A 121,896-nucleotide genomic window follows, 5' to 3' on the forward strand; every position below is an offset into this window, starting at 1 on the left:
TTCTCTCTTGCAGCTTTTAAGATTCTCTCTTTGTCTCTGAGTTTTGCCAATTTGACTATGACATGTCTTGGAGAAGGCCTTTTTGGGTTGAATACGTTTGGAGATCGTTGAGCTTCCTGGATCTGAAGATCTGTGATTTTTCCTATACCTGGGAAGTTTTCTGCCACTATTTTGTTGAATATGTTTTCAATGGAATCTCCATTTTCCTCCCCTTCTGGAATACCCATGACTCGGATATTTGAGCGCTTGAGGTTGTCTGATATCTCTCTCAGATTTTCTTCCATGTCCTTGATTCTTTTTTCTTTCTTTTTGTCTGCTTGTGTTATTTCAAACAGCCCATCTTCAAGTTCAGAGGTTCTCTCTTCAACTTCGACAAGCCTGCTGGTTAAACTCTCCGTTGTGTTTTTTATTTCGCTGAATAACTTCTTCAGTTCAGCAAGTTCTGCTACATTTTTTTTCAGGACATTGATTTCCTTGTATATTTCCTCTTTCAGATCCTGTATACTTTTCCTCATTTCATCATGATGTCTAGCTGAGTTTTCTTGTATCTCATTCAGTTTCCTTAGAATTATCACTCGAAATTCCTTATCAGTTATTTCAAGGGCTTCTTGTTCTATAGGATCTAGAGTATGAGATTTATTAACTTTTGGTGGTGTACTTTCTTGATTTTTTGTATTTCTGGTGTCTTTTTTTTGGTGTTTATTCATTGTGGCAGGGGGTTTCACAGTCCACCGGTTTAAGACTAATGACTAACTAGGATGTTGCTGTGGTTGCCAATTTGGTATGGCTCCCGCCGTGACTGCTCAGTTGGCCTCTAGTGTCTTGTGTGTGTGGTTGCCTCGGGTCTTGGGCTTCTCCGGGGATCCACCTTTCTGGTCAGCTTGTACTCTGCTGGGCTGGTGGATCACGTACCACAGGGTGTGTGATCTCTGTTGAGCTTTCACTTTCTGTACAGGACTTCTCCCCGTTCAGTGTGCTCTGGCCCAGGCTGTTAGATCGTGCAGTGGCGACCCCACCGGGTGTGTGGTTTCTGTCGAGTCTCCGCCTCCCTGGCCGCACGTCTCCCCCCTCTGTGCACACTGTGCTGGGTTGGGGCGTGTCTTCTGCACCCCTCGTCTATCAGCTGGGCCTTCAAGACCCTGCTCAGCACCGCCTCGCCCAGGAAGTCTACCAGGTTTCTGCTAGGCACAGACGACCAGTCTCTCTGGGTGCCTTTGTAGCACTGTGTAGATCTTTCTCGGGTCTTGTTCACCTTTGTATCCCCCCGGTATAAACCGAGTCTAGTGCCCGCCTGCAGCCTGCTCTCCGGCAGGTTCAAGCAGACCTGGGAACTCTCCTACCACACTATTCCCAACCAGAAATTCGTTAGGCTTTTTTCCAAACTGGTGGTCGCAGAGATGGTATCTGCCTCCCAGTAACAGGAAGTTTACCGGGGCCGGAGTCCAGGGTGTGGTGGAGTGACAGTCGGCCCGCCCGTACTTCCTAGCCCTCCCAAAACTGGTCGGGACGCCCCACACCCCCAGCCCTGCCAGAGAACCGTGGAGGGAGTGGGAGAGGAGGTCGGCCCGCAGGGTCCGGAAAGCCCCGCGCCAGGCCAAGCAAATGTGCTCAGTGATGGCCGAGCAGGGCGGAGCTGCCCGCACCTGGGAAAATGGAGGCAGCACCGGGGCAATGAGTGGCCTGGTGGTGCAGGCGGGGAGCCGCGTGGGCATCCACCCCCCGAACAGAGCTTTGCCAGGGATCACTCACAGTGCTGTGCCAGGTCGGGCGCTCGCTCTGTCTCTGGTTTGTTGCCTTCCGTGTTCTCGGCGCTGCCGCCTCGGGCTGTTCAGTCACGGCGCCGCTCGGGCGCTCCCAGGAGTCTTCTTTAATGCCGGCCTGAAACCTCGAATCCTGGATAGGGCAGCTGGCCGCCTTCAGTGCGGCCCCAGCCTCCGGGATCCTGGCTGCATCCACAGCAGCCCTGGCGCCGTGTTCCCTGTTTCAAGACTCGCTTTTGCAGCTAAGAATCAGTTCTTTTCCTGCTCCACACTTCAAAGCTGTTGCCTGTAAATGAGGCAGCCTCTCCTGCCGGGGGCAAAGTGGCGTTGAGCCCCCACGACCGGCCAGCAGCAGCAGTCCTCCCTTAAGAGATGGCCAGAGAAAGGTCCACAAGTTTCCCGGCTACCTGAGGCCCAGTGGCCACCTTTTCCACCTCAGCTACTCCGCGCCAGCCGCCGCAGCCGCCGCCATCTTGAAAACCCTGAAATTTCAATAAAATAATAAATAGATTGTTAATCTGCATAAAGAAAAAGTGTAAGAATGCAGAAGATAGAATATTACTGATTTCAACCATGATTTGGAAGCTGGGGGGGAGTGGGGGGTAAAAGAAAGAAAGAAAAACTGTTGTATACCATTTCCTTGAACAATCATGGAAATTTCAGTAAAATAATAAAAAGATTGTTAATCTGCATAAAGAAAAAGAGTAAGAATGCAGAAGATAGAATATTAATGTTGTCAACCATGATTTGGAAGCTGGGGTCGCTGGAGGATAAAAGAAAGAAAGAAAAACTGCTGTATCCCAATTACTGGAACATTCATGGAAATTTCAATAAAATAATAAAAAGATTGTTAATCTGCATAAAGAAAAAGAGTAAGAATGCAGAAGATAGAGTATTAATGTTGTCAACCATGATTTGTAAACTGGGGGGGAGTGGGGGATAAAAGTAAGAAAGAAAATAAGTTGTATACCATTTCCTTTAACATTCATGGAAAGTTCAATAAAATAATAAAAAGATTGGTAACCTGCATAAAATAAAAGAATAAGAATGCAGAAGATAGAATATTAATGTTGTCAACCATGATTTGGAAGCTTGGAGCGTGGGGGATAAAAGAAAGAAAGAGAAATTGTTGTATCCCATTTCCTTCAACATTCATGGAATTTCAATAAAATAATGACAAGATTGTGAATCTGCATAAAGTAATAGAGTATGAAGGCAGAAGATACAATATTATGTTGTCAAACATGATTTGGAAACTGGGGGGGTGGGGGATGAAAGAAAGAAAGAAAAACTATTGTATCCCATTTCCTTGAACATTCATGGAAATTTCAATACAATAATAAAAAGATTGTTAATCTGCATAAAGAAAAAGAGTAAGAATGCAGAAGATAGAATATTAATGTTGTCAACCATGATTTCGAAGCTGGGGGCGCTGGAGGATAAAAGAAAGAAAGAAAAACTTTTTTATCCCATTTCCTTGAACATTCATGGAAATTTCAATACAATAATAAAAAGATTGTTAATCTGCATAAACAAAAAGGGTAAGAATGCAGAAGATAGAATATTAATATTGTCAACCATGATTTGTAAACTGGGGGCGAGTGGGGGATAAAAGAAAGAAAGAAAAACAGTTCTATACCATTTCCTTGAACATTCATGGAAATTTCAATAAAATAATAAAAAGATTGTTAATCTGCATAAAGAAAAAGAGTAAGAATGCAGAAGATAGAATATTAATGTTGTCAACCATGATTTAGAAGCTGCGGGGCAGTGGGGGATAAAAGAAAGAAAGAAAAACCGTTGTATCCCATTTCCTTGAACATTCATGGAAATTTTAATAAAATAATAAAAAGATTGTTAATCTGCATAAAGTAAAAGTGTAAGAATGCAGAAGATTGAATATTACTGTTGTCAACCATGATTTGGATGGTGGGAGGTGGTGGGGGAAAAAAGAAAGAAAGAAAAACTGTTGTATTCCATTTCCTTGAACATTCATGGAAATTTCATTAAAATAATAAAAAGATTGTTCATCTGCATAAAGAAAAAGTGTAAGAATGCCGAAGATTGAATATTAATGTTGTCAACGACGATTTGGAAGCTGGGGGCGTGGCGGATAAAAGAAAGAAAGAAAAAATGTTGTATCCCATTTCCTTAGACATTCATGGAAATTTCAATAAAATAATAAATAGATTGTTATTTGCATAAAGAAAAAGTGTAAGAATACAGAAGATTGAATATTAATGTTGTCAACCATGATTTGGAAGGTGGTGGGTGGTGGGGGATTAAAGAAAGAAAGAAAAACTGGTGTATACCATTTCCTTGAACATTCATGGAAATTTCAATAAAATAATAAAAAGATTGTTAATCTGCATAATGAAAAAGAGTAAGAATGCAGAAGATAGAATATTAATGTTGTCAACCATGACTTGGAAGCATCGGGAGTGGGGGATACAAGAAAGAAAGAGAAAATGTTGTATCCCATTTCCTTGAACATTCATGAAATTTCAATAAAATAATGACAAGATTGTTAAATGCATAAAGAAAAAGAGTATGAAGGCAGAAGATAGAATATTATGTTGTCAACCATGATTTGGAAGCTGGGGTGGGTGGGGGATGAAAGAAAGAAAGAAAAACTGTTGTATTCCATTTCCTCGAACATTCATGGAAATTTCAATAAAATAATAAAAAGATTGTTAATCTGCATAAAGAAAAAGAGTAAGAATGCAGAAGATAGAATATTAATGTTGTCAACCATGATTTGGAAGCTGGGGGCGCTGGAGGATAAAAGAAAGAAAGAAAAACTGTTGTATCCCATTTACTGGAACATTCATGGAAATTTCAATAAAATAAGAAAAAGATTGTTAATCTGCATAAAGTAAAAGTGTAAGAATGCAGAAGATTGAATATTAATGTTGTCAACCGTGATTTGGAAGATGGCAGGGGTGCTGGATAAAAGAAAGAAAGAAAAACTGTTGTATTCCATTTCCTTGAACATTCATGGAAATTTCAATACAATAATAAAAAGATTGGTAATCTGCATAAAGAAAAAGTGTAAGAATGCCGAAGATTGTATATTAATGTTGTCAACCACGATTTGGAAGCTGGGGGCGTGGGGGATAAAAGAAAGAAAGAAAAAATGTTGTATCCCATTTCCTTGGACATTCATGGAAATTTCAATAAAATAATAAATAGATTGTTATCTACATAAAGAAAAAGTGTAAGAATACAGAAGATTGAATATTAATGTTGTCAACCATGATTTGGAAGGTGGGGGGTGGTGGGGGATAAAAGAAAGAAAGAAAAACTGTTGTATACCATTTCCTTGAACATTCATGGAAATTTCAATAAAATAACAAAAAGATTGGTAATCTGCATAAAGAAAAAGAGTAAGAATGCAGAAGATAGAATATTAATTTTGTCAACCATGATTTGGAAGCTTGGGGAGTGGGGGATAAAAGAAAGAAAGAGAAAATGTTGTATCCCATTTCCTTGAACATACATGAAATTTCAATAAAATAATGACAAGGTTGTTAAATGCATAAAGAAAAAGAGTATGAAGGCAGAAGATAGAATATTATGTTGTCAACCATGATTTGGAAGCTGGGGGGGGGTGGGGGATGAAAGAAAGAAAGAAAAACTGTTGTATCCCATTTCCTTGAACATTCATGGAAATTTCAAAAAAATAATAAAAAGATTGTTCATCTGCATAAAGAAAAAGTGTAAGAATGCAGAAGATAGTATATTAATGTTGTCAACCATGATTTGGAAGCTGGGGGAGGTGGGGGATAAAAGAAAGGAAGAAAAACTGTTGTATCCCATTTCCTTGAACATTCATGGAAATTTCAATAAAATAATAAAAAGATTGTTAATATGCATAAAGAAAAAGTGTAAGAATGCAGAAGATAGACTATTAGTGTTGTGAACCATGATTTGGAAGCTTGGGGGGTGGGGGATAAAAGAAAGAAAGAAAAACTTTTGTGTCACATTTCTATGAACATTCATTGAAATTTCAATAAAATAATAAAGAGATTCTTAATCTGCATAGAGAAAAAGAGTAAGAATGCAGAAGATAGAATATTAATGTTGTCAACCATGATTTTGAAGCTGACGGGGGTGGGGGATAAAAGAAAGAAAGAAACACTGTTGTATCCCATTTCCTTGAACATTCATGGAAAGTTCAATAAAATAATAAAAAGATTGTTAATCTGCATAAAGAAAAAGAGTAAGAATGCAGAAGATAGAATATTAATGTTGTCAACCCTGATTTGTAAACTGGGGGGGAGTGAGGGATAAAAGAAAGAAAGAAAAACTGTTGTATACCATTTCCTTGAACATTCATGGAAATTTCAGTAAAATAATAAAAAGATTGTTATTCTGCATAAAGAAAAAGTGTAAGAATGCAGAAGATAGACTATTAATCTTGTCAACCATGATTTGGAAGCTTGGGGGGGGTGGGGGATAAAAGAATGAAAGATAAACTGTTGTATACCATTTCCTTGAACATTCATGGAAAGTTCAATAAAATAATAAAAAGATTGGTAATCTGCATAAAGAAAAAGAGTAAGAATGCAGGAGATAGAATATTACTGTTTTCAACCATGATTTGGAAGCTTTGGGGGAGTGGGGGGTAAAAGAAAGAAAGAAAAACTGTTGTATACCATTTCCTTGAACAATCATGGAAATTTCAGTAAAATAATAAAAAGATTGTTAATCTGCATAAAGAAAAAGAGTAAGAATGCAGAAGATAGAATATTAATGTTGTCAACCATGATTTGGAAGCTGGGGTCGCTGGAGGATAAAAGAAAGAAAGAAAAACTGCTGTATCCCAATTACTGGAACATTCATGGAAATTTCAATAAAATAATAAAAAGATTGTTAATCTGCATAAAGAAAAAGAGTAAGAATGCAGAAGATAGAATATTAATGTTGTCAACCGTGATTTGTAAACTGGGGGGGAGTGGGGTATAAAAGTAAGAAAGAAAAACAGTTGTATACCATTTCCTTGAACATTCATGGAAAGTTCAATAAAATAATAAAAAGATTGGTAACCTGCATAAAATAAAAGAATAAGAATGCAGAAGATAGAATATTAATGTTGTCAACCATGATTTGGAAGCTTGGAGCGTGGGGGATAAAAGAAAGAAAGAGAAATTGTTGCATCCCATTTCCTTCAACATTCATGGAATTTCAATAAAATAATGACAAGATTGTGAATCTGCATAAAGTAATAGAGTATGAAGGCAGAAGATACAATATTATGTTGTCAAACATGATTTGGAAACTGGGGGGGTGGGGGATGAAAGAAAGAAAGAAAAACTGTTGTATCCCATTTCCTTGAACATTCATGGAAATTTCAATACAATAATAAAAAGATTGTTAATCTGCATAAAGAAAAAGAGTAAGAATGCAGAAGATAGAATATTAATGTGGTCAACCATGATTTGGAAGCTGGGGGCGCTGGAGGATAAAAGAAAGAAAGAAAAACTTTTTTATCCCATTTCCTTGAACATTCATGGAAATTTCAATACAATAATAAAAAGATTGTTAATCTGCATAAACAAAAAGGGTAAGAATGCAGAAGATAGAATATTAATATTGTCAACCATGATTTGTAAACTGGGGGCGAGTGGGGAATAAAAGAAAGAAAGAAAAACAGTTCTATACCATTTCCTTGAACATTCATGGAAAGTTCAATAAAATAATAAAAAGATTGGTAATCTGCATAGAGAAAAAGTGTAAGAATGCAGAAGACGGAATATTAATGTTGTCAACCATGATTTGGAAGCTGGGGGGGGTAGGGGGATGAAAGAAAGTAAGAAAAACTGTTGCCTCCAATTTCCTTGAACATTCATGGAAATTTCAATAAAATAATAAAAAGATTGCTAATCTGCAAAAAGAAAAAGAGTAAGAATGCACAAGATGGAATATTAATGTTGTCAACCATGATTTGGAAGCCGGGGGGGTGGGGGATAAAAGAAAGAAAGAAAAACTGTTGTATCCCATTTCCTTGAACACTCATGGAAATTTCAATAAAATATTAAAAAGATTGTTAATCTGCATAGAGAAAAAGTGTAAGAATGCAGAAGATGGAATATTAATGTTGTCTACCATGATTTGGAAGCTGGGTGGGGTAGGGGGATGAAAGAAAGAAAGAAAAACTGTTGTATCATTTCCTTGAACATTGATGGAAATTTCAATAAAATAATAAAAAGATTGTTAATCTGCATAAAGAAAAAGTGTAAGAATGCAGAACATTGAATATTAATATTGTCAACCACGATTTGGAAGCTGGGGGCGTGGGGGATGAAAGAAAGAAAGAAATAATGTTGTATCACATTTCCTTGAACATTCATGGAAATTTCAATAAAATAATAAAAAGATTGTTAATCTGCATAAAGAAAAAGAGTAAGAATGCAGAAGATAGAATATTAATGTTGTCAACCATGATTTAGAAGCTGCGGGGCAGTGGGGGATAAAAGAAAGAAAGAAAAACCGTTGTATCCCATTTCCTTGAACATTCATGGAAATTTTAATAAAATAATAAAAAGATTGTTAATCTGCATAAAGTAAAAGTGTAAGAATGCCGAAGATTGAATATTACTGTTGTCAACCATGATTTGGATGGTGGGAGGTGGTGGGGGAAAAAAGAAAGAAAGAAAAACTGTTGTATTCCATTTCCTTGAACATTCATGGAAATTTCATTAAAATAATAAAAAGATTGTTCATCTGCATAAAGAAAAAGTGTAAGAATGCCGAAGATTGAATATTAATGTTGTCAACCACGATTTGGAAGCTGGGGGCGTGGCGGATAAAAGAAAGAAAGAAAAAATGTTGTATCCCATTTCCTTAGACATTCATGGAAATTTCAATAAAATAATAAATAGATTGTTATTTGCATAAAGAAAAAGTGTAAGAATACAGAAGTTTGAATATTAATGTTGTCAACCATGATTTGGAAGGTGGGGGGTGGTGGGGGATAAAAGAAAGAAAGAAAAACTGTTGTATACCATTTCCTTGAACATTCATGGAAATTTCAATAAAATAATGAAAAGATTGTTAATCTGCATAAAGAAAAAGAGTAAGAATGCAGAAGATAGAATATTAATGTTGTCAACCATGATTTGGAAGCATCGGGAGTGGGGGATACAAGAAAGCAAGAGAAAATGTTGTATCCCATTTCCTTGAACATTCATGAAATTTCAATAAAATAATGACAAGATTGTTAAATGCATAAAGAAAAAGAGTATGAAGGCAGAAGATAGAATATTATGTTGTCAACCATGATTTGGAAGCTGGGGTGGGTGGGGGATGAAAGAAAGAAAGAAAAACTGTTGTATTCCATTTCCTCGAACATTCATGGAAATTTCAATAAAATAATAAAAAGATTGTTAATCTGCATAAAGAAAAAGAGTAAGAATGCAGAAGATAGAATATTAATGTTGTCAACCATGATTTGGAAGCTGGGGGCGCTGGAGGATAAAAGAAAGAAAGAAAAACTGTTGTATCGCATTTACTGGAACATTCATGGAAATTTCAATAAAATAAGAAAATGATTGTTAATCTGCATAAAGTAAAAGTGGAAGAATGCAGAAGATTGAATATTAATGTTGTCAACCATGATTTGGAAGATGGCAGGGGTGCTGGATAAAAGAAAGAAAGAAAAACTGTTGTATTCCATTTCCTTGAACATTCATGGAAATTTCAATAAAATAATAAATAGATTGTTATTTACATAAAGAAAAAGTGTAAGAATGCCGAAGATTGAATATTAATGTTGTCAACCATGATTTGGAAGGTGGGGGGTGGTGGGGGATAAAAGAAAGAAAGAAAAACTGTTCTATACCATTTCCTTGAACATTCATGGAAATTTCAATAAAATAATAAAAATATTGGTTATCTGCATAAAGAAAAAGTGTAAGCATGCTGAAGATTGAATATTAATGTTGTCAACCACGATTTGGAAGCTGGGGGCGTGGGGGATAAAAGAAAGAAAGAAAAAATGTTGTATCCCATTTCCTTGGACATTCATGGAAATTTCAATAAAATAATAAATAGATTGTTATTTACATAAAGAAAAAGTGTAAGAATACAGAAGATTGAATATTAATGTTGTCAACCATGATTTGGAAGGTGGGGGTTGGTGGGGGATAAAAGAAAGAAAGAAAAACTGTTGTATACCATTTTCTTGAACATTCATGGAAATTTCAATAAAATAATAAAAAGATTGGTAATCTGCTTAAAGAAAAAGAGTAAGAATGCAGAAGATAGAATATTAATGTTGTCAACCATGATTTGGAAGCTTGGGGAGTGGGGGATAAAAGAAAGAAAGAGAAAATGTTGCATCCCATTTCCTTGAACATTCATGAAATTTCAATAAAATAATGACAAGATTGTTAAATGCATAAAGAAAAAGAGTGTGAAGGCAGAAGATAGAATATTATGTTGTCAACCATGATTTGGAAGCTGGGGGGGGTGGGGGATGAAAGAAAGAAAGAAAAACTGTTGTATCCCATTTCCTTGAACATTCATGGAAATTTCAATAAAATAATAAAAAGATTGTTAATCTGCATAAAGAAAAAGAGTAAGAATGCAGAAGATAGAATATTAATGTTGTCAACCATGATTTGGAAGCTGGGGTCGCTCGAGGATAAAAGAAAGAAAGAAAAACTGCTGTATCCCATATACTGGAACATTCATGGAAATTTCAATAAAATAATAAAAAGATTGTTAGTCTGCATAAAGAAAAAGAGTAAGAATGCAGAAGATAGAATATTAATGTTGTCAACCATGATTTGTAAACTGGGGGGGAGTGGGGGATAAAAGAAAGAAAGAAAAACAGTTGTATACCATTTCATTGAACATTCATGGAAAGTTCAATAAAATAAAAAAAAGATTGGTAATCTGCATAAAGAAAAAGAATAAGAATGCAGAAGATAGAATATTAATGTTGTCAACCATGATTTGGAATCTGGGGGGTGGTGGGGGATAAAAGAAAGAAAGAAAAACTGTTGTATACCATTTCCTTGAACATTCATGGAAATTTCAATAAAATAATAAAAAGATTGGTAATCTGCATAAAGAAAAAGAGTAAGAATTCAGAAGATAGAATATTAATCTTGTCAAGCATGATTTGGAAGCTTGGGGAGTGGGGGATAAAAGAAAGAAAGAGAAAATGTTGTATCCCATTTCCTTGAACATTCATGAAATTTCAATAAAATAATGACAAGATTGTTAAATGCATAAAGAAAAAGAGTGTGAAGAGAGAAGATAGAATATTATGTTGTCAACCATGATTTGGAAGCTGAGGGGGGTGGGGGATGAAAGAAAGAAAGAAAAACTGTTGTATCCCATTTCCTTGAACATTCCTTGAAATTTCAATAAAATAATAAACAGATTGTTAATCTGCATAAAGAAAAAGTGTAAGAATGCAGAAGATAGAATATTAATCTTGTCAAGCATGATTTGGAAGCTTGGGGGGTGGGGGATAAAAGAAAGAAAGAGAAATTGTTGTATCCCAATTCCTTGAACATTCATAAAATTTCAATAAAATAATAAAAAGATTGTCTATCTGCATAAAGAAAAAGAGAAAGAATGTAGGAGATAGAATATTAATGTTTTCAACCATGATTTGGAAGCTGGGGTGTTGGGGGATGATAGAAAGAAAGAAAAAGTGTCGTATCCCATTTCCTTGAACATTCATGGAAATTTCAATAAAATAACAAAAAGATTGTTAACCTGCGTAAAGAAAGAGTTAGAATGCAGAAGATAGAATATTAATGTTGGCAACCATGATTTGGAAGCTGGGGGGGGTGGGGGATGAAAGAAAGAATGAAAAACTGTTGTATCCCATTTCCTTGAACATTCATGGAAATTTCAATAAAATAAGAAAAAGATTGTTAATCTGCATAAAGTAAAAGTGTAAGAATGCAGAAGATTGAATATTAATGTTGTCAACCATGATTTGGAAGATGGCAGGGGTGCTGGATAAAAGAAAGAAAGAAAAACTGTTGTATACCATTTCCTTGAACATTCATGGAAATTTCAATAAAATAATAAAAAGATTGGTAATCTGCATAAAGAAAACGAGTAAGAATGCAGAAGATAGAATATTAATGTTGTCAACCATGATTTGGAAGCTTGGGGAGTGGGGGATAAAAGAAAGAAAGAGAAAATGTTGTATCCCATTTCCTTGAACATTCATGAAATTTCAATAAAATAATGACAAGATTGTTAAATGCATAAAGAAAAAGAGTATGAAGGCAGAAGATAGAATATTATGTTGTCAACCATGATTTGGAAGCTCGGGGGGTGGGGGATGAAAGAAAGAAAGAAAAACTGTTGTATTCCATTTCCTTGAACATTCATGGAAATTTCAATGAAATAATAAAAAGATTCTTAATATGCATAAAGAAAAAGTGTAAGAATGCAGAAGATAGACTATTAATCTTGTCAACCATGATTTGGAAGCTTGGGGGGGTGTGGGATAAAAGAATGAAAGAAAAACTGTTGTATACCATTTCCTTGAACATTCATGGAAAGTTCAATAAAATAATAAAAAGATTGGTAATCTGCATAAAGAAAAAGAGTAAGAAAGCAGGAGATAGAATGTTAATGTTGTCAACCATGATTTGGAAGCGGGCGGGGGTGGGGGATAAAAGAAAGAAAGAAAAACATTTTTATCCCATTTCCTTGAACATTCATGGAAATTTCAAAACAAAAATAAAAAGATTGTTAATCTGCATAAACAAAAAGGGTAAGAATGCAGAAGATAGAATATTAATGTTGTCAACCATGATTTGGGAGCTGGGGGGGAGTGCGGGGTAAAAGAAAGAAAGAAAAACTGTTGTATACCATTTCCTTGAACATTCATGAAATTTCAATAAAATAATGACAAGATTGTGAATCTGCATAAAGAAAAAGAGTATGAGGGCAGAAGATAGAATATTAATGTTGTCAACCATGATTTGTAAACTGGGGGGGAGTGGGGGATAAAAGAAAGAAAGAAAAACAGTTGTATACCATTTCCTTGAACATTCATGGAAAGTTCAATAAAATAATAAAAAGATTGGTAATCTGCATAAAGAAAAAGAATAAGAATGCAGAAGATAGAATATTAATGTTGTCAACCATGTCTTGGAAGCTGGGGGGTTGTGGGGGATAAAAGTAAGAAAGAAAAACTGTTGTATCCCATTTCCTTGAACATTCATGGAAATTTCAATAAAATAAGAAAAAGATTGTTAATCGGCATAAAGTAAAAGTGAAAGAATGCAGAAGATTGAATATTAATGTTGTCAACCATGATTTGGAAAATGGCCGGGGTGCTGGATAAAAGAAAGAAAGAAAAACTGTTGTATCCCATTTCCTTGAATATTCATGGGAATTTCAATAAAATAATAAAAAGATTGTTAATCTGCATAAAGAAAGAGAGTAAGAATGCAGAAGATAGAATATTAATGTTGTCAACCATGATTTGGAAGCTGGGGGCGCTGGAGGATAAAAGAAAGAAAGAAAAACTGTTGTATCCCATTTCCTTGAACATTCATGGAAATTTCAATACAATAATAAAAAGATTGTTAATCTGCATAAAGAAAAAGAGTAAGAATGCAGAAGATAGAATATTAATGTTGTCAACCATGTTTTGGAAGCTGGGGGGTTGTGGGGGATAAAAGAAAGAAAGAAAAACTGTTGTATCCCATTTCCTTGAACATTCAATGAAATTTCAATAAAATAAGAAAAAGATTGTTAATCTGCATAAAGTAAAAGTGTAAGAATGCAGAAGATTGAATATTAATGTTGTCAACCATGATTTGGAAGATGGCGGGGGTGCCGGATAAAAGAAAGAAAGAAAAACTTTTTTATCCCATTTCCTTGAACATTCATGGAAATTTCAATACAATAATAAAAAGATTGTTAATCTGCATAAACAAAAAGGGTAAGAATGCAGAAGATAGAATATTAATATTGTCAACCATGATTTGTAAACTGGGGGGGAGTGGGGGATAAAAGAAAGAAAAAAAACAGTTCTATACCATTTCCTTGAACATTCTTGGAAAGTTCTATAAAATAATAAAAAGATTGGTAATCTGCATAAAGAAAAAGAGTAAGAATGCAGAAGATAGAATATTAATGTTGTCAACCATGATTTGGAAGCCGGGGGGGTGGGGGATAAAAGAAAGAAAGAAAAACTGTTGTATCCCATTTCCTGGAACACTCAGGGAAATTTCAATAAAATAATAAAAAGATTGTTTATCTGCAGAGAGAAAAAGTGTAAGAATGAAGAAGATGGAATATTAATGTTGTCAACCATGATTTGGAAGCTGGGGGGGTTGGGGGATGATAGAAAGAAAGAAAAAGTGTCGTATCCCATTTCCTTGAACATTCATGGAAATTTCAATAAAATAATAAAAAGATTGTTAATCTGCATAAAGAAAGAGTAAGAATGCAGAAGATAGAATATTAATGTTGTCAAGCATGATTTGGAAGCTGGGGGTTGTGGGGGATAAAAGAAAGAAAGAAAAACTGTTCTATCCCATTTCCTTGAACATTCATGGCAATTTCAATAAAATAATAAAAAGATTGTTAATCTGCATAAAGAAAAAAAGAATGCAGAAGATAGATTATTAATCTTGTCAACCATGATTTGGAAGCTTCGGGTGGTGGGGGATAAAAGAAAGATAGAGAAATTGCTGTATACCAATCCCTTGAACATTCATGAAATCTCAATAATATAAAGAAAAGATTGTTAATCTGCATAAAGATAAAGAGTAAGAAGGCAGAAGATAGAATATTATGTTGTCAACCATGATTTGGAAGCTGGGGGTTGGGGGATAAAAGAAAGAAAGAAAAACTGTTGTATCCCATTTCCTTGAACATTCATGGAAATTTCAATAAAATAGTAAAAAGATTGTTAATCTGTATAAAGAGAAAGTGGAAGAATGCAGAAGATAGAATATTAATGTTTTCAACCATGATTTGGAAGCTGGGGGGGAGTGGGGCATAAAAGAAAGAAAGAAAAACAGTTCTATACCATTTCCTTGAACATTCATGGAAAGTTCAATAAAATAATAAAAAGATTGGTAATCTGCATAAAGAAAAAGAGTAAGAATGCAGAAGATAGAATATTAATGTTGTCAACCATGATTTTGACGCTGGGGGGGTGGTGGATAAAAGAAAGAAAGAAAAACTGTTGCCTCCCATTTCCTTGAACATTCATGAAAATTTCAATAAAATAATAAAAAGATTGTTAATCTGCATAGAGAAAAAGTGTAAGAATGCAGAAGATGGAATATTAATGTTGTCAACCATGATTTGGAAGCTGGGGGGGTAGGGGGATGAAAGAAAGAAAGAAAAACTGTTGTATCATTTCCTTGAACATTCATGGAAATTTCAATAAAATAATGAAAAGATTGTTAATCTGCATAAAGAAAAAGAGTAAGAATGCAGAAGATAGAATATTAATGTTGTCAACCACGATTTGGAAGCTGGGGGCGTGGGGGATTAAAGAAAGAAAGAAAAAATGTTGTATCACATTTCCTTACACATTAATGGAAATTTCAATAAAATAATAAATAGATTGTTATTTGCATAAAGAAAAAGTGTAAGAATACAGAAGATTGAATATTAATGTTGTCAACCATGATTTGGAAGGTGGGGGGTGGTGGGGGATAAAAGAAAGAAAGAAACACTGTTGTATACCATTTCCTTGAACATTCATGGAAATTTCAATAAAATAATGAAAAGATTGTTAATCTGCATAAAGAAAAAGAGTAAGAATGCAGAAGATAGAATATTAATGTTGTCAACCATGATTTGGAAGCTGGGGTCGCTGGAGGATAAAAGAAAGAAAGAAAAACTGCTGTATCCCATTTACTGGAACATTCATGGAAATTTCAATAAAATAATAAAAAGATTGTAAGTCTGCATAAAGAAAAAGAGTAAGAATGCAGAAGATAGAATATTAATGTTGTCAACCATGATTTGTAAACTGGGGGGGAGTGGGGGATAAAAGAAAGAAAGAAAAACAGTTGTATACCATTTCCTTGAACATTCATGGAAAGTTCAATAAAATAATAAAAAGATTGGTAATCTGCATAAAGAAAAAGAATAAGAATGCAGAAGATAGAATATTAATGTTGTCAACCATGATTTGGAATCTGGGGGGTGGTGGGGGATAAAAGAAAGAAAGAAAAACTGTTGTATACCATTTCCTTGAACATTCATGGAAATTTCAATAAAATAATAAAAAGATTGGTAATCTGCATAAAGAAAAAGTGTAAGAATTCAGAAGATAGAATATTAATGTTGTCCACCATGATTTGGAAGCTTGGGGAGTGGGGGATAAAAAAAAGAAAGAGAAAATGTTGTATCCCATTTCCTTGAACATTCATGAAATTTCAATAAAATAATGACAAGATTGTTAAATGCATAAAGAAAAAGAGTGTGAAGGCAGAAGATAGAATATTATGTTGTCAACCATGATTTGGAAGCTGGGGGTTGGGGGATGAAAGAAAGAAAGAAAAACTGTTGTATCCCATTTCCTTGAACATTCATTGAAATTTCAATAAAATAATAAATAGATTGTTAATCTGCATAAAGAAAAAGTGTAAGAATGCAGAAGATAGAATATTAATTTTGTCAACCATGATTTGGAAGCTTGGGGAGTGGGGGATAAAAGAAAGAAAGAGAAAATGTTGTATCCCATTTCCTTGAACATACATGAAATTTCAATAAAATAATGACAAGGTTGTTAAATGCATAAAGAAAAAGAGTATGAAGGCAGAAGATAGAATATTATGTTGTCAACCATGATTTGGAAGCTGGGGGGGGGTGGGGGATGAAAGAAAGAAAGAAAAACTGTTGTATCCCATTTCCTTGAACATTCATGGAAATTTCAAAAAAATAATAAAAAGATTGTTCATCTGCATAAAGAAAAAGTGTAAGAATGCAGAAGATAGTATATTAATGTTGTCAACCATGATTTGGAAGCTGGGGGAGGTGGGGGATAAAAGAAAGGAAGAAAAACTGTTGTATCCCATTTCCTTGAACATTCATGGAAATTTCAATAAAATAATAAAAAGATTGTTAATATGCATAAAGAAAAAGTGTAAGAATGCAGAAGATAGACTATTAGTGTTGTGAACCATGATTTGGAAGCTTGGGGGGTGGGGGATAAAAGAAAGAAAGAAAAACTTTTGTGTCACATTTCTATGAACATTCATTGAAATTTCAATAAAATAATAAAGAGATTCTTAATCTGCATAGAGAAAAAGAGTAAGAATGCAGAAGATAGAATATTAATGTTGTCAACCATGATTTTGAAGCTGACGGGGGTGGGGGATAAAAGAAAGAAAGAAACACTGTTGTATCCCATTTCCTTGAACATTCATGGAAAGTTCAATAAAATAATAAAAAGATTGTTAATCTGCATAAAGAAAAAGAGTAAGAATGCAGAAGATAGAATATTAATGTTGTCAACCCTGATTTGTAAACTGGGGGGGAGTGAGGGATAAAAGAAAGAAAGAAAAACTGTTGTATACCATTTCCTTGAACATTCATGGAAATTTCAGTAAAATAATAAAAAGATTGTTATTCTGCATAAAGAAAAAGTGTAAGAATGCAGAAGATAGACTATTAATCTTGTCAACCATGATTTGGAAGCTTGGGGGGGGTGGGGGATAAAAGAATGAAAGATAAACTGTTGTATACCATTTCCTTGAACATTCATGGAAAGTTCAATAAAATAATAAAAAGATTGGTAATCTGCATAAAGAAAAAGAGTAAGAATGCAGGAGATAGAATATTACTGTTTTCAACCATGATTTGGAAGCTTTGGGGGAGTGGGGGGTAAAAGAAAGAAAGAAAAACTGTTGTATACCATTTCCTTGAACAATCATGGAAATTTCAGTAAAATAATAAAAAGATTGTTAATCTGCATAAAGAAAAAGAGTAAGAATGCAGAAGATAGAATATTAATGTTGTCAACCATGATTTGGAAGCTGGGGTCGCTGGAGGATAAAAGAAAGAAAGAAAAACTGCTGTATCCCAATTACTGGAACATTCATGGAAATTTCAATAAAATAATAAAAAGATTGTTAATCTGCATAAAGAAAAAGAGTAAGAATGCAGAAGATAGAATATTAATGTTGTCAACCGTGATTTGTAAACTGGGGGGGAGTGGGGTATAAAAGTAAGAAAGAAAAACAGTTGTATACCATTTCCTTGAACATTCATGGAAAGTTCAATAAAATAATAAAAAGATTGGTAACCTGCATAAAATAAAAGAATAAGAATGCAGAAGATAGAATATTAATGTTGTCAACCATGATTTGGAAGCTTGGAGCGTGGGGGATAAAAGAAAGAAAGAGAAATTGTTGCATCCCATTTCCTTCAACATTCATGGAATTTCAATAAAATAATGACAAGATTGTGAATCTGCATAAAGTAATAGAGTATGAAGGCAGAAGATACAATATTATGTTGTCAAACATGATTTGGAAACTGGGGGGGTGGGGGATGAAAGAAAGAAAGAAAAACTGTTGTATCCCATTTCCTTGAACATTCATGGAAATTTCAATACAATAATAAAAAGATTGTTAATCTGCATAAAGAAAAAGAGTAAGAATGCAGAAGATAGAATATTAATGTGGTCAACCATGATTTGGAAGCTGGGGGCGCTGGAGGATAAAAGAAAGAAAGAAAAACTTTTTTATCCCATTTCCTTGAACATTCATGGAAATTTCAATACAATAATAAAAAGATTGTTAATCTGCATAAACAAAAAGGGTAAGAATGCAGAAGATAGAATATTAATATTGTCAACCATGATTTGTAAACTGGGGGCGAGTGGGGAATAAAAGAAAGAAAGAAAAACAGTTCTATACCATTTCCTTGAACATTCATGGAAAGTTCAATAAAATAATAAAAAGATTGGTAATCTGCATAGAGAAAAAGTGTAAGAATGCAGAAGACGGAATATTAATGTTGTCAACCATGATTTGGAAGCTGGGGGGGGTAGGGGGATGAAAGAAAGTAAGAAAAACTGTTGCCTCCAATTTCCTTGAACATTCATGGAAATTTCAATAAAATAATAAAAAGATTGCTAATCTGCAAAAAGAAAAAGAGTAAGAATGCACAATATGGAATATTAATGTTGTCAACCATGATTTGGAAGCCGGGGGGGTGGGGGATAAAAGAAAGAAAGAAAAACTGTTGTATCCCATTTCCTTGAACACTCATGGAAATTTCAATAAAATATTAAAAAGATTGTTAATCTGCATAGAGAAAAAGTGTAAGAATGCAGAAGATGGAATATTAATGTTGTCTACCATGATTTGGAAGCTGGGTGGGGTAGGGGGATGAAAGAAAGAAAGAAAAACTGTTGTATCATTTCCTTGAACATTGATGGAAATTTCAATAAAATAATAAAAAGATTGTTAATCTGCATAAAGAAAAAGTGTAAGAATGCAGAACATTGAATATTAATATTGTCAACCACGATTTGGAAGCTGGGGGCGTGGGGGATGAAAGAAAGAAAGAAATAATGTTGTATCACATTTCCTTGAACATTCATGGAAATTTCAATAAAATAATAAAAAGATTGTTAATCTGCATAAAGAAAAAGAGTAAGAATGCAGAAGATAGAATATTAATGTTGTCAACCATGATTTAGAAGCTGCGGGGCAGTGGGGGATAAAAGAAAGAAAGAAAAACCGTTGTATCCCATTTCCTTGAACATTCATGGAAATTTTAATAAAATAATAAAAAGATTGTTAATCTGCATAAAGTAAAAGTGTAAGAATGCCGAAGATTGAATATTACTGTTGTCAACCATGATTTGGATGGTGGGAGGTGGTGGGGGAAAAAAGAAAGAAAGAAAAACTGTTGTATTCCATTTCCTTGAACATTCATGGAAATTTCAATAAAATAATGAAAAGATTGTTAATCTGCATAAAGAAAAAGAGTAAGAATGCAGAAGATAGAATATTAATGTTGTCAACCATGATTTGGAAGCATCGGGAGTGGGGGATACAAGAAAGCAAGAGAAAATGTTGTATCCCATTTCCTTGAACATTCATGAAATTTCAATAAAATAATGACAAGATTGTTAAATGCATAAAGAAAAAGAGTATGAAGGCAGAAGATAGAATATTATGTTGTCAACCATGATTTGGAAGCTGGGGTGGGTGGGGGATGAAAGAAAGAAAGAAAAACTGTTGTATTCCATTTCCTCGAACATTCATGGAAATTTCAATAAAATAATAAAAAGATTGTTAATCTGCATAAAGAAAAAGAGTAAGAATGCAGAAGATAGAATATTAATGTTGTCAACCATGATTTGGAAGCTGGGGGCGCTGGAGGATAAAAGAAAGAAAGAAAAACTGTTGTATCGCATTTACTGGAACATTCATGGAAATTTCAATAAAATAAGAAAATGATTGTTAATCTGCATAAAGTAAAAGTGGAAGAATGCAGAAGATTGAATATTAATGTTGTCAACCATGATTTGGAAGATGGCAGGGGTGCTGGATAAAAGAAAGAAAGAAAAACTGTTGTATTCCATTTCCTTGAACATTCATGGAAATTTCAATAAAATAATAAATAGATTGTTATTTACATAAAGAAAAAGTGTAAGAATGCCGAAGATTGAATATTAATGTTGTCAACCATGATTTGGAAGGTGGGGGGTGGTGGGGGATAAAAGAAAGAAAGAAAAACTGTTCTATACCATTTCCTTGAACATTCATGGAAATTTCAATAAAATAATAAAAATATTGGTTATCTGCATAAAGAAAAAGTGTAAGCATGCTGAAGATTGAATATTAATGTTGTCAACCACGATTTGGAAGCTGGGGGCGTGGGGGATAAAAGAAAGAAAGAAAAAATGTTGTATCCCATTTCCTTGGACATTCATGGAAATTTCAATAAAATAATAAATAGATTGTTATTTACATAAAGAAAAAGTGTAAGAATACAGAAGATTGAATATTAATGTTGTCAACCATGATTTGGAAGGTGGGGGTTGGTGGGGGATAAAAGAAAGAAAGAAAAACTGTTGTATACCATTTTCTTGAACATTCATGGAAATTTCAATAAAATAATAAAAAGATTGGTAATCTGCTTAAAGAAAAAGAGTAAGAATGCAGAAGATAGAATATTAATGTTGTCAACCATGATTTGGAAGCTTGGGGAGTGGGGGATAAAAGAAAGAAAGAGAAAATGTTGCATCCCATTTCCTTGAACATTCATGAAATTTCAATAAAATAATGACAAGATTGTTAAATGCATAAAGAAAAAGAGTGTGAAGGCAGAAGATAGAATATTATGTTGTCAACCATGATTTGGAAGCTGGGGGGGGTGGGGGATGAAAGAAAGAAAGAAAAACTGTTGTATCCCATTTCCTTGAACATTCATGGAAATTTCAATAAAATAATAAAAAGATTGTTAATCTGCATAAAGAAAAAGAGTAAGAATGCAGAAGATAGAATATTAATGTTGTCAACCATGATTTGGAAGCTGGGGTCGCTCGAGGATAAAAGAAAGAAAGAAAAACTGCTGTATCCCATATACTGGAACATTCATGGAAATTTCAATAAAATAATAAAAAGATTGTTAGTCTGCATAAAGAAAAAGAGTAAGAATGCAGAAGATAGAATATTAATGTTGTCAACCATGATTTGTAAACTGGGGGGGAGTGGGGGATAAAAGAAAGAAAGAAAAACAGTTGTATACCATTTCATTGAACATTCATGGAAAGTTCAATAAAATAAAAAAAAGATTGGTAATCTGCATAAAGAAAAAGAATAAGAATGCAGAAGATAGAATATTAATGTTGTCAACCATGATTTGGAATCTGGGGGGTGGTGGGGGATAAAAGAAAGAAAGAAAAACTGTTGTATACCATTTCCTTGAACATTCATGGAAATTTCAATAAAATAATAAAAAGATTGGTAATCTGCATAAAGAAAAAGAGTAAGAATTCAGAAGATAGAATATTAATCTTGTCAAGCATGATTTGGAAGCTTGGGGAGTGGGGGATAAAAGAAAGAAAGAGAAAATGTTGTATCCCATTTCCTTGAACATTCATGAAATTTCAATAAAATAATGACAAGATTGTTAAATGCATAAAGAAAAAGAGTGTGAAGAGAGAAGATAGAATATTATGTTGTCAACCATGATTTGGAAGCTGAGGGGGGTGGGGGATGAAAGAAAGAAAGAAAAACTGTTGTATCCCATTTCCTTGAACATTCCTTGAAATTTCAATAAAATAATAAACAGATTGTTAATCTGCATAAAGAAAAAGTGTAAGAATGCAGAAGATAGAATATTAATCTTGTCAAGCATGATTTGGAAGCTTGGGGGGTGGGGGATAAAAGAAAGAAAGAGAAATTGTTGTATCCCAATTCCTTGAACATTCATAAAATTTCAATAAAATAATAAAAAGATTGTCTATCTGCATAAAGAAAAAGAGAAAGAATGTAGGAGATAGAATATTAATGTTTTCAACCATGATTTGGAAGCTGGGGTGTTGGGGGATGATAGAAAGAAAGAAAAAGTGTCGTATCCCATTTCCTTGAACATTCATGGAAATTTCAATAAAATAACAAAAAGATTGTTAACCTGCGTAAAGAAAGAGTTAGAATGCAGAAGATAGAATATTAATGTTGGCAACCATGATTTGGAAGCTGGGGGGGGTGGGGGATGAAAGAAAGAATGAAAAACTGTTGTATCCCATTTCCTTGAACATTCATGGAAATTTCAATAAAATAAGAAAAAGATTGTTAATCTGCATAAAGTAAAAGTGTAAGAATGCAGAAGATTGAATATTAATGTTGTCAACCATGATTTGGAAGATGGCAGGGGTGCTGGATAAAAGAAAGAAAGAAAAACTGTTGTATACCATTTCCTTGAACATTCATGGAAATTTCAATAAAATAATAAAAAGATTGGTAATCTGCATAAAGAAAACGAGTAAGAATGCAGAAGATAGAATATTAATGTTGTCAACCATGATTTGGAAGCTTGGGGAGTGGGGGATAAAAGAAAGAAAGAGAAAATGTTGTATCCCATTTCCTTGAACATTCATGAAATTTCAATAAAATAATGACAAGATTGTTAAATGCATAAAGAAAAAGAGTATGAAGGCAGAAGATAGAATATTATGTTGTCAACCATGATTTGGAAGCTCGGGGGGTGGGGGATGAAAGAAAGAAAGAAAAACTGTTGTATTCCATTTCCTTGAACATTCATGGAAATTTCAATGAAATAATAAAAAGATTCTTAATATGCATAAAGAAAAAGTGTAAGAATGCAGAAGATAGACTATTAATCTTGTCAACCATGATTTGGAAGCTTGGGGGGGTGTGGGATAAAAGAATGAAAGAAAAACTGTTGTATACCATTTCCTTGAACATTCATGGAAAGTTCAATAAAATAATAAAAAGATTGGTAATCTGCATAAAGAAAAAGAGTAAGAAAGCAGGAGATAGAATGTTAATGTTGTCAACCATGATTTGGAAGCGGGCGGGGGTGGGGGATAAAAGAAAGAAAGAAAAACATTTTTATCCCATTTCCTTGAACATTCATGGAAATTTCAAAACAAAAATAAAAAGATTGTTAATCTGCATAAACAAAAAGGGTAAGAATGCAGAAGATAGAATATTAATGTTGTCAACCATGATTTGGGAGCTGGGGGGGAGTGCGGGGTAAAAGAAAGAAAGAAAAACTGTTGTATACCATTTCCTTGAACATTCATGAAATTTCAATAAAATAATGACAAGATTGTGAATCTGCATAAAGAAAAAGAGTATGAGGGCAGAAGATAGAATATTAATGTTGTCAACCATGATTTGTAAACTGGGGGGGAGTGGGGGATAAAAGAAAGAAAGAAAAACAGTTGTATACCATTTCCTTGAACATTCATGGAAAGTTCAATAAAATAATAAAAAGATTGGTAATCTGCATAAAGAAAAAGAATAAGAATGCAGAAGATAGAATATTAATGTTGTCAACCATGTCTTGGAAGCTGGGGGGTTGTGGGGGATAAAAGTAAGAAAGAAAAACTGTTGTATCCCATTTCCTTGAACATTCATGGAAATTTCAATAAAATAAGAAAAAGATTGTTAATCGGCATAAAGTAAAAGTGAAAGAATGCAGAAGATTGAATATTAATGTTGTCAACCATGATTTGGAAAATGGCCGGGGTGCTGGATAAAAGAAAGAAAGAAAAACTGTTGTATCCCATTTCCTTGAATATTCATGGGAATTTCAATAAAATAATAAAAAGATTGTTAATCTGCATAAAGAAAGAGAGTAAGAATGCAGAAGATAGAATATTAATGTTGTCAACCATGATTTGGAAGCTGGGGGCGCTGGAGGATAAAAGAAAGAAAGAAAAACTGTTGTATCCCATTTCCTTGAACATTCATGGAAATTTCAATACAATAATAAAAAGATTGTTAATCTGCATAAAGAAAAAGAGTAAGAATGCAGAAGATAGAATATTAATGTTGTCAACCATGTTTTGGAAGCTGGGGGTTTGTGGGGGATAAAAGAAAGAAAGAAAAACTGTTGTATCCCATTTCCTTGAACATTCAATGAAATTTCAATAAAATAAGAAAAAGATTGTTAATCTGCATAAAGTAAAAGTGTAAGAATGCAGAAGATTGAATATTAATGTTGTCAACCATGATTTGGAAGATGGCGGGGGTGCCGGATAAAAGAAAGAAAGAAAAACTTTTTTATCCCATTTCCTTGAACATTCATGGAAATTTCAATACAATAATAAAAAGATTGTTAATCTGCATAAACAAAAAGGGTAAGAATGCAGAAGATAGAATATTAATATTGTCAACCATGATTTGTAAACTGGGGGGGAGTGGGGGATAAAAGAAAGAAAAAAAACAGTTCTATACCATTTCCTTGAACATTCTTGGAAAGTTCTATAAAATAATAAAAAGATTGGTAATCTGCATAAAGAAAAAGAGTAAGAATGCAGAAGATAGAATATTAATGTTGTCAACCATGATTTGGAAGCCGGGGGGGTGGGGGATAAAAGAAAGAAAGAAAAACTGTTGTATCCCATTTCCTGGAACACTCAGGGAAATTTCAATAAAATAATAAAAAGATTGTTTATCTGCAGAGAGAAAAAGTGTAAGAATGAAGAAGATGGAATATTAATGTTGTCAACCATGATTTGGAAGCTGGGGGGGTTGGGGGATGATAGAAAGAAAGAAAAAGTGTCGTATCCCATTTCCTTGAACATTCATGGAAATTTCAATAAAATAATAAAAAGATTGTTAATCTGCATAAAGAAAGAGTAAGAATGCAGAAGATAGAATATTAATGTTGTCAAGCATGATTTGGAAGCTGGGGGTTGTGGGGGATAAAAGAAAGAAAGAAAAACTGTTCTATCCCATTTCCTTGAACATTCATGGCAATTTCAATAAAATAATAAAAAGATTGTTAATCTGCATAAAGAAAAAAAGAATGCAGAAGATAGATTATTAATCTTGTCAACCATGATTTGGAAGCTTCGGGTGGTGGGGGATAAAAGAAAGATAGAGAAATTGCTGTATACCAATCCCTTGAACATTCATGAAATCTCAATAATATAAAGAAAAGATTGTTAATCTGCATAAAGATAAAGAGTAAGAAGGCAGAAGATAGAATATTATGTTGTCAACCATGATTTGGAAGCTGGGGGTTGGGGGATAAAAGAAAGAAAGAAAAACTGTTGTATCCCATTTCCTTGAACATTCATGGAAATTTCAATAAAATAGTAAAAAGATTGTTAATCTGTATAAAGAGAAAGTGGAAGAATGCAGAAGATAGAATATTAATGTTTTCAACCATGATTTGGAAGCTGGGGGGGAGTGGGGCATAAAAGAAAGAAAGAAAAACAGTTCTATACCATTTCCTTGAACATTCATGGAAAGTTCAATAAAATAATAAAAAGATTGGTAATCTGCATAAAGAAAAAGAGTAAGAATGCAGAAGATAGAATATTAATGTTGTCAACCATGATTTTGACGCTGGGGGGGTGGTGGATAAAAGAAAGAAAGAAAAACTGTTGCCTCCCATTTCCTTGAACATTCATGAAAATTTCAATAAAATAATAAAAAGATTGTTAATCTGCATAGAGAAAAAGTGTAAGAATGCAGAAGATGGAATATTAATGTTGTCAACCATGATTTGGAAGCTGGGGGGGTAGGGGGATGAAAGAAAGAAAGAAAAACTGTTGTATCATTTCCTTGAACATTCATGGAAATTTCAATAAAATAATGAAAAGATTGTTAATCTGCATAAAGAAAAAGAGTAAGAATGCAGAAGATAGAATATTAATGTTGTCAACCACGATTTGGAAGCTGGGGGCGTGGGGGATTAAAGAAAGAAAGAAAAAATGTTGTATCACATTTCCTTACACATTAATGGAAATTTCAATAAAATAATAAATAGATTGTTATTTGCATAAAGAAAAAGTGTAAGAATACAGAAGATTGAATATTAATGTTGTCAACCATGATTTGGAAGGTGGGGGGTGGTGGGGGATAAAAGAAAGAAAGAAACACTGTTGTATACCATTTCCTTGAACATTCATGGAAATTTCAATAAAATAATGAAAAGATTGTTAATCTGCATAAAGAAAAAGAGTAAGAATGCAGAAGATAGAATATTAATGTTGTCAACCATGATTTGGAAGCTGGGGTCGCTGGAGGATAAAAGAAAGAAAGAAAAACTGCTGTATCCCATTTACTGGAACATTCATGGAAATTTCAATAAAATAATAAAAAGATTGTAAGTCTGCATAAAGAAAAAGAGTAAGAATGCAGAAGATAGAATATTAATGTTGTCAACCATGATTTGTAAACTGGGGGGGAGTGGGGGATAAAAGAAAGAAAGAAAAACAGTTGTATACCATTTCCTTGAACATTCATGGAAAGTTCAATAAAATAATAAAAAGATTGGTAATCTGCATAAAGAAAAAGAATAAGAATGCAGAAGATAGAATATTAATGTTGTCAACCATGATTTGGAATCTGGGGGGTGGTGGGGGATAAAAGAAAGAAAGAAAAACTGTTGTATACCATTTCCTTGAACATTCATGGAAATTTCAATAAAATAATAAAAAGATTGGTAATCTGCATAAAGAAAAAGTGTAAGAATTCAGAAGATAGAATATTAATGTTGTCCACCATGATTTGGAAGCTTGGGGAGTGGGGGATAAAAAAAAGAAAGAGAAAATGTTGTATCCCATTTCCTTGAACATTCATGAAATTTCAATAAAATAATGACAAGATTGTTAAATGCATAAAGAAAAAGAGTGTGAAGGCAGAAGATAGAATATTATGTTGTCAACCATGATTTGGAAGCTGGGGGCTGGGGGATGAAAGAAAGAAAGAAAAACTGTTGTATCCCATTTCCTTGAACATTCATTGAAATTTCAATAAAATAATAAATAGATTGTTAATCTGCATAAAGAAAAAGTGTAAGAATGCAGAAGATAGAATATTAATCTTGTCAAGCATGTTTTGGAAGCTTGGGGGTGGGGGATAAAAGAAAGAAAGAGAAATTGTTGTATCCCAATTCCTTGAACATTCATAAAATTTCAATAAAATAATAAAAAGATTGTCTATCTGCATAAAGAAAAAGCGTAAGAATGTAGAAGATAGAATATTAATGTTTTCAACCATGATTTGGAATCTGGGGTGTTGGGGGATGATAGAAAGAAAGAAAAAGTGTCGTATCCCATTTCCTTGAACATTCATGGAAATTTCAATAAAATAACAAAAAGATTGTTAACCTGCGTAAAGAAAGAGTTAGAATGCAGAAGATAGAATATTAATGTTGGCAACCATGATTTGGAAGCTGGGGGGGGTGGGGGATAAAAGAAAGAAAGAAAAACTCTTGTGTCACATTTCTATGAACATTCATTGAAATTTCAATAAAATAATAAAGAGATTCTTAATCTGCATAGAGAAAAAGAGTAGGAATGCAGAAGATAGAATATTAATGTTGTCAACCATGATTTTGAAGCTGACGGGGGTGGGGGATAAAAGAAAGAAAGAAACACTGTTGTATCCCATTTCCTTGAACATTCATGGAAAGTTCAATAAAATAATAAAAAGATTGGTAATCTGCATAAAGAAAAAGAGTAAGAATGCAGGAGATAGAATGTTAATGTTGTCAACCATGATTTGGAAGCGGGCGGGGGTGGGGGATAAAAGAAAGAAAGAAAAACTTTTTTATCCCATTTCCTTGAACATTCATGGAAATTTCAATACAATAATAAAAAGATTGTTAATCTACATAAACAAAAAGGGTAAGAATGCAGAAGATAGAATATTAATGTTGTCAACCATGATTTGGAAGCTGGGGGGGAGTGCGGGGTAAAAGAAAGAAAGAAAAACTGTTGTATACCATTTCCTTGAACATTCATGGAAATTTCAGTAAAATAATAAAAAGATTGTTATTCTGCATAAAGAAAAAGAGTAAGAATGCAGAAGATAGATTATTAATCTTGTCAACCATGATTTGGAAGCTTGGGGTGGTGGGGGATAAAAGAAAGATAGAGAAATTGCTCTATCCCAATCCCTTGAACATTCATGAAATCTCAATAATATAATGAAAAGATTGTTAATCTGCATAAAGATAAAGAGTAAGAAGGCAGAAGATAGAATATTATGTTGTCAACCATGATTTGGACACTGGGGGGGTGGGGGATAAAAGAAAGAAAGAAAAACTGTTGTATGCCATTTCCTTGAACATTCATGGAAATTTCAATAAAATAATAAAAGATTGTTAATCTGCATAAAGAAAAACAGTAAGAATGCAGAATATAGAATATTAATGTTTTCAATCATGATTTGGAAGCTGAGGGGGTAGGGATAAAAGAATGAAAGAAAAACTGTTGTATCCCATTTCCTTGAACATTCATGGAAATTTCAATACAATAATAAAAAGATTGTTAATCTGCATAAAGAAAAAGAGTAAGAATGCAGAAGATAGAATATTAATGTTGTCAACCATGATTTGGAAGCTGGGGGCGCTGGAGGATATAAGAAAGAAAGAAAAACTGTTGTATCCCATTTACTGGAACATTCATGGAAATTTCAATAAAATAATAAAAAGATTGGTAACCTGCATAAAGAAAAAGAATAAGAATGCAGAAGATAGAATATTAATGTTGTCAACCATGATTTGGAAGCTTGGAGCGTGGGGGATAAAAGAAAGAAAGAGAAATTGTTGTATCCCATTTCCTTGAACATTCATGGAATTTCAATAAAATAATGACAAGATTGTGAATCTGCATAAAGTAAAAGAGTATGAAGGCAGAAGATACAATATTACGTTGTCAAACATGATTTGGAAGCTGGGGGGGTGGGGGATGAAAGAAAGAAAGAAAAACTGTTGTATCACATTTCCTTGAATATTCATGGTAATTTCAATACAATAATAAAAAGATTGTTAATCGGCATAAAGAAAAAGAGTAAAAATTCAGAAGATAGAATATTAATGTTGTCAACCATGATTTAGAAGCTGCGGGCCAGTGGGGGATAAAAGAAAGAAAGAAAAAATGTTGTATACCATTTCCTTGAACATTCATGGAAATTTCAATAAAATAATGAAAAGATTGTTAATCTGCATAAAGAAAAAGAGTAAGAATGCAGAAGATAGAATAGTAATGTTGCCAACCATGATTTGGAAGCATGGGGAGTGGGGGATAAAAGAAAGAAAGAGAAAATGTTGTATCCCATTTCCTTGAACATTCATGAAATTTCAATAAAATAATGACAAGATTGTTAAATGCATAAAGAAAAAGAGTATGAAGGCAGAAGATAGAATATTATGTTGTCAACCATGATTTGGAAGCTGGGGTGGGTGGGGGATGAAAGAAAGAAAGAAAAACTGTTGTATTCCATTTCCTCGAACATTCATGGAAATTTCAATAAAATAATAAAAAGATTGTTAATCTGCATAAAGCAAAAGTGTAAGAATGCAGAAGATAGAATATTAATCTTGTCAAGCATGATTTGGAAGCTTGGGGGGTGGGGGATAAAAGAAAGAGAGAAATTGTTGTATCCCAATTCCTTGAACATTCATAAAATTTCAATAAAATAATAAAAAGATTGTCTATCTGCATAAAGAAAAAGAGTAAGAATGTAGGAGATTGAATATTAATGTTTTCAACCATGATTTGGGAGCTGGGGGGTTGGGGGATGATAGAAAGAAAGAAAAAGTGTCGTAACCCATTTCCTTGAACATTCATGGAAATTTCAATAAAATAACAAAAAGATTGTTAACCTGCGTAAAGAAAGAGTTAGAATGCAGAAGATAGAATATTAATGTTGGCAACCATGATTTGGAAGCTGGGGGGGGCGGGGGATGAAAGAAAGAATTGAAAACTGTTGTATCCCATTTCCTTGAACATTCATGGAAATTTCAATAAAATAATAAAAAGATTGTTAATCTGAATAAAGAAAAAGAATAAGAATGCAGAAGATAGAATATTAATGTTGTCAACCATGATTTGGAAGCTTGGGGGGGTGGGGGATAAAAGAATGAAAGAAAAACTGTTGTATACCATTTCCTTGAACATTCATGGAAAGTTCAATAAAATAATAAAAAGATTGGTAATCTGCATAAAGAAAAAGAGTAAGAATGCAGGAGATAGAATGTTAATGTTGTCAACCATGATTTGGAAGCGGGCGGGGGTGGGGGATAAAAGAAAGAAAGAAAAACTTTTTTATCCCATTTCCTTGAACATTCATGGAAATTTCAATACAATAATAAAAAGATTGTTAATCTGCATAAACAAAAAGGGTAAGAATGCAGAAGATAGAATATTAATGTTGTCAACCATGATTTGGAAGCTGGGGGGGAGTGCGGGGTAAAAGAAAGAAAGAAAAACTGTTGTATACCATTTCCTTGAACATTCATGGAAATTTCAGTAAAATAATAAAAAGATTGTTATTCTGCATAAAGAAAAAGAGTAAGAATGCAGAAGATAGATTATTAATCTTGTCAACCATGATTTGGAAGCTTGGGGTGGTGGTTGATAAGAGAAAGATAGAGAAATTGCTGTATCCCAATCCCTTGAACATTCATGAAATCTCTTAATATAATGAAAAGATTGTTAATCTGCATAAAGATAAAGAGTAAGAATGCAGAAGATAGAATATTAATGTTGTCAACCATGATTTGGAAGCTCGGGGGCGTGGGGGATAAAAGAAAGTAAGAAAAACTGTTGTATCCCATTTCCTTGAATATTCATGGAAATTTGAATAAAATAATAAAAAGATAGTTCATCTGCATAAAGAAAAAGAGTAAGAATTCAGAAGATAGAATGTTAATGTTGTCAACCATGATTTACAAGCTGCGGGCCAGTGGGGGATAAAAGAAAGAAAGAAAAACCGTTGTATCCAATTTCCTTGAACATTCATGGAAATTTTAATAAAATAATAAAAAGATTGTTAATCTGCATAAAGTAAAAGCGTAAGAATGCAGAAGATTGAATATTACTGTTGCCAACCATGATTTGGAAGGTGGGAGGTGGTGGGGGATAAAAGAAAGAAAGAAAAACTGTTGTATTCCATTTCCTTGAACATTCAGGGAAATTTCATTAAAATAATAAAAAGATTGTTCATCTGCATAAAGAAAAAGTGTAAGAATGCCGAGGATTGAATATTAATTTTCTCAACCACGATTTGGAAGCTGGGGGCGTGGGGGATAAAAGAAAGAAAGAAAAACTGTTGTATCCCATTTCCTTGAACATTCAATGAAATTTCAATAAAATAAGAAAAAGATTGTTAATCTGCATAAAGTAAAAGTGTAAGAATGCAGAAGATTGAATATTAATGTTGTCAACCATGATTTGGAAGATGGCGGGGGTGCCGGATAAAAGAAAGAAAGAAAAACTTTTTTATCCCATTTCCTTGAACATTCATGGAAATTTCAATACAATAATAAAAAGATTGTTAATCTGCATAAACAAAAAGGGTAAGAATGCAGAAGATAGAATATTAATATTGTCAACCATGATTTGTAAACTGGGGGGGAGTGGGGGATAAAAGAAAGAAAAAAAACAGTTCTATACCATTTCCTTGAACATTCTTGGAAAGTTCTATAAAATAATAAAAAGATTGGTAATCTGCATAAAGAAAAAGAGTAAGAATGCAGAAGATAGAATATTAATGTTGTCAACCATGATTTGGAAGCCGGGGGGGTGGGGGATAAAAGAAAGAAAGAAAAACTGTTGTATCCCATTTCCTGGAACACTCAGGGAAATTTCAATAAAATAATAAAAAGATTGTTTATCTGCAGAGAGAAAAAGTGTAAGAATGAAGAAGATGGAATATTAATGTTGTCAACCATGATTTGGAAGCTGGGGGGGTTGGGGGATGATAGAAAGAAAGAAAAAGTGTCGTATCCCATTTCCTTGAACATTCATGGAAATTTCAATAAAATAATAAAAAGATTGTTAATCTGCATAAAGAAAGAGTAAGAATGCAGAAGATAGAATATTAATGTTGTCAAGCATGATTTGGAAGCTGGGGGTTGTGGGGGATAAAAGAAAGAAAGAAAAACTGTTCTATCCCATTTCCTTGAACATTCATGGCAATTTCAATAAAATAATAAAAAGATTGTTAATCTGCATAAAGAAAAAAAGAATGCAGAAGATAGATTATTAATCTTGTCAACCATGATTTGGAAGCTTCGGGTGGTGGGGGATAAAAGAAAGATAGAGAAATTGCTGTATACCAATCCCTTGAACATTCATGAAATCTCAATAATATAAAGAAAAGATTGTTAATCTGCATAAAGATAAAGAGTAAGAAGGCAGAAGATAGAATATTATGTTGTCAACCATGATTTGGAAGCTGGGGGGGTGGGGGATAAAAGAAAGAAAGAAAAACTGTTGTATCCCATTTCCTTGAACATTCATGGAAATTTCAATAAAATAGTAAAAAGATTGTTAATCTGTATAAAGAGAAAGTGGAAGAATGCAGAAGATAGAATATTAATGTTTTCAACCATGATTTGGAAGCTGGGGGGGAGTGGGGCATAAAAGAAAGAAAGAAAAACAGTTCTATACCATTTCCTTGAACATTCATGGAAAGTTCAATAAAATAATAAAAAGATTGGTAATCTGCATAAAGAAAAAGAGTAAGAATGCAGAAGATAGAATATTAATGTTGTCAACCATGATTTTGACGCTGGGGGGGTGGTGGATAAAAGAAAGAAAGAAAAACTGTTGCCTCCCATTTCCTTGAACATTCATGAAAATTTCAATAAAATAATAAAAAGATTGTTAATCTGCATAGAGAAAAAGTGTAAGAATGCAGAAGATGGAATATTAATGTTGTCAACCATGATTTGGAAGCTGGGGGGGTAGGGGGATGAAAGAAAGAAAGAAAAACTGTTGTATCATTTCCTTGAACATTCATGGAAATTTCAATAAAATAATGAAAAGATTGTTAATCTGCATAAAGAAAAAGAGTAAGAATGCAGAAGATAGAATATTAATGTTGTCAACCACGATTTGGAAGCTGGGGGCGTGGGGGATTAAAGAAAGAAAGAAAAAATGTTGTATCACATTTCCTTACACATTAATGGAAATTTCAATAAAATAATAAATAGATTGTTATTTGCATAAAGAAAAAGTGTAAGAATACAGAAGATTGAATATTAATGTTGTCAACCATGATTTGGAAGGTGGGGGGTGGTGGGGGATAAAAGAAAGAAAGAAACACTGTTGTATACCATTTCCTTGAACATTCATGGAAATTTCAATAAAATAATGAAAAGATTGTTAATCTGCATAAAGAAAAAGAGTAAGAATGCAGAAGATAGAATATTAATGTTGTCAACCATGATTTGGAAGCTGGGGTCGCTGGAGGATAAAAGAAAGAAAGAAAAACTGCTGTATCCCATTTACTGGAACATTCATGGAAATTTCAATAAAATAATAAAAAGATTGTAAGTCTGCATAAAGAAAAAGAGTAAGAATGCAGAAGATAGAATATTAATGTTGTCAACCATGATTTGTAAACTGGGGGGGAGTGGGGGATAAAAGAAAGAAAGAAAAACAGTTGTATACCATTTCCTTGAACATTCATGGAAAGTTCAATAAAATAATAAAAAGATTGGTAATCTGCATAAAGAAAAAGAATAAGAATGCAGAAGATAGAATATTAATGTTGTCAACCATGATTTGGAATCTGGGGGGTGGTGGGGGATAAAAGAAAGAAAGAAAAACTGTTGTATACCATTTCCTTGAACATTCATGGAAATTTCAATAAAATAATAAAAAGATTGGTAATCTGCATAAAGAAAAAGTGTAAGAATTCAGAAGATAGAATATTAATGTTGTCCACCATGATTTGGAAGCTTGGGGAGTGGGGGATAAAAGAAAGAAAGAGAAAATGTTGTATCCCATTTCCTTGAACATTCATGAAATTTCAATAAAATAATGACAAGATTGTTAAATGCATAAAGAAAAAGAGTGTGAAGGCAGAAGATAGAATATTATGTTGTCAACCATGATTTGGAAGCTGGGGGTTGGGGGATGAAAGAAAGAAAGAAAAACTGTTGTATCCCATTTCCTTCAACATTCATTGAAATTTCAATAAAATAATAAATAGATTGTTAATCTGCATAAAGAAAAAGTGTAAGAATGCAGAAGATAGAATATTAATCTTGTCAAGCATGATTTGGAAGCTTGGGGGTGGGGGATAAAAGAAAGAAAGAGAAATTGTTGTATCCCAATTCCTTGAACATTCATAAAATTTCAATAAAATAATAAAAAGATTGTCTATCTGCATAAAGAAAAAGCGTAAGAATGTAGAAGATAGAATATTAATGTTTTCAACCATGATTTGGAATCTGGGGTGTTGGGGGATGATAGAAAGAAAGAAAAAGTGTCGTATCCCATTTCCTTGAACATTCATGGAAATTTCAATAAAATAACAAAAAGATTGTTAACCTGCGTAAAGAAAGAGTTAGAATGCAGAAGATAGAATATTAATGTTGGCAACCATGATTTGGAAGCTGGGGGGGGTGGGGGATAAAAGAAAGAAAGAAAAAATGTTGTATCACATTTCCTTACACATTAATGGAAATTTCAATAAAATAATAAAGAGATTCTTAATCTGCATAGAGAAAAAGAGTAGGAATGCAGAAGATAGAATATTAATGTTGTCAACCATGATTTTGAAGCTGACGGGGGTGGGGGATAAAAGAAAGAAAGAAACACTGTTGTATCCCATTTCCTTGAACATTCATGGAAAGTTCAATAAAATAATAAAAAGATTGGTAATCTGCATAAAGAAAAAGAGTAAGAATGCAGGAGATAGAATGTTAATGTTGTCAACCATGATTTGGAAGCGGGCGGGGGTGGGGGATAAAAGAAAGAAAGAAAAACTTTTTTATCCCATTTCCTTGAACATTCATGGAAATTTCAATACAATAATAAAAAGATTGTTAATCTGCATAAACAAAAAGGGTAAGAATGCAGAAGATAGAATATTAATGTTGTCAACCATGATTTGGAAGCTGGGGGGGAGTGCGGGGTAAAAGAAAGAAAGAAAAACTGTTGTATACCATTTCCTTGAACATTCATGGAAATTTCAGTAAAATAATAAAAAGATTGTTATTCTGCATAAAGAAAAAGAGTAAGAATGCAGAAGATAGATTATTAATCTTGTCAACCATGATTTGGAAGCTTGGGGTGGTGGGGGATAAAAGAAAGATAGAGAAATTGCTCTATCCCAATCCCTTGAACATTCATGAAATCTCAATAATATAATGAAAAGATTGTTAATCTGCATAAAGATAAAGAGTAAGAAGGCAGAAGATAGAATATTATGTTGTCAACCATGATTTGGACACTGGGGGGGTGGGGGATAAAAGAAAGAAAGAAAAACTGTTGTATGCCATTTCCTTGAACATTCATGGAAATTTCAATAAAATAATAAAAGATTGTTAATCTGCATAAAGAAAAACAGTAAGAATGCAGAATATAGAATATTAATGTTTTCAATCATGATTTGGAAGCTGAGGGGGTAGGGATAAAAGAATGAAAGAAAAACTGTTGTATCCCATTTCCTTGAACATTCATGGAAATTTCAATACAATAATAAAAAGATTGTTAATCTGCATAAAGAAAAAGAGTAAGAATGCAGAAGATAGAATATTAATGTTGTCAACCATGATTTGGAAGCTGGGGGCGCTGGAGGATATAAGAAAGAAAGAAAAACTGTTGTATCCCATTTACTGGAACATTCATGGAAATTTCAATAAAATAATAAAAAGATTGGTAACCTGCATAAAGAAAAAGAATAAGAATGCAGAAGATAGAATATTAATGTTGTCAACCATGATTTGGAAGCTTGGAGCGTGGGGGATAAAAGAAAGAAAGAGAAATTGTTGTATCCCATTTCCTTGAACATTCATGGAATTTCAATAAAATAATGACAAGATTGTGAATCTGCATAAAGTAAAAGAGTATGAAGGCAGAAGATACAATATTACGTTGTCAAACATGATTTGGAAGCTGGGGGGGTGGGGGATGAAAGAAAGAAAGAAAAACTGTTGTATCACATTTCCTTGAATATTCATGGTAATTTCAATACAATAATAAAAAGATTGTTAATCGGCATAAAGAAAAAGAGTAAGAATGCAGAAGATAGAATATTAATGTTGTCAACCATGATTTGAAAGCACGGGGGGGTGGGGGATAAAAGAAAGTAAGAAAAACTGTTGTATCCCATTTCCTTGAACATTCATGGAAATTTCAATAAAATAATAAAAAGATAGTTCATCTGCATAAAGAAAAAGAGTAAAAATTCAGAAGATAGAATATTAATGTTGTCAACCATGATTTAGAAGCTGCGGGCCAGTGGGGGATAAAAGAAAGAAAGAAAAAATGTTGTATACCATTTCCTTGAACATTCATGGAAATTTCAATAAAATAATGAAAAGATTGTTAATCTGCATAAAGAAAAAGAGTAAGAATGCAGAAGATAGAATAGTAATGTTGCCAACCATGATTTGGAAGCATGGGGAGTGGGGGATAAAAGAAAGAAAGAGAAAATGTTGTATCCCATTTCCTTGAACATTCATGAAATTTCAATAAAATAATGACAAGATTGTTAAATGCATAAAGAAAAAGAGTATGAAGGCAGAAGATAGAATATTATGTTGTCAACCATGATTTGGAAGCTGGGGTGGGTGGGGGATGAAAGAAAGAAAGAAAAACTGTTGTATTCCATTTCCTCGAACATTCATGGAAATTTCAATAAAATAATAAAAAGATTGTTAATCTGCATAAAGCAAAAGTGTAAGAATGCAGAAGATAGAATATTAATCTTGTCAAGCATGATTTGGAAGCTTGGGGGGTGGGGGATAAAAGAAAGAGAGAAATTGTTGTATCCCAATTCCTTGAACATTCATAAAATTTCAATAAAATAATAAAAAGATTGTCTATCTGCATAAAGAAAAAGAGTAAGAATGTAGGAGATTGAATATTAATGTTTTCAACCATGATTTGGGAGCTGGGGGGTTGGGGGATGATAGAAAGAAAGAAAAAGTGTCGTAACCCATTTCCTTGAACATTCATGGAAATTTCAATAAAATAACAAAAAGATTGTTAACCTGCGTAAAGAAAGAGTTAGAATGCAGAAGATAGAATATTAATGTTGGCAACCATGATTTGGAAGCTGGGGGGGGCGGGGGATGAAAGAAAGAATTGAAAACTGTTGTATCCCATTTCCTTGAACATTCATGGAAATTTCAATAAAATAATAAAAAGATTGTTAATCTGAATAAAGAAAAAGAATAAGAATGCAGAAGATAGAATATTAATGTTGTCAACCATGATTTGGAAGCTTGGGGGGGTGGGGGATAAAAGAATGAAAGAAAAACTGTTGTATACCATTTCCTTGAACATTCATGGAAAGTTCAATAAAATAATAAAAAGATTGGTAATCTGCATAAAGAAAAAGAGTAAGAATGCAGGAGATAGAATGTTAATGTTGTCAACCATGATTTGGAAGCGGGCGGGGGTGGGGGATAAAAGAAAGAAAGAAAAACTTTTTTATCCCATTTCCTTGAACATTCATGGAAATTTCAATACAATAATAAAAAGATTGTTAATCTGCATAAACAAAAAGGGTAAGAATGCAGAAGATAGAATATTAATGTTGTCAACCATGATTTGGAAGCTGGGGGGGAGTGCGGGGTAAAAGAAAGAAAGAAAAACTGTTGTATACCATTTCCTTGAACATTCATGGAAATTTCAGTAAAATAATAAAAAGATTGTTATTCTGCATAAAGAAAAAGAGTAAGAATGCAGAAGATAGATTATTAATCTTGTCAACCATGATTTGGAAGCTTGGGGTGGTGGTTGATAAGAGAAAGATAGAGAAATTGCTGTATCCCAATCCCTTGAACATTCATGAAATCTCTTAATATAATGAAAAGATTGTTAATCTGCATAAAGATAAAGAGTAAGAATGCAGAAGATAGAATATTAATGTTGTCAACCATGATTTGGAAGCTCGGGGGCGTGGGGGATAAAAGAAAGTAAGAAAAACTGTTGTATCCCATTTCCTTGAATATTCATGGAAATTTGAATAAAATAATAAAAAGATAGTTCATCTGCATAAAGAAAAAGAGTAAGAATTCAGAAGATAGAATGTTAATGTTGTCAACCATGATTTACAAGCTGCGGGCCAGTGGGGGATAAAAGAAAGAAAGAAAAACCGTTGTATCCAATTTCCTTGAACATTCATGGAAATTTTAATAAAATAATAAAAAGATTGTTAATCTGCATAAAGTAAAAGTGTAAGAATGCAGAAGATTGAATATTACTGTTGCCAACCATGATTTGGAAGGTGGGAGGTGGTGGGGGATAAAAGAAAGAAAGAAAAACTGTTGTATTCCATTTCCTTGAACATTCAGGGAAATTTCATTAAAATAATAAAAAGATTGTTCATCTGCATAAAGAAAAAGTGTAAGAATGCCGAGGATTGAATATTAATTTTCTCAACCACGATTTGGAAGCTGGGGGCGTGGGGGATAAAAGAAAGAAAGAAAAAATGTTGTATCCCATTTCCTTAGACATTCATGGAAATTTCAATAAAATAATAAATAGATTGTTATTTGCATAAAGAAAAAGTGTAAGAATACAGAAGATTGAATATTAATGTTGTCAACCATGATTTGGAAGGTGGTGGGTGGTGGGGGATAAAAGAAAGAAAGAAAAACTGTTGTATACCATTTCCTTGAACATTAATGGAAATTTCAATAAAATAATGAAAAGATTGTTAATCTGCATAAAGAAAAAGAGTAAGAATGCAGAAGATAGAATATTAATGTTGTCAACCATGATTTGGAAGCATGGGGAGTGGGGGATAAAAGAAAGAAAGAGAAAATGTTGTATCCCATTTCCTTGAACATTCATGAAATTTCAATAAAATAATGACAAGATTGTTAAATGCATAAAGAAAAAGAGTATGAAGGCAGAAGATAGAATATTATGTTGTCAACCATGATTTGGAAGCTGGGGGGGGGTGGGGGATGAAAGAAAGAAAGAAAAACTGTTGTATCCCATTTCCTTGAACATTCATGGAAATTTCAATAAAATAATAAAAACATTGTTAATCTGCATAAAGAAAAAGAGTAAGAATGCAGAAGATAGAATATTAATGTTGTCAACCATGATTTGGAAGCTGGGGGGGTAGGGGGATGAAAGAAAGAAAGAAAAACTATTGTATCATTTCCTTGAACATTCATGGAAATTTCAATAAAATAATAAAAAGATTGTTAATCTGCATAAAGAAAAAGTGTAAGAATGCAGAACATTGAATATTAATATTGTCAACCATGATTTGGTAGCTGGGGGCGTGGGGGATGACAGAAAGAAAGAAATAATGTTGTATCACATTTCCTTGAACATTCATGGAAATTTCAATAAAATAATAAAAAGATTGTTAGTCTGAATAAAGAAAAAGTGTAAGAATGCAGAAGATAGAATATTAATGTTGTCAACCATGATTTGAAAGCTCGGGGGTGTGGGGGATAAAAGAAAGTAAGAAAAACTGTTGTATCCCATTTCCTTGAACATTCATGGAAATTTCAATAAAATAATAAAAAGATTGTTAATCTGCATAAAGAAAAAGAGTAAGAATGCAGAAGATAGAATATTAATGTTGTCAACCATGATTTGGAAGCTGGGGGCGCTGGAGGATAAAAGAAAGAAAGAAAAACTGTTGTATCGCATTTACTGGAACATTCATGGAAATTTCAATAAAATTGAAAAAGATTGTTAATCTGCATAAAGTAAAAGTGTAAGAATGCAGAAGATTGAATATTAATGTTGTCAACCATGATTTGGAAGATGGCAGGGGTGCTGGATAAAAGAAAGAAAGAAAAACTGTTGTATCCCATTTCCTTGAACATTCATGGAAATTTCAATAAAATAATAAACAGATTGGTAATCTCCATAAAGAAAAATAGTAAGAATGCAGGAGATAGAATATTAATGTTGTCAACCATGATTTGGAAGCTGTGGGGGGTTGGGGGATGATAGAAAGAAAGAAAAAGTGTTGTATCCCATGTCCTTGAACATTCATGGAAATTTCAATAAAATAATAAAAAGATTGTTAATCTGCATAAAGAAAAAGAGTAAGAATGCAGAAGATAGAATATTAATGTTTTCAACCATGATTTGGAAGCTGGGGGGGAGTAGGGCATAAAAGAATGAAAGAAAAACAGTTCTATACCATTTCCTTGAACATTCATGGAAAGTTCAATAAAATAATAAAAAGATTGGTAATCTGCATAAAGAAAAAGAGTAAGAATGCAGAAGATAGAATATTAATGTTGTCAACCATGATTTTGAGGCTGGGGGGGTGAGGGATAAAAGAAAGAAAGAAAAACTGTTGCCTCCCATTTCCTTGAACATTCATGGAAATTTCAATAAAATAATAAAAAGATTGCTAATCTGCATAAAGAAAAAGAGTAAGAATGCAGAAGATGGAATATTAATGTTGTCAACCATGATTTGGAAGCCGGGGGGGTGGGGGATAAAAGAAAGAAAGAAAAAATGTTGTATCCCATTTCCTTAGACATTCATGGAAATTTCAATAAAATAATAAATAGATTGTTATTTGCATAAAGAAAAAGTGTAAGAATACAGAAGATTGAATATTAATGTTGTCAACCATGATTTGGAAGGTGGGGGGTGGTGGGGGTTAAAAGAAAGAAAGAAAAACTGTTGTATACCATTTCCTTGAACATTCATGGAAATTTCAATAAAATAATGATAAGATTGTTAATCTGCATAAAGAAAAAGAGTAAGAATGCAGAAGATAGAATATTAATGTTGTCAACCATGATTTGGAAGCATGGGGAGTGGGGGATAAAAGAAAGAAAGAGAAAATGTTGTGTCCCATTTCCTTGAACATTCATGAAATTTCAATAAAATAATGACAAGATTGTTAAATGCATAAAGAAAAAGAGTATGAGGGCAGAAGATAGAATATTAATGTTGTCAACCATGATTTGGGAGCTGGGGGTGCTGGAGGATAAAAGAAAGAAAGAAAAACTGTTGTATCGCATTTACTGGAACATTCATGGAAATTTCAATAAAATAAGAAAAAGATTGTTAATCTGCATAAAGTAAAAGTGTAAGAATGCAGAAGATTGAATATTTTTTTTTTTTTTTTTACAAACTTTTTTTTTTTTTTTTTTTTTTTTAAATTTTATTTTGTCGATATACATTGTAGCTGATTAATGCTCCCCATCACCAAAACCTCCCTCCCTTCTCCCTCCCCCCTCCCCCCCAACCATGTCCTTTCTGTTTGTTTGTTGTATCAACTTCAAATAATTGTGGTTGTTATATCTTCTTACCCCCCCCCCGTTTGTGTTTGTATGTGTGTATGTGTGTGTGTGAATTTATATATTAATTTTTAGCTCCCACCAATAAGTGAGAACATGTGGTATTTCTCTTTCTGTGCCTGACTTGTTTCACTTAATATAATTCTCTCGAGGTCCATCCATGTTGTTGCAAATGGCAGTATTTCATTCGTTTTTATAGCTGAGTAGTATTCCATTGTGTAGATGTACCACATTTTCCGTATCCACTCATCTGATGATGGGCATTTGGGCTGGTTCCAACTCTTGGCTATTGTAAAGAGTGCTGCGATGAACATTGGGGAACAGGTATACCTTCGACTTGATGATTTCCATTCCTCTGGGTATATTCCCAACAGTGGGATGGCTGGGTCGTATGGTAGATCTATTTGCAATTGTTTAAGGAACCTCCATACCATTTTCCATAGAGGTTGCACCATCTTGCAGTCCCACCAACAATGTATGAGAGTTCCTTTTTCTCCGCAGCCTCGCCAGCATTTATCGTTCATAGTCTTTTGGATTTTAGCCATCCTAACTGGGGTTAGATGGTATCTCAATGTGGTTTTGATTTGCATTTCCCGGATGCTGCGTGATGTTGAGCATTTTTTCATATGTCTGTTGGCCATTTGGATATCTTCCTTAGAGAAATGCCTACTTAGCTCTCTTGCCCATTTTTTAATTGGGTTGCTTGTTTTCTTCTTGTAAAGTTGTTTGAGTTCCTTATATATTCTGGATATTAATCCTTTGTCAGATGTATATTTTGCAAATATTTTCTCCCACTCTGTTGGTTGTCTTTTAACTCTTTTAATTGTTTCTTTTGCTGTGCAGAAGCTTTTTAGTTTGATATAATCCCATTTGTTTATTTTTCCTTTGGTTGCCCGTGCTTTTGGGGTCGTATTCATGAAGTCTGTGCCCAGTCCTATTTCCTGAAGTGTTTCCCCTATGTTTTCTTTAAGAAGTTTTATTGTCTCAGGGTGTATATTTAAATCCTTAATCCATTTTGAGTTGATTTTAGTATATGGTGAGAGGTATGGATCTAGTTTCATTCTCCTGCATAACGATATCCAGTTATCCCAGCACCACTTGCTGAAGAGGCAGTCCCTTCCCCAGTGAATAGGCTTGGTGCCTTTGTCAAAGATCAGATGGCAGTAAGTGTGAGGGTTGATTTCTGGATTCTCTATTCTATTCCATTGGTCAGTGTGTCTGTTTTTATGCCAGTACCATACTGTTTTGGTTATTATAGCTTTGTAGTATAGCTTAAAGTCAGGTAGTGTTATGCCTCCAGCTTTATTTTTTTTGCTGAGCATTGCTTTTGCTATTCGTGGTCTTTTATTGTTCCATATAAATGTCTGAATAGTTTTTTCCATTTCTGAGAAAAATGTCTTTGGAATTTTGATGGGGATTGCATTGAATTTGTATATCACTTTGGGTAGTATGGACATTTTCACTATGTTGATTCTTCCAATCCAAGAGCATGGGATATCTTTCCATCTTCTTGTATCCTCTCTAATTTCTCTCAGCAGTGGTTTGTAGTTCTCATTATAGAGATTTTTCACCTCCTTGGTTAACTCAATTCCTAAGTATTTTATTTTTTTGGTGGCTATTGTAAATGGGCAGGCTTTCTTGATTTCTCCTTCTGCATGTTCACTATTGGAGAAAAGAAATGCTACTGATTTTTGTGTGTTGATTTTGTATCCTGCTACTGTGCTGAAATCATTTATCAATTCCAACAGTTTTTTTGTAGAGGTTTTAGGCTGTTCGATATATAGGATCATGTCATCTGCAAACAGGGACAGTTTGACTTCATCTTTTCCAATCTGGATGCCCTTTATTTCCTTCTCTTCTCTGATTGCTCTGGCTAGTACTTCCAACACTATGTTGAATAGGAGTGGTGAGAGTGGGCATCCTTGTCTAGTTCCTGTTCTTAAAGGAAAAGCTTTCAGCTTTTCCCCATTCAGGATGATATTGGCAGTGGGTTTGGCATATATGGCTTTAATTATGTTGAGATACTTTCCCTCTATACCTAACTTATAGAGGGTCTTTGTCATGAATGAGTGCTGAACTTTATCAAATGCTTTTTCAGCATCTATAGAGATGATCATATGGTCCTTGTGTTTGAGTTTATTAATATGGTGTATCACATTTATTGATTTGCGTATGTTGAACCAACCTTGCATCCCTGGGATGAATCCCACTTGATCGTGATGAATAATTTTTCGTATGTGTTGCTGTATTCTGTTTGCTAGTATTTTAGTGAGGATTTTTGCATCTATATTCATCAAGGATATCGGCCTGTAGTTTTCTTTTTTGGTTATATCTTTACCTGGTTTTGGTATCAGGATGATGTTTGCTTCATAGAATGAGTTTGGGAGATTTGCGTCCGTTTCAATCTTTTGGAATAGTTTGTAAAGAATCGGTGTCAATTCCTCTTTGAATGTTTGGTAAAATTCTGCTGTGAATCCATCTGGTCCTGGGCTTTTCTTTGTTGGGAGCCTTCTGATAACAGCTTCAATCTCCTTTATTGTTATTGGTCTGTTCAAATTTTCTACGTCTTCACGGTTCAGTTTTGGGAGCTTGTGTGTGTCCAGAAATTTATCCATTTCCTCCAGATTTTCAAATTTGTTGGCGTATAGTTGTTTATAGTAGTCTCGAATGATTCCTTGTATTTCAGATGAATCAGTTGTAATATCGCCTTTTTCATTTCTAATTTTGGTTATTTGAGTCTTCTCTCTTCTTTTTTTTGTTAGCCATGCTAATGGTTTGTCAATTTTATTTATCTTTTCAAAAAACCAACTTTTTGATTCGTTGATCTTTTGAATTGTTTTTTGGTTTTCAATTTCATTCAGTTCTGCTCTGATCTTAATGATTTCTTTCCGTCTGCTAACTTTAGGATTGGATTGTTCTTGTTTTTCTAGTTCTTTAAGGTGAAGTGTTAGGTTGTTCACTTGCCATCTTTCCATTCTTCTGAAGTGAGCATTTAATGCAATAAATTTTCCCCTCAATACTGCTTTTGCAGTATCCCACAGGTTTTGGTATGATGTATCATTGTTTTCATTAGTTTCAATAAACTTTTTGATTTCCTGCTTGATTTCTTCTTGGACCCATATGTCATTAAGTAGAATGCTGTTTAATTTCCATGTGTTTGTATAGTTTCCAGAGTTTTGTTTGTTATTAATTTCTAGTTTTAATCCATTGTGGTCTGAGAAGATACATGGGATAATTCCAATTTTTTTGAATTTATTGAGACTTGATTTGTGACCTAATATGTGATCTATCTTGGAGAATGATCCATGTGCTGATGAGAAGAATGAATATTCTGAGGTTGTTGGGTGGAATGTTCTGTAGATATCTGCCAATTCCAATTGGTCTAGAGTCTTGTTTAGATCTTGTGTTTCTCTACTGATTCTTTGCCTAGATGATCTGTCTAATATTGACAGTGGAGTGTTCAGGTCCCCTGCTATTATGGTATTAGTGTCTATTTCCTTCTTTAGGTCTAATAGAGTTTGTTTTATAAATCTGGCTGCTCCAACATTGGGTGCGTACATATTTATGATTGTTATGTCTTCTTGATGGATCAGTCCTTTTATCATTAAGTAGTGTCCCTCATTGTCTCTTTTTATGGTTTTTAGTTTAAAGTCTATTTTGTCGGATATAAGAATAGCCACTCCAGCTCGTTTTTCTTTTCTGTTTGCATGGTAAATCTTTTTCCATCCTTTCACTCTTAGTCTGTGTGAATCTTTATGGGTGAGGTGGGTCTCTTGTAGGCAGCATATAGTTGGGTCCTGCTTTTTGATCCAGTCAGCCAGTCTGTGTCTTTTAATTGGGGAATTTAAGCCTTTAACATTAAGAGTTGTTATTGAAAGGTGTTGATTTATTCTTAGCATTTTATTGGTTGTTTGGTTGTCTTAGGTGTCTTTTGTTCCTTGCTTTCTGATTTACTGTTTGGTTTCTTTGTTTGTTGGTTCCTTAGGTTGTAGATAGTGTTTTTGTTAGCTTGTTTTCTCTTCATGAATGCCATTTTTATTGTACTAGCGGGTTTAGATTTTTCTTAGGTTTTTATGGCAGTGGTAGTTATTTTTCAGGAACCAAACCCAGTACTCCCTTGAGGATTTCTTGTAAGGGTGGTCTTGTGGTAGTGAACTCCCGCAGTTTTTGTTTGTCTGAGAAATATACTATTTGCCCCTCATTTCGGAAGGATAGCCTTGCAGGGTAGAGTATTCTTGGCTGGCAATCTTTGTCTTTTAGTATTTTGAAAATATCATCCCATTCCTTTCTAGCTTTTAGGGTTTGTGATGAGAAGTCTGATGTTAACCTGATTGGGGCTCCCTTATAGGTGATTTGACGCTTCTCTCTTGCAGCTTTTAAGATTCTCTCTTTGTCTCTGAGTTTTGCCAATTTGACTATGACATGTCTTGGAGAAGGCCTTTTTGGGTTGAATACGTTTGGAGATCGTTGAGCTTCCTGGATCTGAAGATCTGTGATTTTTCCTATACCTGGGAAGTTTTCTGCCACTATTTTGTTGAATATGTTTTCAATGGAATCTCCATTTTCCTCCCCTTCTGGAATACCCATGACTCGGATATTTGAGCGCTTGAGGTTGTCTGATATCTCTCTCAGATTTTCTTCCATGTCCTTGATTCTTTTTTCTTTCTTTTTGTCTGCTTGTGTTATTTCAAACAGCCCATCTTCAAGTTCAGAGGTTCTCTCTTCAACTTCGACAAGCCTGCTGGTTAAACTCTCCGTTGTGTTTTTTATTTCGCTGAATAACTTCTTCAGTTCAGCAAGTTCTGCTACATTTTTTTTCAGGACATTGATTTCCTTGTATATTTCCTCTTTCAGATCCTGTATACTTTTCCTCATTTCATCATGATGTCTAGCTGAGTTTTCTTGTATCTCATTCAGTTTCCTTAGAATTATCACTCGAAATTCCTTATCAGTTATTTCAAGGGCTTCTTGTTCTATAGGATCTAGAGTATGAGATTTATTAACTTTTGGTGGTGTACTTTCTTGATTTTTTGTATTTCTGGTGTCTTTTTTTTGGTGTTTATTCATTGTGGCAGGGGGTTTCACAGTCCACCGGTTTAAGACTAATGACTAACTAGGATGTTGCTGTGGTTGCCAATTTGGTATGGCTCCCGCCGTGACTGCTCAGTTGGCCTCTAGTGTCTTGTGTGTGTGGTTGCCTCGGGTCTTGGGCTTCTCCGGGGATCCACCTTTCTGGTCAGCTTGTACTCTGCTGGGCTGGTGGATCACGTACCACAGGGTGTGTGATCTCTGTTGAGCTTTCACTTTCTGTACAGGACTTCTCCCCGTTCAGTGTGCTCTGGCCCAGGCTGTTAGATCGTGCAGTGGCGACCCCACCGGGTGTGTGGTTTCTGTCGAGTCTCCGCCTCCCTGGCCGCACGTCTCCCCCCTCTGTGCACACTGTGCTGGGTTGGGGCGTGTCTTCTGCACCCCTCGTCTATCAGCTGGGCCTTCAAGACCCTGCTCAGCACCGCCTCGCCCAGGAAGTCTACCAGGTTTCTGCTAGGCACAGACGACCAGTCTCTCTGGGTGCCTTTGTAGCACTGTGTAGATCTTTCTCGGGTCTTGTTCACCTTTGTATCCCCCCGGTATAAACCGAGTCTAGTGCCCGCCTGCAGCCTGCTCTCCGGCAGGTTCAAGCAGACCTGGGAACTCTCCTACCACACTATTCCCAACCAGAAATTCGTTAGGCTTTTTTCCAAACTAGTGGTCGCAGAGATGGTATCTGCCTCCCAGTAACAGGAAGTTTACCGGGGCCGGAGTCCAGGGTGTGGTGGAGTGACAGTCGGCCCGCCCGTACTTCCTAGCCCTCCCAAAACTGGTCGGGACGCCCCACACCCCCAGCCCTGCCAGAGAACCGTGGAGGGAGTGGGAGAGGAGGTCGGCCCGCAGGGTCCGGAAAGCCCCGCGCCAGGCCAAGCAAATGTGCTCAGTGATGGCCGAGCAGGGCGGAGCTGCCCGCACCTGGGAAAATGGAGGCAGCACCGGGGCAATGAGTGGCCTGGTGGTGCAGGCGGGGAGCCGCGTGGGCATCCACCCCCCGAACAGAGCTTTGCCAGGGATCACTCACAGTGCTGTGCCAGGTCGGGCGCTCGCTCTGTCTCTGGTTTGTTGCCTTCCGTGTTCTCGGCGCTGCCGCCTCGGGCTGTTCAGTCACGGCGCCGCTCGGGCGCTCCCAGGAGTCTTCTTTAATGCCGGCCTGAAACCTCGAATCCTGGATAGGGCAGCTGGCCGCCTTCAGTGCGGCCCCAGCCTCCGGGATCCTGGCTGCATCCACAGCAGCCCTGGCGCCGTGTTCCCTGTTTCAAGACTCGCTTTTGCAGCTAAGAATCAGTTCTTTTCCTGCTCCACACTTCAAAGCTGTTGCCTGTAAATGAGGCAGCCTCTCCTGCCGGGGGCAAAGTGGCGTTGAGCCCCCACGACCGGCCAGCAGCAGCAGTCCTCCCTTAAGAGATGGCCAGAGAAAGGTCCACAAGTTTCCCGGCTACCTGAGGCCCAGTGGCCACCTTTTCCACCTCAGCTACTCCGCGCCAGCCGCCGCAGCCGCCGCCATCTTGAAAACCCTGAAATTTCAATAAAATAATAAATAGATTGTTAATCTGCATAAAGAAAAAGTGTAAGAATGCAGAAGATAGAATATTACTGATTTCAACCATGATTTGGAAGCTGGGGGGGAGTGGGGGGTAAAAGAAAGAAAGAAAAACTGTTGTATACCATTTCCTTGAACAATCATGGAAATTTCAGTAAAATAATAAAAAGATTGTTAATCTGCATAAAGAAAAAGAGTAAGAATGCAGAAGATAGAATATTAATGTTGTCAACCATGATTTGGAAGCTGGGGTCGCTGGAGGATAAAAGAAAGAAAGAAAAACTGCTGTATCCCAATTACTGGAACATTCATGGAAATTTCAATAAAATAATAAAAAGATTGTTAATCTGCATAAAGAAAAAGAGTAAGAATGCAGAAGATAGAGTATTAATGTTGTCAACCATGATTTGTAAACTGGGGGGGAGTGGGGGATAAAAGTAAGAAAGAAAATAAGTTGTATACCATTTCCTTTAACATTCATGGAAAGTTCAATAAAATAATAAAAAGATTGGTAACCTGCATAAAATAAAAGAATAAGAATGCAGAAGATAGAATATTAATGTTGTCAACCATGATTTGGAAGCTTGGAGCGTGGGGGATAAAAGAAAGAAAGAGAAATTGTTGTATCCCATTTCCTTCAACATTCATGGAATTTCAATAAAATAATGACAAGATTGTGAATCTGCATAAAGTAATAGAGTATGAAGGCAGAAGATACAATATTATGTTGTCAAACATGATTTGGAAACTGGGGGGGTGGGGGATGAAAGAAAGAAAGAAAAACTATTGTATCCCATTTCCTTGAACATTCATGGAAATTTCAATACAATAATAAAAAGATTGTTAATCTGCATAAAGAAAAAGAGTAAGAATGCAGAAGATAGAATATTAATGTTGTCAACCATGATTTCGAAGCTGGGGGCGCTGGAGGATAAAAGAAAGAAAGAAAAACTTTTTTATCCCATTTCCTTGAACATTCATGGAAATTTCAATACAATAATAAAAAGATTGTTAATCTGCATAAACAAAAAGGGTAAGAATGCAGAAGATAGAATATTAATATTGTCAACCATGATTTGTAAACTGGGGGCGAGTGGGGGATAAAAGAAAGAAAGAAAAACAGTTCTATACCATTTCCTTGAACATTCATGGAAATTTCAATAAAATAATAAAAAGATTGTTAATCTGCATAAAGAAAAAGAGTAAGAATGCAGAAGATAGAATATTAATGTTGTCAACCATGATTTAGAAGCTGCGGGGCAGTGGGGGATAAAAGAAAGAAAGAAAAACCGTTGTATCCCATTTCCTTGAACATTCATGGAAATTTTAATAAAATAATAAAAAGATTGTTAATCTGCATAAAGTAAAAGTGTAAGAATGCAGAAGATTGAATATTACTGTTGTCAACCATGATTTGGATGGTGGGAGGTGGTGGGGGAAAAAAGAAAGAAAGAAAAACTGTTGTATTCCATTTCCTTGAACATTCATGGAAATTTCATTAAAATAATAAAAAGATTGTTCATCTGCATAAAGAAAAAGTGTAAGAATGCCGAAGATTGAATATTAATGTTGTCAACGACGATTTGGAAGCTGGGGGCGTGGCGGATAAAAGAAAGAAAGAAAAAATGTTGTATCCCATTTCCTTAGACATTCATGGAAATTTCAATAAAATAATAAATAGATTGTTATTTGCATAAAGAAAAAGTGTAAGAATACAGAAGATTGAATATTAATGTTGTCAACCATGATTTGGAAGGTGGTGGGTGGTGGGGGATTAAAGAAAGAAAGAAAAACTGGTGTATACCATTTCCTTGAACATTCATGGAAATTTCAATAAAATAATAAAAAGATTGTTAATCTGCATAATGAAAAAGAGTAAGAATGCAGAAGATAGAATATTAATGTTGTCAACCATGACTTGGAAGCATCGGGAGTGGGGGATACAAGAAAGAAAGAGAAAATGTTGTATCCCATTTCCTTGAACATTCATGAAATTTCAATAAAATAATGACAAGATTGTTAAATGCATAAAGAAAAAGAGTATGAAGGCAGAAGATAGAATATTATGTTGTCAACCATGATTTGGAAGCTGGGGTGGGTGGGGGATGAAAGAAAGAAAGAAAAACTGTTGTATTCCATTTCCTCGAACATTCATGGAAATTTCAATAAAATAATAAAAAGATTGTTAATCTGCATAAAGAAAAAGAGTAAGAATGCAGAAGATAGAATATTAATGTTGTCAACCATGATTTGGAAGCTGGGGGCGCTGGAGGATAAAAGAAAGAAAGAAAAACTGTTGTATCCCATTTACTGGAACATTCATGGAAATTTCAATAAAATAAGAAAAAGATTGTTAATCTGCATAAAGAAAAAGTGTAAGAATGCAGAAGATAGAATATTAATGTTGTCAACCATGATTTGGAAGCTGGGGGCGCTGGAGGATATAAGAAAGAAAGAAAAACTGTTGTATCCCATTTACTGGAACATTCATGGAAATTTCAATAAAATAATAAAAAGATTGGTAACCTGCATAAAGAAAAAGAATAAGAATGCAAAAGATAGAATATTAATGTTGTCAACCATGATTTGGAAGCTTGGAGCGTGGGGGATAAAAGAAAGAAAGAGAAATTGTTGTATCCCATTTCCTTGAACATTCATGGAATTTCAATAAAATAATGACAAGATTGTGAATCTGCATAAAGTAAAAGAGTATGAAGGCAGAAGATACAATATTACGTTGTCAAACATGATTTGGAAGCTGGGGGGGTGGGGGATGAAAGAAAGAAAGAAAAACTGTTGTATCACATTTCCTTGAATATTCATGGTAATTTCAATACAATAATAAAAAGATTGTTAATCGGCATAAAGAAAAAGAGTAAGAATGCAGAAGATAGAATATTAATGTTGTCAACCATGATTTGAAAGCACGGGGGGGTGGGGGATAAAAGAAAGTAAGAAAAACTGTTGTATCCCATTTCCTTGAACATTCATGGAAATTTCAATAAAATAATAAAAAGATAGTTCATCTGCATAAAGAAAAAGAGTAAAAATTCAGAAGATAGAATATTAATGTTGTCAACCATGATTTAGAAGCTGCGGGCCAGTGGGGGATAAAAGAAAGAAAGAAAAAATGTTGTATACCATTTCCTTGAACATTCATGGAAATTTCAATAAAATAATGAAAAGATTGTTAATCTGCATAAAGAAAAAGAGTAAGAATGCAGAAGATAGAATATTAATGTTGCCAACCATGATTTGGAAGCATGGGGAGTGGGGGATAAAAGAAAGAAAGAGAAAATGTTGTATCCCATTTCCTTGAACATTCATGAAATTTCAATAAAATAATGACAAGATTGTTAAATGCATAAAGAAAAAGAGTATGAAGGCAGAAGATAGAATATTATGTTGTCAACCATGATTTGGAAGCTGGGGTGGGTGGGGGATGAAAGAAAGAAAGAAAAACTGTTGTATTCCATTTCCTCGAACATTCATGGAAATTTCAATAAAATAATAAAAAGATTGTTAATCTGCATAAAGAAAAAGTGTAAGAATGCAGAATATAGAATATTAATGTTGTCAACCATGATTTGGAAGCTGGGGGCGCTGGAGGATAAAAGAAAGAAAGAAAAACTGTTGTATCGCATTTACTGGAACATTCATGGAAATTTCAATAAAATAAGAAAAAGATTGTTAATCTGCATAAAGTAAAAGTGTAAGAATGCAGAAGATTGAATATTAATGTTGTCAACCATGATTTGGAAGATGGCAGGAGTGCTGGATAAAAGAAAGAAAGAAAAAATGTTGTATCCCATTTCCTTGAACATTCATGGAAATTTCAATAAAATAATAAAAAGATTGTTAATCTGCATAAAGAAAAATAGAAAGAATGCAGATTGTAGAATATTAATGTTGTCAACCATGATTTGGAAGCTGGGGTCGCTGGAGGATAAAAGAAAGAAAGAAAAACTGCTGTATCCCATTTACTGGAACATTCATGGAAATTTCAATACAATAATAAAAAGATTGTTATTCTGTATAAAGAAAAAGAGTAAGAATGCAGAAGATAGAATATTAGTGTTGTGAACCATGATTTGGAAGCTTGGGGGGAGGGGGATAAAAGAAAGAAAGAAAAACTCTTGCGTCACATTTCTATGAACATTCATTGAAATTTCAATAAAATAATAAAGAGATTCTTAATCTGCATAGAGAAAAAGAGTAAGAATGCAGAAGATAGAATATTAATGTTGTCAACCATGATTTTGAAGCTGACGGGGGTGGGGGATAAAAGAAAGAAAGAAAAACTGTTGTATCCCATTTCCTTGAACATTCATGGAAAGTTCAATAAAATAATAAAAAGATTGTTAATCTGCATAAAGAAAAAGAGTAAGAATGCAGAAGATAGAATATTAATGTTGTCAACCATGATTTGTAAACTGGGGTGGAGTGAGGGATAAAAGAAAGAAAGAAAAACTATTTTATCCCATTTCCTTGAACATTCATGGAAATTTCAATACAATAATAAAAAGATTGTTAATCTGCATAAACAAAAAGGGTAAGAATGCAGAAGATAGAATATTAATGTTGTCAACCATGATTTGGAAGCTGGGGGGGAGTGCGGGGTAAAAGAAAGAAAGAAAAACTGTTGTATACCATTTCCTTGAACATTCATGGAAATTTCAGTAAAATAATAAAAAGATTGTTATTCTGCATAAAGAAAAAGAGTAAGAATGCAGAAGATAAATTATTAATCTTGTCAACCATGATTTGGAAGCTTGGGGTGGTGGGGGATAAAAGAAAGATAGAGAAATTGCTGTATCCCAATCCCTTGAACATTCATGAAATCTCAATAATATAATGAAAAGATTGTTAATCTGCATAAAGATAAAGAGTAAGAAGGCAGAAGATAGAATATTATGTTGTCAACCATGATTTGGACACTGGGGGGGTGGAGGATAAAAGAAAGAAAGAAAACCTGTTGTATGCCATTTCCTTGAACATTCATGGAAATTTCAATAAAATAATAAAATATTGTTAATCTGCATAAAGAAAAACACTAAGAATGCAGAATATAGAATATTAATGTTTTCAATCATGATTTGGAAGCTGAGGGGGTGGGGGATAAAAGAATGAAAGAAAAACTGTTGTATCCCATTTCCTTGAACATTCATGGAAATTTCAATAAAATAATAAAAAGATTGTTAATCTGCATAAAGAAAAAGTGTAAGAATGCAGAAGATAGAATATTAATGTTGTCAACCATGATTTGGAAGCTGGGGGCGCTGGAGGATATAAGAAAGAAAGAAAAACTGTTGTATCCCATTTACTGGAACATTCATGGAAATTTCAATAAAATAAGAAAAAGATTGTTAATCTGCGTAAAGTAAAATTGTAAGAATGCAGAAGATTGAATATTAATGTTGTCAACCATGATTTGGAAGATTGCAGGGGTGCTGGATAAAAGAAAGAAAGAAAAACTGTTGTATCCCATTTCCTTGAACATTCATGGAAATTTCAATAAAATAATAAAAAGATTGTTAATCTACATAAAGAAAAAGAGTAAGAATGCAGAAGATAGAATATTAATGTTGTCAACCATGATTTGGAAGCTGGGGTCGCTGGAGGATAAAAGAAAGAAAGAAAAACTGCTGTATCCCATTTACTGGAACATTCATGGAAATTTCAATAAAATATTAAAAAGATTGTTTATCTGCATAAAGAAAAAGAGTAAGAATGCAGAAGATAGAATATTAATGTTGTCAACCATGATTTGGAAGCTGGGGGGTTTGGGGGATGATAGAAAGAAAGAAAAAGTGTTGTATCCCATTTCCTTGAACATTCATGGAAATTTCATTAAAATAATAAAAAGATTGTTAATCTGCATAAAGAAAGAGTAAGAATGCAGAAGATAGAATATTAATGTTGTCAAGCATGATTTGGAAGCTTGGAGCGTGGGGGATAAAAGAAAGAAAGAGAAATTGTTGTATCCCATTTCCTTGAACATTCATGGAATTTCAATAAAATAATGACAAGATTGTGAATCTGCATAAAGTAAAAGAGTATGAAGGCAGAAGATACAATATTATGTTGTCAAACATGATTTGGAAGCTGGGGGGGTGGGGGATGAAAGAAAGAAAGAAAAACTGTTGTATCCCATTTCCTTGAACATTCATGGAAATTTCAATACAATAATAAAAAGATTGTTAATCGGCATAAAGAAAAAGAGTAAGAATGCAGAAGATAGAAAATTAATGTTGTCAACCACGATTTGGAAGCTGGGGGTGTGGGGGATAAAAGAAAGAAAGAAAAAATGTTGTATCCCATTTCCTTGAACATTCATGGAAATTTCAATAAAATAATAAAAAGATTATTAATCTGCATAAAGAAAAAGTGTAAGATTGCAGAAGATACAATATTAATGTTGTCAACCATGATTTGGAAGCTTGGGGAGTGGGGGATAAAAGAAAGAAAGAGAAAATGTTGTATCCCATTTCCTTGAACATTCATGAAATTTCAATAAAATAATGACAAGATTGTTAAATGCATAAAGAAAAAGAGTATGAAGTCAGAAGATAGAATATTATGTTGTCAACCATGATTTGGAAGCTGGGGCGGTGGGGGATGAAAGAAAGAAAGAAAAAGTGTTGTATCCCATTTCCTTGAACATTCATGGAAATTTCAATGAAATAATAAAAGATTGTTAATCTGCATAAAGAAAAAGAGTAAGAATGCAGGAGATAGAATGTTCATGTTGTCAACCATGATTTGGAAGCTGGCGGGGGTGGGGGATAAAAAAAAGAAAGAAAATCTGTTGTATCCCATTTCCTTGAACATTGATGGAAATTTGAATACAATAATAAAAAGATTGTTAATCTGCATAAAGAAAAAGAGTAAGAATGCAGAAGATAGAATATTAATGTTGTCAACCATGATTTGGAAGCTGGGGGGTTGTGGGGGTAAAAGAAAGAAAGAAAAACTGTTGTATCCCATTTCCATGAACATTCATGGAAATTTCAATAAAATAAGAAAAAGATTGTTAATCTGCATAATGTAAAAGTGTAAGAATGCAGAAGATTGAATATTAATGTTGTCCACCATGATTTGGAAGATGGCGGCGGTGCTCGATAAAAGAAAGAAAGAAAAACTGTTGTATCCCATTTCCTTGAACATTCATGGAAATTTCAATAAGATAATAAAAAGATTGTTAATCTGCATAAAGAAAAAGTGTCAGAATGCAGAAGATAGAATATTAATGTTGTCAACCATGATTTGGAAACTAGGGGGGAGTGGGGGATAAAAGAAAGAAAGAAAAACTGTTGTATACCATTTCCTTGAACATTCATGGAAATTTCAGTAAAATAATGAAAAGATTGTTATTCTGCATAAAGAAAAAGAGTAAGAATGCAGAAGATAGATTATTAATCTTGTCAACCATGATTTGGAAGCTCGGGGTGGTGGGGGATAAAAGAAAGACAGAGAAATTGCTGTATCCCAATTCCTTGAACATTCATGGAAATTTCAATAAAATTATAAAAGATTGTTAATCGGCATAAAGAAAAACAGTAAGAATGCAGAAGATAGAATATTAATGTTTTCAACCATGATTTGGAAGTTGGGGGCGCTGGAGGATAAAAGAAAGAAAGAAAAACAGTTGTATCCCATTTCCTTGAACATTCATGGAAATTTCAATAAAATAATAAAAGATTGTTAATCTGCTTAAAAAAAGAGTAAGAATGCAGAAGATAGAATATTAATGTTATCAACCATGATTTGGAAGCTGGGGGGGTTCGGCGATAAAAGAAAGAAAGAAAAAGTGTTGTATCCCATTTCCTTGAACATTCATGGAAATTTCAATAAAATAATAAATGATTGTTAATCTGCATAAAGAAAAAGAGTAAGAATACAGAAGATGGAATATTAATGTTGTCAACCATTATTTGGAAACTGGGGGGGTTGGGGGATGAAAGAACGAAAGAAAAACTGTTGTATCCCATTTCCTTGAACATTCATGGAAATTTCAATAAAATAATAAAAAGATTGTTAATCTGCATTAAGAAAAAGTGTAAGAATGCTGAAGATTGAATATTAATATTGTCAACCATGATTTAGAAGCTGGGGGTTGTGGGGGATAAAAGAAAGAAAGAAAAACTGTTGTATCCCATTTCCTTGAACATTCATGGAAATTTCAATAAAATAATAAAAAGATTGTTATTTGCATAAAGAAAAAGTGTAAGAATGCAGAAGATAGAATATTAAGGTTGTCAACCATGATTTGGAAGCTGGGGGGCGTGGGCGATAAATGAAGAAAGAAAACCTGTTGTATCCCATTTCCTTGAACATTCATGGAAATTTCAATACAATAATAAAAAGATTGTTAATCTGCATAAAGAAAAAGAGTAAGAATGCAGAAGATAGAATATTAATGTTGTCAACCATGATTTGTAAGCTGGGGATGTGGGGGATAAAAGAAAGAAAGAAAAACTGTTGTATTCCATTTCCTTGAACATTCATGGAAATTTCAATAAAATAATAAAAAGATTGTTAATCTGCATAAAGAAAAATAGTAAGAATGCAGAAGATTGAATATTAATGTTGTCAACCATGATTTGGAAGCTGGCGGGGGTGGGGGATAAAAGAAAGAAAGAAAAACTGTTGTATCCCATTTCCTTGAACATTCATGGAAATTTCAATCAAATAATAAAAAGATTGTTAATCTGCATTAAGAAAAAGAGTAAGAATGCAGAAGATAGAATATTAATGTTGTCAACCATGATTTAGAAGCTGGGGGGAAGTGGGGGATAAAAGAAAGAAAGAAAAACTGTTGTATCCCATTTCCTTGACCATTCATGGAAATTTTAATAAAATAATAAAAAGATTGTTAATCTGCATAAAGTAAAAGTGTAAGAATGCAGAAGATTGAATATTACTGTTGTCAACCATGATTTGGAAGGTGGGGTGTGGTGGGGGATAAAAGAAAGAAAGAAAAACTTTTGTATCCCATTTCCTTGAACATTCATGGAAATTTCAATAAAATAATAAAAAGATTGTTAATCTGCATAAAGAAAAAGTGTAAGAATGCAGAAGATTGAATATTAATGTTGTCAACCACGATTTGGAAGCTGGGGGCGTGGGGGATAAAAGAAAGAAAGAAAAAATGTTTTATCCCATTTCCTTGAACATTCTTGGAAATTTCAACAAAATAATAAAAAGATTGTTAATCTGCATAAAGGAAAAGTGTAATAATGCAGAAGATTGAATATTAATGTTGTCAACCATGATTTGGAAGCTGGGGGTTGTTGGGGGATATTGTTTCTAATAACGAGGTATATAAGGTTATAGAAGGGAATCTTCTCTGGGGAAAGTATTCACAATTATATACAGCTTTATTGTTCATGGTTAAAAGTTACAGTATCTCTACTATGCCTAGTGAGAAAATGACCTCCACCACAGATGCAAGAGATGAGGAAATATATTTTTGGTACCAAATAAACAATGAATGTTAAAGATATGAACCTCAGCTAAAAGAAATTCTTACCTGGAGCAGCTCCTTGTCTGGTTTATGGCACATTTTCATCAGTTCCTCATACATTTCTTTTAGGTGTCTCCACTTTTCAACCATTTTGGCTTCACTTTTCTTGAGCTGTTGTAAAATGTGCCAGCCTTCCTTTTTCAGGCTCTCTAAATATTCTTTTTCTTCCCCGTAGAGAACCAGATGTAGCTTCCTATACTCAGCCCTGGTCATCTGTCTGCGCAGATACACGTAATCCTGTAAGGAAATGGATTTTGTTTTTCACATATTCAGGCAAACTTTAACCTCCTCCACTTAAACTTAAACCATATCTGTTTTTCCTTGGCTAATGTTTTCTATTAATCAGCCACAGATACCATAAATTCACCTCCTCCCACTTTTTGGAATCCACAAAATTCATCTCTCTCTTTTCCTCCTTCATTTACGTTTCTCTCTTTATTAACAACACAAAGAAAGTAATCATTCTTTCCTCAAAACACTTTTATCCTCTTCATAAGTTTCTGAGACACCTGGAAAATTGCCTTCCAGGGTTAATATCTTTAATATGCATCTTTTCACATCTGAAAGACTATATTAAAACAGTTGAAATCTGTGGTTTATTATTAAATTATTATATGCAATAGTCTAATATGTTTAATACACTAGTCTCCAGTCACAAATCTCTCTACTCTGCAACCTGACCACTTAAAATTAGCAGATGGATTAGAAGCCATCAGACAAGATCTTCCTAAAATACCTAAACCCTCAAAAGATTTCTATAATCCTGATGTCTATCTTCCTCCTATCTAATGTCACAGGCTCCATATTGACCTGCCACTTTAGGAACATTAATTCTCATTTCATTGCATGTCTACTTCCAATATTCATGCATTCATTTTCTTACTTCCTCCAATTTCTTTTTATTTTTTGCCGTTTTTTCAGCTTTTCAACATATTCTATTTTCTCCTACTTGAATGATAATATTGTCTAGCCCCTGTGCTTTCAGTTTTTACCATCACTGCTACACTTCTTAAATTGCTTCTCAAATCGCACTTCCTTTTTAACCCCGAGAACTCATTGTGCTGATCAGTATGAAATACCTGCGATACCCAATCACACGTCCTTTAATTTCTGGAATTCATCTCATGTATTAACATCTGCCTGAAATACCCATGAACCTTTAACACCTATTTGTCTCTCAGGACTCAGATTGACTTTAAATCCGAGATATTTTGCCTAAACTCTTTAAAGGTTACTGAATTTCCAAAAATCTCTGTATTTTGCTTCATCTAACCACTTGTTCAACTTTCTTTTGATGGATTTTTTTTTTGTAGTTGCTAATATATTAGTGTCAGGAAAAACTAAGAACATGACCCTACACTGAAAAGGTGAATTATTTTTCTTATTGTTCTACCCATTCGTAGAATCTCACTGCACATGATGATTTCAGCTCACGTTCTTAATGGGTAATTCTCTATCATGTCTGCTTCAAGCCGGTTCTGAGGAAAGTAACAGTCTCATACTTACCATCCACAGGTTGGTTAGTCTCCTCTCCTTATTTAGATTTCTCTTATTGGCTTGGAATTTTTCCCATAAAGATCTCATTTGCTTTAATAGCTTCTCTTGTAAAAAAAAAAAAAAAAAAAAAACTATGCATGTGAGCACCAGAAAAGCAAATACTATGGATTTCATACCCTAACTAATGGAGAAAGGCAAGGAATGTTGAATAAAAGTACTTTAGAGAAAGTACAAATATCACGTTTGCCTGTTTACCCTCCATAAACTTTCTGTTTTGGAAGATTTGAGACTGTCGACCACATTTAATGTAATCATTAGCCTAGAGAAACAGACAAGTAAAGATTGTATGTAGTCGGCTGACTTTCAGATAGGCATCTTGTCTCATAATCTTCATCTACTAATGCTTTTCTCCTGCTAATCTCAATGTACTTTATCCTACTTATTTGTCTCTTAATACTAAACATGTTTCCCATATAAAATCCTCTTTGCCCAAGTAGTTGTGGTAGCCAGTGGTTCGGTGAAAATGGGAGTTTTATGATGATGTTAACGTAATTTTCAATAACCAAAATAATAAACATTGACTTTATCACCCTCCCATTGGACTGTCGGCCTCACGAAGACATGTATGTATTTTATTCACAGCTCTATCTTCCGTGCCTAGAATAGTATCTGGTGCACATTAGACACATCAGGAAAGAATGAATTGATCATCATCATGATCCTGTTTGTCCTCATAATCTCTTAGCTGTACAAGCTCCCGGCTTCCATAGTACCCTCAGAGGCACCACTCACCCGGTGTTCCTCAGCAGCCCCTTCAATAGAACAGTGTCTGTGAGCCTCGTGCCCCTGAGAGTGAGAGCACAGCACACACAGCAGGTTCTTGTCCTCTTCACAGAAGATCTTCTTTGTCTCCTTGTGGGTCCCACACATGTGTTCCTCAGAGCTCAGAAACTGTCTGGCAAGGGAAGCCATCTTCTTCGGTTCTGAAGTCTTTCTGCTGTGATGGTTCCCTGCACATTGGGCAACGAGCAGGAGTTTGGGCTTCTTCCCAGGAAAGAAAGAGACAAGGACTGCAAAAGCTGTGCCCACAGCCTATGGTGACTGGATCTATAAAGTAGTTCATGCAGACGAGGCAGGTGAGTTCTTTCTGGAAGGCTTCTGGGATGTCTGAGTCCATTTTTCTCAGGGAAGAAAATCAGAACAGTTTATGTTTCTGTCCTGAAAAGCAAAGACCAAAGCAAAAATTTACTCAAGTTGTAACTCGATAATAAACTTCTATCTAGAGTAGGATGGACTTGACTTTGGCTATGACACAGATGGAAAACTGGTCCTAAAGAAAAATCTTGAGCTTTGTAGAACACTTTTTTGGTTGCCTAACCAACATGCACCAACTTTGCCAAACCTTTCCAACTCCATAAATGTACTGCAGTTCTGCTGAGGTTTTAGGTTCCTATAAATTGCTTGAACCGCACGAGTTTGACTCAATCTGTAGATCCACAGGGAGGTTTGAACTGATCTGAAAATCAATTATTAGCACCGCACTCTCTCGAGTGAGCCACCGGCCCCTGAAAATCAATTATGTTGCTCATTTCAAGTTATTGGTTTAGCAAAGGGATTAGGACTCAGTTTTAACCTCATTATTTCACTTATTTACCATAACCATTATGTCTTGATGACTTCTCCTTCATCACTCTACCAGTAACTGTTGTAGCCAGAATGTATACCTTTTTATGCAACATTAAAATCAGCTAACCAAGGAACCACTCTTTGCTAAGCCACTATGGTAATTCAAACAACCATTTTCTAGTATAGTTACAGTTCCAAGAAATGTCTATCAACTTAAAGACATGATGTTAATACAATATCCTTACAGATAATAAAACTTTCAAAAAGTAAATTAATAAAATGAAGTAATGTACAGAATGCCACTGATCTGTATATCTTCTTTCTCTCACTCATCATCCAGAGTGTGCTTTTCTTACAACCCATTGATAAAAATGTAGAAGAAACTTGTATATTCAAAACATGTTGACAAAAGCAAGTTTTCTCATTTGATGTCCTTTGTGGTCTTAAACAGATCTTAATCCAAAATCAGCTTTTGAATACATGAGAATAAGGTTGCTGTCACTCAAACATGTTTCCCAAAGTTCATTTGTCACTTGATCTCCATTGTAACAGTGTTAAGAAGCTGGGGAATCCAATGCTGGTATTGGAAAGGTTAGGCCTTTGAGAGGTGATTGTATCTCAACTAGTGGGACTCCCAAATAGATTGATCCATTCAGGGAGTAAAAAGTTGATGGTTTAATGGGTTGTCATGCAAGTGGTTCTGATCAATTTATAAGGACAGCCAATGGGAAGGTTAGCTCTCTCCCGCTCAGGCCATTCTCCCCATTATGATATCCTGGTTGCCTCAGACCCCGGTAGAGAGTTCCCACCCAGAAGGTCCTCACCAGATATTCACCCTGGACTGTGGACCTCCCAGTCTCCAGAACTGTAATAAATAAGCCTTTTTTTTATATGTTACCCAGTTTCAGGTATTGTTATAAGCAACTGAAAACAGACTCATACAACGGATTAAACTAAACTTTGTAAAACTGTATCACATTTCAGCGAGCCTCTTTATATATTAATATACTAAGTTCTCCTCCTATCTTTATCTACATACCTATGCTCAAAGAAACCAATAATTAAAGAATTAAAATACCAATATTTTTCAAGTCCTTTAAACTATCAGGCATCTTTTCACATTGTGAAAAAAGTTTAATTATCATGTAATAAAAGTTTACTTTAAAAAATTAGTCCCTCATTTCTACACTAAATGAATAGAGATGGCACTCCCATTACTGAGGTTTCTTCATAAATACCAGTGCCACTTTCTGCAAGCCTAAACATTTTCTGGCTTCATTAGCGTTTAAGTCAAAAAAACAAAGCTTCTAAAGAGACAAAATTACAATCAAAAGCGATACTTTTCTAATTATTTTATGCATTATTTATTTATATATTGACTATATTCTCTTTTGTATATGTACATGAATGTACCAATTTATAGGACCTACAACAGTTACAAAACTGTAAGATATCTGGCAACTACTTTTAAGTCTTTACCATATATATGAACAACCAAAAATAACATAAAATAGACAAAAATCATTATATTAATTCAAAAATGTATAGAATGATGAGATTTAAAAACAGTTTAATTTGTAAATAGGTTATAAATATGGAGTCATTTTTACTAACTAAGCAAACAACATCATTTCATGGAAAACATCTCAGTTTGCTGATTTATGAATTAAAATTATTTGTTTTCGTTACAAAAAATAGCAGGAACTTCACTTCAGTAAATTGTATACTCACCGAAGAATATATTTATGGTCTCACCAATACTTGCTGAGGAAGCAATAATATGAATTCGGCTCAGGGAGCAAGGCCTCACTGTGCAGTACTGACAGCATTCAAAAGTCTCTGAAGGCAGGTGAGTTCGAAAGGCACTCTGTTCTGGAGAATAATGAGTTGGGCTCCTTGATTGTCCTTTTATTGAGCCTCTGAAGACCACACCCATTTTCCCAATTGATTGCATTTCAGGGGTTTTCAGATGGTGTTAACCTGGATGATTGGGTTTTTACAGAACAAAGGAAAAGATTGACTTAACACTTTGGCTGATCTCCATAAACAAACCTCTACAAACATGATTTCATCAAGAATTACAAATTTCTCTACAAATAAGTCCACAAATGGTGACTTTGTATATAATAAAGTTTATTTGGGGATTAATGATTTTTATTTTTAACTTATAAAAAGATAAAATAGGTTACTTCATTAGTTAATGATTTTTAACAAATGTCTGGGAAACTTGGGGAATATTTTGCCCGAGGTTGGATTTACATATATTCTGTCACTGTAGGAAGCGTTTCATTTTTTGTATTGATTTATTTTGGGGGTTTAAAGTAACAATTTAATGTCAGAATAACTTCGGCCCACACTTTAGAGCGGTGATTTCTCCTGCCTTTCACACTCTACATAAAGCCACCTAAGGTTTCCTCTCAACAGCAGGATACAGGATTAGCTGCCTGGCACTCCCCAGCTTCACTCAGAGGGTATGAGAGAGAGGCTAGGAAGCTCCAGTCCAAGGAAACCCTATGTCAGATCAGGGGAAGAGGAGTTGTGTTCAGGTAAATCAGAATTTATGTCCATATGAGAAAATAATTATAATAGAGGCTTTCCCCCCACAACAATTTTAGTTCACTACTTATAGGGTGGAAACATATGCCACCATGGATCCTTAAGAAAACTCTCTTACCACTTACAATTGGCTCCAGATCTCTTTCATGCAGTCTGAAAGCCAAGCTATGGATTCTGGAGAAGCAGCTCAGATCTGTGCACTAAAGTTTTTAGAGAACAGCCTTGGCTGCACAGAGAACATTGGGACAGTGGGGTGAGAAAGCAAGGTTCTAAGGAGCTGAAGGAACAAACCTCCAGCAGGAGAGAAGGAAAGGAGAGAGCCCATCTTTGCATAGCTGGATCATTCCACCGTAAGATCTCTGTTCCTTTGCTGGACTCCTCTGAGATCTGGGAGTTCCCCTGAATTGAGCCATCCAGAGACAGAGGTTTGATTCTGAGAACAGAGGGCAGGGACTTAGGAGAGAGAATCTCTATGGAAATGGAAAGTGTTTGAGCAGACGCCTGGATGCATGGGGCAGAGTGGAGTTAGAGTGGAGAGTAACCTATAAGAATCTGAAACTCCCCCAAATTTCCTGACCCTCCAGCGCCAGTGGATGGAGCCAGTCAAATGCGGGAGGAAAAGCCGTTGGAGTTCTGGAAGTAGAAAAGTGAGAGTCAAGGGGGAGCTTTTGCTGTTTACTGCACAGACCATCCTCTTGTCTTAGCTTCATAAACAAGCAGAAGAGGGTAAAAGAGTAGTTCTTACTTTGGGTCCAGTACAGTAGAGTTCATCTCTATGGTCCCTCCAGACTTCCCCAATCTAACCCAACTGGCAGAGATGTTTGTGAGGATTTCTGGCTCCTAGAGTCCTTCTGGTAGCCTCAGTCCCAAATTCCCTGTCTGAACTGTGAGCTGCTCAGCCTTTTCTTCCTGGTTTATTTTTCTCAGAGCAAAATAGCCAACACTGCTCCATGCCGAGATCTGATAATTTCAAACTCCAGCCCAACCTTCCATATCATTATGATGTTATATAATATTTTTCCAAGTAGGAGGATAAAAGATATTTTTTGAAAATTTGTTAGCTAAAGTAATACACTTTAAACATTCAGATGTTCAAGATGTGGCCTCAATTTGTTCTCTTGTCCTGATTTCACAAATATGAGAAGATGTGTGTGAAAAAGTAAGTCTTGCAGAAATGTTAACACTCAAAATGAGGAGAGGTGTGGAAGGAGTACTTGTCATTAAGTGCAACTGTTACCAAACCCAAGTCTGGAGTCTTCCCTGGAGCAAATAGATTCCATCAGCTACTAGGAAAGTCCCCAAAATCCCAGCCTCTGGGCTGGCCGAGCACAGGCAGCTGGCACCCACAGGTGGACCCAGCCTCGCTCCTACAGCGTGAATGAGTAAGCCCTGGCATGCTACCATGGCCAATCACTTTGTCGGTTTGAAGTGGGAGGCTAGGCCACCCTGAGCACTCATCTCCTGGATGGCTCATAAAAACTATTGCTGAAACCAAGTCTGGCTGCCCAATGCCAAAACAGAAACAAATGACCCAATAGTCAAATTGTTGATGAAATAGGAGGTCAGCTTTATTTAGTTAGGAATACCACTAACCTGTGGGAGATGTTAGGCTGACCCATCTTTCTGGTAAACACGAAGGAGATGGCCAGACTAAAACCATCCCAATGACACAGATTCACTGAAGGATTTTTAAAGAGCTTGATGGATTGGAAAGCAAAAGGGAAGAGGACATGTAAGGAGCCAAATGCAAATTCTCACCAAAACTCCATCTGCCTTCTGTTGTCCTCCTTTATATTATCTTAGGGTCCTACAAGATTTAGATTTGCTTCAGGGTGGAATCAGCATAACTTTATTGATGTTTTCCTTGGTTTCTCAGGATCTGGATAGTGCATGTCTCATAACAAGTATGCAGCTCCAGGCTGACTGGAAAATTTCAAATTTATGTAAATAATGTCATCTTGCCCCACAACCAAGGTTCAAAATATCAAGAAAGCATGGGGAAAGAGGGAACTCAGAGAAATGCATGCTAGGAAAAAAACTGTTTTTTGTTTCTAAAGTCCATGTGGTTTTAGGATCCAACATGGCGTCAGTCCTGCTCACTCCAACAAAACCATCTCTTTACACCTGCCTCTTCCCAGTCTTTTGCCTGTTCCTGAGCTAGCTACTTTGAGAACTGCTCATTTCTCCTTTTAGTGCTAAGTTTATGAAATGCATTGTAATAAAACAGAAACCACAATAGTGAACAAAAATGTATTTTTAAATAAATAACTCATATCCCAACTCTACCAAAAGTTGATAATTAAATCTGGATGCGAGACTTCCAGTCAAGATGGCAGAATAGATGGTTCCCAGTGTCACTCTCTCCCACAAATCAACCAATTTATAATTATAAAAATGTAACATCAGCCAAGCTGGGGCCACTGGAGTTCAGGGGAAGAAGAGGAGAGACCTACGGAGTTCATGAAGTTGGGAGAAACCACGATGAGAGAAAGAAAAAACTGCTCTGAGCATTTTAGGCTGCGGCTGCTTTAAGGCTGGACCTGATCAGCGCATAGAGCAGGAGCCAGCAGAAGTCGCAGCTGTGCCCTTCAGATGGCGTTACTTGGAGGCGGCAGGGGAAAAGAGGGCCTTGGCGGCCCCCAGGACAGCAAGACCAGTAATAGGGTTCCCGTGGACCCACGCAGCAGTGAGGAGTCAGAACAGCTGAAAAAAGGGAGCCGTTCAGAGGCCAGTGAGTCATTGCAAGGGACCGGCACATGGGAAGTGTTTGAAGCAGGGCGGAGGGGAGACAAGCCTGACAGGAGAACACTGGGGCACAGCAAGGACAGCCAACCCCCCCAATCAGCACAGGACCACTAAGAGGAGACTGGTTGGGAATGCAGAATTGCATGGGGTGCAGTTTGATTAAAAAACTCAGGCCCAGATCAGAGATTCTATACAACACAGATCCACCAGATCTCTGGACAGCCGGAAGCACCTATAGGATCAACCATTAAACCCTGAGCTGCACAAAAAGCCTTCCCTAGGGAAACAGTAGCAAAGCAGCAATTTAATTCAACCACACAGCTCAAGTACTGGTTCCCACAGGAAGTTCCCCTGTGTTAGAAGTAAGCAAAGGACAAAAAATTAGTTCCAGCCCAGGCACAACACTAATGCCTTGGGGCCTACCTGGGAACCAGAGGCTTAGAGCCAGCACACCACGCCAGCACCTCAGGGCCAAGGAGCATGCCAAAAACATCACCTCCATGTGAGTGGCTCACCACAGCCACCTCAATAACCATAGCTGCCGCGAAAGCAGCTAAACACCACAATCACCACACTCATGGTCTGCCAACCACTGGAGTGCATTCACACAAGGAGAGTCACCAGCAGAGATAAAGAAGAGGATGTCTCTCTCCACAAAGCCCATTTCAGAGTGACAGAAGAAGCATCTGCTCTACGATAATACTGGGGGGCCTGGATCACACCTCTCAGCATTGGACAGATCATCTAGGCAACAAATCAACAGAGTAGCCATTATTCTTTCAGACAGAGAGAAGAAATCTAGGGAAATCAGAGCGGGAAGGGGAGAGGGAGACAGGGAAGTGGAGAGCTTGGACAAGGGGCATAAGGAATAATTACAATTTGTAACAGTATATATGCTAGTAATATTGATTTGATCAACATATTTCAACGTTCAACCCCAAAAATATGTATAATCGATTTTGATTCAATAAATAAATTTAAATGAAAAAAAAAGAAAAAAAAAATCTGGATGCTTTTCTTTCCTGAAGTATTCTTCACCTAAAGACTCTATTCTGACCATGCAGAGGTTTTGGAAGAATGGAAATTATAAAGTTTTTTTTGACAAAAATATTTATTTTTTCCATTTTTTCTACAGGGTAGTTTTCAGAATCAGGCTGTTTCCTGATCTACGTTGAAAACTGAAAGGAGGACATCAGGTCGTAATTGCCATCGACAAATTCGTTCCAGCCAAGAACTCCCAGGTTCTACTTTGTTCATTTCTGTAGAAATTTGGGCAAGTTAAGTGAGTCACTTTCAACTCAGGATCTTCATCTGTCCAATTGGAATGAATGTTAGATTTTTAAAAGGGAGGGGGGGATATTTCATTAAAGACATATAATATAAAGGAGAGAACAAAGGACATTTCTATTCTGAACATCTCAGTGTGGAAGGAATGCTGGATATTGAAATGTGTGTTTCTTTTGTTTGTTTGTTTGTTTGATAAATTATCAAACTAAGTTTTATTTGTTACATTTACAGTCTCTGTTTAAAAGACAAATTTTTTTTCTTAACAAAATTCAAGGTTAATGGGATAACAGGTAATTTTTATTTATTTATACTTTAATATTGTCCAAAATTTGTTTTTGTTATTATACATACATGCAGGGCACATCATTGATTTTCAATAATTGTGTAGAATGTGTGGTGGTTAGATCAGTATAGTTACTTATTCATCGTTACCATACACCATCATTCCTTGTGTCCATTGACCGATTCCTCATCAGCCTCCTCCCTCACCGCTCCCCCCTCCCTTTCCACCTCTAGTTTTCTAAAAGTTCAATCTCTAAACTGACATAATATATGTATGTATATTTCAGGTGGATCATGGTGTTAGGTTTGTACAACTGTGCCTTTTTAAGAACACCCCCAAAGTTTTTAGTTTTTTCTATGTCTTTTGCAATTTTTCTAGCACCATTCTTTCCTCAGTGAAGTAGAGAAATAAGTATTATTTTAAAAAATATATACTATTCAAAATTATTTATAACCGTTCTCTAAAACGAAGGGCAGAGTACACAGAAACGACTTAACTTTGCAGTAGGGAATAATTATGTTTAGGTTGAATTTTGCTCTAGTTCAGGCTAACAAATCTCAAAAAAGAGATCTGAAAGGATCAAACTCTTTTCAAATAGCTTGATAGTGCTCCCAAATAGCACTCAAAAAGAGTAATGGAAAAGAAAATATATAGAACACCTCAAAAGTATTTACCATGCCTGGAATGCAACTTAGAAAAAAAACTATTAATAATGCAAAGAAGAAGAAAAATAATGCACTTAAAGAGTAAAAAGAAACAATCAAAATTGAACCAGAATTGACACAGATGTTAGAATTAGCAGGCAAGAACATTAAAACATTTAAAAATAATCATATTTTATATCTTCAGATAAAGTAAGTAGAGATATAAAAGACATGAAAAGGCAGAAATTTAAAATATAGACATAAAATCTATAATCTTTAAAATGAAAAATATGTTGGCTGGTATTAAAGGCAGATTAAACATTGCAGAAGATTAGGTTAGTGAACTTGAATTCATAGCATCAAAAACAATAAAATGAAATGGAGAGAATAGAGAATTTTATGATATGATCAGTGTCAGTGAGCCATAGGACAACTTCAAGTGATCTAAATGTGTGTAATTGAGGTCCCCAAAGGTAACCAACAAAGTAAGGACAGAAAAATGTTTGAAGACCATAGTCTTTCCAGATTATTCACAAACCCAACAGTCCTAATGAGCCAATAAGCAGGGGGAAGAAAAAAGAAGAAAGAAAGGAAGAAAAGTACAGCAATATCTATTTTAATCTAATTGTTCACACAGTGACATTGAGAAAAGCAGTGGTTGAGGAGAAAGAACAGAAAAAACATGTTATGGAAGAAAAAAGATTTTCCAACAGATTTCTTGTCAGAAACAATGCAATGAGGAGGAATTGAGCAAAAACTTTTATTTATTGATTTTGTAATGCACTTTTTAAATTTTATTTATTTTGTAATGTATTTAGTCAGGAGTAACACCTTTAAAGTAATAATATAGGAAAAGCAAAACAAAATAAACTTTCAACCTAGAATTCTACATCCAGGGTAAATCTTCCAAAAACAACAAAATTTTTTTTAAGTAAAAATAAACTTCTTTTTTAGACACACAAAAGCTGAAAAATTCATCTCCTGGTGACCCACACTATAACAGTTGTACACTCACACACAATGACACACACACACACACACACACACACACACACACACACACACAGAATGAGGTGAACCAGAATTAGTAATTACGTAGGCAAATATGTAAGAAAACTTATTATCACATAAAAACTTCTATAAGTAATTGATGATGTGAACAAAAATCATAACAGTGTAATAAAGTTTCTGTAATATCTGTAAATACGAAATTTATGACAAGAAAAGCACAAATGTTTGGGGGGAGAAATGAAAGTATATTATTGTATGGATTTTATACTATGTGTGAAGTGGCATAATATCACTTATAGGTAGAATAAAAAAGTTATATGTATATACCATGACCATTCAAGGAACAAATTTTTTTTTTTCCTAAAGGGAGTTACAGCAAGCAAGCCAAGAAAGAAGACAAAATAAAATCTAAACCAACATTAAAATAATAGTTTTAAAGCATAAAAAAGGAAAATAAAGAACACATGGGGAAAGAGCAAAGAAACAGCAAGATAAGACTTAACTCTAACCATGTTAGTAATCACATTCAATGTAAATAGTGGAAACACTCCACTAAAAGCAAAATTTTTCAGATTGGATCAGAGAGAAAAATGCAACTATATGCTGCCTACACTTTACTCCTTAAATATAAATTCACAAATACACTCAAAGTAAAACGATGAAAAAAGATACATCATGCGTATATTTTCAAATGAAAGCAGAAAATATGGATATAGTAGATTCCAGAACAAAGATGATTATTACCAGGGATAAAAAGTTTGTTTCATAGTAATAAAAGAGGACATAATCTTAGACATTTAAGCATCTATTTAACAATTTCAAAATAGAGAAAGCAAAAACTGACAGAAATAAGAATTAGAAAAACCTTCCTGGACCAGCCAGCTGCCAAAAGAAAAAGAAAAAATAGAAAAACGCAGTACTGCAGTCAGAGATATTGTTGGAGTGAGAGAACTGAAGCCCTGTTGGGACCTAAAACGACCTGGGCTGAACAATGAAAATTTAGAAGGGACACAAGTATTTTTCTTCTCTCTTTCTTCGCATCCCCTGATGTTCTCATCTTGCTTGCTAAATAGAAAAACAAGGCTATTTTAGTGGATTGATTACATCCCCCCAAAACTCACTGAAGTTTGAGTTGTGTCTCCCAAGTTTTATGTATTAGAAACAGCCTCCACTGTGACTGTTAAGAGGGTGGGAGATCCTATTATGGTAATTGAAAGGTGGAGCCTAGAAGAGGTGATTGGATTGTAGGACCATGTAGTAGTGAATGGATTAAAAATGGTGATGAGAGGCATGGTTCTGAAGTCTTTAAAAGAAGAGGAGAGTCTGTCTCTTTCTTTTTCTGCTCTCTCTTTTCTCTCTGCTTCCACCATCTTGCCATGTGAGACCTCTGGGTCACTGTCGCCACCACCAGATGGACTTTGGAATTCCCAGTCAAAAACTGTAAGCAATAAATTTAATTTTCTTTATAAATTACCTCGTTTCAAGTATTTTGTTATAAGCAACAGAAATGGACTAATATAGGAAATTGGTGCCAGAGAGTTGGGGTGTTGCTTATAAGAAATACTTGAAAATGTGGAAGCAGCTTTGGAACTGGGTGTTGGGCAGAGGTTGGAGTTTAGAGGGCTCAGAAGAAGACAAAAAGACAACGGAAAGTTTGGAATGTCTTAGAGACTGGTTACATGGTGGGGAGCTGGATGCTGATAGAAATATGGATTGTAAAGACCATTCTAAGGAGGTCTCAGGTAGAAACAAGAAGGAATTTATTGGAAACTGGGGCCAAGATCACCCTTGGGCAAGGGATTTGGCTGAATTGTGTCCATGTCCTAGGACTCTGTGGAAGTTGGAACTTTAGGAGTTGTGAACCAAAGTATTTGGCAGAATAAACTTCTAAGCAGCAAAGCATTAAGGAAGCGGCATGACTACTTGTAACAGCCTACACGGAGTTATGGCAGCAATGGCACGGCATAAAGCCAGAATTTGAAAGGGAAGCAGAGTGTAAAGATTTAGAAAATTTGCAGCCTGGCCATGTGGTAAAGAAGCAGAGAGCATGGAATGGTGCAACCCAGTGACCCTTAGCTAAGAAGATTAGTGCAGAAGAAAGAGAATGTCAAGAGAAGGGGGAAAAGGCCTTGAAGGCACCTCAAGAGCCTCGGGGGCCAACGCTACCATTTCAGGCCCAAACACCTAGGGAGACAAAATGGTCTTGGATAACATTGGGTTGAGGTGCCCTCCACAGGCTTGCTGCCCAGGGCCACCTTGGGATGCTGCTCCCCACACCAGCACCCCAGCTGCTTTGGCTGCACCAGTTGTGGCTAAATTGGTCCCAGGTGCAGCTGGACATGCAGCTTTGGAAAGTATAAGCCGGAAGCCTTGGCAGCATCAATGCGGTGTTAGGTCCACAGGCTCACAGAATACCAAAGCTGGGAAGGCTTGAGAGCCTCCTCCGTGATTTCAAAGGATGTATGGAAAAGTCTGGGGGCCCAGGAAGAGATCTGTCACAGGGGTGGAGTCACCGCAGACAAACTCCACTAGACCAATGCTGAGCGGAAACATGGAGTCAGAGTCGCAGCAGAGAAACCCCAACGGCCCCATGCCTAGAGGAGCCATGAGAATGGGACTGCCCTGGAGACCACAGACTGTGGAGTTACCAGAGTGGAATGCCAGTCTGAGACAGCTAAAGCATCATCTGAGACCAGGAAAGCTATAGATGCAGAGCTACCCGTGGACTTCGGTACCCAACCCACACACCAGCATGTAGAGGAGGTGGAACATGGAGTCAAGGTACCTGATTTTCCAGCTTTGAGATTTAATGCCTGCCATGCTGGTCTTCAGACTTTTTTGGGACCTATTACACCTTTCTTTTGGCCTATTTCTCCCTTTTGGAATGGGAATATGAACACTATGTTTGTCCCACAAACATCTTGGAAGTAGATAACTTGTTTTTAATTCACAGACGGAATTTTGAACTTTGGACTATTGAGTTGAAACAAGTTAAGACTTTGGGGATGAAATGAATGTATTTGCATGTGAAAAGGAGATGAGTTTTGGGGGGCCAGTGGCAGAATGTAGTAGATTGAATTATGTTCCCCCCAAACTCACTGAAGCTTGAATTGTTTTCCTCAAATTTTATGTATTACAATCTTAGCCCCCACTGTGACTGGTAAGTGGGTGGGAAATCCTATTATGATTACTGAAAGGTAGAGCCTTGAAGATGTGAATAGTAGTGAATGGATTAAAAATGGTGGTCAGGAGCATGATTCTGAGGGCTTTACAAAAAGAGAAGAGTCTGTCTTTCACTCTCTCTGCTCTCTCTGCTTCCACCATCTTACAATGTGAGACCACTGGTTCACTGTCATCACCACCAGATGGACTTTGGACTTCCCAGCCTCAGAAACTATAAGCAATAAATTGTTTTCTTTATAAATTACCCAGTTTCAAGTATTTTTTAATAAGCAATAGAAATGGACTAATACAACCATTGAAAAGCTAATCAGTATCTTGCAAAACTAAGTCCTTCATTGAGGCTTGCAGAGTTCTGAGAAGTGATCAAGGCCAAATGCCTGGAAGCTGACTCTGGGAACCAACAAAGTCAGCCAGAGCCCTGCACAGAGATGTTGCAAAAAAGGTGACTTCACTCCAAAGCAAATCAAAATCCTATAGGATCCTAAGATAATGTCAAGGATGAGAACAGAAACCAGACAGAGCCTTGGTGATATTTTGTACCTGTCTCCTTGCAAGGAGCCCACAGGTTCAAGTCCTCTTCTCTCCTCCTTTTCACTTCTACATTCCTTTTCCTCAATCCCCTCTTTAAAAATCCCTATGTAAAATCGAGTTTTGAGATGGGTTAGTCTACCATCTCCTGCAGTTTTCCTGTCCTAAATAAAGCTTACTTCCTTTATCACCAACATTTTGAATTTTGAGTCTTTTGTTTGTTGAAGTTGCAGATAGGTTAGGTAACAATTTCAATACCTATCTCAATAATAATAGATCAGTAGAGAGAAAAATCCATAAGAAAATAGATGACTGCATAAGACTATTAACAAAATTGAACTAATGGGCATTAATTGAATACTCCCAACAGATTTTTTTGGTGGGGAGAGGGGTGATATACAAGGCCTCTTGTTAAGTACATCACTGTAATATAAGTACTAGGAGAGCAGGATTTTTTGTTTTGTTCACTGTGAATTCCTAGTGCTTAGAACAATGCCTGGTACATAGTAGGTACTCAATAAATACATGCTGAGTGAATGAAACTTTCTTCTGAGGAATATTTCTTCTAGAAAATTTGTTAGGACAACAGAGAGTAAGTTAAAATTTAAAAAGCAAATTTGAAAAGCTATAGTTCATAGAACCTGTTCCTCTCAAATTTAAGACTACTATATTGAATTTGAATACTTCAAATATAAAGTATTCAAACTGAACAGCAAAATATTGAAAAGATGATATAAAAGCCAAAGATATTCCTGAAAATTATTTTCTGTAAATCCTTATGCTAGTTAGGTTGATTAGAGATTCCTTAAAGCTGAGAACTTTATCCAGGTATATCAGGATTCAAATTTCTCAAGTTAGAAAGCAAATTATTTATTGAATTTTCTTCCCATTCACCCACTAACATGATACAGGGATGGCCTAAGGAAAACTGCCTTGTTTTGCTTTTCAAGCTGGTGGACTCCCAAAGAGAAGCCCTTAGTATTTCCTTTCACATTAGATTCCAGAAAGTTTTCACCAGGACGCTGATTGCTTTCATTAAATAAAAATGCATGTGTCTTTGGATCAGTGATCTGCTGTTCCATTTAATGGATCTAAAGTGGATCTGCAGCCCAGTTTAACTTGACGGTGAATTTACTGTCTGATTCATAGGGTAATGAACCCACAGAATTGCTCATTCATTTGCTTCCTCACTGTGCCTTTGCCTAGCATTTACTGTGCACCTACTATACATAAACTGTGCAAAGACACTAATGGAGGAAAAAGACTAGGTTAAATAATTACATGATCTCAGAGGTAAAACAGCCAGGCCCCATGGGGGTACCCAAGAAGATAACCAACTGAGAAACCCTGTACATTTGTGTTAAGATTTATAAACTTTGCTCAGCATCTGGAGAGCACTCTCTCTTGCTAGAGCACGGGGATCTGAGTCCAGGTGGCAGCCTTATGGAACCCCCCTACTTTGCCTTAGGCTGAAACTCAGTGCTGGTTGGGGCCACCCAACGTGCTTGTTGAAGCAGAGGGTACAACACCAGATTGTGTCCCACGTGGTGGCAGTACAGCCATCTGTCTCAACACTTCAATAAAATCCTAGTGCCACAGATCAGGTCTTTGAAGACTGTACTGGCTTTCCAGCCCCCAGCCCCACAGGTTCAAAATTCCTCCAAATTAATATTTTTAAGCTTCTCCAGAGGCCAAATACCAATCTGGAAGTCTCCTGCATTCCCAGCCTGCTTTCTTGGCCCTGAATGCCACTGATGATTTCTGCCGGGCTGAAGAGCCTGGGGCTTTATGGTCTGGGGTCTTCTGGACCTTCTCTCCTACTCTCCCTCCCCTGTCTTCACTCCCACCTGCTGGCCCAGAGCCTTATAGATAGTGGTGCTTCCTGGACCTGCTGGGCTACCAGGTCTGCTAGACCCGAGAGAAGGTGGCAGTATTTGGGGAAGAGGAGTGTGAAGGGCAGAGGCCTCTTCCAGGTAGTGCCTCCCAACTTTGCTTTTCCACTCCGCAGCCCCTCTTCCTGGCGGGAACTAGGAAGAAGTCTTCCCTAGTTTTCGCATGGCATTGGGGAGAAGGCTCCTGAGTAAAGATTGCCTTGACGTTCCTTGTTACATCCAAAACTGAGCCCTACAATATCTGGGCACAGAGAGATATTCCTATTATATACAAGAATCCCTCAGAGAGCAGAAGTTCTTGGTGTAGGATTACAAAGGTTCTGGGAGTTCTGCCCTGCTTCCCATCCACCACAGTGCTGCCTGCCAGAGTCGCAGACCAGGCGGGAGTATTGAGAGCTGGAGGTCTGGATGCTCGGGGTGGGGGACCTGGAGCTTCAATTTCTCAGGTGGTGGAGGTCAACTTACCTTCCCACCACCATCTGGGTTCTGCCACAGAAAAATGACCTACAGGGCCTAGACAGACATTTCCTGAGCTCCTTCATTCCAGATAATTTCATTTTTATTTATTTAATTATTTATTTTTTAATTTGCCAGGGGCGGCTGTGGGGGGTGCAGGGGGTGGGGTGGGGGTAGGGAGCTGGGGGAGCGCTGAGGGACCCACATGTGCTCAACACTCAGAAGCTTCAGCGAGGTGGGGTGGAGGTGTGGAGCCAGAGAGATAGAGATCCAGGTAAAGGCCGTCAGCTTGGCAAACAGAGGACAGAGGCACAGGGACATGGCTGAACCAATTTGATGGAGGCAGTGGGTTAGAGCGGAGGAAATGAAATTCATAGTCGAGGATTTATAGGTACTGGGCAGTGAGAAGGGGAAGGAGGTGCCGAGCCTTCTGTGCAGTCAGTGCCTGTTTAGCCCCGTCCCCAGTCCTCTCTTCTGTTCCTACCACTTCCAGAGGAATGAGGTGGAGGAAGCTTGGCTGCCGGACTGGAAGCAAAACAACTTTTGGGGGGTGTGGTATGGGTGATGGATATTCCAGGAGCACTCCCGTTTGTTCAAAGAGATCAATCTTTCAAGGCCCTTCCCCCTCCCCCACTATTCCCTCTCTCAAGCCTTAGGCTATATTAGCTGAAGTCCCTTTAGAACCCAGGACTACCGTTCAACCTCCCTGGAGGTCCAGGTGACCAGGCTCTGGTCTCCCACTGGCTGGCAGGAGGGTTGCAAGGCAGGATTGCAGTTGCCAAGGAGGTGAGACAAGCTCTAGGTTCTTACCTACTTGCCCTCACTTCCTGGATGCCCAAGGCTCTCTACAGTCTCTCAGGCTCTCTAGCTCCCCAAGCAAAGACCTCATTGCAAATGACCTCCAGTCAACAGATTTTTGCAAAAAATGGTCAGAGTTGTAGGACTAACACTAGTAATTTCAAGACATGTTATAAAGCTACAACACTCACAACAGCATGGTATTAAGTTAAATATAGATAATAAAGATAAAATAAAAATTGGTTTAAAGATAAACAGATAAATGGTACAGAACTGAGTCCAGAAATTGACCCATATTTATGGACAACTGATTTTTGACAAGAGTGCAAGGCAATTCAGTGAAGAAAGGGTTAATTTTCAACAAATGCTGCTGGAACACCTGGATATCCATATGCAAAAAAATAGAAAAAAAGTATTAAATATGTATCATTGTATCATACACAAAATTAACTCAAAATGGATTATAGACCTAAATGTAAATCCTAAAACCATAAAACTTCTAGAAAAATAAGTTGAAATATTGAATTAAGTAAAATCTTTTCTTTTTGATATGAGACAAAAACCATGATGAATAAAATAGAAAACTGATAAAATTAGCTTTATCACAATTAAAAACATGTCCCCATCATGGACACATAAATATAAGAAAGAAAAATGAAAGAAAACAAACATCTTTCAATCCAAAGACACTGTTAGGAGAATGAAAAGATAGAAGAAAGTATTTGAAATCATCTATCAGATAGAAGACTTCACAAGAAAGTATGCTCAAAACTCAATAAGAAAATGAACAGTCCAATAAAATACTGTTAAGAGAATTGAACAGACATGTCACCAGAAATGATATATGGTTGGTGAATAAGTACTGAATAGATACTAAAAATGACTAATTTTTAATCACTAGGGAAATATAAACTGAAACAAGAATAAAATGTCACTTCAGACCTATTAGAATAGCTTAAATTAAAACATGCTGCCTTATAAATAGTGGTGAGTAGGTGAAAGTACCGGAACATTCATATACTGCTGGTGATAGTATTAAAAAGTATAGCCACTTTGTCAGTTTTTTTAAAGTAAGCATGTATCTACTGTATGACCTAGTCATTCAACTCCAAAGTGTTAAGAGAAATGAAAGCATATGTTTCTATAAATATTTGAACAGAAATATTCATAGTTTTATAAGAAAAAACCCAAGTTGATTTATGGACCCAAAGCCGGGAATTTAAGAAAACAATTTTAGCTTCTATTGTCCAAGAAAATGTTATTAGATACTAACCACTGAGCTGATGTCACTCTCTCTGTAGTGTGACATATAGGAGTGAAGAGGTGACTGATTGAATACCACAACATCCACTTCGGTGGATAATCATTAGAGGGATTCTTTCTTACCTATAGAAAATTAATCTTTCCTACTGAGAAAAGAAGTAGAAATTAGGATGGGGGTCATACAGTCACTTTTCTATGGGAGGAAAAAGGATTGTAAAAAATTCTTTTATGGGGTTGGTTTTTGGTGCTCAAAGATATTGAGCTGTCCTATCCCTACCCACAATATCTGAGCAGGACTGTTTAGAAATTCCTTGTTGACCTAAATTATGCCAGGGTGAAAGGGGTCACACTGGGACATTTTGGTTTGTTTGTGTTTTGTTTTTTCTAATTTGGGCTTAGTAATGTCTGGGGTATATGATTAATTTTTTCAGCATTTACATGTATGCACATATTTTAGGATGGAGGCCTAGAAGAACAATTTTATTTGCAAGCTGGGATGCAGAAGAATTTGGTCTTCTTGGTTCTACTGAGTGGGCAGAGGTTAGTTGATAATTTGCTATAATATAAATTTTCATAATAATAAAAGTTAGGGCTTAATTGTTAAGCATGTAAAAATGACAAGTGAATCAAGTGAGAAAATATTCAAAGTTTTTGCCAAAAAATCTGAAGCAATATAACCTCATTCAAAAATCAGCAATAAAAAATCCCTTTGTCACCGAAAAACTAAGTTTTCTTTGAGCTTTTTAGAGGCACTTAATGTCAATTGTTAAAATTTATTTATCTTTATTTCCCAGAAGCGTGGTAGTAAATAAGTAGGTATACTAGACAACATACTCAAAATATGTTTGATTTCTATCATGATTCTATTATTCTTTCCTAAATAGCTTCTAAAGCTAACCTCATTTAAAGGCCCCTTGAACTTGTTCAATAAGGTATACTTTTCAAATGTATCTTCCTTATATCATAATGACCTGCTCCATATTAAATAATGTGAAAAGTGTGGCAGAAAGTCCCATCACATAATATTTACTAGGTTCCTTGAAAAGTGATTTTACCTGCATGTATTTTTGGCTTTGTGTAATAGAAGCTTTAGCTGTAAATACATGCAAGGTTCATATTTATTCCATTTACTTCCAGTCATGCTGCAAATATTTATTTGGCTCCTGCTATACTCCACGTATTATGTGAAACCCTGTAAACTTCAATTTTGTTTGGGGGAAAAAAAAATAGTGCTCCTGTAGACCTATTTGAAGCTTTTACAAAAAAGATTTATGCTGATGTTAGAAGGAGCCTAGATATTTTGAGGCTTTGATTTGTATCTTTCAAATTATTTTTATCACTTAGATTTGATAAAATATATTTTTTGTATTTTCTATCATACACTCAAAATGCCTAGGAATTGCATGTTTTGGAGACTCAGAATCCACATTGATATCTCAAAAAAACTATTACACTTTTTGTCAGTTTTCTAAACATGTGCAATTATCAAACATTACCAGTAGGTGGTACCATCCCATAGGAGAACTTGACATCATGTTCCAGGCACTGAGACATCAACTTCATACATTTTTCAACCTGTAAATTTGAAGTAGCTCATTCCCTGTGAATCAGGCAAGAATTTTTGCTTAAATAGTAAGATGTTCATGGGAAGATTTTCACTGAAAAGTCTCTTAAGTCATTCATGTTTGCTAAGAGAATTTTTTGAAGGATAAACAACAATATGGATAAGAAATTAACTCCTTTTCCATTTATCATAAGTGTAGGAACAGTTTCACCTTAAATGCTAGCCTTAAAAAAGTTTTTCCTGCTGTTTCTTAACAATAATCTTTATTGAAATTCTTTCAAAGTAACTCTCTTTTGAGAATCTTACATGTCAAATTTTTGCTTAACATGGACCAGCCTAAATCAGAAATCTGCATACAGTAAATGTGGATGTGCAGGGAGGTGTGGGGGGTGAGAGGGTGGGTTACAACTTTATGTTTCTAATTTTCTATCTTTTTATTATAGGAGAATTCCAGACTCCTTCAAGAGCGTGGTGTGGCCTATATTAATGCTGATTCATCTATAGAAGGTGAATATAATTTGTCTCATAAAAAAGATGTGATCATGCTATGATAAGCAGTTTAGTTCATAAATTATGCACTAACACAGGAGGCATTCTATTAATGTATGGTTAGGGAATCTTCTGCTGGTTTGTCAGGTTGCTACCCCTGACTCACAGCTGTGTGGCAGCCCTAGTTGAAAGATTCTTTAAAACTTTTATGTGCTTTGCCCTATGGAGTGCTAATTCAGTACAACAGCATTTTTTGACTTGCTCCATCTGGCAGATTACCTTTTATGTGGCAGGAATTTATTAACTATCTGTTGAATAAGTAAGTCATGGATCTAAATAATTTTATGATTTAGAATGGGGTAGAAAAATAGCATTTAAATTTAACCCTCAGTTTCATCATAATATCATGCATACCAATTTTGAAAAAAACACTGATTTCTGAGATTTCACTTATTATCTAGTATTTTTATTTTTAATTTTTTTATTACTTCTAACAAAATTTACTGAGCTCCTCTCTGCACAATGTACTTTTCCAGGGATTCAGAGGAGTCAGAGGTTAGCAGGGAATGATCTTATACTCAGGAGTTTATGGCTCAGTATAGATGGTAGAATAAATCAGTCTTGAATTATAATACACAGAGGTGCTATAAGAGGGATGTAATCAAACTATTCTGGAAGTTCAGAGGAAATAATAATAGCAACTTCAGGAAAGGCTTAAGCATTGGAATAGGAATTTGAGATAGAAGAATGGATACGGTTTTAATAAGCAAAAAGGTGAACTAAAGGACATCTCAAGTTGATTTCACTAAAATTAAAGAGTCCATTGTCACTGTATTCCAGCTCCGCTAATCTTTCTATTCTGTGACCAAATGCAGCGTACCAGCCATTGCAACTGCTGTTCTCTATTCTCAGACTGCTCTTCAGTACCTCTCTGCCTGTTTGATTCTTATCCTTACAGTCTCCTCTGAAACGTCACTTTTTCAGAGAAGCCGTATTTTCATAGCACTCATCGCTATCATTTTCAAGAAATTATTTGTTTTATAAACTGCCTCCCACAATAGATAGTATTCTTCAGCAGGGAACAGACAGTGTCTTGCTTGTCCACTCCTTGATTTCTAGTTTTTCATTAAGTAAATATTTGTGGCATGGAGTATTTCATTAAGTAAATATTTGTGGCATGGATGCAAAAAAATGAAGGAATATGTGAGTGTAGGGTGGACTTTCAGAATATTTTCTTTAGTGTATTAGTACATTTTCCATGTCAACAATTGGGACGTGGTACCTTGATGGAGTCATTTTGACATTTACATTGTCTTCTTTGTCCACACATCTGAACTACATTGTCCTAAAAGTTAGTTTACACAGTGCATTTCAGTTGTCTTTTCCTCCTCCTCTCAGGCTACTGGCTAAGGGAAAGTGGGCGCATGAGAAAGGGGGAAAACAGGAGGGTGTCCTTGCTTTATAACACCCTGCTTTCTAGGGAACTAATCATTCCAGTGAGAACTAATCCACTCGTGTGACAGGGAGAACCCACTCACTCTTGTGAGAATTAATCCAGTCCAGCATGCAAGTGGCAGTAATGCTTCTTGACCTAATCACCTTTCAAAGGCTGCAGTTTCCAATACTGCCACATCAGGGACCAAATTTCTAACGCATGAATTCTGGGAAACACAGTCAAACCATAGCACTCCCAACACAAACCACTCTTAAACTTAATCCCTTTTCCAAGTGTGCTATGTCTTCTGTTTGGATTGATTCCATCATGTTGACATTATTATACAGTACATAATTTAGCTTACACAGAATGCCAAAAGTGTAGTAGGTGCTGTCTTAAATGCTTTACATGTAAAACTTTATTTAATACTCACAATAATCCTGTAAGGTAAGTATGCTTTATTATCTCTTTTGTATTGAAGAGGAAACTGAGATTCAGAAAGGTAAATTAATTTTCCCAAGGTCACACAGCTACTGTAATGTTGAGCTTAGACTCAAATCAAGCTGGTCTGTTTCAGCTTTTTCCTTCTAACCACTACACTCTATTGCCTCTCACTCCTTTCTACACGTTTTTGGTATCATATTACAGCTATATGGTTCTGCATCTGCTCTTTTTTCATTCAGCGACATATTATGGAAAACTTTTCATATCAATAAATATGGATCTATTTCACTGGAAAACAAAGAAACGTGCCACAATATATTCAATAGGACAATTTTTGTACCAATTCTCTAGTTGATGGTCAGATCGCTTCAGTTTGTTGCAGTAAATATCCTTTTATTTGCATGCTTTTTTCTATATAAGGAGAGGGGACGGTAGAGCGCTTCAAACATAATTGTTTAGTCCCGCAATATGTGCATTTAAATTGTAGAATTGCTCCCAATCTACCCCCTTCCCTAATTGATATTCTTTTAAGCACTTTTTCTCTTTTAAAACTTGCATTGGCTATTTGTGCACATTTATTCCTCCAGATGAATTTTAGAATTTTAAAATCAACTTTTCAAGTTCCATAAGCAATCCTTCTAGTGTGTCACTATTTATTTCTAAAGCCTCAACTTTTTCTGTTCCCAAACATGGATCCTAAGGTTTGGGATAAAAGCTACTTGCCATCCTTTGAGTGTATCGTGTGCTATTATATTTCTGGGCATTTGTACAGGCTATGCCCATAGCTGAAACTACCATTTCCTTTTGGCTCAGCTGTCTCCTTCTGGTTCTAGAAAACTCAGTACAAGAGTCACCCCCTTGGTGAAGTTGTCTTAACTTCCTCTCCCCCACACTGTCCTCCTGAGTTGGCCTCCCGTCCCTGTGCTCCCAAGGCCTCCCAAGAGCACCTCTCCTGGCTGATTCTCTTGACTCTCACACCTGCCAGCCCTTGAACTCCTGAGGAATGGGAATGCCATGTCTGCTCTCTATTCAGAACCAGGTAGAAGGCTCCTGGCTCACAAATTCATTTTCACAATAAATATGTATTAGGTATATGCTAAATGCTACAACTGTTTTAAAGCACTGGGCTATGGCAGCAAGTTAAATAGAGTGCCTAGTCCTGTGAAACTTATTTTCTAGTAGGAAGACAGATAATAAAAAGACATGTACTTGATATGTTAGGTAAATGAGTAATATGGAGAAAAATAAGCCAACGTTAAGAGAGAAATGGAGTGGTTAAGACAGAGAGTGGGGAAGAGTGTGCTGTTTGGTAGGGTGGTCAGGGGAAACCTCTTAGAAAATGTGACATTAGACCAGAGGAGGAATAAGGCACACAGATATAATGCAGAACACTGATCCAGGCTGAGGGAACAGTGTGTGCAAAGACCCTGAGACAGAATTCTTGGGCGGAGTAAAGAGATGAAGATTTGGAGAGGTGACCTGGGGTCATTTCATGTGTGGCACAGTGGGCCATGGTGAAGATGAGGATTTTATAGAGTGAGATGCGGAACTGTTGGAGAGTTTTAATTGAATTTAGGTTTTAAGAGGATCATTCTGGCTAGGGAGTTAACAACGGTCTTTGAATAAAAGAATTTCAGAAATAAATGAAATAAAAAGCAATCTTCTATTTCCTTATTTTTCAGGAAACTACACTCTGAGAGTTGACTGTACACCACTGATGTACAGCTTGGTATATAACCTAACAAAAAAGGTAAAAACAATTACATATAATTTAAGAAAATCTAAATTCTACAAATGATGTTTTCTTGAGGTGCCATTATTATGTTACACATTGGCGTTGTTTTATATCTAATTTTTTCATATAATAAATATCCACTCTGTAGAGCATCAAACGCAACAAACTGTTCACACACATTTCTTCATTCCTCTCCATGTCACAGTAAGTCAGTATCTGAGCATTTGAATAGCATTATGTCTGCCATCGTCAGACTGAAAATGAGGAAACCAAGCTGAAAGAATATCAACCACCAAAGTCATGCAACTTGTACAGTAGCTGATCCATGACTTGGTCCTATGGCTTTCCTTAATTTTAACCCTGGTTTATACTCCTTACTATAGTGGTACCAATTAAATAAAGACACAGGAGGAGTTCTGACTGAGAAGAGTATACATAAGAAAACCAGGTGCTGATTTCCAGGGACAAATCAATTTGGGACAGAGGCTGGGTGTGACCATGTAGGTCACTTTAATAACCTCTGAATTTAGATAAAATTATTCTTTTCCTTAATAAAGACTTATTTTAAGCCATTCTTATAATTTTCCTTATCAAAAACACACCTTAATTTTTCAATACATTTTGTATAGAAAATTAGACATTAATTAGAATTTTTAACTCTTAGTAACCTTAATATCTAGTGAAAACCAAGAAATCAAGATATCTTGAACTGTGTGCCACATATTAGTATTTTACTTATTTGGAAATGACACAGACATTTAATGAATATCAATCATTTCATTTAACATGACATAACTTTGAAATTTCAAATTACATGAAAAGTTCATTTGTAAATTAACTTATTCACATTCACCTAATTTATTTATTTTATCAATTATAACTAGATTGCTCATATAAACTGAGATGTTAGACAAAGCTAGTCATCATTTCAAGTTATTTCGCTGATAGACATCATTATAGCCTGTGAATATCAGGTGTTCACCTACACAATAATCTTAAAGTTAAAAAAATATGGGTATTTTGCCTGTAACTCAGAAGATATAGCTGTGGTCAATAAACCAACAATATTAAACAAGATCATTCTGTTTTTAGGCTGGATTAAGAGTTTTATAATCTTTGTGTCAAACCCTGACACCTTTAAACATCTAACAGAGACAAATTTAAAATCGTCTGACCCAGGCAAAAATGTATGTTGACCATTCTGAAGACATTTAAAAAATTTTATCCACAAATTTAAAAACCAGCTTATTTATCAAAGATTTACTTAAGTCACATGAACTAAAAACATTTGGGTTAGTTACTACATTTTTGATAAAATATTTGGTTTACATACTTTAAAAAAATAAATAATCATAGCTCTTTCATATATTTTGATAAAAAATATTACATACACAGCATAAAATCATAGAGACAAATACACAAACACATGGATAGAAGCAGATTTCCTCGTTTTAATTTTTTAATTTTAGTCATAAAACAGTAGAACATAGTAATACAAATTCACTGGTTTATAAAGACACTTGGATTTAAATTATACTTCAGACAACATGGTACCTGTTTACATGGATAAACTTTATTTGCCCCAATAGGTAAAACACTTTTTTCGTTTTCAAATGAATTTAGTGTTAAACTTCTAATGTTTACATTTTAGCTAATAGCAGCTGAATTGTATAAGAAAACCAGAACATTCAAGCAGCCTTGAATCTTTAACAACACATTTTTCTTTTGTTTACCAGTCTGGTTTGTTGAAATAGTCAATGTGGGTGTGGGCAGGGAAGTATTTTAAAAAACCAAAAACCAAAAGAAAACAAAACCATTTACAGGTGATTTTGTTTTTTCTTTTTTGCTTTGTTTCTGTTCCTCGAGTGGCAGACAAAACAATTTTTATGCAGGAAAGAAATTACTTATATTTTTTCTCTGAGCTCAAGATTTGTACCTGTTTGATCTCACAACCTAACGTTTATAAACATTTATCTAGTTCTTTTACTTTTAGAATATCAATCCTTTAATTAATTGTTCTATCACCTTAAGCAATTGTTAGCTAGAAAAGCCTAAATTTACATTTCCAAAAGGGATGACTCTTAGAAAGTGTTCAGTTCATTGAGACTGATTTTCTGGTGGGGATGGAGGAAGTTGAGAAAAAAATTTCAGGGCCCTTTTTCTATTGTGGAAATCTCTTTTCCAGTGACCTAGTTTTTTACAATCACAGCAGAGACCAGAGGGTCTCCACTTAATGCTTTGTCTGGGCATTTCGATCTGTTGTAAATGAAGGCATGGAACCAACCTAAATGTCCATCAATGGAAGATTGCATAAGGAAATATATATATCATGGAATGCTACTCTGCTATAAAAAAAGAATGAAATACTCCCATTTGCAACAACATGGATGTGCCTGGAGAAACTTATGTTGAATGAAATAAGCAAAACACAGAGGGATAAATACCATATGTACTCACTCATATGTGGGAGCTAAGAGAGAAAGAAGGAAGGAAAGCAAGACGACAGCAGTGCGTTGGACTTGCAGAGGGAGAGAACATTCTGTGGGCTACAAAGTGGAGTGGGAGGGAAATGGGGAGGGAGAGAGACGTTGGGGATAATTGGGTAGGGGACATGGGGTTCAAATGCAATTTGTGGTAATGGGTATACAGCCAGAATGAATCTGGCCCCCACATCATGGACATGAGGGGTGACAATCAGCTTTGTGTATCTCATGAATATTCATAACCAATAATTTTAAAAAAAATCTTAGTGGTTTTCTTTTTCCTGAGTGGTGTCCTCAAAGGTGCAGGCAAGTAGATTTGCTAAGTTGATTAAATCAGGAGTTGGCATAGTTAACCGTTCTGTGTGAGCTCTTTTAACAAGCTGTAAAACCAATCAAGAAAGGCCATTCATAAACATGGAATTAAAAGCTACTTGAGTAGAATTAACATCCATAGCTGGGGAAGATTTACGAAAAATAAATTTGAAGAGCTTGAGTGGTCCCTTTAATTGACATAAATTATCCTTGGTGTAATTTGTTCATTGATTAGAAATCTGCACAAGAATGGACCATTGATTCTGAATGAACAGCCATTTGAAGTCCTTAGAGGGTTTGTTTTGCTTTAGAATTTTGAGGATCTCATTCCATTTCTTACTAATCTCTGAAGAGGAAAGAAAATGTTATAAATCCTGTCAGAGAATGTCAGGATTTTGGACCAGTGTTTTTAATGGTGGTGACCACCCTAGTGGCTTTCAATCAGCTAATCGGTGTTCATCATTTAGAATGTTTATTTTTGCTCTTACAGTATTTTCAGAAACAAGCAAGAGAAATGAGCCACATCATTTACAGACATGCATAACCAAACCAAAAAGGACCCAAAATACCAAAAAAAAAGCCAGGCACGCAGACCAAACAAAATAATAAATCAGTTGTGCAGAACTGAAAACAAATTCACCAAAAAAGGACAGGCCTCACAGACAGAATGTAAATTGTGTAGAAACCAGATTTCTCAAACCAGGACACTTGTCTTTCTACCAGAAGAGGCTTGCCAAAAAAATAAAAATAAATAAAAAAAACAAAAGCTTTCCTGGTCTCAATAAGGTGACTTTGTACCAAATCCTAAGTAATGTCAAAGAACTGACCAAAGGGAGGAAGTCCGAGAATCTGAGAGAAGATTCACCAGGGCAGAAAGGGTGACCCCAGAAATGTAGAGCATCAGGGCTTGGTTTACACAGCACTCAGATCCTGGGGCTGCCAGTTTGTCCAAGGTGAGCTTACTTGGTCCTGCTTCTGAACACCATTTATGTCAAACTGAATTACAGAGAGAGGCTTTCTAAAAGAAAATGATGCTTATTCAGGAATAGGGCATTGCAGTGAGAATACACATGCTGTAGTAAACTATGTGGGTATTCAGAGAGGTAAAGGAAGACAAAAGAAAAATGCAGAGCATTACATGATTGTTTTGGGATAATTATCCTAGGCTACAAGGATCAATAACAAGGGTGGCAACATTCCGAGGTTGGACAGGCAGTGGCTGGGCATATGTCCTTCCAGAAGAATTTTTGTGTGTGTAAGGTTGTGATGGACTCTGTTCAAGGTTACGGTTTTTGCAGAGTCTTTTGTAATAGTTCCCGTCATCAAGCATTTATGCGTGAGAACCCTCCCATCATGACCTTCCCCAACTCTTATTTGTCGGGGTTTGACACAGTGAATCATTTTGATTCTGACAACTTTCACAACGTGATAAAATTACCAACTAAAATGTAGTTACCAAGAAAAACACATTTTTTTTCTTCAAATAGGGATTGTAAATAAAACCTAAATGCCATTAAGCCTTGGTTTCAAAAGCATGGGATTTAATCATATATCTTAACTTCTTTTAGAGGAAAATTAAAATTAATTTGAAAATATCTATCTAGTTATTTAAGAGCTTCATCATTTGCCTTCAATGTTATCAATTACCATGCAATGTATAAAAATTAAAATCTCTGAAACATGGTATTCCAGAGAATTCCCACCATTTATGCAATTTAAGATGAATGCTAAAGAAACTTCGCAGTTATTTTTATTTACTAGCTGGGTTGGTGGCACCCTGTGACTTGCAAAAATATTGCACTGTAGGTCAGGTTTGAAATTATGTGATGCTTGTAATTTTATATTTTGTTTTATTTTGCTGTGTTTCTTTTAGGATAGTGATTTGTAACATTTTGAATTTTGCTCATAGACTGAAAATTTAGTAGTATACTTTCACACTATTTCAAATTTGCCTTTTTTAGAATAAATGAAGTTTTGCTGTCCCTTGTATCAAAGTTTCATGTAAATTTATAAACATGACAAATTGTTTTATTGCTTCATTCATTCATATTTTACAAGTTAAGATGTTGACATAACATCTCTCATGCTTATGCATCTCTCTTCATGCTTATGCAAATTTAATTTTTGTCCTGATAGAACTTTGCATATATATCTATTATAGTACCTAATTGAATTCTACCTTTTTAAAAATTGATTATGCATATTCATGGGGTACAAATCTGACCATCACCACTTGTGCACAAGATGTGATGGCCAGGTCAATACTATGAGCATGCCCATTTCCACGAATTGCAGTTATTCTCCATGTCCCTAACCCAGTTAATCCCCAACCTCTCTCCACCCCTCCACCCCACTCTGCAAGCCTAGGTCTGCTCTCTTCCTCTACAAGTCCAAGTCACCTTCTTCCTTCCTTCTTTCTCTTAGCTCCCTCTTATGAGTGAAGATATGTGGTATTTTTTCTGCTGTGCCTGGCTTATTTCACTTGACACACACAATTTTCTCCAAGCTCGTCCATGTTGCTGCAAATGGCAGAGTTTCATTCTTTTCATGGCTGAGTAATGTACCACATTTTCCTCATCCAGTCTTCGGTCAATGGACATTTAGGTTGGTTCCATATCTTGGCTGTTGCAAATAAAGCTGTGATGAACATGGGAGTGCAGGTATCCCTTCAAAATGATGATTTCCACTCCGCTGGGTACATACCTAGAAGTGAGATTGCTGAATCATATGGTAGATCTACCTGTAGCCGAGAAACCTCTGTACTGTTTTCCAAAGTAGTTGTACTAATTTACAGTCCCACCGACAGTGTAGGAGTGTTCGCTTCTCTCTACATCTTCATCAGCACTTGTTATTTTCAGTCTTTTTGATTATAGCCAGTCTAATTGGGATAAGGTGATATCTCAAGGTGGTTTTAATCTGCATTTCCCTGATGATTAGTGATGTTTAGCATTTTTTCAAGTACCTTTTGTCCATGTGTATGTCTTCCTTCAAAAAATGTTTATTCAACACCTTTGCCCATTTTTTAATTGGGTTATTTATTTACTTATTTTACTGTGTAATTTCTCCAATTCCTTGTATATTCTGGATATTAATCCCTTGTTAGATGTATAGTTTTCAAATATTTTCTCCCATTCTGTAGGTTGTTGTTTCACTCTGTCGATTGTCTCCTTTGCTGTGCAGAAGCTTCTTAGTTTGATATAAACCTATTTATTTGTCTTTTCTTCTGTTGCTGGGCTTTTGTACTCTTCTTTATAAAATCTGTGTCCAGTCCTAGTTCCTGAAGTGTTTCCCCTGCATTTTCCCTTATTAGTTTTGTAGTTCCAGATCTTACACTTAAGTAAGTCTTTTATCCATTTTTAGTTGTTTATAGTATATGGTGAGGGGTGCATGTCTAGTTTCATTCTTCTGCATATTGATATCCAATTTTCTCAGCACCACTTACAGAAGAGGCAGTCTTTTCCCCAGTGTATGTTCTTGTTGCTTTTCTCAAATATCAATTGGCTATAAGCCTGTGGATTGATTTCTGGGTTCTCTATTCTGTTTTACTGGTCTGAGTGTCTATTTTATGCCAGTACCATGCTTTTTTGGTTACTATAGCTTTTAGTATCATTTGAAGTCAGATAGTGTGATGCCTCTGGCTTAATATTTTTTTGCTCAGCATTGCTTTGGCTATTCAGGGTCTTTTGTTGTTCCATGTGAATGTTAAGATTGTTTTTTTCTATTTCTGTGAAGAATTTCATTGGTATTTTGATGGGGGTTGCATTGTTTCTGTATATTGCTCTGGGTAGTATGTACATTTTCACAACGTCAGTTCTCCTAAGCCAAGAGCATAGATTGTCTTTCCATCTGATATAAGAATAGCTATTACTGCTCATTTTTGGTTTCCATTTCCATGGTATATGTTTTTCCATCTCTTCACTATTAGTCTGTGTGCACCTTTACCAGTGAGATGAGTCTCCAGAAGACAGCATATAGTTGGGTCTTGCTTTTTATCTAATCCATCAGTCTGTGTCTTTGGAGTGGGGAGTTTATTCCATTTACATTTAGGGTTTTTATTGAGAGGTATTGTTGTATTCCTGGCACTTTATGGCTTTATGTTTATATGTTTTGAGAGTAACATTTGTTCCTCACTTCTCCTTGTATTATTGATTTCAATGTTTGTGGTTTTTTTTCTTTTCTTTTTTTTTTGAGGTGGTAATATTTAGTTTCTTTTCTCTTTCTCATTTTTATTTGTGTTTTACCTAGTGTATTTTGTTCTTATTTGTTTATTCATGGTAATGATTATTGTTTTTTGGATTCCATTGCAGGACTCCCTTGAGTATTTCTCCCATGACTGGTCATGTGGTGATGAACTCTTGCAGTTTTTGCTTGCCTGGGACACACTCTATTTCTTTCTCATTTTTGAAGGATAGCCTTGCCAGATATAATATTCTTGGCTGGCAGTTTTTTTCTTTCAGTATTTTGAATATGTCATCCCATTTTCTTCTTGCTGTAGGGTTTCAGTTGAGAAGTCTGCTGTTCGACTGATGGGTGCTCCCTTATAAGTGACTTGATGCTTTTCTCCTGCTGCTTTTAGGATTCTTTCTTTGACCTTGAGAGTTACTGAATTCCTTTGGGGTGTCATATTTCTGATTTTTTCATATTTCTAGTATCTCTACGTTGATGTTTGCTCATCTGGTAGATCAGTTGCTTCTTCTGTTACTCTGAAGTAGACTTTAGGAGAAAGACTTTTTCCTCTTTTTCCAGACTCCTCCGTTGACTCTCCTTGTGACAATGAAGTTGAATATGTGGTGGGCCACCTGCACAGTAGGTGTGGATGTTACTAAGGCAGTGAGCTATCCTTGCAACAATATTACCTGTGTTCATGGCTATTGTGCACCACCTCCACAGAAGCTGTGTGAAGACTCATGGTTGTGGCATGGTGCATGGGGTCCTGCCAACTGTGTAGGTGGGGTGGGGCTAGGTAGGTGGCTGGCCTGTTCTCCTGCCTCCCTGGGTGCCTCTCCTGTCTGAATTCTACATTTTTACTTACATACTAATCATCTCTATTAGAGAGTATGCTATATGTCTTATTTATCTCTGTCTCTGGTATCTACAAAAAGTATTAAACAGTATAGGTACTCCTCTATAAACTTTCTGAATTGAGTTCATGGAAAAATAGTACATAGTGCTTTTTAAAATATAAAATAAAAACATTTTATGCCATGTATTGTTTGGTTTCCTGTAAATAACTATGGGGTATTAACTACAGTTTAGTTTGCTGAATATTTTTGGCACAACACTTAATTCTCTGTGTATAGTATTCAATAATAGGTCATATTTTACTCCCTTTATTTTCTCATTTGTAACACCAGAAAATTTATTTGAAGCCCAATGCTTAACAGAATTACCATTAATAATTAATTAAATACATTATTACTAACATTGTACTTTATTATATATTATTTAAGACTTTGGCACCCTTAGTTGCAAGAAATAATATTAAAAGGACTGCTTTTTCCCTTATCCAGTTTGCCTCTTTCCATTTTATTTTTTATAAGAGGAGAAGGAATATATGGTTTTGAGAGTAGAAAATAAAAAAATAGACAAAAGATCATACAATATGATCATTCACTTAAAAACAATGGCTTGGTAATAAGTTGGTGTAGCCTTCTTTACTATGTATTCATGCATTTATTTTTATAATGTATTTGCACCTATACAGGATCTATACAGGATAACATGAGCATTTTCCCATATTTTCAGAAACTCACTGCAATTCTTGATGACTGCTAATATATGGATCACATTCCTTGTTTTGCTAATCTATAGTTTAGCCATTCACTCCCAGTCTAATGGATATCTATCTAGGTCTTAATACATCTGATTTAAAAGTGTTGTCTTTTATTTGTTTGTTTGTTTTAATTTGTGTAGCTGCAAAGCCCTGATGAAGGCTTTGAAGGCAAATCTCTTTATGAGAGCTGGAGTGAGAAAAGTTCCTCACCTGAGTTCAGTGGTGTGCCCAGGTAAACAAACAAACAAAACTTTCTATACAGAATTTAGTCTGTGATTGTTTTGAAAATAAAAGAGTATTTTATTTCAATCAATAATTTAAAAAATTAACATTCATAATGCTCTAAAATCTCATAAAGGTAAAACAATTCTTAGGTTTACAAATAAAATGTTACTGTGTGTTTTGAAGTTAACTGTAGGTCTTCAAAAACTGATGCTCTTAACAAGAGGTAACATATACACATAGGAGATTTTTAAAAAGATTATAATGGAGGTAATGGTGGAAAGTAATTCTGTTCATATTTCAGTCCCCTCATCACTCTGTAATTATTTTTTTCTGAACATCATACAGTTAAGAAATGTGGTTACTCTAATAAAAGTATAAACATCACTTCAGCACTGTGTATCTACACAAGCAAGAGAAGAGGAATAAATATCTCAGTTGTATGAGATTGTAGATGTCAACATTATGAATAATTTTAAGTATTAAGGGCATAACATTTCTAAATTATCTGGAAAATTGTTGATTCTTTTTACTTTATCATGTATAATAACTTTAGATGATAAGATGAATTAAGTAATCTAAAGGAAAATATTTTCCAACTGAAGGAATCTCTAAAAAAATATTACATAAAATATCACTTCTACACAAAATTACGTTACAGACTTAGGTATTTTGTGATCAGAATTAATATTTCTCCCGTTATTTGCTGCATGTCTAAGGTTGTACACTTAAAAATTATATTTGTCATAGTAAGAATAAAGTTTAGTTTTATTGATTTTTAATCTTTACTTGATGAAGAAATTACTCTGAAATAATTCTCTTATTTTACCCCTAATAGGATTAGCAAATTAGGATCTGGCAATGATTTTGAGGTGTTCTTCCAAAGACTTGGAATTCCTTCAGGTAGAGCACGTTATACAAAAAATTGGGTGAGTCTATCAATAATTTCTTCAAGATTATTTATGAATATATATGTTTTTCATTTTAACATTTACTTGTACATTTTGTGGGATACAGTGTTGTTTCAATACATGCATATACTGCACAATGATTCAGTTAGGGTAGATAGCATAGTTTTCTACCTGCTAGTCCACCAAATCTCTTTCCCACCGAATCTCACCTCCCCTCCCAGCCTCTGGTAACCATTATTCTACTCTCTTACTTCTTTCTATGAGTCTGAGAATCACATTTTTTTTATTAGATTCCACATGCGAGAGAGATTGTGTGGTATTTGTCTTTCTGTGCCTGAATTACATTACTTAACATGATAATTTTCTATTCCATCCATGTTTCTTCAAATGATAGGATATCACTTTTATTTTTATAGCTGAATAGTATCCCATTATGAATATATATGACAGGTTTTTATCCATTCGTCCATTGATGGGCATTTAGGTTGATTCCATGTCTTGGTTATTGTGAATAGCATTGCAATGAATATGGGGATGCAGATGTCTTTTTGATATATTGATTTCATTTTCTTTGGATGTATACCTAGTAGTGGGATAGCTGGGTCATAAGGTAGATAAATTTTTATTTCTCTGAGGAACTTCCATGCTGTTTTCCACAATGGCAATACCCGTTTATATTCCCACTGACAAAAGAGGAGAGTTCCCTTTTCCCCACATCCTCGCCAACATTTTTTATTGTCTGCCTTTTTGATAATAGGTATTCTAACTCAGGTGAGATGATATCTCATTACAATTTTAATTTGCGTTTCCCTGATGATTAGTAATTTTGTGCATGTTTTCATGTGTCTGTTGGCCACTTGTATATCTTCTTTTGATAAATGTCTGTTGCCCACTTTTAATTGGGTTGTTGTTATTATTATTATTATTATTTTCTGTTGAGTTGAGTTCCTTATATATTCTGGATATTAGCCTCTTGTCTGATGTGTAGTTTGCAACCACTTTCTTCCATTCAGTAAGTTTTCTCTTCACTTTGTTGATAGTGTCCCTTGCTGTGCAGAAGCTTTTCAGTTTGATGTAGTCCCATTTGTGTATTTCTGCTTTAATTGCCTGTGCCTTTGTAGTCTCACTTATAAAAGTGCTGACCACTACCATTTTGCATAGTGTTTCTGCTATGTTTTCTTCTAGTTAGTTTCACAGTTTTGGGTCTTAAATTTAGGTCATTAACCTATTTTGAGTTGATTTTTGTGCATGGGAAAAATAGGAATCAAGTTTCAATCTTCTGCATGTGGATATCCAGTCTTCCCAGCACCACTTATTGAAAAAGCTGTCTTTTCCCCACTCTATAGTCTTGGCACCTTTGTTCAAAATCAGTTGGCTGTAAGTGTGCAGATTTATTTCTGGCTCTATTCTGTTCGATTGGCATATTTGTCTCTTTTTCTTCCAGAATCATTCTGTTTTGGTTACTATAGTTTTATAAAATATTTTAATGTCAGGAAATGTTATGTCTCCAACTTTGTTGTTTTTATTCAACATTGCCTTTGCAGTATGGGGTCTTTTGTAGTTCCATACAAATTTTAAGATTGTTTTTTCCATTTCTGTGATTGGTATTTTGATGGGAATTGTATTGAATGTGTAGATACCTTGGGGTGATATGGACATTTAGACAATGTTAATTCTTCCAACCCATGAATGTGGGATATCTTTCCATTTATTTGTATCCTCTTCAATATTTTTTGCCAGTGTTTTATAGATCTTTCACCTCCTTGGTTCAATTTACTCCAAGGTATTTACTTTAATTGCTAGCTATTGAGAATAGGATTACTTTTTGATTTCTTCTTTGGCGATTTCATTATTTGGATATAAGAAACCTATTGATATTTGTGTGTTGACTTTGTATCCTGCCATTATATTAAATTCATTTATTAATTCTAATAAATTTTTGGTGAAGTTTTCTGGGTTTTCTATGTATATGATCTTGGCATCTGCAAATAGAGATAGTTTATCTTCCTACTTTTCAATTTAGATGCCTTTCTATCTCCTTACTGTGCTGGCTAGAACTTCGAGTACTATGTTGTGTAACAGTGAGAGAAGTGAGCATCCTTGTCTTGTTCCAGATCTTAGAGGAAAAGCCTCCAATTTTTGTCCATTTTGTATAATAATAGCTGTGGGTTTTTCATATATGGTCTTTATCGTGTTGAGATATATTCTTCTATACCTAGTTTGTTGAGTGTTTTTGTTAGGAAGAGATACTGGATTTTATTAAATACATTTATGCATCTATTGAAATGATCATTTTTTCCCTTCATTCTGTGGATGTGCCGTATCGCATTTATTGATTTGCATGTGTTGAATCATCTTTAAATACCTGGGGTCTGTCCCACTTGATTATGGTGATAGATTTTTTTAATGTGTTGTTGGATTCTGTTTGCTAGTATTTTGTTGAGGATCTTCTCAGCTGTGTTCATTAGGGGTATTGCTCGCAATTTTTTCATTGTATGTTTTCTGGTTTTCATATGAGGTTAATGTTGGCCTTGTAGAATGAATTTGGAGGTATTCCCTCCTTTTCAATTTTTTGGAAGAGTTTGAGAAGAATTGGAATTAGTTCTTTAAATATTTGGTAGAATTCAGCAGTAAAGATGTCTGGTCCTAGGGTTTTCTTTGTTGGAAGACTTCATTATTGATTCAATGTAATTACTGGTTATTGGTGTTTTTAGGTTTTCTCCTTCTTCCTGATTCAACCTTGGTAAGTTGTTTGTATCCAGGAATTTATCCATTACTTCTAGATTTTCCAGTTTGTTTGCATATAGTTGTTCATAATAATACCTTATGATCCTTTGTATTCCTGTGATATTTTCCATTTCTGATTTTACTTATTTGAGTCTTCTCTCTTTTTTTCTTCTTTAGTCTAGCTAAAGGTTTATCAGTTTCGTTATCATTTCAAAAAACCAACTCTTTATTTCATTAATCTTTTGTATTTTTTTAATCTCTAATTTCTGCTCTGATCTTTGTTATTTCTGTCCTTTTATTTATTTTAGGTTTGGTTCATTCTTATTTTTATAGTTCCTCGTGATATAATGTTAGGTTGTTTATTTGAAGTCTTTCTTCTTTGATGTAGGCATTTATTGCTATAAACTTCACTCCTAGAATTGCTTTTGTTGTATCCCTTAGATTCTGGTATGTTATGTTTTCTTTTCATTTGTCTCCAGGAATTTTTTAATTTCCTTTTTTATTTCTTCTTTGACTCGTTTATTGTTTAAGAGCATGTTGTTTAGTTTCTGTGTGTTTGCATGGTTTTTAATATCCCTTTTGATGTTTATTTCTAGTTTTATTGCATTGCGGTCTGACAAAGTAGTTGATATGATCTCAGTTTTTGAAATTTGTTGAGGCTTGTTTTGTGACCTAACATATGAAAATGTTCCATATGCTTCTGAGAATAATGTGTATTCTGCAGTCATTGGATGAAAGGTTCTATATGTCTGTTAGGTCCTATCTGCCTAGATTAGAGATTAATTCTGATGTTTCCTGGTTAACTTTCTGTGTGGATGATCTGTCCTTTGCTGAAAGTAGGGTGTTAAAACAACCAACTGTTACTGTGTTGGAGCCTATTTCTCGCATTAGTTCCAATAGTAATCGCTTTATACAACTGGGTTCTCTAGAGTTGGGTGAATATATATTTAGAATTGCTATAGCCTCTTGCTGAATTGATCCCTTTATCAATGTATAGTAACATTCCTTATATAAATACATATATATATATTAATTCCTTGGATTGAAGTCTATTTTATCTTAAATAAGTATAGCTACTCCTGCTCCTTTTTTGGTTTCCATTTTTATGAAACATCTTTTTCCATCCCTTCACTTTAAGATGGTACATGTCTTTATAGGTGAAGTGATTTTCTTGTAGTTGATGTTCTTGTTTTTTAATCCATTGAGCCAGTCTGTGTCGTTTAATTGGTGCATTTAATCCATTTACATGTAGAATTATTATTGATATATATTCTGCCATTTTGTTACTTTTTTTTCTGGTTGATTTGTTGATTTTTTTTTTCTGATCTTACTGTCTTCCTTTTTAATTGAGTGGTTTTCTCTAGTACTGTATTTTGATTACTCACTATTTATTTTCAGTATGTCTAAGTTTTTGTATTATGGTTACCATGAAGCTCACAAACAAACTTGTTATAGGTATAACAGATTATTTTAGGCTAATAACAACTTAATTTTGATATCTAAGAAAAAAAAAACAAAGCCAACTCTAGGCTTTGGCGTCATTCCCCTTCACTTTTTGACATTGTGTTATTTCAAGTTACATCTTTTAATATTGCCTGTGTCCTATATAGTTGTGTATATGTTATTTTCTTGTTAGGTTTGTCTTTTAGTCTTCATACTAAAGATGTAAGCAGTTTATTCACCACCCTTACAACACTGGAGTATTTGGAGGTTGTCTGTGAATTTACATTACTAATAAGCTGTGTACCTTAAATGTTTTCTTCCTGCTCCTTTATATCTTATTCTTTCAGATTGAGGAACTCTCTTTAGCATTTCTTGTAAGGCAGGTCTAGTGTTGATGAATTCCCTTAGGTTTTGTTTTTCTGGCAAATACTTTATTTCTGTTTCATATTTGAAGGTTAGTTTTGCTGAATACAAAATTCTTGACTGACAGTCTTTTTCCTTCATCTCTTTGAATATATCATCCCACTCTTTTCTGGCCTGTAGGGTCTCCACAGAGAAATCCACTGACAGAAGTATTGGTGCTATGTTGAATGTCATGTGTTTCTTTTCTCTGGCTGTTTTCAGTGTGCTTTCTTGGTCTTTGGTTTTTGATAATTTGATTATGATGTGTCTTGGAGTGTTCCTCCTTGCAGTGAATTTGGCTGACAACCTCTGAGCTTCCTGTATCTGGTTGCTGTCATATTTCTCCATGCTTGGAAAATTTTCAGAAATATTTATAAATATATATTAAACAAACAATTCTGACTCCAATGAAGTGACTCAAGCATTAGAGGAATAGGGGAATTTGTGAGCAGAAGAATGTCTCAGAGGTTGATGGTGCTCCTACTGCATGGTATAGTTCCCACATATCATATCCTGAGCCCTATATTCACATGTCAGTTGGTACCAATACTCACGTCTGCCAACTTGAACTTCTGTGGACTCCCTTAAATATATATATTTTTTCTTTTGATGGCAATGTATTCACTTGTTCATTTCAGTTGGAAATGGAGGAATTGTCTATGACTCCTGTATCCTCATTATCATTCAAAATTAATCAGTATACAGACCTAAACATATTTGAATTTTTGTATATTATTGTGTCTCCCATCATTAAACAAACAGCAAATCATTAAACAACAAGTAGCATTTATAATACACCGTCAACACATAAAATTCATGATTTCTTTTGTTGTTGTTAATGATAACTTTTATAGTTTAACTTTCATCAGGTATCATATGTACATAGTTTATAAAATGTCATTACCATAAGAGCTTATGATTAAAAAAAGTGGTTCATTATCTCACTTGCATGGTCACTCCACCACTAATTTCTGTTAATCAAATGAACTCTTTTCACTTTTTAAAAATTGGTTTCTTTGATACCTACCTCTATGTTTATAAATAACATGCTTACGCTGCAACTTCACTTTTCAGTTCTATGTTGTTAAAGAAAAAAATTCTTCTGACACTTATTATAATGGCAAGAAGGACTTTATTCAAGACTATTGCAATAGGGATACTATAACAGCAGAAAGATATTGAACTCAATTCCCAACAGGACAAAGACCGCTGGGGATTTACAGCCAACATTATGTATCTATAGGTCTTTTTTGGAAAAAAGTTATTCTTCTCAGACTGTAAATCTTTAATCTCCTGCCATGGAGGTTGAGTGTAAGGCTAATATAGTGGTGGTGGTGAGGGTAGATATTGATATTATCTATATTTTACTCATGAGAATACTACTGCTAAGAAAGGTAAAGTGAACATCTAAAGTTTTTGGTAATAAGTCTTGAAGATTGGATTCAAACACTGTAAAGATAATTTCAGAGTTCCAGTCTCTTCAACACACTGCTATATAAAGTGTTCTTTTATATCGATAACAAAAAAATGAGCATCTTAAAAATGGTCAAAGATATAAATCAGCAATTCACAGTTTGAAAAGTCCTCTCCTTGTCTTTTTGTTTGTTCTTGGCTTTCCTTACACCTGTCTTAGTATCCCCTCTCTGTCCTTAGTGAGATTTCAGATCTACTGCTGAACCCTTCACCTCTCAAACTCCACTCTTCAGCACACTGTCTGTCAGAGAATCGTTTATCCACAGAATTTCAGTGATTAAACGATTTATTGTACTCCCCTGTATAATATTGTATAATGCTTATTTACTTGCCTCTAAAAGTTCTCTGTCTGTTTTCTTAAATTATTTTTACTCAACTACAATAATGTCCTGTCGTTTATTCAGAGTTTTAAAAACATTTCCACATCTATATTTTTAAAGGCAAGCCTCTTAGGTATCTTTAAAAAAGAGTTTTTATAATATTATTTACATTATTTACACATATAGTTTAATTGGCACAAACCTAAAGTGTGTTTAAATACTATAATATTAGTCTTTTAGTAAGTAGCTTACTAAGTAGGTGCTTAAGTACTTTCCTTTAATCACCATTGACCAAACATTCTTACTGATATTAATAGTAAACATGGCGCTAGGCATTTTCTTATAAGCTATCTTACAAGAGATGTATTTTGTTATTTTTTTGTAGGAAACAAACAAATTCAGCAGCTATCCACTGTATCACAGTGTCTATGAAACATATGAATTGGTGGAAAAGTTCTATGAACCAACATTTAAATATCACCTTACTGTGGCCCAGGTTCGAGGAGGGATGGTGTTTGAACTAGCCAGTTCTGTAGTGCTCCCTTTTGACTGTCGAGATTATGCTGTAGTTTTAAGAAAGTATGCTGACAAAATCTACAATATTTCAATGAAACATCCACAAGAAATGAAAACATATGGTGTATCATTTGGTATGTTACTCTTTCTCTTTCAACTTCATTATCTATATGTTTCTGTTGATCTCTGAAGTGTAATGACCTACCTAGTTTTTAGCTCATTTATTATTTATTGCTATTCCATATAATCAAATATTTACCTATAAATATTTTTTTCATTTCGTAAGTTCCCACATCTTATGACACACAAAGTAAAGATACCTTGTAAAACACAAAAGAACATGGCTTTCTGTATTGTTCCGTGTTCTTGAACTGTAGAACAACTCCATTAGAAATATTCTTAAGCTTTTCATGACCACAATTTCTGTTTCAGATTCACTTTTTTCTGCAGTAAAGAATTTTACAGAAATTGCTTCTCAGTTCAGTGAGAGACTACAAGACTTCGAGAAAACCAAGTATGTTCTACATTTGTAAGTTGTGTACATAATAGATATGCTTGAAAGGAAATACTAATTGACATTCTTTGTTGCTGAAATATTTGTGGAAATTTTTTGCTGTTTTCTGTGTCTCCCCTCTAACAAATCCTGTACAGGTCTGCCATATCTCTCAAAGACTTGCTTCCGACATTCTGAATGAGAACCGTGCCACTCAGAAATGCAATGGCTCCTCCGTGCCAACGGATTTGTTACAACATGCCCACCTGAGTATCGATGATTCTCCACTGTGTGACCCCAGCTTTCTCCAGTTTTGTCTCTTGTTCCTTCACCATCAATACATCATACTTCAGCAAATTGCCTTATTTTCAGAGCATAATTTCCCACTACCTTCTCTTGAAGTCATTATCTCCACATAGAATTCCTCATTTCCACTTTCAGCTGGCTAAATTCTATTTATATAGAATGGTAAATACTGTGAAGCCATTATTTTTGGAAATGTTAATCATTTAGGATTAATTCTATATAAAATCACAAACATAAAATATATTTTGAGCTAAATATAAAGATGGAAGAAAAAATGTAAGAACACTAAGGAAAAATTTTTTAAAAGTAGAATTATGAGGATGAACATCTACTGTGTATTAAACATAATATCATGATAGAAATATCAAATCCTTGGGTACTGATACAAGAATACATGGAAAAATAAGAATAGATGCTTTAGACATAGGGTCAGTGATATTTAAGAAAGTATTTGTAATGAAGGATATAGTAGAAATCAATGGGGAAAGAATTATTCATAAATAATATTATATAATCTCTGTTAGAAATTAATAAAAGAAGTAAATTCAGACTCTCACTTCACATTTTATGCAAACGTAAACAAGTGTAGAAGAATTATTTATTAAAAATGGAAATTTCTTGAAGGAAAGATGCCAAGTTAAAAGCAATGGAAAATGATGCCATTAGATTTGCAAAGATTAAAATGGTTCAGAATATGAAAATTAATACTAAAAAGCAAAGAGAAAAGAGTTGGAAACTTATTTCGTAAGAAATTCCAAAAGAACAAAGTTGGAAATAGCGCTAATGGACAAGACAAATAATTCAAAAAGAAGACACATAAAGCAAAATATTCTTGTTCACTAATAATTCAAAAAATGAAATAGAAATGAAAATACTATTGTATTTCTTTCTTATTAAATTAAAAACAACTTAAAAGTTGGTTGTGTTCATTGCTCCAGGCGGTATACTGAAGCAGGGGCTCTTGCATTTTTCTCGCATTTTTCTGGAAGGCATAAATACACATTGCAACGGTTTCAAGAGCCATCATAGAGTTCTGATACTGTGACCTAGTATTTCCATTTCTTGAATTTGCTTAAAGAAAGAGTCTCAGGTTTGGAGGGAAAAAGACTGCTCAGAGAAAAATATGAATTATAAAATTGTAACAGCAAATAATTCAAAACACCTTAATGCCTAGGAGGAAAGAACTTACTAGATTAAATATTCACCAATTTCAACACATGGTAACCCTAAAATTGATGATTATAAGGCAATATAATAAGATACCTATAAAATATGAAGCAAAATAGCAGAATAGTATTTTATAGGATTTTTTTAAATATGGTAATTATGTATGTTATTTAATTAGCATTTTATGCTAATTTAAAATATTTTCATTTTGCTTTAAATTTTTAGTTTGCTGAGTAGTACATACATTTCGTGAAGTTATACCTATATTTATTTCCTTCTTTAGCCCAATGTTATTGAGAATTATGAATGATCAACTGATGTTTCTGGAACGAGCATTTATTGATCCTTTAGTGTTACCAGGCAGGCCTTTCTATAGGTAAGAAAAATAGTATGTCTCTTTGCTATAACGTCACATTTTCTTATTTTTTGCACTTTAGAAAAATATCATAGTTGATTTCTTGCAAGCAAATAGAAAATTTCAAAATATATGCAATAAGTAAAAACTATATTGTTTCTTCATGTAGATTCTTGAATATCTGTCTTTTTTAGTATCTTTTTTCCATTTCTTCTTATAAAAGACAAATATGTTCATTTTAGGGAATTTAAAAGATCCAGAAAGTCACAGGAATAAAATAAAAATCTTCTCATTCCCATCAGCCAAATATAAAATCTTGTTTATATTTTGGTGTATATAATTTTAATCTTTCCTATGTTAAATATACTTGTGTTTATGTATTCACATAACACTTAATAAATCTATATATAAATATATAATATATAATAAATATATATTTATTTACTCACTCCCCTAATGTTGGCATCTAGGTTTTCTTTCCCCCTAAATTGTGATAATTGTATTATTTCTGATAAACATCAAATGTTCCCAGGCTATTCTTAACAAGTATTGCAGAATGAATTGATAATTAGACAGCTGGAAATGGTGTCATGTTTCAGTCTAGGGATTCTCGAAGGGTTTGGGAGCAAGGACATCGTCCAAACAGGGTAGCTGGTTTGCCAATGGCAGCATGAATGTGCTTGTTTACTTCTTCACCTCTTTACTTTGGAGTTAGTTCTTCTCTTCTAGGGCTATTACATGAACTGCCTTAGACTCTCAATAAAACAGTTTTCTGACTAGGTCATGTGGAACATCACAAAATTGTTTGTAATTATTCTTCATGCTTCGAGCTAAGCATTCTAGCATCCTATTGTGACTTTTTTAAAGAGAAGAAAAAAATACAGTAGTAAGTGGGATGAAAACAAACAGGACTTTAATGATCACAGTTGTGGGTATAATTCAGAGGCTACTATGGTATAGCAGCAAATCAGCACTTATTTGCAGTGTGCTTTGAGACAAATCGTTTAATCACTTAATTGCTCAGACCACAGTTTCCTCTTCTGAAATACTAATATCAACTTTATAGAGTTTATTTATAAGGATTAGAAAAATCGTAGGTAAATTCATGAATATGAGGCATGGTCCATAATAGGTAATCAGCAGCTGTTGCTATTGTTGTTGTAGCTCTGAGCCACTTTAAATTATCTATTTAATGTTAAAATTAATTAACACAAATTTCGTAGATTAGTCTTTGGAGATGATTGAAGTGACAAGTGGCTTATTCAAGTCATAAAACTAGAAATATGCAATGCAGGAATTATAGAGTCCTCTTTGTCTCTTGTGTGTCATTTGGACAACTAATAGACTGCAAACTCTTTTGTCAACAGGCATATCATCTATGCTCCAAGCAGCCACAACAAGTATGCAGGGGAATCCTTCCCAGGAATTTATGATGCTCTGTTTGATATTGAAAGCAAAGTGGACCCTTCCAAAGCTTGGGGCGAAGTGAAGAGACAGATTTCTGTCGCATCCTTTACAGTACAGGCTGCAGCAGGTACTTTGAGAGAAGTAGCCTAAAAGGGTTCTTTACAGAACCCGTGTTGAATTTGTATGGTATATCACTCAGAGAGAATCATGACGGGTAATATCGATTAACTGAAAAAGTTGAAGGATATACACACAAACAAACACAGATGAGGGTACTTCAAAAAATTTATGAAAAAATTGAATTAAAAGAGAATACAAATCTTTCCATGAACTTTTTGAAGTACCCTCATGTGTGTGTGTGTGTGTGTGTGTGTTTGTTTGCCCATTTTTTTCTTCTCTCTGTAGATAAAAAAGGAGACTTTTTATTCTATAATTATAGAAGGTTATTCTGAAGTTGATATTGAACTAAGTATTAAAATTAAAGAGAGCAGACTAACATAGTAAAACTCTTACCTTGCATTAATTATTAGGATATCAACTCTACTATAGCACTTCCAATTCTATTCATGTGATTGCACACATAGAAAATCATGTTTATTATAGAGCACACTGAGGAAAATGCACAAGGCTGCTCCAAGCCAGAGGCCTCCTCAGGCCCTGCCTGGCCACCCCAAGGTGACAAGAACCTTATCTTAGCATATTAATTAAGAAATTCTGATCTAATCCCACTCCTGGTAAATGTAGTCATTTTTTACCACAAGAGATTATTATTTTTAAATTAAGAAACATTTTATTTATATATAAGTTTATATGTAACATATGTGTACAGTTAAAAATAATAGAAATGAACATTTGTAAACCCAATAATCAGACTAAGAAAGAAACATTTCCATTATGTTTGGATCCTCCACGTACTGCTGATCAATTGTGCCTTTTCTGCCGGAGGTTATCATTTTCTTAAATTTCAGGTTTATCTTTACTCTTTTTCTTTATACTTTTAGCACACATTACTGTATCTTAACATGTTTTGGCTTCCTGTGGTTTTTGAACTTTTTATAAATAAAATCATACTACATGTATTTTTCTGATACTTGACTATTTCCTTAGCCTTTGATGTTTCTTCTATGTATCACTGTGGCCAGAGTTCAACAGATCCTTAATATAGAGCATTCACTTCTCTGAATGTAATATTTATCAGTCAGGATACATCAAGACAGAGAAACTACACAGTAAGGTCAACAGGGCAAGTTTATATAAAGAATGATTAATTATAACAGCATTGGAGCAGTGAACTATTTTATATCAAAAGGTAAGGAGAACTCTAAATAAAAAAAATGAATAACAGAGAAAAGGAGTAGCCACTATCCTTACGGCTGATTTGGAGCCGCCAGTGAAGAGTTCCTTCCACTCCATGGGCCACACTCAGTAGTAGAGAAACCACTGTGGTGCTTCACTAGCAGATCTTGCTGCAAATTCATTCCAGAACGCCCCAGAAACTTGACTTCTATATAACTGTGGAAAGCTATTTATGAGGAAATGTCTTGCCAGAGGCATTCCACTACAAATCTTCCCAAGGGCAGTGTCAGGAGAAGCTCTTGGCTGCTGGGTTCTGCTGACCACCATGAACTGCAGGAACCAGGTACTATAGCAGCAGCCTGCAATGCAAGATCTGGGCACTGGTGCAGCCATGTATGCAGTAGGGGCCATGCTGGAGAAGTCATTTGCAGTGCAGAGCCTGCCAAGTGAGCCAATGGAAAGCAAGGAAAAAAATCCCCTTTTTGAAATGTCTCTCCAATGCCTTCTACTCACAAAGTTTAGCATCATACCACTTGGGAAAGGAAAAATATATAAAGGGCCCAGATCCCTTTATGAAAAGCAGACAATCAAAGAGTGACTTTGGAGTGGAAGAACCAAAAGTTGTAAAACTGGCACATAAAATATATTTATTCACTTTTCTACTGGTGGATATTTGGAGTATTTTCTGTGTTTTACTCCTATGAACATGTCTCCTAGTGTAAATATTCGAGAGATTATCTTTCCTGGCAATTCCTATCTATAAGTGGAAATTCTGGGTTGTAAAATGTGTGCATCTTCAATTTTACTGGGCAATGTCAAACTGATTCAAAGTGATTTTATTTATTTATATTCCCACAGGCAAAGTAATCATGTTATAAAAAATAACAGATTTATGAAAGAGTGTCTCACGTTAGAGAAATTCAAAGAACTCATTGTTACTGTAATCCAAGGAGTGTGGGGAAAACATCCATACATTAAGCATCAGATACATCCTGTCATGCTTGGGAAGTCATCCAAAGGAGTGTAACTATTTTCCTGTAGTCTATAAAAAGTCACATAGTAAGGTTAAGCGAGGTCATATTTACATTTTAGAAAGTATTTGGCCTAAGTATAGATGGGGGCACCAAACCAGCAACAGGCCAGAACCTGAATCTTTTCTCATGATAATGGCTGCGTCATGTGGACTTCACCCTCAGAAAAAATGACTCCTCTTCTTATCCTTTGGATTTCAGATTAGATTTTATCTCTTCTAGGAGGACTTCCAGGATGACTATCTTTTCCCTGGTATTCTCTACTAGTCCATAAGCTCTTTAGGGACAAAGTTTGTTATTTAGTTGTGGCTCCAGTCCCGGCTATTATGCAGAGTCCATATCAGACACTCATTTCGTAAATAATCAGAGTAGCGCGCATATATGGGACTCTGTCTGGGAAATCACGTACTTGGCAAAGTGGAGCAGTGTCAGCACTAGGACTTCAGCAATGCCTTTGTAATGAGGTTTGACTGAGCATGCTAAAAGCCTTTATTGGTGTCATTGATAGAGAGCTGGACAATATGATAGACATGGGACAAGGGGAACATTAACATTCTAAAAAAACAGACAAAGACCCACAAAATACCTGAAATCTGAAATCTTTGTGAACTTTCAGTCAGTACTGCAAGCATGCACTACGAATTCCCCCACAGCATTTTGTAATTCTGTGGCTTAAGAACATACTTCAGCAACCATTTAATATAACTTATTCACAGAGGTAGTGCGATGATAGGAGCACAATTTTAGAAAAGAGACTGCCTGGGTTCAAACCCTGGTGCTCCCACTTACTCAAAGTATGACTACAGGCAAATTATTAAGGCACTTTGTTCTTAAGTTTCTAAATCTCTAAAATGGGTATAAAATGGTATCTTGAAAGTGGTTATGGTATAAACATGGCAGCAATAGGCACTGGGACTGGGGAACTCTCCTCTGGGTTGGAAGCTCCAGGATCCAGGGATGAATGACTTTTCCTAGTTAGAGGTGGAATTTTCCTTGGTATTGTTGCTGCAGTAGAATGGTGGCTGGATTTGTTACAACATTATCACTGGCTAAAAAGAAAAGCCCCGAATGATTTAATCAGGAAAGTAGCCATGGCTGCCTTATCAGAGAATAGGTCTTTCTTTGTGGGCTCTGGGCTGGGTCTCACTTTATGTGGGGTGTGGGGTGGGTGTGCTCAGCTTTGCAGTGTGGCAAGCTTTAGAAATTCACAGTAGAGTGACATCACTATCTTCTTGAATCGTTTTTAATTGGGACTTACAATCCCAGGCTTTCCTTTGGCACAAGAAGCTGTATCCTCTCTGGTGAGATTTTAGTGTTGCAGTAAGTCACAGTCGGTCCTTCTCCTGCTGTCAAGTTTCTGCTGACCTCCCAGATGTGTGTCATGGTCAGGACTGGCTTAAAAGCACCGGAATCCTTTCTCAGTAGAAGGCCCTCCAGCTGGCTACACCAGAACACACGAACCCATGTTTCCTGCAGCCCTGGGAAGTGGTGCGGGCAGCTTTTGGGAAACAAAGCACATGCACCTCACACTTCCTGGTGGGTTATGGATTGGAGGAGTTCACCTTATTTTCATCTATAGTTCAGAGAAGCATTTTTCTTCGGGGTACATACTAAAAGTAGAAAACTAATTATTCCAGGAATCTGGGTTGGCCTGTTATACCTGTCAAATGTCAAAGAGGATACATGATTGTTAAACTACCTCCAGGATACACTTGCTGGAGAAGCAGCCCTGCCTTAGTCTGAGCAGACCAGAGGAGTACTTGGAGGCTCAGGCTGAGGGTGGGCCACGCAGCTGCGTTGGGGGCTGAGGCCGAGACTGTGCAGCCACAGTGGAGGCACGTCCAGTGGTCAGACTTACTCGGCGTCTCGACCAGCATCACTGCACCTTCCTCCATTCTCTTCTCCCAGCCCTTGAGTGAGCAGCCATGAGCGGGGGTGCAAGCATCCTGCGAGCCAGCCATAGAGTGAGCATGATGGGATCGAATTTCCTGTACCTGGGCATGGCCTTGTGTACCCATCAGGCAGCTCCAGGCCTGCTCAGGGGTGCCTGGCTTTTCACCCCCAAGTCCAAGATGGAGATTGTGAAGTGTCAGTTTATTACGAATTTCACTTCAGAGGAGTCTGTTCATCATAATAAGATTCCAGCACAGGAACGGGTCAGCTGGCCTGGTCTGTACTATCAACCTCTTATTAAAAGGCCTGAGTGATGATGAACTTGCCCTTATAGATGTCAGTGAGGGCAAACTGAAGGGTGAGACTATGGATCTTCAACTTGACAGTCCTTTCATGAAAATGCCAAATAGTGTCTGCAGCACAGATTATTTGTCACTGCATATTCCAGCCAAGTGGTTATCATATTATCACAGTAGGGGCACATCAAGCAAAAGGAGAAACATGACTTAATCTATTCTAGTCCAGTGAAGTGTGGCCATCTTTAAATTAATGATTTCCAGTATTATCCAATACAACCCCCTCTGCAAAGTGATTGTTGTTTCCAATCCAGTGGATGTCTTAACCTATGTAGCCAGGAAGTTGAGTGCATTTCCCCAAAACCGTGTTGTTGGAAGTGGCTGTAATCTAGATATTGCTCGTTTCCATTTCTTGATTGAGCACAGTCTTGGCATCCACTATGAAAGCTGTCATGGGTGGATCCTTGGAGAGATGGAGACTCAAGTGTTCCTGTGTGGAGTGGAGTTCACGTTGCTGGTGTCTCTTTGAAGGAGCTGAACTCAGATATAATAACTGATAAAGATCTTGATCAATAGAAAAATATCCACAAAGAAGTGATTGCCAGCACCTATGAGATTATGAAAATGTCAGGTTGTGATCTGGGGGTCATTGGCCTGTCTGTAGCTGATTTAACAGAAAGTATTCTGAGGAATCTTAGGAGAACACATCCAGTTTCCAGCATAATTAAGGGCCTCTATGGAATAGATGAAGTATTACTTATTGTTCTTTTTATCCTGGGATGGAATGGTATTACTGACCTTATATACATAAAGCTCACCCAAGCACCACAGTAGCATTGCCAGAATGCCTGTATCAGCTCTTAGGCAACAGCAACAGCAAACAAGGGCAGGATTTTAGTGTGTTTTGATCAAATGTTACTATACAGCATTTTTTGATTTTGGTTTTGTTTTGTTTGTTTGCTTATTTGCTTTTTAAGTGAGAAGAAACATCAGAAGAACATTAGAGACCAGGAAGTGCGTCCTCTAGGGATGAGGAGACATTCTACTGGATTTTTTAAAAAATGTTTTCTCCAGAGTCATCTGCTTCATTAACAATGGTTTTTGTTTTAGAAGTCTCTCTCTGATTTTATAAACTGACATCACTTCTTGTTCTGTTATGAATGCACGCTCACTAGGACTCCAATAAGCCCATCACACATTTTCACCATTTTGTCTATAGGCACTTTTTCTGCAGTGTAATCACTCATCTCCATTGTTACTATTATCATAATCACCTTGACTCAGAACCATTTTGGCTATTTCATCATCAGCCAACGAATGAACAACTTGCAGTGTCATGTTGGTGCTCCAAAATATCTGAATTTGGAACATTCCAGCTTTCAGATTTTTGGATTAGGGATGCTCCATCTGTACATACTGAAGTTACGTTCTAGTATTAGGACACTACTGTCTTTCTCCATGTAACTCTATGGATTAGATTAATCCACAGGTTTAATACTTTATACTCATCTGATAAGAATGTTAACAAAACATATGCAACTTTGGAAGGCTGAAGGGGATTATAAAGTCCAGTGGATATGGAATTTCATCTCTGATTGTCAGGGACTATCACTCAGGTTTTTAAAAAATATTTCAATTCATATGCTATCCACTACATTCACTTGAGTAAATCAAACACTTCTGGATATTTCAATAAATCATTTAGGACTATTTGGACAGAAATCAAATTCAGATGCCAAATAGTTAAATCTCTAAATAATTTAAATTCAATTCAGTGGTAAAATACAGTCAAATACCAAATTAAATTCCAGATAAAATAAACAGTTAAATGTGAAGAATACAACCACAGAATCAGAAAGGAATGAAGGTATGTTTTAGGATGAATGAATTAGGATCAACTAAACCTAAGGAAAAAAAAAATCACAAAGTAAATGATATGTAAACAAAATGAAAACAGCATACTGAGAAAAATATTTGTAATAAATATGTATTATCATAATTAACCTAAAACCTCTCTTAAGGAGAATTAAATATTCTCAAGTTATTCCAAAAAATCAAAGAAAAGAAAATTATTCCACACACATTCTATGAGGCCAGAATCACCCTGATAACTGAAATCAGAAAAAGATACAACAAAAACAAAACTTCAGGCCATTATCCCTGATGAACACAGATGCAAATATCCTCAACAAAATACTAGCAAACCCAATTCAACAGCACATCAAAAAGATTATAGACCATGATCAAGTTGGATTTATCTTGTGGGTAAGATGGTTCAAAATATACAAATAAAAAAGTGTGATATATCACATCAACAAAATTAAAGACAATAACCATATGATCATTTCAGCAGGTGCAGAAAAAGCGTTTGATAACATTCAAAACTCCTTCATGATAAAAAAAAAAAAACACTCGACAAATTAGCTATAGAAGAAAAGAATCAACACAACAAAGGCCAAGAAAGAACAGAAACAAGACAACGATGCCCACTTTCACCACTCTTGTTCAACATAGTACGGGAAGTCCTAACCAGAGCAATTAGGCAAGAGAGAGAACTGAAGTAAAGAAGTGCATCCAAATTGGAAAAGAGAAAGTCAAATTGTTCCTCTTTGCAGAAGACACGATCTCATTAACGGAAAAACCTAAGACTCAAAAAAAAAAGAAAAAGAAAAAAGAAAACAAATACTTTGATTAAAAAATGGACAAATGACCTGAGCAGCTAATCATCAGGGAAATGCAAAGCAAAACCACAGTGAGATATCTCACCCCAGTTAGAATGGATATTTTCAAAAAGACAAATAACAAATGCTGGTGAGTATGTGGAGAAAAGGAAACTCATACACTGTTGGTGGGAATGTAAATTAGTACAGCCATTATGGAAAACAGTATGGAGATTCCTCACAAAATGAAAAAATAGAACTACCACATGATCCAGCAATACCACTGCTGGGTATTTATGCAAAGGAAAGGAAATCAACATGTGAAAGGGATACCTGCACTCCAGTGTTTATCGTGGCTCTATAGCAAGATTTGGAACCAAACTAAATGTTTATCAACAGATAATTAGATAAATAAAATGTGATATATATATATATATATACAAAATGGAATACTACTTAGCCATAAAAAATGAAACTCTGCCATTTGCAACAATGTAGTAGCAGTTTCATTTGTGTCTATAGGTACGGAAAGAATGGAGTTGATAAGACTGATAATGCAGCACTAATTCCTTTTTAGTGTTGCAGCCTGTCCCTTACACTCTAGAGTACAAGCATCTTCTAAGAGCCCCAGTCACACATACACTATTATAAATCAAATTCTCCTTTTCCACACACGTGCATTAAAAAGCTCTATATGACCATTAATTGGAAAGGTATTTACTCTATAGGTCTATTTGGGAAGATTTGACATATTTACCATATTGTGTATTCAATACATGATCCTGGCATAGCCCTTCATTTTAGCCCTTCATTTCAACCCTGGCTTGGAGATATTTGAAAAATAAAAATCGAACAATAAAAAATGAGACAAATAAAAACACAAAGTATTACACTATTTACATAGCATTTACATTTTATTAGGTATTATAATTAATCTAGGGATAATTTAAATTATATGAGGGGATATGCATAAGTTATATAAAATACTTCTCCATTTTATATAAGGAAATTGAGCATCCTCAGAATTTGTAACTGAGGGGGGTCTTGGCACTAATTCCCCACAGATACTGGGGGACAACTGTAATGTTGTAAGCAAATGTTGGATAAGTCCCTCTTATGGGGAAGCTCCATTTAACAACACTAAAGGAAGGTATCCTATACCACTGACCCTTTAATTACTTAAAAATGAGAATACTAGAATGTCTTTCCTCTCTCTATTTACGTGGATGATATGCAACATTGTAAGAAATGATTGAGGCAGTTTTCAAAGAAAAAAGTTTTTGGAAAGGTCCACACATATGATAACCTTTTCTTAATCTCCTAGGATACCTTTTTTTGAAGAATAATTGCTGGTCAGATGACACTTAAGAAAACTTATTAATTCATATCACTATATATTGGTAAGAGGACAAACACTTCATCTCTTTCTAGGATATGCTAGCTTTTATAATTTTTTTCAATCTGATTATATTTAAATGGTGACATTTATTTAGTTGTTCACTTTTCCAATTTCTAACAGGATTAAACTATTTTCATAGGTTTCTAAAAAGGATATAAATCCCCAGTTGCTAGATAACTTATTGACACAACTTATACATAAGCATTGCTAATTTCTTAAACTCTGATAGGTGACAACAAAATATAGGTAGTGTGGGACACCTATTGTAAATAATTTTCTAAATGTTATTTATTAAAGATGAGTATATACATAATCATTGTTTAAATAATTATTTATTATATACGAAAGTGCTTCAAAAAGTTTATGTAAAAATTGAGAGACATGAATTAAGAGATGTACGAGTCTTTCCATAAACTTTTTGAAGTAGCCTCATATAGTACTTTTAATATAAATACACACGTTGTGGTGGATGTCATATATGAACACACACATATATGTATATATACATGTGTAAAGTATCTGATTTCAAATTATGCATCAAGGTGAATGAATCCAAAAAATTGATTTTATTTTTATATAACTAATCATTACAAGTTAATTATTATAAGTAATTCCATCAACTATTAAAGATACAGTAGTTTAAAATACAATTGTGTTTCTAGATGCACTTTTTAAAGTGATACAGTTACACAGTCAGATGTGTTGTTTATCTCAGTTAATGTTTTATTGTCGGACATATTCAGATAAAGAATGGCTGGGAACTTAATTAATAATTATAAATTTAAAAGTAGAGTAACAAACCAAATGTTAAAAATTGTGAGGTCATTTCTTATAGAATAAAAATTTATTTAATGAAATAATTGCTTCATTTAAAATATCTCTTTGAAAAACCTGCATCAGGTCAACGTTTTTTAGTCTCACCACAAACCTCCTCTACTGTTGCTCTCAGCCCCCGGGTGTTGATTTCTATAGTTTGTAAATCCAATCAGCCAGTTTCACACCTTTCTGCATAACTTAATCATCTATTTCCTAGAAGTGGGTGTGGTCTTAGGTGAATCTAATCACTTAAATAGCACACTCGTGCAGAGAAGACCTCTTCTCCAGGGAAGACAGAATTTCCAGCTGCCAGGTGTTGAAGAGCTGAGAGTTACTGCTGACCTTGATATCAACAGATCTTCCAGAGGTTCCAGTCGTGAGACCGCTCATAGTAGACTCTGGTGCGTATGGAATTGAGAGTAAAGGCCTTCATGCTTACTTTTCTTTACAGAAATACTTTAAATTTACCTGTCAGCCCATTTGGGTCTTGTTAATCAAATAAGTAGCTCCTAATTATCTTAAATGACATCAATGTAAAGTATCTGTAACTAGAGCATTTGTAATATATGGTTTGAGTTATATTAAGTTATTTGATTTATTTTTATTCCATTAGTTTCTATATTAGATTTTTTTTAGGCCTTAAAAATAATTTTCTGCAGTTTTTATGCAACTATGAAACCCATAACCACCTAAAATGTTCAATATAATGTGTTAATATACTAGTTTTTATACACATTAACATAAAATGTGTTGAATTCATTACAAAACATTGTAAAATTCCTATTTGCTGTCTCTTTAAACTCTTCAGTTTGCAGACTAAAATTTGAAAAGTATTCAAAAACAATCCAACCAACTGGTAAGGCTCCCAAGAAGTAGCATTGATCACCATAGGAAATATTGGAAATAAAGATTAATTTGTGGTTCATTAACCTATCTCTGCATTCTTTAGTGTAGAGCAGAAAGCCCTGTGTTTATCTATTTTTTTTTAAAAGGCAATCGATTAATTGTTACTGATTATCACTGTAGGATGAATGTTTACCTTTTCTGAAAGTAAAGGTACTCTCTCTGATGGTCTGAATTGACTCTGGGAAAACTGTTTTCCTAAACTAGAAATAATAGATAATTTTTACATTTTGCTTTTTTTGAAAGGATGAGTTTGATTTTTAAGTTAAAAGAATAAATTCAACTGTTTATAGTTTTAGGCATTGAAAGTTGAAGTTAACGTTGATTAAATCAGAGTAAACTGAATCAATTTTTCATCGTCTTTGGAAAACTGCATCAGTGACATAGGAGGCAGAGAGCATGGACTATTAGCAGAGAGACTAGGAGTTGTGTTGTTTATTACAATCATGGAGTCATTGGGAGAGAAAAAAAGAGAGACAGAGAGATTTTGGAAGTGCTTCTGGATTAATCAGCTAATACAAATAACTCTAGTATCATCCCAACTTTTACCCTCTGCCCCAAGATTTAAGCTTGTCCAAGTAATTTAGGTATGATTGAGAACACTGCTTTTTTTTTTTTATAAAGAAAAAGGATATGAGAGGGCTATCTCATCTCACATTCTCATTTGTATCACAGTATAAATCCAGGCTGTCTACATTTATCAAGCCTAGGTTTCTACTGAGGGTAAATTAATGTGTAGATTGGACAGAGCTCAAGCAGACAAATAGAACTATCCAAAAGCTTTTTTCCAAAGAATAACTTCCACAAGAATAACTTTATCTCCTCTCTCTCTCTCTTTAAATTTTTTTCGATTTTTTTTTCAGAAACATGGATTCAGATACCTTGCAAGCCTTCCAGAGTGAGCTCACATGCTCCATCTGCATAAACTACTTCATAGACCCTGTCACCATCAACTGTGGTCACAGCTTTTGCAGGCCCTGCCTATACCTCTGCTGGGAGGAAGCCCAAACGTCAATGTGCTGCCCTGAGTGCAGGTAAATATCAGAGAAGCCAGACTTCAAAACCAATATTGCACTCAAGAGGCTGGCTTCACTTGCTAGACAAGCCAGACCTTGTCACGTTGACAGCTCTAAGGACCAGATCCGTGTGGCACACAAGGAGGCAAAGGGGCTCTTCTGTGAAGTGGACAGAAACCTGCTCTGTGGACCCTGCTCTGAATCACTGGAGCACAGGGCTCGCAGCCACAGTTCGATAGAATGTGCTGCAGAGGAATACCGGGTATGTGATACCCCTAAAGCAAATTTGGAATCTATAGGATTCTAAATCAGAGAGAGAGAGATGAGGACTTATGATAATGAAGTTGATGAGAATGGAGATGTTGGAGGTGGTAATTTTTCAATATAAATCCCAAGCTATCGATATGTCCTTTCCATGTTGCTAATCAATGTGATACTATAATCATGGTTGGGCTTAGCACTCAGTAAGGGAATTTTCCTTAGGAACATTGTCCAAATATGGGGAATTGGTGCGGATGTGGAGCAGGTGGCTAGTAGCAGGAATACTGGCTTCTGCTGCAAGCAGAACTCCTTTATAGAAAGATTATATAAAAACAAATTTCTCAGGAGATGGATTATATTATCTGCAGGGTGACTTAAAACTCTCTATTAAATATTTCCGTCACATTTAATATCCCAAATATTAGAATCAAATTGCTTATCATGGAAAAACCTGACCACTCCATTCTAACTCAAGACTACTATTCGCTCAACCACAGATTTTCCTATAGATAATGGGATGAAATCTACAATATCTTCTTTGTCACTAAAGCTCTTGGTTATTTTGCAGGAGAAATTTCTAAAGAAAATGGACACCTTACGGAAAATGACTCAGGAAATGCAAAACCATCTAAATCAGGAAACTAGTAAAATCCATTCATTAGCGGTAAGAATGAAAATGTTTTATTTGTTTTTATGCAAATTGACATAATGCTGGCTTATACTATTTAAAGTCAAATTACACGTTAAAGGATAGTGGTTTCTTCCCAGGAAAAGTAGTGGTTTCAAGTGGTACATCAGTTATTACAAGTATACAGATCAACACAAACTAATGCAAAGAATACTAGTATATTGGATAAACGGGACGTGATAGGTATTTATAGTTCAACTTTGAAGGTTTGGATAAACCTTCTCCAACACTGAGGTTAAGACAGCCTTGAACTGTCTTAAGTTTTAGTGTGAAGGAGAGAAGAGAAATAGAATAGTACATAGCAGAAAAATACAGCAATTTTTAAAAATCTATATAATATGATGTATACTTAAATATGTTGAAATATTTAGAAAAATCAGGCGAAGGAACAACAGGAAAGTAAGAAGATTCAGGAAGTAGAGAAAGTAATTGGTGTAGTAAGAATTATGTAGAAGCGTCGTAGGGAGAGAAGCTCAGACTCTGTAAATTTTGATTTAAATAGGAAGAGTGGGTGGGAAACATAAAGGATGGCCAGAAAAGACTGGAAAATATTCAAGACCCTTTGAAGGTCTGAGGCAGAAAGTTTAGAAATGATTTGCTTGATATATTTGAAGGTGTAAGTTGTAAGGAAATCATACCTGAAGTTGTAAGTTTTCTGTTGAGAATGAGGACATGTGATCTTTTTAACTGAATATCTCTGCAGCACTATGTGGCTTTACGGAAGGTGACGATCAAAATTCAATATCAGAAGATACATCTGTTTCTCCACGAGGAGGAGCAACTCCATCTAGAGACAATAGACAGAGACGCAGCGGAGACTTTCCAGCAACTCAGGAACAGTGAAGTCAGGATGACCCAACAGAAAGAACACCTAGAAGAAATGCACAGAGAGCTGGCTGAGACGTGCCAGAAGCCTGCCGCGGAGCTGCTCCAGGTGAGGGGGAGGGTCCATCCTGAGACACGGGAATGCTTTTCTTGGCAACGCAGTCCAGACATTGAAATGTCCCCTGCATATACCATTTCTCTCAGCTGAGTGATATGTGCTCCTTGTCTCCCGTCGTTATGTTTGTTCAATCACTTACTTATGCATATTCTGGTAATCCCCGGGCGAGTTTTGCCATTTTATGAAATAGCATAGGATAGAATGCTCTTCAGGAGATTGGGAGTATTATCCACACAGAGAGATTATACAAAACAGCCAACCGGTGTGATCAGAGGAAAGTCAACTTTGCTGAGGTAATGCTCCATTTATGTCCCCTAATCGATCATCGCTCTCTGCTGTCCCACACAAAATCAGTTTGCTGAAGACATTGAGGCTTTGCCTCTTGCCAAGTCAAGGTTTACAGAATTCTGTAATCAATTTTAATGCAGTCTATTATATATATATTTCCCTGTTTTGTTTCAATTGTCATAAGTGGTCAGACCTCTCCCTGGAAGTAGACTGGGAGGTGATAAAACTAGGAACCTGGATCTTCTTGCAACACTGCATGGTCTCCTCTTGAGTTCCTTTCTTCTTAATGCACACTGAGGAAGCCCCTCGTAGTTTAGTTTAGGTTCTGTTGTTAACATAGCCTTGGATGTTTCCCTAGAGAGGAACAAGGAAAAAAAAAAAGCACATTATTAAACAAAAAAAAAAAAAAAAAAGGAAAAGGACCAGGGAAAATGCAAAATGATGGAAATTTCATGATTATCTTATTTTTTATTTACTTTATCTTATTTTTTATTTACTTTATCTTATTTTTCCTTGCAGGACTTTGGAAACATATTGGAAAGGTGAGTTTATGCTAAAGATCTCTGATTTTTGAGAAAATTATTTCTTGTTTATGAAGTTGTTGTGTCTGTGTTGAGATATTAACATTGTTCTTTGTTGCTATTTTCCATTTTGTTTCAAAAGAGTCCCTAAGGACTCTTGCTCCTTGTCCTTGGAAATTTCCTTCTTATGTGGCCAAGTTCAAATATACCTAAAATCAATTTGCTATTTTGGGTTTTTTCCACACAATCCCCCCGACCTCTCCAACTGGGCCCACTTCAACAAATCTTAGCAAGGAGATTATTCTCAGTTATCACAGAGGAAGCCCCTACCCTAGAGAAGCAGAAGGTACAAAAGAGAGGAAAGAGGTTCCCTAAGCATGAGAGTGAGAGTGCGGTGTTTACGCCATGAGTAGTAATGACAATTCCCGGCTCATCACAGCGTGCCCCAGTTGTAGGCAGGAACTCAGAGGGGAATGGCTATCTCAGGACCCTCAGGATCAGGGCTGTCTTGCAGGATGCAGATTCTCTTGCTTGGCAGAAAATATCAAAGCCTCTGGCTCAATGGACATTCCCTTTTAGACACTAACTGCATCATTGGTAACTACTGCTGACTGAAGTCCCAAAGATTTTGCCTGAATTTTCTGCTCTATGGTAAACACAAGATCTTTGCATTACCTGAGGTAAAGTAAGGGGTGGGGGAGGAAATGGCACTCAATCATTTTAGAAATTGAGTAATGTCTGAGAAGAATGGGGAATTTGGAATTTGATATGTTACATTTAGAAAAAATAAATGAACATTACTTATATCTTCAAGAGTTTTACAATAAAATGTATACCAACGAACTGAAAATGAGAGAATTCTGATGAAATGTCTTGGATTAAAAACTGCTACCTTTGTAATAACCATGTGATTAGCTTTTAGTCCAAAAGTATAACTGGTGCCATTCTTTACAGGACTGAGCTGGTGCTGATGCAAAAGCCCCAGCCAATGAACCCAGAGCTCAATTCATGGCACATCACTGGAATCCTAGACATGCTGAACCACTTCAGAGGTAAGAGTCAGCCCTCTGACAATCAGGCCTCAATTTCTTTCTTTAGTGGGTTTCTGGCGATGAGCCATCCCCATTTCGATTTTATTTTTTCTGACATGAAAGTAGTAAGTGATTTCCAAAACTTTTGTATCTTCTCTCTCTGCATAGTTATATTAGGATAATCAAGACTGAACTTTTAACTTACACTTTGTTGAAAATGCCTAACAAGACACATATTATATTCGACACAAGATAGGGAAGAGAAGAAAGAGTATTCACGCAGGTCATGTGGTGTTTTTTTTTTTTTTTTTTTAGGTCATGTGGTTTTGAAGAGTTACAAGGCTTAGTTCTCAGAGAAGCAAGAAATATTGTATGTTTATTCATTTTCTTCCAGTTTTAAATACTTTCCTCCAGTTGTAAATACTTACAATGTGGCATTGGTGGTTTTTGATTTGTTGGATATTCCAAATGCATTTATCATGCATTGTACAAATAACATTTTGTTTATAAAATCAGAAAGCTTTGTCCAATCAAAAAAACGACTAAAATTGCCATAAGCAGAGCAATTCTAATGCTATCAGATCAATGTCAAGACAACTGAAAGTCAAGGGGTCTGTGCACACAGCGTAGCCATGTTAGGCACATACTAGAGAGCAGGTGTGAACAGCAGAGAGCTGACAGGGATTAGATTGAATAATGTAAATAATTAATAATTATTTGTTAAAAATAATTAATAGTTAAAAATAAGATAATGTAAAGCCAGAATATTCTTATCAGAAACACATAAATTGTGCATGTCGATTTCTATCAATTTTTTTGATGTTTGAGAATGTACCAGGCACAGCATGTATCCTAATAAATACCTGCATCACAGCAAAGTGATGTCTATTGATGAATGCCACTAAAGACAAACAACAAAAGAAGAGTTTTCTACTAAAAGTAGAGGGGAAATAGTTTTAGGTGTGTACTGAAACAAATTATCTAAAAGTGGACATGAAATCACTGCTTCATACAGTGGTATGGCCAGCTTTTCTGTTATCTTCTCTTTTTCTCTATGACTTGAAGAATTTCTGTGTGCTGTAGCGGTCCTACTAACCCATCCTCTTCAAAGATGAGTAAGTCTGAACTCCCCTTGAAGGAGGGGAAAATGAGGTGAATAACTGGGCAGAAAGCCTCTGCCCCTGAGGACGTAGAGATACCATTTGTTGGTCTAATTTTTGCCTCTTTCTGCAGTGGATAATCCTCTGAGGAAGGAAACAGCCAGTTGCTACAGGAGTCTTTCTGAAAATGTCAGAAGTATGATATTTGGAGATGACCATCACTGTGTATCCAGAGAGCTCCAGACAGTGGAGAGTTTTGCGGCATGGGGGGCTCAGGCCTTTACCTCTGGTAGGCATTACTGGGAGGTGGACCTGGCTCACTCCTCCAGCTGGATTCTGGGAGTCTGTAAAGATTCCTGGACAGGCGATACTGATATCATTCATGATTCTGAAGAATCATTTTTACTATTTTCTTTTAAGAGGGGTGATCGTTATAGTCTCTCCACCAACTCCCCACCCTTAACTCAGTATGTGAAAAGGCCTCTGGGCCGAGTTGGGGTGTTTCTGGATTACGACAATGGAATCGTGAGCTTTTACGATGTTTACAAAAGCTCCCTCATATACAGTTTCCTTCCTTCCTTCTTCTCTTCTCCTCTTACGCCTTTCCTTTGCCTTGCTTCCCCGTGGAAAGGCAGGCTTCATGATGATTTACTTGTGAATTCTCATGTCGGAGGAAACTAAGGTCCTGAGACCACCTTATGTGAGGTAACAGGACAGTGCCAGACTGTCTTTGAACATATTGTAACTTAAGGAAACATAATTACTTTATGGTTACAAAATAAGATAACTATACCGAGTGTATAAATTTGTTTATTAAATTATTATTTTTATTATGAAGCATTTACCAGAATATCCACAATAGCTTTTTTCTTTTTTGTATAAAGAGTTTATTGAGATAAATGCACACATTGTGAAAGACACTCTTCTAAAGCATTTAATTCAGTGCTTTTTAGTATATCCAGAGTTGTGCAACCATCATAATTATTAAAATCCAAGACATTTTCATCATTCCGACAAGAAACCCAACACCCATTAACAGTTAGTCTCCATTCACCCTCCCACATCCCCTGGCAACCCTTCATCTACTTTTGATCTTTATGAATTCATGTAAATAAAATTGTACTATATGTGGCTTTTTGTGTGTGAGTTTTTTTCATCCATGTTGAAACAATGTGCTTTATTAGCATATTTTAACCTTGTTGAGGTACAAGAAAGAAGTGGTGTATATCTCAACTTATTAAACAGAAAGAGGGTTTTTATTTTCTCTTCAAGATTGACCTAGTTGAGCGGATCCAAGTATCTGACAAATTCACCATTTCTCTAAATCCTAGTTATGCATCGGATTTCAGCTCAAACAAGTTTTATTCAGGAAAATCCTCTGACTCCACAGATCAGGGTAGTTCTCTTATTACACACCCTCTGAACATAATATAATATCTCTCCATAATAGTCAACAAACTCTCATAACAAACCCTTATTGGTACATATTACTACTAGATTGAAAATTCCAAGGGGGAAAAGTATTTGTCTTATTTGCTACTATATTCCTATTATCCAATGTAGTATATAGAACATAGTATACAATAAATATGAGGTAAATTAGTGGATAAATAAATGAATGAAACAGTTAATATAAACAAATTTGATTCTAGCATTGAGAAAGTTTTCAAAAATGTAAGTAACATAATAGGACTGAAAATATTAACGCATAATGTCATGAAAATATAAGAAACAGGTTGATTTCCAGATTCACAGCCTAAGAAAATTCCTTTATATTGTGGTCTGATATAATTGGAACATAATTTTATCCCACAGTGTTTTGACTTTTCGGGATGCTTAGTACAAATTAGTGGAAGATGGAGATCCTATATAAAGTGATAGGAGAATAGAAAATTGAATGTAGAACAACGGAGACTATCAGGATTTAAATTGGCATACATGTGTAATTACTTACTAAGCATAAAATGGCATAAATTATCTTATGCAAGAGAAGAAAGAAAACAAATTTATATTTGAAAGAATAATCCAGATGATGCAGAATACAAAATTTTATAATAGAATGTGATACCTATGTCCCTGAGAGAGAGAACCAATAACTGATAAATAGTTATTAAAATGTGAAGAAATTGTATCATCTGTAAAGAGCTTAATCCTATGAAACTGAGAGTTCATTTCTAACAGATAATCAGAGCAAGCA

At 35.2% G+C, this 121,896-nt stretch overlaps 1 protein-coding gene and 2 pseudogenes across 1 annotated transcript; all 3 read left to right on the forward strand.

The window, feature by feature from the left end:
- The first annotated feature begins 72,011 nt into the window (after window positions 1-72,011).
- Window positions 72,012-103,707, forward strand: LOC134376152 (putative N-acetylated-alpha-linked acidic dipeptidase). Its single transcript, XM_063094808.1, has 10 exons — window positions 72,012-72,123; window positions 78,038-78,120; window positions 79,588-79,651; window positions 83,195-83,262; window positions 91,956-92,047; window positions 92,876-92,966; window positions 99,699-99,963; window positions 100,262-100,343; window positions 102,079-102,171; window positions 103,518-103,707. Exons 1-10 carry the CDS (start codon window positions 72,012-72,014, stop codon window positions 103,705-103,707), a joined length of 1,140 nt encoding a protein of 379 aa, XP_062950878.1.
- A 4,126-nt stretch (window positions 103,708-107,833) lies between these two features.
- Window positions 107,834-108,907, forward strand: LOC134376153 (L-lactate dehydrogenase A-like 6B; annotated as a pseudogene).
- A 5,811-nt stretch (window positions 108,908-114,718) lies between these two features.
- On the forward strand, window positions 114,719-120,380 carry LOC134376155 (tripartite motif-containing protein 64C-like; annotated as a pseudogene).
- The last annotated feature ends 1,516 nt before the right edge of the window (window positions 120,381-121,896 follow it).

The sequence above is a fragment of the Cynocephalus volans genome, chromosome 4 (assembly GCF_027409185.1).
Source record: "Cynocephalus volans isolate mCynVol1 chromosome 4, mCynVol1.pri, whole genome shotgun sequence".
NCBI lineage: Eukaryota > Metazoa > Chordata > Mammalia > Dermoptera > Cynocephalidae > Cynocephalus > Cynocephalus volans.

Coding starts and splice junctions, on each gene's coding strand:
- LOC134376152 (XM_063094808.1), top strand. CDS start 72,012: ATGGAGTCAGAGTCGCAGCAGAGAAACCCCAACGGCCCCATGCCTAGA. Junction 79,652..83,194: donor TGCTGATTCATCTATAGAAG/GTGAATATAATT, acceptor CTTATTTTTCAG/GAAACTACACTCTGAGAGTT. Junction 100,344..102,078: donor CAAGACTTCGAGAAAACCAA/GTATGTTCTACA, acceptor TTCCTTCTTTAG/CCCAATGTTATTGAGAATTA.